The 133654-nt window shown below is 31.8% G+C and overlaps 1 protein-coding gene and 1 long non-coding RNA gene across 2 annotated transcripts; one reads left to right on the forward strand and one right to left on the reverse strand.

Annotated features, from left to right (window-relative positions):
* Nucleotides 1-750: 750 nt before the first annotated feature.
* On the forward strand, nt 751-97994 carry LOC126748221 (protein windpipe). Its single transcript, XM_050457305.1, has 2 exons — nt 751-1057; nt 96032-97994. Exon 2 carries the CDS (start codon nt 96040-96042, stop codon nt 97762-97764), a length of 1725 nt encoding a protein of 574 aa, XP_050313262.1. The 5' UTR covers nt 751-1057; nt 96032-96039; the 3' UTR covers nt 97765-97994.
* On the reverse strand, nt 87110-89475 carry LOC126748235 (uncharacterized). Its single transcript, XR_007664671.1, has 2 exons — nt 89156-89475; nt 87110-88840 (listed from the first exon to the last, which is right to left on the reverse strand). It is a non-coding gene; the product is annotated as an uncharacterized LOC126748235 (long non-coding RNA).
* Nucleotides 97995-133654: the final 35660 nt, after the last annotated feature.

Below are 133654 nucleotides of genomic sequence, written 5' to 3' on the forward strand. Positions count from 1 at the left end.
ATTATATCTGGTCTGTTTGAAGTCAGCGTCCTATCGGTCAAAACAGTTCTGTCCCAGTAGAGACGAAAGTCGTCATTTTCAAGTACAGTTTCTGGTTTGTCTGGTAATAGGAGCAAGTTTCGCCAATTAGATGATAAAGTTTTGTCAGCTCTTGATGAATAATTTTTGCCACACAGTTATGTCGGTGCAGATATTCGGCAGCTGATAGAGATGTGCATCCTGATGTTATATGTTGAATTGTCTCCGGTACGCGCAGGCATTTTCTACATCGATCGTCGATTACTTTCTCATCTTTAGTAATGTACTTAAGGTAATTTTCTGTAGCAATTACTTGGTCTTGTATAGCCATCATAAAGCCTTCAGTTTCAGGAAATAGATCTCTACGAGTCAACCAGTAGTTCGACGTTTCATAATCGACATGTTCGGCATTATTATTATTATTATTATTATTATTATTATTATTATTATTATTATTATTATTATTATTATCGACAGAGTTTATGGCGGCTGTTTGCTAATGTTAACCATATTTAATTTTTACTTTTGAGGCAACTATTCTAATATTTGAACTGAAAGTTATTAGTCATATATACTAATGACACTCATATATTATTGATATTTGTTCTACTGATTACGCAAAACATAAAACGTCCTCCCATCCCTACGAAGGCAAAATTAGCCGAAATATTATGTCATTGCGTAATACCATTTCGTGTCTACTTTCCGTCCGCCCAGCTTATCATTCGTACTGCACGATCGTATAGCATACTTTGACCAGACAATCATACCACCGACTACTCGCGGTTCTGTCGTACTGTTCTGATGCTAAAGTAGCGCGCTATTGGATCGCGCTCGTCGTGTACCCTAAAACATCGGCGGTTTCGGAAATAATTAGTGTTTAAAATCGCAAAAATGTGCTAACAAAATTAGAATAAAATTTAAAATTAAGCCTTATTATACTGTGGCGGTGTAACTGAGTGAAGTAGCCTGTTAAAAAAGGTGCTGTTTAAGGCGTGCTGGGGTTAAAAGTTACAATTTGCCGATTTTTGAATTCCTGGTAAGATTTAATAGCAAATAAGGTACTTTAAACGAGTTTAAAGGTAACATAATCGGCGCTAGCGTAGATTTTATTTTTTAAAAATTGGGTACCTGACTACTCACAAATTGTTTCAATTTTGGTGAAGTAAAAAATACATAATATTTTGGAATAAGAATTAAAGATTACTAGTTGAGTCACTATTTTATTTGAACTTTAGTCGCTACCGAGATTAAATATTTTATCATTTATCAATATATTTACACTTTGCACTGTTTTAATGCCGATCTGCTTGATGCATTTGGATAATAAATATTGAAGTACATTTTTGCAAATCATATTTAAATAGATATTTCAAAATGCTATAATTTCTTATGTAGTATGCCAATAAGAAGATTATAGAATTTTTAGAATATATGCTAAAATTCTTACGCTATTGAAGTATCTTGATTTCATGACGCGTGCGTACTCGGCGTTAGCGCTCAACATCTTCAGACAGTTGTGTCGTTAATGCTATTCCTAATGCCCAAATTACTTCTATTTGTAAAACGGAAAAGAAAAAATGCGTTGAAACCGCGTATGACCATCAAAAACCACTTCCAAGCTCTGAAGCTACATTGGAATCGACGGAGTCTATTAAAAAATATGTCTGAACCTAGCGTTTAATCGTAGCAAATGTCGGTTCCAAGCGACATTAATCCTAAATTTCTGCCGAATTCATTAAAACCCTACGGGAATTTTGACTCTCCTTTGCAATCCTCTCTTTGAACTCCTCGGCCATTTTAATTGTTTCGCAACCTACATATTATGCTTGGTTTTCAATTTTGATTGTTGGTAACCGATAGGATAATAGCTTCACACATTTTTCAACAGATTTCTTGTCTAAACGAATCGAGTTACACGCGTAGGAAATGGTTTTTAATTGTCACACGTTTAAGACTTTGTAGATTTGCTCAAGACCTTTCTTTTTATCTTTTTTTATTAAAAAACACATAGCAGCAATTTGCGTGTAAAAGATATCATTAGCAACACAGCTGATTTGGAATTTTGCGCGCCAACACCGTGAAGGCGTGCCGCTAGCGATGCTTCAAATGCATGTAATGACAAATATTATTGTATGGATGGGTAAAAAAAACAAACCACTAAACAATAAATTCCCAATTGGATTATAATATGTTCATTATCCAAAGAATAAGGGCTTTTCAAACAGCTAATCGTTCGACGTATAGAAAAACTCATAGTTGACTAAACAATAATAGCGTACAATATTAAAATATACTATTAAATCGAGTAACTAGTAAATAGCTATATTTATCTTCTTTAGTCATTTAAGAGCTTTTATGTCTCTTTTTATTAAGTATAAATTTAATCAACATGCTTATTATCTAAAGAATAGGTGGTTTCAAACAGTTATTTTTTCGTCAAATTTCGAAAAACTCATAGTTGATTAAATAATAATAGTGAATTATATTAAATTATCCTATTAAATTGAGTAACTAGTAAATACATATAGTTATTTTAAATAGCTTGTATGCCTTTTTTTTATTAGGTCTAAATTTAAGCATGCTGCTTGACAAAGGAACATTTAAAAGATTTATTACCTGAATTAAGTGTCTTTTTTTTATTTTAAAATTAAATACTTACGTTATTTTTAACTTCGTAATTGTGCCCAATTAGTATTTTATTTTAATTGTTCACCCAAATACTGAATACTGAATAAAAACCTATTAATATAATAGCATCATTTATCAAATTCGTGTAATTATATCCTTCAAATAGACCTTTGACCATAAGGTTAATAATATTGGTTAGATAGTCTTAATATTTATTAAAGTGCGTGTATTTTAACATCATTTTATTTATAACTTACTATGTATATTTTTCCTATTTTTTTTTAACAATGTTGTTAGATTCACAGTTCTGGGATTCATATATACGATAAGAATACGACAACGTATATAGACACATGACAAGAATAACGGAATATATCTTATTTTCCATTGTTCAATTAGAATTTTTTTAATGGTTTTTTTATTGCAGTCTTTTTGACATAATAAGGACATTTTTGTTAAATATTTTAAATAGTAGTTCAAATGAAAACCTCGTATAAATAAAAGTATTCTTTAAATAATAAAAAGTAATACAGTGCATCCCAAAAGTTATGTCTAAATTCATTTAAAATTCAGGGGTGTGTTCGAAACAAAAACGCTCGGACCCGTCGATTTTTATTTCAAGTTGCGCATTTTTGTACGTAAAGTTTGTATATATCAAGTGTGAAGTGTACGACAAAGTTACGGTTTTCACAATGGTAAAGTTAAGGGAACGAGAAAAAATAGAAATTCTGTGCATGGTTGGCTTTGGTAATAGAACACGTACTCAAAGAGAAGCTGCTCAATTATTCAATGAAATCCATCCTGATCGTCCTCCGATATGTCAAAAGGTGGTGAGTAGAATAGAGGCTAAATTTAGATAATTCGGTCATGTTAGAGATCTGCCGAAATCTGGTCGTCCTGCTAAAATGAACAACTTGACGTTTTGCTTTCTTTGGAAGAAAATCCATGCCCTCCTCTGTCGCAGATTGGGGAAAATTTATACATGGCGAAATCTATAGTTCACCGAATAGTTAAAAAAGCACAAATATCACCCCTAGAAAGTTATTCCTGCGCAAGAGTTATTTGATGACGATTTCGATAGGTGAAATGAGTTTTGTGAACGCTTACAAAGTATGTGCAATCTAAATAATAATTTAGTAACAAATATTATTTTTTCCGATGAAGCCATGTTCTGTTTCAATGGTAGTGTGAACAGACAAAATTGTTGATATTGGGCAACAGAAAATCCGCATTGAATGATGGAGGTAAACACCCAGTACCCTCAAAAACTAAATGTGTGGTGTAGAATAGTGCGCGGAAGAGTAATAGGTCCCTTTTTCTTTGAACAGACTTTAACGGGACAATTGTATCTCGATTTTCTCCAATTTGAATTAGTTCCAGCATTACTAGCTTTATTTCCAAATCCATTGGACCCAGACTATCCTGACAAAGAACTAATTTTCCAGCAGGATGGCGCTCCTCCGCACTATGCTGCCACTGTGCGTACATTTTTGGATGAAACCTTTCCCAATCGGTGGATAGGAAGGAGAGGACCCATCGAATGGCCTGCTAGGTCGCCTGACCTAACACCAATGGACTTTTTTTTGTGGGGATACCTCAAGTCGAAGGTATTTGTTAATAGGCCAAATAATCTAGACGACTTGAAAGAGAGAATTCGCAGAGAATTGCGCGCTATAACTCCGGAAATGATTGAAAATGTGCAACGAGACTTTATTGATCACCTTGGATATTGTCAAGCCGTGAATGACAACCATTTTAAACATTTAACTTAATTTTTGTTCTTTTTTTATTTGTTACATGAATCATCTTTTTTTCGATAACTGTTGACTTTAGGTATAGGACATGATGCATGAAACATACGTAGAATTCCACGCGAAATTCAAAGATGAAATAAAAAAAAGGTGCTTTCATTTGAAAAAATGAAGTTGAAAAAATGATGGTCGTAATTTATTTTTGAGCAACCATGTGTATACAAACTTCACGTACAAAAATGCGCAACTTGAAATAAAAATCGACGGGTCTGAGCGTTTTTTTTTTCAAACACATCCTTGAATTTTAAATGAATTTAGACATAACTTTTGGGATGCACTGTATATTGTAAAGTTCTTTCATTGATACATTCTATACTCTTTGATCAAAGCTACTGGCAGTCATTTAAATTATTAAAAAACAGGAAAGTGCACAACATAAAATTATGTGAGTTAATATCATCAGCCCAAGAATGATTGTATAAATTTCATTGTTCTCTCTCAATGCGTTGTCTCAAAGCCATTACCTTTTAGTCCGTAATTTTGATCACGAGGTATTTATGCATAAGTAAAAAGTTAAAATATCAACAAAATAGCCTCATTACACGCTCTGAGGATCTTTTTAAACCATATCTTATATTGTAATAATATAAGATATGATTATAACAGAAAACCCATAATTGAGAGCTCATCGAGGATTATAAGTCTATTTCGAGATGTATTATTGATAAAACGCATTGTGTCATTCCTTTTTTTAATCCGTATCATGGAATAATATCTATAATGTTACCCAGGTAGATCAAGGCATAAACGAAAAAATTCATTCTAATAAGACTTTTGTTGCTTGTTCTGCTTCTGTACCTTTTAAAAATTAATTTAAAAAATAATTTATATTTTATCTGTTTTAACTAATTAATTACCTATCTTAACTGATTAAATGTGGTAGGAAACATTTTCGTGAACGATGTCAAAACTTAGACAAGAGCGACTTATAAAAAATTAAATTTGGATCCTTCGTTTAAACAAAGGGGCTTTATGTTAAAACCGAACTCAAAACTACAAAATGTAACATTTTAATTAATAAATTTAATTAAATTTGCAGCAAAAACTATATATAAAATATAAATATAAATATAAAGCACTAATTATATTTTTGCTAAATTATATAGTTACCGAAACGTAAAACGTTTAATTTTACCATAGTAGTCTCAAGACAAATTATGCAACATAAAAAGTTTCAATTTATGAGTATGTATTGCAAAAAAATACATGTTTCTTTAATATTAGCATATATATCCCCATAAAAGATTCGACAATATACACCTGTTTAAAGAAATGCATCATAATCAAAAAACAGGTAAGCTGAGTCACGTTAAAAAACGGCCTAAAAAAGTACAATGGAAAGCAGTAACTCAAGTAACGGTATCAACGTTTCGTAATGACCAGAATTCATGAGCGCAAAATAAAGAAGTACCTACCTACCGACGAGAAGCCACCTTCACTTTTGAGTTTGCGGTAGGTTACCGGGATTTGAATTAAGACCTTGAATGGTCAATTTTCGTTCGTTAAGGTCACTGGAACCTTTTTTTAGTCATAGATTAAATAATTACAGAGAGATATACAAATATACCGAGTGGTCTAGTTACACTATTTATAAAGTGTAAACAAATGGATTTATAGCCGAGTGCCTTTAAAAACTTTTAGTTAAGTTATTGATTTTCATTTGTTATTGTATTCTTGTATTTTTTTATTTCCAAAGTGAAAGTTGTGATGTGGTTATGATAACATTTGATAACTCATCAAATATATAGGATTTGCACATAGAATCTAAAAATTCATTAATAAAAAAACCTTTCTTAGTTATATTTTTCCCATGGGATGGAATTTCAAGAACCATTCTGCATATTATTTTTTAGTGCATACTTTATTTACGAAAATTACGAATAAACGCGGTGAAATAAAAAAATTGTATACTAAGAACCTAACGTTTTTAAATGAGATAAAAATGTATTATTAAAACATTAAACTAAACTTCAGGGTAAAAAACATTTCTATATTTAATCTGCTCCCTTTTTTTTTCTCGTTTTCTACAAATTTCTATGTAACAAAGCAGTATATAAATTTAGTAATATTTTTTGTATACATGATTTTTTCTTTCAAGATGTTTCTTTTCTTTTTAAAGTCCATATGCCAGGCTTATTAAACGTAATATGGATCATAATTATATGTATAGGTTAAGAGAGAGTAGCTTTTCAATTAAACTTCGTCTGACTGGTGGTCTTTGTTTATCTAATCATTTTAAAAAAATATATATTATTATTTTATACAGTATTGTGCAAAAAGATAGCAACATTGAACTTTCCTGTTATATATCTTTTAGTATCTATTTTATAAGTAAGGTTTATATATTATTTACAAGAATAGTTAGAGCCTGTTTATATTTTCATATTATCATATTTTTTGTATCATAATAAATAAAACGCCAAATTGTTTTATGCAAATTTATTATTCGAAAATATAGCAACAAAAAATAGTTTTAATTCTAAAAAAATATAACCCAACTAAATTAAAATCAATTCAATATTTTGTGTAGTACCCCTTCTCCTTTATAACATCTGCATCTTGGCATGGACTCAATTAATTTCGTAATATAGTCATTGTTCACTTCTTTCCAAGCCTTTTCCACTATTTCACAGAGAATATTTGTATTAGAGCATGTTAGGTGCCTGATTTTGGTGTCAATGTATTGCCATAAATTCTCTATAGGATTTAGGTCTGGCGATTGAGATGGCCAGACCATTACATTTATTTTTTCATCGGATAGCCACCTCTTAACAAATTGAGAAGCATGTTTTGGATCGTTGTCTTGCTGAAATATGGCTGTTACTGGCATGACTTCATCCATATATGGCACTAAATGTGTTTGCAGAATGTCTGTGTACATGACACGATCCATTTTGCCCAATATTCTTACTATGGGTCCCATGCCACGAGCCGAGAAACATCCCCATACAAGAATATTTCCCCCTCCATGTTTAACTGTAGGGCAAATGTACTTTTTGTTTAATCTTTGTTCACTGGGGCGTCTGACGTACATCACTCCATCAGTCCTGAATAAATTATATTTTGATTCATCACTAAATACGACTTTCTTCCAATCAGCTACAGACCAGTGGACATGAGATTGGGCAAAATGAAAACGAGCCTTGACGTTCTTCTTTGACAGTAACGGTTTTTTGGCGGGGCGACGAGCAGGTAAGTTGGCATCAAGTAACCTTCTCCTTACGGTACTGGAACTGAGGTTTACTCCTCCACCCTCTTTTAATTTTGCCAAAATTTGGGAAGAAGACAAAAAAGGATTTTCTTTGGAAATTCGTAGCAGCTGCCTATCCATCCTCAAATTTGTTTTTCTGGGTCTACCAGGAATGGGCGCCGGTGCAGCTGTTTCAGTAAGGCGAAATTTTTTGCAAACTCTGGATACGATTGACCTGTGAAGCCGTAAGCTTCTTGCAATGTCACTCTGCCTAACACCATTTTCGTAATGCTCCACAATAATTTTTCTTAGATCACCAGAGACGGTTTTTGAGCGACCCATTTTAAGTTAATTCTGAGATTAAAAAATAACAACTTTACAGCAGGTAAATCGATATTTAACTGATAAAATTAAAGGGGAAAAAGAATGTTGGTATTATTATGCACATTGTCTAAATAAACAAACATGAAGTTCCTTACTCTGCATTGGCATTCTTATGATATCTCGGTATATTTATAAATAATACAGAGGCGTGTACTTAAAAGTAAAGAAATAATATGAAATAAATAAGGGAGCAAATAATATTTTTGAAAACATCGCTTAATGCTATATTTATGCACAATACTGTATATTGATCCCTTTTGGTTTTTCTTTTTAGGTTCTTCTTCTTAAACTAAAATTATGCTAATATTTCTAACTTTTTTTACAGATTTTGATTTAATAAAGGTGTTATTTAGTTTAATATTTATTTATTTTTTTTTTTTTGTACTTTGTACACTTGATTGCTGTCATTCATCATAAAACATTTCAGGAGTTTTAACTTTATCTTTTCATTAAACGTGTTCCGTGAAGTACAAGGTTAATTCCACGTCGATGTTATATTGAGTAGAATCATTTAAAAATCATTTATCAACATTTTCGCTACATTTAGCTTTCTAAAGATTAAATGTTTAATAATGTTAAAATGGATATTTAAAATAAAACTATAAATTTTTTAATTTAACTAAAATTATCTCAAGAATTTCACACTATTCTGTAAAATTATTATAATAACACGTTACTGCAAATATTATTTTGAAGCAAACCTGATCAAAATGTTACTTCTTAAGTATTATTGATTTTTACTAACTTGGCAAGAGTGTATTAAAATCAGACAAGAAAACAATTTCGAATACAATTTTTTTTATCCTCAATCAACAAAATACAGTAGACTCGCGATATAGTGAACTAATTAATGCACATCCAGTTCACTATATCGATTTGTTCACTCTATCAATTTGTCTTTAGAAAACTAACTTTATTAATGCGAAACAGAAAAAATATTACATATGTAATTAAAATAAAATAAAAAAACGGCAATCTAATCTATTTTTTCAAAAAATTAAGTAATTTTTGTTTGCTTTTTTGTTTTTAGTCCTGTTTGCACCATCGTATTCCTTAAGTTTTGTAAAACGAGTATACTAGAATATTCCACTTTATCTTCATTTTCTTCGGCCCATTGAAGGATGTTGTTAATCGACTTTATTGCCGAATTTGTTGTCACTCGTTCCTTATTTACTGCCATTTCTTCTTGTACTCCATCATCTTGATCGTTTCCATCACTTTCACTTTGGTCATTAGTTTCTTTTGTGTCAGGTAAGTTATCTTTATTCCAATCGTCTACATCAATAGGTTGAATATGAACTTCTGAGCTTCTGTGCAGTTTAAATTCTTAAAAGAAATAAAAAAAAGGGCGTAAATTTGTAAAAATCGTAGTCCAAAAGGACTGAAACCATTTTTTCTAATTCTCGAGATACAAAGATGGTAAAATTTAAAACGTCTTCCTATGACAAAACTTACCTCAGGAATAAACATTCGGTGAAACCATTCTTTGAAAATTGCTGGCGTCATCCAAGCAGTTTTGGAGTTTCTATAATGGACGGGACAGTTAAAATTTCGAAACGAACGTGGATTTTTTGCTTTCCCAATAATTATTGGTTTAACTTTGTGAGTACCTGCCGCGTTTGTGCATGCTAGAAAAGTCACTCTTTGTTCCTCGGTTTTCCTACCTGGGGCAGTTTTTTCTTCGCGAGCTACATATGTTTTTCCGGGCAGAAGTTTCCAATACACACCAGTTTCATCGGCATCGTAAATCTGTTCTTTTGTTAGCTGAAGCTCATTTATTTTTAGGCGTAAAGTTCTTTTAAAAGGATCAACAAGCTCGGGTTCTGACGATAATTTTTCTCCTGAAATCGTTAGGAAGCGTATTCCAAAACGTTTTTTATACTTTTGCATCCAACCACTGCTCGCATTAAAAGAAGGAGATTCCTTGTATTGACTGTGAAGTAACTTGGCCTTCTCTTGGATTATTAAACCAGTTACCGGAAAATTTCTCTCCCTTGTTTTTAAGAATCACTTATATAAAGCTTTTTCCATTCTAGGACACTCTGATTATCTCAAAGTTTTCGCTTTTCCAGGTCCTGTGAAAGTACTGTTGACTCGTTTCAAAATCTTTATCCTTCTGTCACGAATCGCGCATATAGTGGATTTAGCAACACCATATTGTCTAGACAAAACGGTCACTCCGACACCTTTCTTTAATTCTTCTAATATTTTGGCTTTATCGCTTAGGGTTAAATGCTTTCTAATTTTTGCCATAATTATTCTGGCGGCGTGACGCGACCTACTGCACCCAAATACTAAAGAAAACTAATTGCCCGAAAAGAAACAAACCGTTTAATATCTTTTTCTTGTCTTAACTTGTTTGTTTACCTAATAAAACTATTGGGTTTACTATTTCGAGAATCAATTTGTTCACTTGACAGAATACATTAAGGAAAAAATGTCTGTTCACTATTTAGAATAGTTCACTAAACAGTGTGTTCAGTATAACGCGAGTCTACTGTATCTCTATCTTGTCGTGTGCCGGGTTGGGTTGGATGGAATACAAAAATACGACAAACAAATATGTTGTCGTATTTTTGTCGAGCACTTATTTGACAATATTGTAGGGAAAATTTTGGTCAAATAGTGTCCCAAGAACACACAATAAAAAAAAAGGTTTCTAAAGTTGCTTGCCTATAATTATTTAAAGTTACCACTACCCAAGTCGAAATTTTTTCATGATCATTTCTAAAATTTTTTCCAATGTTCCTATTAAATTAAAAAACACTAAACAAAAAGTGCTCTTTTCCTTTATAAAAATAGAAACTAATTAGTTTTAAAATATAAGGATAGTTACAACTAACTATCTGATAACTGTAAATACGACTATTACTCTAAAGCGCGAAACTCAAACACATAGCTTATGACATATGTATATCAAAATAATAGTAACACCGTTTTAAAATTGATTTCAGAACTCATTAGAGCGTATCATAAAAACAGATGCAAATCAAATGTCAAAACTGACTTATTTTCATGGAAACGTAGCAATTGTTAAAAAAGATCCTTACCTTAGAGCGTGTAATGAGGCTATTTTGTAGATATTTTAACTTCTTAATTACGCATAGATACCTCGGGATCAAACTTACAGACTAAAAGATAAACTCTTTGAAACAACGAGCGAGAACAATGAAAATTATACATCATTATTGGGCTGATGATATTAAATCAAATAACTTTATGTTGTGCACATTCCTGTTTTTCAATAATTTAAATGACTGCCAGTAGCATTGGTCAGGGAGTATAGATAGTATCAGTGAAAGAACTTTACAATATATTACTTTTTATTTATAAAACATGTTAAAGTAAAAGACATCATCTATAATCAAAGTAACTATATTTGTAATTTCATTTGTTTACTTCACAGCTTAATTGAGATACGAACTTTCTAATTAACTATTACAATTATTTTTTTAATTTAAACATAAAGCCATTCCGCTAAGCCATTTTGTAAGCCATTAAATATGTCTCATTTTGAGATTAAGTTAATCCCGTGTGATTCACTTCTTTTGCATCAAGTTATTTATCGTATGGACTCAAATGATTAGATATGTTAGAATCAAATAGGTATATCAAAAAATTACTTTTGTACGCATTTGTTAAAATCCTGATTCTTTTTATCGATGAAGCAAGTTTATCAAAGAACTCATATTAATTACGTATGAGTTGAAGGCAAGAAAAACATACAGACAGTGCGGCTCTTAATTGTCCCCTCTCTTATTTTTTGAATGCGTTTATATGAAAATTTGAAATTTGGCATACATCATTAGCAACCTAATTACTACTTTTTAATCACTACCTTATTTTGCAAACTGCAAAATGGCGGTGGGACATCGTTTTAAAAAATAAAATTAAGTAGAAAGGGAGTCAATACATCGTTTGAAAGCTCCCACTGAATGCTTTATGGTCCTAGAATATTAGGTCATTACTTCTACTCATAGCAAAATAGCAGCCTTTCAAAATCTTATTTTTCGCAATTTTATTTATTTTTATTTTCTTTACTACACCTGTTCAGGTGTAATTTAATTATAGGTGTGTTGTTTTTAGAGTTTTTTGATTTTTTTGTTTTTGTTTTTTGACCTTAACATAAAATACAAACTCTACAAACAAATTACACCTGAACAGGTGTAGTAAAGAAAATAGTAGTAAAGAAAGTAGTATTTAGGTTGCTAATGATGTGTGCCAAATTTCAAAAGTTTATATAAACGCATTTAAAAGATAAAAGGGAGAGGGTGGGAGGGCAATTAGAGCCGTACGGTATTTGAGGATCGTTTTCCACATCAGTTCTCGCTGAATATGTGGGTTGGCATTTTGGGTGATGTTAGTCGTTAACTGCACCGGTATTTCTACTAACAAGATTTACCGGCGAGGTATACCGCATTTTTTTGGGACAATAGCTATTTCTCTGTCTTTATGGTTTATTCTGGATCGTGCATCAATCGAGCAAAAGTTAATAAAATTTTTCTCCGCTTTATTAAATAAGTAGAAGAAAAAAGATTTTTGCTTTAAGTCATGCACATCCAAACCTTTGTAGGGCTATTTTTTCTTATTTTGACTCAAGGAACATTTCTTAAATATTTGCCGATGTTTAATAAGCCCCATTTATGATCCGTAATATTTAATTGAATGAAAAATTGAAATATTATTAGTTATGTCTTTTACAATTCTATGCAACCTATAGTATCTACTTTCACGCCAGTGAGCTGATTAATAACAGTGCTATTCATATTCACTTGCGTATTTACATACGCCTTTCTTACATGTGTATCTTTTCTTACATTGGCCATCTGCAAGTATGCTGCCGTACAAGTCAAAAAAGTACATAAGTCTGTTCAGCTTGGAACGGAGAAATTCGACGATTTTCTTCCAAATACATATTAAAAGTTTATATTTTCATTTCAAAACATTTTTATTATAAATTGATGATGCTCTTTCCGATTCCGTTTAAACATTTTAATAATTTTGTTATTTGCACTAAGAGAAACGACTTAGGTCAGTGCAAAAATGAAAATATAAGGGAAAAAAGTTTTAAGATACATGAGAATGGGACCAAACATGGATTTTCAAAAACTTTAAAATTACATTATTACGACAATACGATAATTATTTTGTAAACAAGAACTGAGAACACCTAGTTCTCACTCAAATTATTAGAATTATCAGATATTAATATTAAAAGTATTTAAAAGTAACAAAAAAAAAACGGACTACGGAAGATATAAAGAATATTGATTATCTTAATACGAAGTATCAATTGACAAATATTGAATGTTAATTTGGCTCCCGAAATGACAACAGGAAAACAGCTGATGGCCCTTGGGTTTCCTCGCCTGTTTCTCGAGACCGAACCAAGACATAGGACATTCTTTTTTTGTAACGAAGTATGACGCTCGAGAATTTATCAAGGGAAGAAGGACCTAAGTCTATGCACGTTTGTACTTGTTGTCTTTGAGGCCGATCTTCGACGCTGTTACAAGTTAAAAAGGACCTAAGTCGACTTACGGCACTTCTGAGTTATAAATGATGACATATCACTCGTGATACGTCACCATTGACAACTTTTTCTATACTTAAGTCTTTTTTCCTTAGTTTCCTCCCTAGTTGCATAAAACATGCAATTAAAAAAAACGGTAAACTTTTTTACATTTTCGTTTTAGCAGATTGATGGCTATCGATTGATAGCAAAAGCTCTTGTTGGCCAAAAAAGTGACTTAAGTACTTTTTTAACTTGCACGGCAAAATGGTGCAAGCATTCTAAACAGAAATAAGGGTGAGTTGATAGCCGGAGTCCATGAATTTAAGATATAGAAGATTTTTTTTATCGCGTTTTCAAGACAATTATAAATTATACAAGAAAATTGCGAATAATAGTGAGTAATTATTATTTATAATAATTATGTATAATTTTTTTTAATTAAACATGAGAATAATCAATATGTAAAATTTGTAGAAAATGATTGTCTATCTTTTTGAACTTCATGAGAAGAGATTGCATTTTAGATTCGAAAAAGACCTGGACATATAACATTTTGATGTCGCCGTCGACTTTAATGGATATAAATAAAAGACATTTAATCGAAATATTTTAAAGACATCTGTGAAAACCTTGCCACCTAATAAATCCAATATTCTATTAAATTTCTTAAAAAAAAACAAGAAAAAGAGTTCGGCTCTTTTTTTCAGGCTGCGGTATTTATAAACAATTTTATACAAATATGCATTTTTCGACACGAGAAAAGTCAACAAGAAATCAACTATTGTAAATATTCCTTACTGCAGAATGCCATTAATTGCTAATATATACATATTATACTATATACCCGAGCAATAAACTTCTATCTAACAAAAATATCAGACACAAATAGTATTTTTCGTAAGGCAATTAAAAGGCTCCTGAAATTTTGAATGTTTGCGGGCCTTGAATAAAGGCGTTGATTCTTGACACAAAATAATATTTTGTGTCGTCTTTTTTGGTGGCAAATTCGTGTGACGTGACATTTGGAAATTGCTGGGTACAAAAACAGTTATTAAGTAAAGCAATGAAATAACAATAGATAAAGTAGAAAATAGGATCCCAGTTGGGTCAGTCCCAAAGATTCATGTTTCATGTCAATGTTTTCTGGTTTTGGAGGGCAAGAATTCGAATATTTTATAATTAACACATTAGTAGTTGTAGTAGTGCAGATTTGCTGTTTTTTTTTATTTAGATGAGCAACTGTATTTAAACGATCTTAAAAATCAATAAAAAATTGCTAACAAGTGCTTCAAATGCAATAACGAATGTGTCTTTAAGGAAGACAAACAAAAAAACATTTAGCTTCCCATATGATTGGTGTACACAGATAATCTGTCAAGAATATACTTCAGCACTTTTAATACTCAGCGTAGTACCTAATAAAGTTTTATTTTTTCCCCAAAAATCTAACAAATGACGTATCCAGTTGTCAATTAACTGATTGATATAAAGTCACTATAGGTTTTGGTCTGAAAGCTGCTTCTTCGACAACTTGCTGATTTTCTGAAAATGCTGAAGTGTAAACATTTTATAAATATAACGTTGCTCGTAGCATAATAATTTTTATTCAAAAGACCTATTTTATGCTTAGTCATCTGTACCATCTAACCTACTACCTAAATTTGTATTTGTGACGTTTAATAATAAAAGCAGCGTAGCTGTAGAAGCTTGCATTTGCAAAAAATCCAGACGCAATATTCATGAATTATTATTAATAATTTTACTAACGCAATCTCTGACATAATGCGTTGTATAGGGCTTGAATGGGCTGGATGTCATTTTTGTTACGTATTTTCTAATAATTAAGATTACCTTGTACCTTGGAGTAAATGTAATCTTAATAATTTTATGACATTTTAATAAATATATAAAAAATTACAGACCCATTGTTACGTTATCTGCTATCCCTAAGCTTTTTGAGCTTATCCTGAACAAATATCTTACTTGGCATTGTAGAGGTCTCTTGATCAACGAGCAACGTGGGTTTAGGCAGGGTAAATCTACTTCTACAAATCTTGTATTATATCATGACTTCATTGTCAGGGCTTTCGAGAAGGGTCATCAGGTCGACTCTATCTATACTGATTTCTCAAAGGCTTTTGACACAGTCATCCACTCATTGCTCATTTTTTAATTAAGATGCTATGGTTTCCCTAAGTGGTTTCTTTCTTGGCTAAATAGTTACCTACACAAAAGGATACAATTCGTTAATGTAAGGGGTTCACTTTCACTTCCTATTTTGGTTACTTTAGGGATGCCTCAGGGGTCACATTTGGGGCCTCTACTCTTTAATTTACTTATTAACGATATTTTTAGTATTATCAAATTTTGCAAATTCCTATTATTTGCAGACGACCTGAAGCTATTTTTACATATTTTAAACTTGTCTGATTGCCTGATGATACAATCAGACATAGATTCTCTATATAATTGGTCTGTCTCTAATGGCTTACATCTTAATAAGGATAAGTGTTTTATCATTTCTTTTACTAAATCTAGAAAAGTTGTCCCATTTGGCTACCACCGTAATATACTTTCAAGAGTATCGCTAATTAAAGATTTGGGGGTGTTGTTTGACAGTTCCCTGACTTTCATAACCCATATAGATAGTTTGTCTAGTAAAGCCCTTCGTACTCTTGGATTTATAACTAGAAATATTCAAGACTTTTCAGTAGCTGCCTTCAGAGTTTTATATCTTACACTTATTCGTAGTGTCATGTCTTATTCTTCCATAGTCTGGTCCCCTTATTATGCTAACCATATTTACAGTCTTGATAAAGTCCAAAATAAATTTCTCAGGACTTGTGCCTGATGATTGAATGTACGAGATGAGTCTTTATTGGAACTTAAGTCAAGGCTAAATATGACTTCTCTTGAGGACTATCGAACTAGGTGTGGTATGATATTTCTTCACAAGTTGATTAATAATGCTATTGATTGCCCTGAATTATTATCGCGGATAAATTTTAGATGCAATAGCAGATGCAATAGCAGTCCTTAGAGAGTCCTTAGATGCAATAGCAGTCCTTAGAGAGACGTCCCTTTTTCTGGTTGAATATCACCATACAAACTATGGTAAATTTTCTCCAATTAATCGACTCCACATGTTGGGAAATAGATTTAATCAGGCTTTTGACTTAGTGGATTTAAAGCCTTCAAAACTTAAAAGGTGCCTGAGTGAGTATACTCGTTGAGTACTATGTGTTAAGTATCAAATAAATTTGATTGCTCTTACTTTTCTTTATTTTAATGGTATGTTTTTAGTTGCTTTATATCTTTTTTTTGGAAGTTTTTGGAAGTTTTATCTTATTTGTATATCTTGGGCTGCTACATATTTATATACATTTAGATAGATATATTATTGATTTATAGAAAATTTGGATATTTAATAGATTAAGTTCATTATACAATATCTTATTAATATATTTGTTGATGGCAGAATAATTATATACATTTAGGGTTAGGATATAATTTATTTTGTAATTTTGTTAGAATGGGGACATTCCGTAAATACATGAATAAATAAATTTACCTCTTCAGGATAATTGCGCATGGTATAAAGATTTTAACGCTGCTCGAAAAATTGCAGCAACTGAGTTAAATCAATAGAATTGGTCGAAATAGAGAGAATGATAGTAACGAATATGTAAATGCAGAAACTAAAAACTTTCAATAATAGTTTTTTTGAGGGCACAGACTATGAAATAAGCAATTAAAAATCCAAAAGCCTCCAAGAGAACTCTAGTATAACTAAGAAGGACCGATATAAAAACCATATTTGAAATCTTGACAAGGCAGTGAAAAGAGATATTAAGATGCGGAAATCGTTCAAGATCAAGTTGAGGATGTGACTGAAGTAGAACAAATAGCTTCTACAAAGGAAACTGACCATATTGGTAGTATAGCTACTAATGCAGCTAGAGTCTATAAAAAAACAAGTCTTTTTTATGTGCCACATTTACAATAAAATACAGAAGACGCTTTTAACAAATTTTTAAAATTTTTATTTAAAAAAAAATCAATTCAATTTATTTAATAAGTTAAAATGCCGATATATTAGGTACGAAAAACTAAAAAAAAGCGCTGAAAACTGTTTCGATAAAACAAAGGGGGAACAAAAACAAGCATATTCACTTACCACTCACCCTTATCTGCCAACCCTTGCTTAGTAAAAATTAAAAAAAAAGTGTATTCATTTATTCTTTTTGTTGAAAAACAAAGAAGAGTTTTCTGAAATGTAGCTTTCTATAGTCTCATGGGAGAGCATTCTTCAAAGATACTTCAAGATGATGTATCACTCGATCCCTCTTTCTATTTAAAATTTTAGGAGTGTATCTCACCCTGTCTAAAAGTTAAAAAAAAAAAAAAAAAAAAAAAAAAAAAAAGAAAAAAAAATGGCCATTTCAAATTTTTAAATTGTCATCCTGTAAATTGTATAAAATAATTTATTTTATTTATAATATATTAATAAGCTTATTTATTTTTTTTTATTTTGATTTAATTTTAGGATTGGCGATATTTATGTCAAAATTTATTTCGCTATTGTTATTGCAGTACAGTACCTTAACTTGTTTAGATAATACTGTATGTTGATTTTAATCTGCAATTAAATTTAGTTTTATAAAAAATCCCAAAAAATTTTTTCATTCCTGGAAACCTTAAAAATGTCAACCATATAAACTTTCACTTTGCACAAAACGGAATCTCGTTTAACAATGATCTTGGACTTCTAAATTATTATCGATGTAATAAGTTAACAAACAATTTATTTAATTTTGTTTTGGTATCAACATTATGAATATTTTGAGTAAGCTCAAGTGTAATGCAACTGGTTGCGCTAATTTAAATGTGGAACTTATAATGTTTTGTTACCTATTTATTATACCGCATATTACCAATACAATTAATACTTGTATACAAACTAGGAAATGTCTCACCCTCTGGAAACAAGCTAACATTCTGCCACTAGCTAAAGTAAAAAATTCTAAATCTTCGCTTAATCATCAATTTTGCCAGTTTTGTCTAAGATTCTTGAAAAGTGTCTGGAATCATAGATCACTTTATTCTTGACAAATAATTCTGTAATCGCTGTAAAACAAACTGGTTTTCGTTCCAATGATAGCTGTGCGACTGCACTTTGTGACTTAACCGATGACATTTTCAGATCTTTCGACAAAAGCATGTCGACAGTGCTAATTATGTTGGATTACAGCAAAGCTTAATTGTGAGATCTTGTTGTCAATTCTTGGTTTCGTAGGATTTCCTACTTAGGCAGTGGTTCTCATAAAAAGCGTTGTCACTGATAGAAAAAAGAGCTTAATGTTGAACAAAATTATTCAGAGGATGGGAGCATATCTCATATCGCAGGGAAGTAGTTTGGGTTTGCTTCTTTATTCAATTTATACGTGTCAACTTGTTAGGTGTTTAAAAAATTCAAAATATCATATTTACGCTGACGACAGCCAGATAATTTTTTTCTTTGATCTCTCTAATCCTGAATATAACAACCATTGTTTAAATGAAAACCTAATATTGCTGTATGACCAATCCTTAAGGCATTGTTTGCAGCAAAATCCGAAGAAGTCTGTAGCTATGTTATTTATTAAATACGCTTTAAGACAAAACCTTCCTATTCGCACGCATTTGCATATAAATAATGAACCAAGTTCATTTCAAAACATGAGTAGGAATCTTGGTGTATACACGGATATTGACTTGAAATTTTTTCTCCATGTAACAAAAAGGTTATTCAATGATCAAATCTCTTTACTCCCAAAGATATGTGTTGAATATAGGAACATGAAAGATGCTCTGCGATTCTCTCATTCTTTCAGATCTGATTTTTTGTGATACTGTTTATGGTTCTTGTTTTAATCACAGGGACAAGATGCGTATGCAAAAACTTCAAAATGCATATGTGAGATACAGATTTGGAATACGACGACCACATAAGATATCACACAAATTAACGGAATTGCACTGGCTGAACATGTCTCAATGAAAAGAGTTAAATTACTTTGTATTTTGCTGTAGAATCTTAAAAAATTAATGTCCATCCTACCTAATAGATAGTGTCAATATAAGACATCGAAATCCTATGGACCTTCCACGGCATTGAAAAGACATTTCTAAACACAGCTTTTTCTATAAACTTTTTACTGAACCTCCCGCTATCTATAAACGCTTTTCGATATACTACAAGGAAAAGGCTTATAAATGCTTGGCCTTAATCGTGAAGTGTTAGGACCATACAACTTTATATTGTGGTATATCTATTGCTTATAGTGAATTAAATGCTAAGCATCAAGAGTGAGATTGTTAGTGTTATATTGCAAATGTTATTATCTATGTCTGAACTTGTTGCATGTCTGATTGTTGTCTGATGTTGCATCCTAGATTTATACATTTGTGTTACACCTCCACCTTAAGTTGTGATTTGTGTTTTTGTAGGTTAGTATTTTACTTACCAGGCTGCAATAGCTCTTAACTTTTTGTTTAGAATTTGAAATTTGCCTTTTAATCCATGTGCCTATTTTCGACAGTTAGACTGTTATTTTCTTTATCAGATCAGTAAATAACGATAGACAAATCTCATAAATTGGCCGAAACCTGGCTGATACTATCTGCACTTGATAAAAGAAAATAATTTCGCAATGAAACGAATGCCAAACTATGAACTACGCAGAAAATATTGGTGGATTACCTTATAGTATTTTTCATACTGAATAAGCTTTCTTCGCTCTATACTTTTCTGAAACGTTGTAATAGAATATTATGAATATGTTACTTTGTTCAAGAATAACAAATATTATATAGAGACAAGAGCGTATACATTTAGTTAATTGTCCAATTTAATTTATATTTAAAATATGTTTTAAAAACATAATGGAAATGGAGTGTATCATATTATATTGCACATTCTTTCCATTGCAACCATCTCGTATTTAAGAAAGATTTTTTTTTAATTAATAGCTTTGGGTTCATATTTTTGCGAACTATAATGGTTAGAAAAATTCAAAAACATATTTAAATTTAAAATAACCATTTGTTTAATTGTAGTGGTAAAACGAAATTTCAGTTAAAGTTAAACAAATTAAATTTAAGTGTATTACATTAAGTTAGGTGATTAAAATAATTATTTATTTATATACGTAAATTTATTTAACAGCATTTTCTACTTTTCTACTTACGTTTCCTTAAAAGTTACTGACATCTTTTAATAAATATAAATAGATATTGGAAAACTAAATTTATGAATGACATTATTATAAATTTGAAATATATATTTATAACATCACATGAATATGAAAAATAACTTAAAATGTTGTTTAAACTATTGTTTTGTTTGGTTGATATTTTAAGAGTTCAATGATTTCTTCAAATTTAAAAAAGGAGACACAAATGAAAAATGTAGTTATCGTCTAGTATCAGTGAAGCCATGCTGTTCACTTAACAGAAGTTCTTTGCATTAAAATTAATTTGGTCATAAATAAGACTGTCCAGAAGTTTTGGAATGGCAGACTGTAAGCACACACTCCTGTAATTGATCATTTCATTAGCAGCACCACATTTAAATATAGGCGTAATAAAACTGAGTTTCTACTGGGATGAAAAAACTGTCAAGTCTAATGACCTACTGAATAAAATAAGGAGGCGATAATAGAGGGCACATACACATTTTCTTAAAAAATAATTGGGTATACCATCAGGACCAGCACTAAGTTTAAGGGCTAATCGGAAGATCTTATCAAAAATTAATCCAACAGATAATTTAGGATTTGGAATAGTCATGTTTACACCAGCCTGCCGAGAAGGTAAGACATTATTATCTCCATTATAGACAGTAGAAAAAAACTTGGCAAATCCCTCTGCAATTTGTTCACAACCTGCAAACTCCCCATTATTATAAATAAGAAAAAAAAAGGATGTTATTATGTTAAATTAATTTTAATAAAAGTCATTAAATCCCAATAAACACAACAATGGCGGCAAAGCGATAGCCCAGTGATAAGAGTCCTGGACAAGTGACGGTAACTTTTGTGTTGATGTTTTTTAAGAAATTATCAAGTTTATTAATAATTCGATCTTGAAACAATGTCCATTGATGACCAATGAGCTTACCTCAAGGAGTTTAAAGGAAACAGGTAGTATTTTCTAATAGAAGATCGTCATAAAAACTTTTTGAGGTTATAAAATAACCAGTCTGGTTAGAATAGTACTCATCTAAGGTATATAAATTGTTGTAATTTTATTAAAAAAATTCTGTAATAAATAGGAACTATTTTATCATTATGTTAGTATAGTTACACTATAATTACCATAAAAGTATGAAGTAGTCAGTATAAATCTCTGAGGCAATATTTTAAGAAATTCATTGTTCATATTGGTAATTATGTAATAATACTTTAACAAAATTGCTACTTATTTCCAAAATAATACTCACATTAAGTTCGTCAATTCATTCCACGAGTTATACTAATGTTTTAATTGAGAGAAAGTTATATTTTTTTACTAAATGATATCTTTTTGAAATATTTCCTTCGGATTTTATTTTTTTGACTTACAGCTTTAACAATAAAATAAGGACTAAAGAAGTAAAGAAGTAAACAGATATCATACCTCTGCATAAAACAACACTATATGAAAGATCATTTAGTTACCAGGTGTATAGCTTTTGTAACAGGGTTCCAAATAACTTAAAAGGACTTACAAACTTAAAGTTTAAAAAAGAAATTTTTAAAATTCTCTAGAAATTCATATAGAGATTAGTTTAAAAATTTAATTTCTAGTTATTAAATAAATTGTCATTTTAGTTTAGATTAAGATAGGAAGCTAAGCTTTAACTTTGCTCTTTTCTAATAATTATTATTATTATATTATTGTCTTTTTGTTTTCTCTTCCCTTTTGCTCAACAGATCAAAGCCACCTCAAAGGGGGAAATGCTGGTCCAGTGCCTTTTGCCCAGTAAAATAACCGTCTTCGACCTGTCCTGGTCATTGTACATTTCCTAATGCTTTACCAGTGTCTTGGGCCACTACTTACTACTAAGCCGTTAAATTTTCTAATAGGGTATTAGTAGAGGGCAATTATATTCCCATCAAAAACTCTTTATTGGGATACTAAATTTGGTGAAAATATTTTCAAATATTATTAAGAAATAGTTTTAAAACAAGAACGTTTCCATGTATTTACCAGGACTTATGTAAATAAAACAGCGAAAATTTAATATTTAAATATACGAATATCATTTTTCATTATTATGTTTTTACTTGGGTGTCAAAAAATATTTTTTATATCGTTTACGTCAATCGAATACTAATGAATTATATTTAATATATCTGCTTAATATTTTTTATTGTTTTGTTTCCGTTGCAGCGCGTACATACTTAATTTAAATGTCGCTTCAAGGAAATTGAATATATTAATTTGTGACGTTGTATAATAACGTGTAGTTAGTTTTTTACATGTAGGTTGAATACTAAAAAACTACATTTTCCAACAAAATGGTTAATGACTATAAACAAGTGGTTATTATTATCATGACCTACTTAAACGATCATTATCCGATTAAAAAAAATTTTCAGAAATAAAGCCTCAAAAGTCAAATAAATCACCATCGTTCTTCTTTTATATTACTCTATTTAATAGTCATATATAAAAACCAATGTTTCCGAAAACAGTTATTTATCCAACAATTGTGTCAAGTGAACATTTTTGTCTATGCATATTCTTATAGTTCCTTATTTTTGATTGTATGCTTCAAGTGATGCACAAAATAATTTTTTTTATTCCCTTTGGTTTACAGTTTGGTTGGATATAGGATCACGATATATCTTAGCGCCTTTAGTCTATGTTCTCAACAATATTACACCATGCTTAAAATCTACAATATTGTTAAATAATATTAGACTGGTTAGGTCATTTATTTAAGATATGCAATAAATTCAACGTAAGTATTGGGTTCAAGATCTTTAATCCGTAGTTTTAACTATTGATAGCTTATTTTTAGAATATCGAAATCTAATTTTTTATTTTTTAGACGGTTTAAATCGTTAAACTCTCACTATAATAAAAAATTTCTTGTTCAAGTATTCATCCGATATTAGTTCACAGTAAGACGATTAATAAAAAATCAACCAATCAATTATGCGTCGTTATTGCTAAAATGGTATGACATATTTTGACCTTTATTAAATGTTTTAATATGCCGTGGAAAAGCATTCAGGCTTATACAGGCTATATTACCATTAACTAATAAATTCATATTATCTAATTCCAAAATAAACAAAATAAAATAATTTTAAAGTGAAGTGGTTACCAACTTATTTTAAATGGCGTCTATTTCTAATCAGATTCGTCCTTATTTGACATAAAGTTTGTATTTTGATCGTTGCCATTAAAACACATTTATATTTCTTGATAGAGAAATGCTGTCAATCCAAAACTTAATTACTTTACATAAGACTAACAGCCCACTCTGTAAAACTAGAATATAATAATAATAATAATAATAATAATAATAATAAGAATAATAATAATAATAATAAAAATAATAATAGTAAAAGGCCTTTATTTTTAACTCGGCGAATCTCAGCAGAGCTGTTTGGTTAACCGAGCATACATATTCTATTATGTAATCGAGAATTACATAATATTAATAAAAAACATAATTTAATAACAAAGCAAAAGAAGACAAAATAAATTCAAATATATAAATACACCAATACTTAAAAAAAAGAAAAACTAAAGTATTACAAAATGAAGGTCTAGACAATAATACAATTAAAATGTAAAAGAAAAAAATTATAATAAGTATCTCAAAACGCATAAAATTAACCTATTTTAAAAAGAAAAAGTAAAAAATAAATAAAACTATTTTATAAAAGCAGAATAAGAACATTAAAGAACGCCTGTGACACAATCTAGTAAGGTAGCTTATTTAATTACCATTTAACAAATATTCTTTAAAATTAGTCTTAAAGGTTAAAAAGCTAACACAAGTTTTTTAAAGACTGTTGTCAAGCAATTCCGAATTTGATTTAAATTATATTTATGTTTGTATAGATTTCTAAGTGAAATATATTTTTTTTTAACTATGTTTGCTACGTGGTTTCGAAAACGAATATTTGTGTCCATGAGTATACCCAAATTTTTATATTCAGTTACAACATTAAGTTTCTCCTTGTTCAGGGTTAGATTCATGTTTGCCTCAGCCCAGTTCATATTGTGTCCCATATTCATAACAGCAGACTTACTAGAATTTATCTGCAAACCATTATTTGTTGAATACCGATAAATGGATTCCAAGCATCTGTTAATTTTTTCTCGCGATGCATTTGCACTAGACTTCAAAAAACTGTTGTAAACCTGGGTATCATCGGCATATTGATGGATATTATTCTTGCTAACAGATTTATGTATGTCCATCGTAAATATAACAAAAAGTAGAGGTTTGGCCTTTGTGATGCGAATTGTTCTTAAAGGCGTATGGAAATTAAAAATATCTATAACTTTTTTTGAGAAAATTTCAAATTTTTCATTGGTATCGTTACAGGTAAATACCGCGTGCCAAGTTTGATTTAGAAAATCAGACTCGCCGACCCCGGTAGCACCGTGGGCAAAGCGTTCACGATGCAATCGTGTGGTCTCAGGTTCGAATCCCGGCAGGGGCATGGTTGTTTGTGTTTGTCTTATAAAAACAAAACATTGTGGTTCGGAACCCACGTTAAACTGTAGGTCCATAAACAACAATATTGGGCGGCCGTCGAAATACGACGCGAGTCCATTGTATTTGAGGAAGAAGAAGAAGAAGAAGATCAGACTCAAAATTCTGTTGATCAAAGTTCTTATAATTACGATACGTTGCCATTTTAGGTAAAGTTTCAGGCACTTAAATGTTAAGATTGCTGTATATAAGTTCATTATCTGATTCGTTATGCATTTGATAGTATATAACATCTCCGCCTACAAACTTTTTATTGGATGTTATAAAAACTTTAATTAGGCTTGCTTTTTTGTCAAAATAACGCATTGGATTTGATACAAGTTGATGTCGGCCACTGAGCCCTCTAATATATTAGGTGCTTGCAGTGCATTAAAACGCGGGGACGATAGAAAATTCCTACCCCCAAAGTGACATTATTAATTTTAGTTATTAGCCAAAGTTGTTCTAAAGTTTCTTTTTGTGAAACGTTATCCAAAACACTTACAATCAAATTGCTACTTACGAACACACCAAGACCACCTCCACGGTCCTGTCTATCCATTCTATGATATGTATATCCCTGAATAGAAATAGCAGTATCGGGTATGTCTGCAGTAAGGCAGCTTTCGGATATTTTCAACATGTCCAGTTGTAATTCTAAAGTAATATTACGAATTGCGTTAATACTTGGCAGAAGAGACCGAATATTAACATAACTGATTTTAAGACTTCGAATATTGACATTGTATGCCATTCAACTAACAAAACAAAAAAAAAACTGATACAAAAATTTACAGTTCTTCCAAATCCCCTTCGCTCATTCTCATATCCTTAATAATTTGTTTGGATTTTTTGAAAAGGTCATACATATTTTTAAAGAGATCTTCATCAATAAAAATTGGCTGTGGAGATTCTCCATTACCCAAATTTCTTTCTGGCTGCGTTTCTTTAATAATTGACGCTTTTGATCCAAGGATTTAAGTTTTACTATTGCTTTGGTACAGTCGTTTAATTTGAGATACCGTATATTCACAAAGTCGCTTTCATTGATATTTACGTTGAGATTTTGTACTAATTGTATTATTTTTCCTTTTGAGGAGGTGGGCCCGGCGTTGGTATTTAAAAGACCAATAATGAAAATGTTATGCTTCACTTTATTTGCCTCTTGCACGTCAATTCTAAGGCTTCAATTTTAAGGCTCTGATTGTCTTTCGAAATTATTTCAGAAACCGTTTCTGCCAATACTCTGTTTCTCCTACATTCCTCTTCATATTTTTCGTTGAAAAATCCATTGTTTTTCTCATTTCCCTCACTTCTTCCTGCAAATCTCGTATCATTATTTTAATTTTGGGATCAAAATTGGGATCGTTTCAAGGGGTCAAAGGGCGACCAATGAGTTCCGAACGTCTTCTATCATTTCCAATCGCTTGATTAAAAAGTGTTAATTGGCGTCTGACTTCGGGTAAGCATCCATTTTAAGTCCAAGGTGTTTTTTTCAACTTGCATTAGGCGAGCGTCGACTTCGGTAACATTTTCGCTTATAACTTACAAATAACATTATTAGGATCCTTAGAACATTTAATAGACTAGAATAAATATTGGCTGCTTGGGATTGAGTGCAACATCTATACAGGGGGCAGAGGGGATATTTTGTTGATAAACATGTTTAATATTCCATGTTGCCAGTGATTACTTAGCAGAAGAAAATACAGTGATATAATAAATTATTATAATTAGCAGAAACTGAATTACAGAAATTCTTTATTATAAAGAAAAAGAAGGAGTAAAATTCGTTTAATAACCAAAACTATTTTGTACTATATTTACACTAAAAATAATTAATATTTTTAATTTAGATTCTTTAAATCACCAAATTTCCACACACAGCGCTGTAGATTTCGCTCAGAAATATTCTCGCCATAAAGGTATTTGGTACTTTGGTAGCTGCGCTCGTTGTTTACTTTAGGAATGGTTGCAACTTTCGTACAGTATTAGTATTAAAAGGATGTTTTGAGTGGTTTCAGTACACTAAAAACTCTCTTTTTGCTGACAAATGATAAAGAAGGCTGAAGTGGGCCACATATATTGGGAAAAAGGAAATTCAAATCGTTCATTTCACAGGCGAGTATGGTGTCAATGGTGTGATCCTTCTGATAATATTATAAATGACCAAAATTAAGCTTTTTCCTTCCATTTCTTTTAGGAAAATAATAATAAAAACGTGTAATTAAGTATATTATTATAATCTAGCAAATTTATTGCTTATTAGAACCCGAAATGCTGCAAAAATAAGGTAGTTTCTGGTCGATATCCAGCGATCGAGAACGCAGCATATATCGTTCACTAGCAACCTATTTATAGTCTGCGCCCATTGTTCGTCAATCAATATAATGCCCGTATCTCCTGCAATTCCAAAGGAGTTTTAAAATTCTTTGTCTAGATATTAACAATGGATAACTAATTCGATTTATAGCGGATATAAACCCCGACAAACCCAGTTTTTTTTTGTACAAATTAATTCACAGGAGAAATTTTCTTTTAATTAACTTTTAAGGGGAAGGATTTGAATTAAACTTTTTTCTGTAATATTTAAATATCTAAACGGATTTGAAATCGTTGCAAACCTCTACAAACCAAAGTTTCTAACAAATTAAAAATTATTGAGTTAGATGTTATAAACATTGTTATTAAAACTGACAAAGGATATGAATAAAACTTTTCCTTATAGCCGTTAGAAGTTATAGCCCTTTATATTTTTTAACATCTAACAATTCAATAAATTTTTACCAAAAAACTTTTCTTTGTAGAGTTTTGCAACTATCCCAAATGTATTTAAATATTTATTATATATTAAAGAAAAAAGAATAATTCAAGTCCTTTAGGAGCCTTTTTCATTTCCTTAACATTCAACTTTATAAGTAATTTTGATAAAAAACTTTAGTTTGTAGAGGTTTATAACTACTATAAATCGATTTAGTTATTGATTATTAATATCTGGATAAAAACTATTAAAATTCTTTTGGAATTTCAGGAGATACGGGCATTATATCGATTAAATAACAGCGGACGCGGACTATAAATAGGTTCCTGGTAAACGACATATGCTGCGTTCTAGACTTTTCGTTGCTGGATATCGATCCGACTCTAGCTTCGCCATATGAAAAAATATCTAGAAAAAAACATAAAGTGGCAACATCGAATACTTGCATTGTAAGCATAGAGGTATTCTGCGTTGCCCAGTTGCTTTCTTTTTTATCAACTTTTTTGTTAGTAATCTTTTTTTATTCTGAAAAATTTGTTGATTACTCTCAAACTATATATATTTTGTTAACAAATAAACGAAACGGTTTTAAGACCTTAAACTCTTTAAAAACAGTTTTTCCGTCCAAAGCTGTATGAATTAATATGCAGCATAATTTCTTACTCTCGTAAAAAAATTTAATTTTGAAACACTTGATTACAATCTACATAATTTTAATTTAATATAATGAAATTAAAGATTTGGCCATTACTTCTGATCAGTTGAACTTTAATACATATTTAACTAATATGTTGACCGCTATCTAAAGATCCTTAACATTTATTACTCGCAATTGCAGAAATGTTCAGTCAGTCTCAGAGTCTTAACCCTTAACTGGTATGGTGGGTCAATTTTGACCCCATCCAAAATAAAAAATTTTATTAAAGAAAAACTATTGCAAGTGGCAACATTGCCTTCCATGTATTCCACGGCCGTACTGAGTAGAATATTTCTGCGTGGCAGTCACGTTTGAGTTTTCGTTTAGCTAAGGTCTGTGAATTAAATGGGTCAAAATTGACCCCGCCATTCGTTAAACGTAATTTTTTGGGTTTTCTAATTTTTTAATGTAATGGCTTCTTTAAAGGATAAAAAGGCACCACTAACAGAGCACGAGTTAGAACAGCTTGCTAACACTGTTTTTGATAATGACAGCGACATTTCTGATGCCGAGACTATCGTTAGTGAACATATTTCTGCAAGCGATAGTGATTCTGAACCGGGTGTTGGTAATTTGCCAGATGAAATAAATTTGGATATTGAACCAGATATTTTGGAAGATAGTAGTGATGATGAGAGTGAAATTGGCGTAAGAAGCTATTATTATGGAAAAAATAGAAAAAAATGGTCAACAAAAGCTCCTGCCACAAGCCGTGCTCGTGCAAGCAATATTGTTTCACATCTACCAGGACTTTAAGCTGTTAGTTGACGATACAATAATCGAGCAAATTATCGAGAAGACCAATAAAAAAATAACGAGCTTGCAAGCTAGTTATGGGCACAATGCCTTATCCTGCCAATTTTCAAATCATGTTGACGAAACCGAAATGTTGGCATTTTTTGGTCTCCTCTTCTTGGCAGGCGTATTCAAGTCGTACCACGAAGATATTAATTCCCTTTTCGCAACTGATGGCACGGGTCATGATATATTTTGTTCCGTAATGACTGCAAAAAGATTTAATTTTCTCCTCACAGCTTTGAGATTTGATGATCCAGACACCAGAAGTCAGCGCATTGAAGCCGGAGACAAGCTAGCCCATATTTCCGATATATTTCATTGCTTCGTGAATAATTATCATACAAACTATTCATGTGGGGAATATGTAACTGTGGATGAAATGTTGATTGGTTTTTGCGGTAATTGTAGATTTCGAATGTTTATCAAAAGTAAGCCGGAAAAATACGGAATCAAAATGATGTGTCTCTGTGATGCTCGGACGCATTATTTAGCAAACGCCTTTGTTTATACCGGAAAAGACACTCAAATGCAGAATCCTAAGAAGCTAGCCATACCCACCCTCAATGTTCTTTCTTTAGTTGATCCGATAAAAAAATTCTAACCAAAATGTTACTGGGGATAACTGGTTTTCTTCTTTAGAGCTTGTCGAAGAGCTACAACGCTGTAAACTTACTTATGTCGGTACTATCCGAAAAAACAAAAGGGACCTACCAAAGGAATTTTTGCCAAATAAGCAGCGACCGGTTTATTCTTCGATTTTCGGATTTACCAGAGACGTGACTTTGCTATCTTATGTTCCAGTAAAAAATCGAGCAGTTTGTCTTATATCAAGTTTTCATCATAATGATAGAATTTTGGACAGAGAAAATAAACTTCCCCACATGATAGATTTTTACAATATTACCAAAGTGGGGGTATATGTATTAGATCAGACGCAAATTATAAAGTTGGTAGACGCACTAGAAGATGGCCGCAAGCAATTTGGCTTCGAATGTTGGATATTAGCGTTGTAAATGGAAGTATTTTATATAATAATGCTCATCCAGAGGCTGAAATGACACACCAAAAGTTTCTAATTACCTTAGGAAGAGATCTAATACATAACCAATTAATTCGCCGATCTCAAATGGAAAATATTCCCAGGGAATTAAAAGCGCTTATTCATCGAATTGGTCAGATTCCAGAGATAGGTCCAGGCAGAAATGAACATGGGGAAAGACCATCTAAGCGTGCAAGGTGTTCTATTTGTCCACGCATTGATAATAAACAATTACTTATATGTGATAACTGCCATAAATACGTTTGTAAAAATTGCGTAAAAAGAATTATTTGCAATAATTGCCAATAATAGAAGGTTCAAACATGTTTGTTAGTTTTTTTATAAACCTTTTTAGGATTTTATTTTTAAGTGTTTTGAACGTTTTCACATTTATTTAAGAACATCTTCTTAATTTTTCACCTAAATTTTGTGTTTTTTAGTTTATTTTCGAGTCATTTTGACAAAAGCCTATCTTTTAAAAAAACCTTATATTTTTTAGTCTAGCTCTATTTTAAGTGCAATTTTTTTGGTTTATATGGCCTCAGAGTTGTTAATATATTATTATTTTCATATTTTTAAATTTGTTTTTGTTTTAGTTTAAAAAAAAATCGAAAGGTCTAATTTGACCCCACCATACTTGGAACGTGATTTTTTTCCGCCATACCAATTAAGGGTTTATACAACCAAACTCCAGCTTTGATCGTTCGAGATTGAAATACGGGTGTATGATGTTTCAATCTTTGCATCATAATAACTTTTGACATATATTTCGTATAGAGAGAATGGAGTTAATAAATAAAAGTTATTATTCTAGTGGAGGAATAAAATACCGAATATACGAAAATTTAATGGGCTCGGGTAATTAATAAAATCCTACACTTAATGCCTTAACTTTCTATTGTCATAACATTTAATAACTCTTCATGCCCTTAAAGAAACGTGCTTAACATATCTCTACTATATTATGCTTGTAATCTATTTAACAGACATTGCACTAACTGCGATAGTAGTAGCGATTCGTTAAAAATCAATTACTAATAGTAGAGTTGATGAATTATAGTTATATTAAATTTGGCATTTTGATTTATTACAACTAATTTGTGGTATTTATATTTGTTTATATTCTTAAAGGCTAACACAGGTCAGTTTAGATAGATATGTTACCTCCGTAATGCTTCTAAGCAGGTGGTTAAATATTCTCATATATGCATAACAAAATATTTTTTTATCAAAGTGCATGGAAATAGCTTCATCGCATATAATGTGTATATTAAAAAGATATCTGGTATAAATAATCGTATAAGGTTTAAAGGGGTCTTTGTATTAATAATTAATGCATTTCAAAAATTATAGTGGAATATGCATTGATTTATATTTACATAGAAGCCATTATTGTAATCCCATATACATATATTCTAATATAAGGCATTAGGTTAAAAGGAGGTTATCGTAAATTATTATTGATAATCGAGTTTTTTATAAAATTGGATTGTTTTAAGTAAGTCTATTTAAGTTAGATTATATTTTGTCTCGAAAAAATAGAAAAATCGAACTCTGTGTCAGAAGCAACCCTTATAAAGTTTAAACTTCATTTTTCCTAATTAGTACAATAGAAAGTTATTTAATTTATCAAAATACATATTCAATATATTCTGTAAGAGTTTCGAAACAATTTTATTTTTAAATTTATCTTGGCTATTAATATACGAAAATATCAAAGGTTATATGAATATAATTGATCGCAAGTAGTTGAATTGCAGTTACTGATAACATAATATTGTCACATAGGTTACGAGTAGGTTAGAGTAAATTAGAATATTGGTAAGCCAGTTTTATTTTGTTTTATTTTCACAGGATAATCTGCAAAAGTTCAACATTTTAACGTTTTGTATTTTTTTTAACTTTCAAAGATTACACGGAAATAAAAAAAGAAAAAAAATTTTATTTCTATTAAAAGCAACAAAATTAGTGCCCGGGAAGAACAAGCTAGAAAAATACAACACGATCGCGCCATCTTAATGGCTCCTGTCCTATTTTGATTAACTTGGCATGCCATTTAAACTGAATATTCTTGAGGAACATTTTTTTATCCGAGTATTTTTGAAAAACAAACAAAACCACAAAACCAAAGTCTCACTTTAATGCGTTTGGTTGTATGCATTAAAGTGATACTTTGACTTTGTGGTTTTGTTTGTTTGTGTTTGAATGTATTTTACTCACCTTAGAGCATAAGGACTTAACATTTGAAAATTGGTAGTTTATGAAGGTCTGATGATCATGCTGAAATCTGTATAATATTGGCATAAATTGAACACAACGACAGAGTTCTTTGACATTTTCCGGTAGATAGAAACACATTATTCTCTCTATTATGTGCAACCCTACACTAACACTGAATCTCTTCTAATGTCCCAAGGGTTACATATAAATAAAATTTGGAAGATCGAGTCGTCAGATACAAAAATGTGTATAAAAATTAATATGACTATGGCATTAATTTTTAAAATATGCGGCTCCTAAAAAATAATAATATTTTCAAAACTTTTGCAAAGATATAATGTAAGAAAATATTATTAAAGGGCAGCAAACTAAATTAGAAATATTTCACCAGCCCTATTTTACTATTGATTGAAATAATTACAAATTAGCTCCTGTAGATATTTCTGAATAGATATTCTCGAATGGGAAGAGTAGTGAAGTTAGGAATATTTGAAATTTGTTAAAACACTCTTTTAAATAGAAACGTATCATCCATTTTTCTCTAAGCGACCAAACGAAAACAAAACAAAGGTAAGAACACAAAGTCACGGTCTCATCAAATCCATATAATTTTTTTAAAAGCTACACGTGTTTCGCTCCTATCGGAGCATCATCAGGCCTAAAAAACACATTAAGATATTTTTCACAAAAAGAAGGCTTATAAATTATGATAAAATGCATTACCTAGACTTAGACAGATCACATTACAACTAACAACAAAAGAAAAGCTAGGTTAAGTTAACAATTCCCACCATAGAAAAAAATGTATTAAAAAAATTAAAAAGTAAAAATGTAAAATGTCACCAGTGGGGAACGATCCAGCAACCTTTTCACAGGCGCGCGTCTAACCCATAGGCCACCAAGTAACATAATCAAACATGGGGAACAATCCGAACTATACTAATAAGTGTGAATATAAGTAAACAATCTTCAATAATAAAAACTAAAAATATATAAAATTGAAAAGGAAAAGACTTTTTAAATTCATTTAGAGAGGGTATTATAAATGAGGTGAGGTTCAAACGTGAATATATCGTTCACACACATAAGGACAGGGCTCTTCTTAGCTTTAGTTATTTCCATTTTTTCCAACAAGTCCAGTTTTTTGCCTTTTGAGCACTCATGCAAAATATCCGCTCCCTGAGTTAGAGAAAAATTATGTGAGAAGGCCAATAAATGATTTGCAAACGCCGATTTAGTTTCAATCATGTCAGTATCCCTGTACCTGTCCACCGAACTTGTATGTTCCTTTATTCTGGTGGAAATTTTTCTCCCCGATTGCCCTATGTAAATGGCATTACAGTCATTACATCTTAATGAATATACCCCTGATTTTGAAAAGAAATCTGCCTTATCTATTGTACTAGCTAGCTGCCTTTTTAAACTGTTTATAGTTTTAAAAGCAATTGTGAGATTTGTAGACTTGAAAAACTTTGCAAGTTGAAAAGAAATATTACCAAAAAATGACATTGATCTAAAAAGGTGACTATTTTCATTATTAAGATGGATTAAGTAAGTAATTAGTTAAGTTTTAATAATAAACATCTTAAAAATTCAAACTTATCTTAAAAATAAAATAAAGAATCACGATTTAATCCTTTCGAAAGCTGACAAGGGTAATTGCCTAATTATACTTAAGAGGGATGATTACATAGAGAAGGTTTTGGATTTTTTGGGTTCCGGTGACTTTGTTAATGTAAACAAAGACCCTACAAGTTCTTTATTCTCCAAGGTTAAACAAACCCTTGATAGGTGTAATCTGACTTTAGAGTTTTTTCATACTGGGAAAGAAAAATTATACCCTATGAATCCCAGAACTCCTCTCCTCTACGCCTTCCTAAAATCCATAAACCCAATCTCCCTATTAAGCCAGTAATATCGTTTGTAAACTCACCTTGTTACAATTGTTAGCCTGGTTAAATACCACACTCAGAGAGGTAACTGGTTTCAGAAGTACTTATTCCACAAAAAATTTAGTACAGTTGACAATTTTTTAAAAAATATCTGCATACCAGAGGGTTCAAAACTAATTTCTCTGGACGTTAAGTCGTTAAGAACTTATTTCCAAGCATTCCACCTGATGATTGCCTTGATCTAGTCAGGTCCCTTTTGCTTAAGTTACCGCTTGACAGATTTATTGTTGATGATCATTTAACACTCCTCAAGCTAGTACTTGATCAGAATTTTTTCGTTTTCAACAACAGGTTTTTTAGACAAGTTACTGGACTTGCAATGGGGCCTCTCTCCTCTTCTGAGTGAGATTTTTATGCACCATTTGGAGAACAGGATTGTCAATGGGAAGTTTGGTGCTTTTCTCATTGTATATAGGAGATACGTGGATGATATTTTTGTGGTATGGGATGGAAATGATCTAGAATTGGCGGATTTCCTCATTTCTATAAACTCTCTTCACGCAAATATCTCGTTTACCATTGAAGAAGAAAGAGATGGAAGGTTACCTTTTCTTGATGTGCTTGTTTCAAAAAATACCAACAAACTTGAATTTGAGATTTACCGCAAACCCACTACTATGGACAATGTCATCCAATACTTCTCAAACTCCCCTTATTCCTACAAATTTGCCTCTATAAGTTCCCTTTTCTATCGCCTTTTCAACATCCCCCTTTCTAGAGAAGCTTTCCTTGATGTACTAAATATAATTAAACATATGGCTTTTAATAATGGTTTTCCACTTGATATAATTAATAGCCTTTATTCTAAATTCTATAATAAATACAAACTCACTTACAACTTAATCCATCTTAATAATGAAAATAGTCACATTTTTAGATCAATGTAATTTTTTGGTAATATTTCTTTTCAGTTTGCAAAGTTTTTTAAGTCTACAAATCTCACAATTGCTTTTAAAACTACAAACAGCTTAAAAAGGCAGCTAGTTAGTACAATAGATAAGGCAGATTTCTTTTCAAAATCTGGGGTATATTCATTAAGATGTAATGACTGTAATACCGTTTACATAGTGCAATCGGGGAGAAAAATACCACCAAAATAAAGGAACATACAAGTTTGGTGGACAGGTACAGGGATACTGACATGATTAAAACTAAAATCGGCGTTTGCAAATTATTTATTGGCCTCCTCACATGGTTTTTCTTTAACTCAAGGAGCGGATATTTTTACATGAGTGCTCAAAAGGAAAAAAACTGGACTTGTTGGAAAAAATGGAAATAACTAAAGCTAAGAAGAGCCCTGTCCTTGTGTGTGTGAACGATATTTTCACGTTTGAACCTCACCTCATTTATAATAACCTCTCTCAAAGAATTTAAAAAGTCTTTTCCTTTTCAATTTTATATATTTTTAGTTTTTATTGTTAAGATTGTTTACTTACATTCACACTTATTAGTATAGTTCGGATTGTTCCCCATGTTTGATTATGTTACTTGGTGGCCTATGGGTTAGACGCGCGCCTGTGAATCTAAAGGTTGTTGGATCGTTCCCCACTGGTGACATTTTACATTTTTACTTTTTTATTTTTTTAAGCATACATTTTTATCTATGGTGGGAATTCTTAACTTAACCTAGGTTTTCTTTTGATGTTAGTTGTAATGTGATCTGTGTAGGTCTAGGTAATGAGTTTTATCATAATTTATAAGCGTTCTTTTTGTCAAAAATATCTTAATGTATTTTTTAGGCCTGATAATGCTTCGATAGGAGCCAAACACGTGTAGCTTTTAAAAAAATTATATGGATTTGATGAGACCGTGACTTTGTGTTCTTACCTTTGTTTTGTAACTCTTTTAAACTTTTTAGCTGTTTAAGGTGGCAGGTTATCTATGAAAAGTGCAGGTTTTTAACATAAAAATCCATTTGTAGGTTAAGGACATTTGCTTTATTGATTTATGTGCCTTCCAAAAATAATCTATAGATTCACTTTTTTCTCCAAGCTTCTAATAATATGGTAAAGCTATCTCCAGTAAAGGACTGAATAGATCAGATTTAACGTAAACTTTCCCACTAAACCATCGGGCTCCGGTAGTAACAAGAAATCATGGGTTACTGACGAAGTTCGTAGATCTAGTAGGCTGTTAAAGGAGCTGCATCAGCGTCGACGTGCGGTTCCGGCGCTCAATGCAGGGTACAGAATTGAAAGCGCCAAACATAAAACTTTGATTAATAATTGTAAAAAAAAATTTTACCAGCAAAAAATTATTGATTCCGAAAATCCGAGTAGAACCATGTGGTCTGTTGTGTCAGAGTTGAATGGCAACAAAAAAAAGGTATCTAATATTAAAATTAATGATAATGGAGTTTTAATTAATAATCCCAAAGAAGTGGCTACTTACTTTATTGATTTTTTTATAAAAGAACCAAAAAGCATTTTAAGCAATATTGCTAACAATAAAAATATGGCTAAAGACATAAACAGGTCAGTTATTTTACGGCAAAGCATGAGCATTATTCCATTTAATGAAAATGAAATTTTACATATTATTAAAACCAAAATTAAAAACAAAAAGTCAAGTGGACCTGATGCCATTCCTTTATATATTTTTAAGAATACTGCTGGGGCTTGCCTTAAACCATTAACTGATCTTATAAATTTATCTTTTGAAAAGGGAATTTTTCCAAATTCGTTAAAAATATCTAAAGTTATACCGATTAAAAAAGGGGATCGAGTTATGCCTGACAATTACAGACCCATAGCCTTAGACTCTTCTCTAATTTTCTCTCTCTCTTTTTCTAAAATTTTTAAATATGCAATGCTCGATCGGCTTATGTCTTATTTGAAACAAAATCTAATTATTTCGACAGGCCAGCATGGCTTTGTATTTGGTAGGTCCACGACGTCTGCTGTTTTGGCATTTTTGTCGGGGGTAATTGAGGCGCTTGAGGCGGGTGAGCGCCCTGTTGGGTTATTTTGTGATCTCAACAGGGCGATTGACTGGAGATCACACTTTGCTCTTGGATAGAATGGAATCCTATGGTGTAAGGGGAGTAGTGTTGAGCTGGTTTGCATCATTTTTGGCGGATCGCTCACAATATGTAGCAGTGAAGGATAGCTCCGGATCTAGTATGCGGTCTGAAAACCTCAAAGTGGACATTGGGGTCCCACAAAGTTCCGTATTGGGCCCGGCGTTGTTTCTTTTATTTATTAATCCCTTGCCTCTGGCAATAACACATAGTGTCATCACCATGTATGCTGATGATGCATCTGCGCTGGTCCGAAGACAGAACATGGAAACAATTGATGTATCTGCTGGAAATGCCTTAGAGGAACTTAGCAACTGGTTTATTTTAAATCCCCTTTACTTGAACAATAAAAAGACTAATTACATGGTTTTTCATGCATGTCATGGTCAGATAAATGGTGATATTGATTTGTGTGTAACCAATGATAACGATTGTTTGAAACGTCAAAAATCAGTTAGGTTTCTTGGCTTAACATTGGATGATTCACTTTCTTGGAAATCTCATTGTGCTGAGTTGTCGATGAAGCTCGGTAGCTTATGTTATGCCATTAGGAACCTTAGGGTGGTAATGGAAATTAATCAACTAATTTGTCTATACCACGCTATTATGCACTCATGAATTTTGTACGGTATTCAGCTCTGGGGCTGTACGTCGCATGCACGTCGAGTGTTTATTAGCCAAAAACAGATTCTTAGGTGTATAGCCGGAGTATCACCTATGACTTCCTGTAGACCTCTTTTTAGGGAATATAGAATTTTGACGGTCCCGTGTGTGTATATATTTGAAGTTTGCTTATATGTTTTTAAGAATTTTAATTCCTTTACTGTTAATGGTAGTTTTCATAATTCCCCAACTCGTTCTAGAAATGACTTGTCCATGCCTCATAGCAGGCTACTAATTTCTAAAAAATGTGTATAGAGTATTATAACTTTTTTAACGATGTAAGGTCACTGTACTTTTGACTATTTTACCTTTTTTTGTAATATATAGTATAGGTGGATATTTTTGAATTTTAGTTATCTAGGTAGTTAGTAATTTTTTTTTGTGACGAAATCCATACACTTTGTGTCTATTTTTTTTGGACAATAAAAGTTTTGATTTGATTTGATTAACATATGATATTAAAATAAATGCTAGTAGATAGTGTCAAATAGAATCAAATTAATTATATTATAATAAAAATTTAGTAGTACAGAGCCTCCCCAAAACCAAGTTAATGAAAAATTTGAGTGTCTAATATTAGTAAATTTCTCTTAATTTTATATCATAAAATTATGCTATGCATATAATCCTACTCTAAATTTAGATGAAATATTGATAGAGTGTCCTATCTAGGGCTGTATACCCTGTGTTAAAGAGACCCCATAATCATCTTAATGTATTGATCGCACAAGTTTATAAAAAAGGCCTTAAACATAATTTTATTGTAATTTGAAACTTTAAACCACAAGGAAATCTGATTATACAGTTATTGAAATGTTTTGCACAATAATTTAATGGAGCTAAGCAATTGAGAGAGATGCACGGGGTTAAAAGAATGAACGAAAAAAAAGAAGAAATTAACGCTTCGGCAGGGAAAAATAAAAGGTCAGTAATTAATCGAGTAAGAATGTTATGAAATCATAGGGTGAAAAACCTGATATTTTAATTTTTTGTTTATGCTTGAAAATTTAATTTTTATTTATGCTTGGTGGCCCTATTTATATATTTCTATGCAGATAAAATTTTTTTGAAGGAAGGAATTTCAGCATTTTCATTTGAGGTCGATTTTTTTTTAATAGTTAATGTTTACGATATACGGCGCTTGTTAAATTTTTGGGAAACATCAAAGAACTATAAATAAATAGGCTTTTGATTTTATTAAAGTGAATCAATGGGGTATCGATAAGGGTCTTTATTAACCATCTTATAATATTTTGTTTTAAGAAATCTTAACGATTGAAATGGCATCGTTGTACAATACACTACCGCAACACGAGCTCGACCAAAGATAAGTAGACTGTTAATAGTAATTTTTTCTTTAATATATTTCTCAGCTGATAAAATTTACGATTTTTTTCGAGCCTATTTGACAGTTTTCTCTTTATCTTATGAATTGATCCAATATTATGCTTAAAATTTCATGGAGCTGATCTCTTGAATATATGATGAAGAGAGGCAGTTTGGGGTACGTTATTGAATAACATGAATATCATATGTCTTTACTTAGGTTTACTAATGGTTGATGAAAAAGAAGTGAATTTTGTTATATCAATATTAGGGCTTTATACATTCTCGTTTAACCATTTTTCAATGATACGAAGATCGGCTTCTGACTAAGTTTACAATGTCTATTAACTGTCTGCCCAAAATACGATTGTCATATCGTCAGTGTATATAACTTTATTGAAAGGTCACTTTAAATTAATATATAGCAAGAAAAGGACTTAACTGAATTATTTAAATCAGGTTTCTGAATTCTGTTATTTAGGTATGATTTGAAATAGTTTTAAAATCACTCCTCTTACACCTATATTATATAATTTTTCTAAAAGGCTTTTAATATAAAAATAGAAGACTTGATACAAAATCGTAGGGAACGTTTTTTCTAGGTCCATAAATATACAAAAACATTTGTGTTTTGGTTTATTTCATTTAAAATTGTACTAATTAGTTCAAATGTAGAATCGTTGATATCTTAATATTATTGAAAGCCGAATTTATACTTATAAAGAATATTATACTGTAGAAAAGCCACCGACTTCTTTATTTTTGCGATATTGGTAGTTAGATAGATAGTGAACGTTGTAGTTGTCAAACTTATAGCTGCAAATACTTCAGTAATTAATTGATTGAACCCACAAATAATTAGTCGCATCTCTCTCCATCCCTGAGATTTCGTAGATATCATTCATTTTCACCAAGTTTCAACCCAATAATATATTACCCTATTTTCTCTGTAATGTATTTTTTAGATCCTCAAATGGTAATCTGAATATTCTATTTCAGTTTCCAAAATTATTGTTCGTTTGTCTATAGTTTAGAATTTAAAAATCGTGTTTTTAAAACTCTTTTTATTTCAAACGTATTTAAATTTTCTTCATTTTCAACAAAAACATGATTTTCATAATAATGTCTTAATTACAGTAATACATGTCGATAACAAAATAAAACAAATTACAAAACAGAGTAATCGACCATCCTTCTAACAATGTCACTGTTATTATCGTGATTTCAATCAAAACTTTTTTTTAATAATACATATTTTATATCAGCATTAATTAAAGTTATCAACTCTAAAAGTTACCCTGATGTTGTAGCCCGATAATAGCAACCTAACTATCGAAACGTTGCCAAAATTATATTCTAGTTTGTAATAAAGACGGTCTGAAAAAAGCCCATGAGCTTCCTTTTACAGTGAATTACCACATTCATGCCTGGCAGTCAATTAATTGGTACAGAAGTGGTTAAAGATTTGATATTTTAGACAAATAATTGTAATAAAAATCTCCCTGTGATTAGGATCTTCAATAACATGGAATAAGCAAAAATGTATAAATATTTTTTCATGTAATATAATATAATACTAATACGATGAATATATTTATGATATAATTGATAACAAATTCTACACAATACGGTATATTACATCATTGTTCTAAACTATTAACATGGATAATAAAGACTAAATTACAGCGTTTATATTGCATAAAATAAACTTATATGCTATAGCGAACATTAATAAAAACACAATCACTTTCATTCTCTTGATACAAAAACATTTGCAGTAAAAATCTTTGTGACATTGTTCTACTTTCTACTGGCTAAGAAAGTTACCATGGGATTCATGTAGTCGTCTTAGCTCATAAAACCTTACTAGTTATTACAACAGATTATTTTTAAGAGGTCTACTGACCCTGAGGAACTAACAATGTTCACTTATCTTCTGTATTATCTTTTGTTTAAAATATACACTAGCATTAACATACATTTAATTTGTATTTGGCTGAAAACTTGAATAAAACGTTCGTTTATCCATTTTAAATATGTTGCATATCTGCAAAATTAATATAGGTAAGACTATTAAGAGTAGTAAGACTAGTAACTTATTAATCGTATTTTTTTCGTAAGAAACTTGCTTCCTTGAAAAACTTTTTTACCACTACAGTTAGCAGAAAGAATATAGAATTCTTGAAATATTTGAAATATACCTTTTTATAGTTATAATATAGGACAAAAATTTGTAGGTGTATGTATATACAGAGCTTTCATTTCAAAACAAACCACCCTTAATAACTTAAAAAAAAACAAAAACACGTCTATCTAGATATACAGAGCGAAGTTTTATTTTATATTTTACAAAGTTCTGTCACCTCCAGCTAACCTCACTTGGATATGTCAAATGGGAATCCCCATCATGTGACACACCATTGTAAGCAGCATTAAAATGTCTATTCAACAGTGCCAAAAAAATTAAATCGGTTGATGTACCAGTGAATAGTGAGCTAAAATGTTTGATAATAATGAATATTTTATCGACGTCATACTTTGAATGTGAAATGGCTATCCTATATTGTGATACATCATTTTAAAGGGCATACAATCTGCCACCCAACGGTGTATACAAAATGTAAGTTTACAGACTGATAAACTTATAAACTTTATAGACTTAGTAAGAAGGTAAAAAGGTTTTTAAAAAATAAACCAATTATTCAGTTCACAGAAGAGTTTTATTAAGTGCTCAAAATGTGTTTGAAAATTGTTTGCCATTTAAAATAATGTGTGATGCTATGAGGGAACCATTTGACCTACCAAAGTTTTAGTTATGTAAATAACTAAAATGTTAGTTATTATTATATTTTAATTAAAATTTATATTTTAATTATTATATTTAAATGTTAGTTATTATTATATATTAGTATTACATAATAAAATGTTTTTTTTACGACACATTTTTGCTTACTTTTTGCCTATACGTCAACTGTTTGGTTAGATAAGAGATTGTATGCCTTTTAAAAGGATGTATCACACTTAGGGGGACATTTGAAATACAAAAGTTTGAGGTCGATAAAATATCCATTATTTCCAGACATTTTTGGTCACTATTTGCTGGTACGTCAACCGACTTAATTTAATTTATTTTTTGGCATTGTTAAATAGAAATTTTTTTGCTGCTTACAATGTTGTGTCACATGATGGAGGTTCTCATTTGATATATTAAAGTGAGGTTAGCTGGAGGTGAGGAGGTGATTGACAAAACTTGGTCAAATATAAAATTAAACGTTCCCTTGTATATGTTGAAAAGGCGTGTTTTAAAACCAAAAATAGTATTCCAGACAAGGGAAGAGTTACTGCACTGGATGCAAGAGCAATGGCTATATTTTGAGAAAAGCGATATTTACAATTTAATTGTCTACTACTACATGTCAAGCAGATGTTGAGGTGTTATGACCAATGGAGTGGAAATACACTCTTTTAACAAGGAGTTTTTCTTTTCTTTTGTTATTTCGATTTGTCGATATTTTTTTTAGTTTTTAAAATGAGTAATGTATTTAATTGTCTTTCAATACTTTGCTCCCTAGGTCATTTTGATGTGTATAAAATGTCCCTTGGGTTACACCAAAAATTAACACAAGCCAACCGTTTTCAGTCCGGATCGAGAGGAAAAACAATATCACGTATCCAAAACGAAGCTCTTTTATACTAAAGGATTTACGACGATCGAGGATAGGCGCTTTAATAATATATGATTTAAAATTTATTTTTAATTACTTTGTTTTACTTGGCAAAGTCTAAACAACTTTAGATAGTCAAAGTCCCTATAAAAGCTGGTATCAGAAAGTATATTTTTATATATCCATATACTTCTTCGACTCTAACATGTTTATCGATTTTTAATTCCTTGGTATTATCAGATTATTAAAACTATACCATTTTACGTAAAATTACTGGCTTGATTGACTTTTTTAAATATTTGTTTTTTAAATATTTTTATAAGTTAGTATAATTAAAATTTTTCACAGATTATTAAGCTGCTTTAATTTACACATTTTTTCTATTATGAATATTCTTTGCGATTTTTAACAGTTTATTAGTTTATATATAATTTGTGTAATGTATAAATACTTATTTTTTATGCATATGCAACTTGTTAACAAGTTGCCTGCTGTATTATTTAGTATATTTTGATGGCTTTAGATAATACATATTGATTAAATTAATTAATTATATATTATAACAATATTCATTCATTCTTTTAAAACGTTATTCTTAGAATTATTAGGCTAAACGGAATGTACCGTATACGTACATTACACACGTTTGTCTTACCTAAAAGAGCAATTTGATGCACAAATAAACCCAAGTTAAGAGATTCGTGTCACCTACTTCTCATTTCCAGCATTATTTAAACATTACCATTTATTCAAACATACCATACTGTTTACGGTAAAAGAGTATTAGCCCGAAAGACAGTCAGAATATTGTTGCATTGTACCATAAATGATGATGTTTTATGATGGTCGATAAGCGGATTTTTAATTAAATTGAATCAAAAATGATTCTAGGAACGTTAAATTCGCGTCCAGTATTACCAGAATAGTAAACTAAAATTAACTTTTTGAAGAAATATTCACAAGGTAATAATGGTAGCAATAAGAGTCATTGGATGCGTAATAAACTAAGTAAATAATATACAGGGTGTTTCAGAACTATGGGATCAAATTCTGGGGGTTGTTCAGTGCAACAGAAGAATCCATTTGAGTATAGGAACCCATGTCCGGAAATGCGTCACTACGCCATTACGGCCCTAAGATGCGTTAAAATTTATAAAAAACATTAATTACCTAAATAGAATCTGCTGCATTTATTTTTACCTTTTGTACATGATACCATAACAACAATTGTTTAAAATCAACGCTTATCAATGTCAATTCTCAATGTCATGTTTCAAAATTTTATAGCTTACAATTTTTAAACATTTATTGCTAATGGAAAACTTTACCAATCAAGAGTTGGCGGATATGCATTTGGCATACGGAGCAACAAACTGCAATACAAGAGCAGCATCGCGGTTGTATCATGAACGTTATCACGAACGACAGCATACAAAAACGATACAAAAATACGATACAAAAAGTTTATTGCGGTTCATCGGCGGCTCGCGAAGATAGGCATGTTTAAGACCAAGATGCATGATACTGATGTTGCTCGAACCGTAAGAACGGTTGAATTTGAAGAAGAGGTCGTCTAAGAATATGACGTGGCTAAGAATATGAATACGAGTAACGCTTCTGTCTGGCGGGTACTACACGAGCAACAACTCCATCCTTACCACTTCCAGAAAGTTCAAGGTATGACTGCAGCCGATTATTATCCTAGAGTTCAATTTTGTCGATGGCTTCTGGATCACATCATTGCACAACCAAATTTTTTACGATATGTTTTTGTGGACCGATGAAGCCTCTTTTACAAGAGACGGTATTTTTAATAGTAGGAATAGCTATGTTTGGGACGAAGAAAATCCCTATGCAATTTTTCTAAGAAAACATCAGAATCGTTGGTCTGTCAACGTATGGGCAGGCATTGTTGATGATTATTTAATTGGGCCATACCTTCTACCGGAACGGTTAACAGGACCTATTTATCTGCGTTTCTTGGACGAAGTTCTCCCAGAACTCCTTGAAAATGTTCCACTAAACGTTAGACAGCAAATGTGGTTTCAGCATGATGGAGCGCCGGCTTACTTTGCTGTACAAGTACGCGAGTATTTGGCTCAGCGGTTTGGGCACCGTTGGATTGCCAGAGGTGAAGCAGTTTCTTGGCCTCCTAGGTCACCCGATTTAACGTCGCTCGTTTTTTTCTTGTGGGGACATGTAAAGTCTTTAGTCTACGAAACTCCAGTAGAATCAGAGCTAGACTTAATTGGACGAATAATAGCAGCATTTGAAATCATTCAAAACGAGGATTAAATTTTTAGTGTAGTCCGCCGAAATCATGTGCGGCATTTAAATCGGTGTATTGAGGTTGGAGGAAGACATTTTGAACAATTGGTGTGATGATATCATATACAAAAGGTAAAAATAAATGCATCAGATCCTATTTAGGTAATTAATATTTTTTCTAAATTTAAATGCATCTTAGGGCCGTAGTGGCGTAGTGACACATTTCCGGACATGGGTTCCTATACTCAAATGGATTCTACTGTTGTACTGAACAACCCCTAGAAGTTTGATTCCATAGTTTTAAAACACCCTGTATATCTTAGAGAACTACACGGAAGGACCCAAAATACCGAGACTAAGAATCAACATTATTGAACAAATTAATGTTATATATTAATAGTATCCACAAAGTGGTAAATAAGAACCCAAACATCACCACCAACCTACACATTATCAGCTATAGAGGTATATACAGGGTGTCCTATTTGCCATTTGTGACTATTGCTATTTCCGAAACTATAGGAGATATGAGGGTGGTTAAATTAGAAAAAAGTTGACAATTTTGATGCTTATTCTAATTCCTTTTACAGTTTTTCCATTTATTATTTCCAAAACTATTGATTTTAGAAACTTGCTTTTAATTAAAAAGTTTTTGTGCTCTACAAAACTTTACCTTAATTTTTTTTTATGACATTTGATATCTTGGCAACGGCTATCAACTTATTTTTTTTTTAATACGGACCTGCATTTTTTATAACTTATTTCAAAAGCATTTTTTATTCCCTTTATAATAATGTATCTCATTCATACATTTCCGAACGTTTCGACGTATTAATAACCATCATCGGGGATTTTTTCTTAATGCGGGCCTGTTTTTTTTTAATCGTAAATTAGTTAGTTATTAATACAGTAAAAAGTTTATCATTTTGTTTATTATTTCGAAATTTTTCAAAAACGCTAAAATTATATAAAAGTGATAATATTAATAATAATTAAATTTTAGACACAAAATGACTTGGTTCTTCAAATAAAGTTTAACAAGTGTACAATTTTTTATTCTATATTCATTTGCTGAATAACATTGCTACTAAAGTTAAACATCAATATTAAAAGGAGGTGTGTGTTCATTATTAGAACAAAAATCCAGAAAATCCAGAACTTATTTAAAATAAATAAGGGCCATTAAATAAAATGTAAATAATAATTATGAAATAAATTGTTATTAATCTAAATGTTCGAAATAACTACCATTATTTTGTAAGCATTTTCGCGCATTGGTTACAATTTTTCTTTGAATGTTTCTTAACATTTGCGGAGAAATTTTATTGCACGCTTCTCTTATTTTTAAACTAAGGTCCCTAAATTTCGAGGCGTAATTTGATAAACTTGGTCCTAAATAAAACCCCATATGGAAAAATCCGGGTATTATATCAGGTGATCCTGCGGGCCAATTTATAGAACCGTTATGACCAATCCAACGATGTGGTTTAAAATTATTCAGAAATCTTGTAAAACGCCAATCGCGATATGCAGGAGCACCGTTATGTCAAAAATATTCAAAATTTCTTATTGCATCACGAGGGATATCATCCAAAAGATCTTGCAGATAATTTGTTAAAAAATTATGATATACTTGTCCAGTTAAATGTTCATTGAAAAAAAAAAAGATTCAACTAGTCTCGTAAGCACGATAGTTCTCTAAGAGAACTATCGCTATTTTGTAATTAATGTATCCTAAAACAAATAATAAAAACAATTAAACAAATCTAAAATAATAAAAATAAAAACAATTTATTCATTTTACAATTTAATTTACAACTAAATAAGAAAAACAATTAAATAAACCAAAGGAAGTAAATCAAGAAAGTACCAAGCAAAAAAAAAACTATTTAGGTAATTTGAACAATATTAACATGAACAAAAACTGAGGCGAAAGCTCGATGCTTTATGTCAAAAATATTATTTTTGTTTGGTAACTATGACAACGCAGACTTTAACTACCGTCACAGCTTACTAAATTAAACGGATAATATCAATAAGTATCATATTTTAAAACTACATTTTTTTACATATTTAGATTAGGGTTCATCGGGTTCATCGGTAACACAAATAACCAATAGTTTAATAGGCTTAAGCTTTTAATTAATTAAAATGATTTTAAATCATGAGGAAAAGAATTAACTTTTAAAAGTATTTCAGTTTTTAGCAATTAAAAAAATCAGATCCGTACATACATTCCTGATGATGGTTATTAATACGTTGAAGCAATGTTGGGAACATATAAATGAGATACATCATTTCAAAAGGAATAAAAAATGCAGGTCCGTATTCAAAAAAAAGAAGTTGATAGCCGTTGCTAAGATACCAAACGTCATAAAAAAAAAATTTTGTAGAGCACAAAAATTATAAAACTTTGTAATTAAAAGTAAGTTTTTAAAGCCAATAGTTTTGAAAATAATAATTAAAATAAAATTTGAACACGAAGTAATAAACATTTTTCAACGCTATAAAGGGATTTAGAATAATCATCCAAATTGGCAACTTTCTTCTAATTGAACCGCCCTGGTATCTCCTATAGTTTTGGAAATAGCAATAGTCACACATAGCCAATAGGACACCCTGATAACACGTATGAAATGTAGCGTTTTATTTTTCTATTCCTTATGTTCACTAACGCTCCATCGATTTTATTAATTTCAATAATTACATTAATAATTTCAGTCAACTTCTTTTATTCATATTTATTTAAATTCACACTGTCAACGACACATTACTACTGTAACGCATCACTCTCCTGGTTTAATTATCCATGCTTTATGTTGACGGTCCGTCACTTCTCTGATTGGCTGATATACAGCTCAGGCGACAGCAGGTGGGGTCGTTATAGATTTAGTCGGTAACGACTAAATCTATAACGACGTATGCGTATGTTTTTCGACGACTTGTTCCCGTGTTGCAGGTAGGAGCGCACGTAAAAGGCCAGTTTTTTTTATTTCCGAAGTTTGCGAAGCAGGAAGTGGCCAATATGGTTTATAATTTATGGTCCTTAATCTTGTTCCTTTAGGGAACCGTTTATTTTCTAATTCTGGTGCAGGATGCCCAAGATTTCAATGGATAGATAATGAAACTTAGCAAGAGTTTTACTTTTCCGTTTTCCTCTTTATTTTTCTTCAATTGTTGATGGCTGCAGGCTTTTGATTTCCCCGGGAAATTGCTGAAAGCGGTGGAGCTGGAGCCAGAGGTAGAGCTAGTATTAGAGATTCCCAGTCCGGATAGCTGAGCTACAAATGGCATACATTCACAGCCTCGGATTTGAAGGCTAGGCGTTCATTTCTTGGAGGAATATACAGGCCAGTTTATTCCATTTATTTAAATATTACTAACCATAGATTTGTCTCACTCATTTAAATTTTTATTAATATATTTTTTATTTCAATTTAACGTTACAAATATTTAATCAATGTCATAATTTAATACGTCAATTTCTTATCTATAATATTAGTTATTTTTTGTTCAGTATTTTTCAGTGCCCTTTTTGGTAGTTAAGTAGTTATAACACGGTAATTATAAAAGGCTGATATGCCTTAGGTAAAAAGGTTCATGAACTTTGCCCTGCGTAATACAAATATATACTAAAAACTTTAATAATTGCGATTTATTTTTCAAGTGCTGAAATCAACCTAGTAGCGAAATCATAATTTAAATGTTACTTTTGTCAAACTTATTTTAATCATATCAACATTATTCATATTTTAATTCATAGCAAATTATTAACATTTATCAGATTAAAACATGAGGTGTGTACATATCTTTGATGTAAATATAATTTGGCTGTATTGTTAAGATTTTTTTTGCCTCTTTAAATCTACCTTATCCAGGGTCATTTAATTGTTAATTGAAACCTATATACAAAGTCTTTTTCTTAGTTTTTCTTCATTTATAAAAAAAAAACTAAGTAGCACCCTCTTATTTAATAGTTATAATCAAGTTTAGATTCTTTAATAGCCAGTCATAAGTGAACCTTTGAACAATCCCAAGCCTCCAATAATTCTGAGCTACCGTCTGCAAACTCTTGGCAAAATAGTAACACTGTAAAGTTAACGCCTCAGCTAAATAAATAAATACTCGATAAAACAAACTTGGTAAAATTAATAAACCAAAATGGCAAGTGAGACTAATGCGGAAATTGGAATATTGCGTCAAAAAGTAGGAAGAGTCAGTTATTATGAGCAGAAGATTAATCAAAATGCTAAAGGAAATACAGCACCTCATCAAAAACAAGAGTGAAAGGCCAAAAATAACTCTTAACATAATCAAACAAAAAATCGCAGTATATGCTAAAAAGACACAAAAAGTGTAATGAAAAAACCATACTGTAAATAACTGTGTTATAGAACAATAAAAGCAGATTCTATAGCCGCATAACAACTTCAGAAAAAAAAATCTCATTAGCAATGACACAAACATTCAAACACATGAAATTGCTACAAAAAGATGGATGTTTTAGAAAATCAATTAAGCTTGGTATGGTTTTGTCTATATGTCAATCCGCTATCAAAATCTCTAAACCAAACAAAATTTGGCTTTAACATTAAGAACAGACTAGGACATTACACAAAAGAATTCATACATGGATGACATTAAATTATATCGTGCAAACCCGACACTATTGAAATACTTATTTAGAACTATAGAATAATTTAGCTGTGACTTAAATAAAGGTAGAATTCGGATACAGATGAAAAATATAGAACATTCAAAATGCAGGAACGCAAATGGTCACAGATGGAGAAAATAGAGACAATAAATAATGACACACTATACGTACACACACTTAGGAATCCAACAAAATTCTTAAAATAAAACTCTGAGAATATAGTAAAAGCCCTTAATACATTCACAATACCACGTAAATTTGGCATTATTAAATAGACAAAAACATATACAGAGGAACTAAACCCGATAAACATGTCCCACAAAATATCAAAAGCACCATCCTAGATCTAGTACGAGTATAAAAAGGATTACTATACCGCGACATCTAGGTCAAAGACAAATCACTGACGCCACAAGACTACATACAAAAAAATGAATCATCTACAAAATTATTTCTTAGCTACACCGAGAGATAATAGACACATTATAAGCGGATGTAATATGGGGAAACATTTTTGTGCTAGTTTTGCCAAAATTTTAAATGGAACGGGGGGTCGAGTGATACCTTATTTTGAAGGTATTTTTATGTAGATTATACTCAATTGGAAATGGATTATACCCAACCCAACCCAACCCAACCCAACCCAACCCAACCCTAAAGTCGTTACTATTCCGTAATCGTTACTATTTGCCTAGTCGATACAGGGGCTAATAAAAGTTACAAAAAAATTTTAAAAAGTATAATTTTAAATAAAGGGCTTAAAGATAAAATCAATCAAGTAAATGTTCAAAATGTTGACCTTTGACTTCCATACAATAATACAGGTTTTGTTCAAACCTTTCCCGTACATTTTGCAAAATTTCTGGGGTGATTTGACGACATTCATCAATTATTCTTTGTCGCAAATGGTCTAGCGATGTTGGCTGACTAGCATAAATTTTAGTTTTTAAATGGCCCCATAAAAAAAATCTAACGGGCTTAAGATCGGAGAACGAGGAGGCCATTCAATAGCTCCTCTTCTTTCAATCCATTGTCCTGGAAACGTTTGGTCCAAATATTGACGAACCCTTGCAGCATAGTGGGGTGCGCCCCATCTTGCTGAAATACTAGACAATTTTCCAAGTACTCGTTGTTATTTTCTAGTATCTCCACTAATGCTGGATGAATTGTATTTTCTAATAACTCCAGGTACATCTCTCCTGTTAAATTTCCAGGTAAAAAAAAGGGGCCTACAATATGTTTACCAAAAATGCCAGCCCAAACATTTAATTTTTCAGGATGTTGTGTATGCACCTCACGAAATATTCTGGGATTTGAATCAGCCCAATAGGTACATCTCTCCTGTTAAATTGCCAGATAAAAAAAAGGGGCCTACAATATGTTTACCAAAAATGCCAGCCCAAACATTTAATTTTTCAGGATGTTGTGTATGCACCTCACGAAATATTCTGGGATTTGAATCAGCCCAATAGCGACAGTCGTGACGATTCACAGTACCGTTTAGGGAAAATGAGCATTCGTCAGAAAAACATACATTAAATAGAAAGTGTGGATCATTGCGGCTTGTTCAGATATAATTTCACAAAATTGTATTCGCCTATCAAAATCGTCTTCGTTTAGTTCTTGTACGAGATGCATTTTGTACGGATGAAACTTGTTTTTTTTTAATATCTTCTGAATGCTGCTTCTCTTAATACCAGACACGGTTCATATCTTCCTTGTGCTCAGTGTAGGATCTCTTACAATATGGCCTAAAATAGCTACTTCTGAAGCTTCATTTACCTCTGGATTATCCATTTCGCGCTTTTTATTAGCCACAGACCCAGTTTTCCTAAATTTTTGAACCAATTCCAAAATGTACTTGCGATGGACCTGTCGATTAGGGTGTTGTAGTGTGGTAAAGAGCTGGGCAGTTCTATTAGCATTTTCATTGTTCGCAAAGAAAGGGAAAATTATTTCAACTCTTTCAGCAAGTGAATAAACCATTTTCACACTTAATGTTGTAACTAACTAACTTTAAAGAGCTATTTGTTTGACACACTATGATCTAACAGCAGTAATTGACAACCACTATTAAACTTCAAAATGTTGCTATAATAACAGTCTCAATAATAACCAAGAGTTCCCTTGTAGAACTGGCATAGATACCTATGGGTATTAAAAAAAACAGAAAGAACGGTTCACAATGTAGGAGAATAAAATTTTTTGTATTTATTTAATTGCTAAATTTACAAGCATTTTTTTTCATAAAAAAAGTTGACATCTTTTTGTAACTTTTATTAGCCCCTGTAACGACTAGGCAAATAGTAACGATTTAAAACTTTAGGGTTATAACCCACATAAAAATACCTTCAAAATAAGGTATCATTCGACCCCCCGGTTCCATTTAAAATTTTGGCGGCCCTTGTCACCCTCGCTAGGGCATTGCCCTCAGGGGGGCGAAACTAGCAAAAAAATGGTTCCCCTTGAATCAAAAATTGACGGGTCCGAGGATTTTTTCGCAAATGTTCTGAGGGACCCAAAATAGGCTCTGTTTCGTTTTGAAATGGCCACCCTGTATATGTAAAAACACAATACAGCAGCTAACATCATCCCCAAGAGCTGACTTAAAATTGAAATACCAACTCACCAGTGAAAGACAACCCCATTATAAATACTATTTGGAGACTATACTAGAGAATGATGGAGTAAAATTATATTGGGATAACACAGTTTGTAAAGAAACAACAATCCTGCACAATAGACCAGATATAATATCCACTCTAAAAAAGAACACAAGTTTTTCTGATTTTATCGACATCACAATACCAGCAGATGCAAACGTACAAAAGAAAAAGGAAGAAAAAATTCAGGAATACACTGGTCTAGCGATTGAAATAAAGAAACTGTAGAACCAAACAATGTAAAAATAACACCTTTACGTACCTACTAAAGTCACCCTTAAATCCTTCACAAAGAAAGCAAAGAAAATTAATCTTGACGACCCACTCATCCATACACAGTTTCAAAAAGCAACAATACTGCACACAAGTAACCCGGACTTAACCCTTCTATATTAACACAATAGACCTGATAATAATAACAATTATTAATAATAACAACCTGATCGAAAATATAAAATGCTCAACCTTAAGGAAAGCATCTATAAGCTAATGCAGAAGTCGACGCAAATATCCACATCTCGAATCGTCAGAAAGTTCATTGAAAAGGCAGATACCGTTAACTAGTTTAAATAATATATCATGAAATTTTAAGTTTATTATTTTCTAATAAAGGTAAAAAACAGAGTCCGATAACATGGAAAGGACTCCATCAGAGCTTCATCCTTCAGGTATCTGAGATATCTATAAGTGAATGATCCCCCCTTTCCCAGGGGAAGTGCGATATTATTATTATTTTCTTATATATATTTTTCTTTTATACGTACATTAGGTTATTTAATATCAAGTTTAAACATAGTTTTTATTTTTATTTAAAATAGCATTTAACATAATAATTTTATGAATTATAAAAGGATGTTATAAGCTTTGAAATTTCTGTTATAGGATAAGATTACTTGGAAAGCTAAAATAAAAACTTTAACCCCATTATTTAAATTAACTGCTTGAACTTTAATAAATTAATTTATTTTTATTAGTACTTGGAAACTTGGTGAACATCAAAATATTTACGAGCAAAATATTTTTATATCTAGATTTATTTTCTTGCATCACAAGCGTTGTAGTATATTTATATTATAAATATTTAACTACTTGAAATCGATGATTAAGAGTATAGATTATAGTTACTTTAAGCAAAAGCTATATTATTGTGATGATTACAAATATTGTTGAGAATATGAATAATAAGAGAGAATATGAAATATGACAAAATTACATGGCTAAAAAGAAAAATAAAGAAAATGAAGAAATGAATAGAAGTCCATATTTTGTAGGAGAATGCGTATATAAAGATTACAAATAGGGGAAGTCTTTATCTCCAAGAAAAATGCATGTAGGACACTTAGGTAAATGTACACAGCCGAAATGCATAATACATTTACCTAAGTGTCCTACATGCATTTTTCTTGGAGATAAAGACTTTCCCTATTTGTAATCTTTAAAGAAAATGATTTGGCACAATAAAAAACATAAAATATTATAATTTTTGAACTTGTAACTTCTTATGTTAATGTAATTCAATGTAATAATTCAAAATTTCGTTATGGCTATGGCTTTACTCTTTTTACTAATTTTAAGTCCTGTTTTTATAAAAAAGTTAACATTATTTATACTTTTAATTAAAAAAAAAATAATGAGGTGGCGAGCTACTGATATATTTTCTCAATGTCACCATAATGAAATGAACTTTAGGGGCTGTTTAAATCACATAAACTCTAAAGAGCTGACCCTAAAATTTACTCTTGAAAACGAATAGGATAATTAATTTTTCTAGCTAAGCTAAGTGGTAAAAAATCAATCCCATTGGACAAACGTTATTTTTAACATTCAAATATAATTACTGAAAAAAAATATTATTACAAATATTATCTTAATACGAAACAATGATCAAAATAAATTTTTAGAATTTTTTTTAAATATTTGGGACTACACGAATTAAATAAAATCAATAAATTTAATAAAATAATAAAACTCAAGGTTGGAGTAAATTTGTGAAAAATCAATGAAGATAAACACAACGATTTCCCTAAAACGTTGATTGAAGAATAGGAGGATACGCAAATTCCGCGTATCCCTATTATAATAAAATATCGTGACTGCGTATGCTCGCTTTAGCCTGCCGGGACTGTACGCGACACCAAAATCATGCAGTAACTGGTTCGTATGCTCTTGACTTATGTAGGTAGGTGGTATCGACAGACGAGAAAGCATGCAGGAAATTTTTATTTTTATTGAAGCATTTATTAAAATACAGGGTTTTTTATTTCATAAAATGGATATTTTGTCTCTTGTGTAATAGGAACATACCATATTTTAAACCGTCTTGTATAAAATATAGAACAAATATGACCCTGCCGAAAGAACACAGAGGATCTTGACAAGTAATGTTTAAATTTAAATTACCGTCAGTCAACAAATAAGGTGGTTTCATATTTCGTACTTACATTACGTAAAATTAAACATTTGCTAGGTAAATATAGCAAATAACTTGCTAATAGAGAAATAGGTAATTTTAATAATTTGAAGTAATTTTAACATATAGGGTGTTGATTAAAAAATAAGGTTAATTTTTATATTAAATTAAGATTAATTTGATTGTATCAACCTTGGAAATTGTTTGCTGTATATGTTTAAAAAACTAGGGAGCTTTACAGAGATTATTCATAAAGTGTAATTATTTACTTTGTGAGTATGTTTGTGTATTTTATCATTCAAATTCACATTTTTTTTACCCATTAATAATTTAAATGAATTAAAATATTTAATAATATTTTTATATGTTGACAAACAGGACTACCTCTCGATTATATGAAAACCGTTAGTCTAGGTTAATCCATTTCCATACAAAAAAATCAGAAATTTATTATAAAAACACTTATTTTGTAATTTGAGATCCACATTACCGTGTAAATACCTCACATATAATTATTATTTAGTTGAACTGCTACAGGCTGTGGAATAGATACTTTCTTAGCACTTCTTCTTTTTTTTGTTTTCTGTCATACCTTTTAGCGTTTTTCATGGATTCTATAAAATGCGTACTAATCATGCAATGCGACCTAATTCAGCTAGACTCGTAGAACTGATGTTATGTCTTTCTTTGCAAGGAACTTGCTTAACACTAAAGAACAATTACCGGTTTAATTTTCTCTAACCGTACCCGTAGCAAAAAATCCGTGTCTCAAAAGAGTAAATAGTTTATGTACCGAAAAGAAAAATTGTCATAGAAATCATTATGATTTCAATTTTTTTTAATTAACAGCAATTTGAGCACTACGCGAAGACCAAAGTCACTTTTTTTGTATGGCTTCCTTGAGGCTTTAACTTATACAAGTAACCGTCACTCCGTCACCCCAATAAAGATACCCATAGTTTAAATCCAAATCGAACCGGTTTTCCCTTTATGTACAATTTACACGAGTGCCGATCAAAATATTATGGAACCATCTGCTCATCAATCAACCAGTTAACGGAAAAAATATCAAACTAAAGGAATTTTTCATTCATGACGGCTATTATTTCTCGCATATTTTTTAGAATATTGTATTTTCAAATCCAAAACTGCATCTCAAAACTACTCGAAAAATATATCCAAGGGAGACGTTTAAATTTATTACGAGAGCTTCAATCATCTCTTCTTCCTTTGAAATCGACAGATTCTGATATACGAATTGTCTAGTTCGTCCGACTGGATACAATGTTTGCTCCAGAATGTTCTGTCTTTTAAAAGCGCTGGCTTTCCTCGTTAGAATTGTCATAAAAGTCATCTTTATTATTCGTCTTAACTTAACAAAGCAAAATTATTGGTTTTCAATATTTATTTTATATTTCACGCTGAATTTATTTATATGTATGCTTGTTTCCCCTCCCTGCTGTCATGCTCTGTCCGCATTAATTATAATTGGAAAAAAATATTTGAATGTAAAATTGGGTATGTGTAGTTAAAATTATATACACGATGATATAGAAAAATAATATAAATAATATAGAATCATTTTATAGACCAAGTTTCGTTATTAGTTGCTTTTTACTAGCCCTAGACTTTAAAACATATAATAAATAATAAGTATTTAACAGTGTCCAATCTGCAACGACATGGCCTTTATTATTATTATTATTATTATGTTTTTCAGCCAAAATGGCTCGCACTCCCTCAGAGGGAAATATTCACTCAACCCAGATACTCAAGTATCAACGGAAATGAGCTCTATGGGAGCCCTTACCAGGTTGTCGGGCCCATGGTGACGATCAATACTGTTGGTTCTCATACATTTCCTTACAAGTCGGGTTGTATTTAATAGCACCGCTTTCTGCAGCTCTTTGTATATATATATTAATTAAGAGCTAGTGCTTCAGTGCTTCTTTCCAGGTTTTTTGGTATGACTCCAGTAGTCGACATTATAATTGGTATCGTCTAACAGTATTTATTTGCCATTACCTCTGTAACTTTACTTCTAAGTCGCGGTACTTTTAAATTTTTTCTGCGTGCTTCTGAACTAAATTGCTAGTATTGGGAATAGCCACTTCGATAAGAGATATTATTTTATGTTGCTAATCCACTAAAATTAGTCAGGTCTGTTATTACTTACAGTTTGATCATTTATCATAGTACGATCCCAATAAAGCCTAAAGTTTGCATTTTCCAGAATCCTCTTTAGAACATACTAATAATAAGGACGCTTTTCATTCTGTAGAAGTTTTAGTTTTAGAGCAACTTTGTGACATATAATTTTTGCTATCGCATTGTGTCTCTCTTTATATTCTGTAGGCGCAAGTATTTGGCAATCTCATGTTATCTACATATCTACATCGCTCATCTTCAATAGCTAGATCTTTTGCTAAGAATTTTAGATAATTACGCGTTGGAACAACTTGATGTCGGATGGCTAAGAGTAATCCTCTGTTTCGGGAAACATTTGTCCTGAGATCAGCCAATAGTTTCACACATTTGTCAACCTGTTCTTGCATGAGCTCGTTAATATGTCTTCCGTGTAAAGGTTTCTGTTTCCAGTTCTGTATTTTGTCATTTGTTGTTTGATGTTGATCATATTTTCTTCATTTTTCAGTTTAAGTGGTGTAAACTCGTATATTTGGCAAATAGCTGCATAGAGATGTATCCCCAGATTTTCTAAAGAAATAATTTTTTAAATTATTAATTTGTTGGTCCAATTGCTTTTCTAGATCAATAAATCCTCTTCTTCCCTCGTGTCGTGGTAGCGTGGTTCTCTCAACCGCACTTCTAGTATGATATTATTTATACTTAGTAAAGAGGGTACTCATTTTCCTTTATAAATTCGCAATCTATTCTACTTCAAATGAGTAGCCCAGCATGCCCAGCATTGAACAGACGTATGTGTTAGTTGCCTGAGAAAGATTTTTGCTATTAAGTCCAGTACTTAGCAACTGTCTCGTCGTTTTTTGAAATTCTGTTATAAATTCTTCTCTCATGGTCCGACGGTCGATTCCTTGTGCTTGTTTAACTCATAAGTATTTTTAGTGAAGTCTCCCCTACTTGCATTGACTAGATCCAGTTTTCATTCTCCATCTGAAAATCACCTTAATTTATAGTAAGAGTACCGACACTTATCCGTCCCAAAATTCATGCTAATGTCTGTCGGAAATTCTTCAACGATTTTAAGCATTTGGTCCAACTGATGTTTTGTGGCTGCGAGTAGTTTTAGGTCATCTATATAAAGCTGGTTTATTTTAATGCTATCGTCATTGTTGTTTTTGATAGAATTTCCATAGTTGGTCGAGTCTAATCTTCGTGATAGAGGGTTCATTACCAGAAAAAAACCAAAGAGGACTTAGCGCGTCTTCTTGAAATATACCTCTTTTTATTAGGATGGGTTGCGTTATGATATTGCAGGTTGCTTCATTTAGTTGCATAGTAGTACTCCACGTTGACATTGCGCGCTCTAAAAAATGAGTTATATTAACAGTTTGATGAACTGAACCTTACCGATCGATTTCGCTTATATCTGGTAAAGGGTTCAATCATGAATTTTCCTTGTTATTGGCTATTGTAATTTCTACTTGTATAAATTTTTTTCTATTGCATCGATACCATCATATTTAAATAATGAATAAATTAAGATCTGGTAATATATATGAAACAAGAAGGGGCAGCGATTTTATGGAAAATATATGCTGATAATCCCATATACTTAGGTTAATTCTAGTCGAGTCATGTAGTGTGAGTTTTATTAATTAATTAATTAAAGATACTGTATTTTTACTGGTGTATTAAAAACAGTGTATTTTATCTGACCTCTTGTCTTGTACTTTACTTAAGTGTTTAAGGCCACAGGTGCATTTAAAATCTTCAAGTAATATTTTGCGTATATCAAATATTTCTTGTGATATGTGATAGTGACATAATGCTCAATAAAAAATAAATAACAAAATGAATATTATTTTAATTTTTTACTAATTGCAAAATTGAAATGTTTATGTAATTTCCCCTTCCTTTCTTCTTCTTACTATAAGTTAATAAAAAGCCATTAATCTTTTAGAAAATTATTTTGTAGTTATGTTCTAAACAGTATTTAAAGCTGTCAGTCCTTAACACCTTGAGCTATTAGCGTAATAATTAATGACCCTGTATTATTCAATGTTAATTTATTCTACACTATTTTAACTGTAGAACCCGTATTGGTCAACGATTTAAAAAAAAAAAAACAGATAACGAATCCATTGTTATATATTAAGTTAAAAAGTTCTATGCTATTGAATGGGTTATTTTTTTGACTACTTGGTGTAACAATGTTGCGTAGGGTTGGTTTCTAAATCATTATACAGGGTGTTTCAAAATTCACTACATATATTTTAAGGGCGTATTCCTGAGGTCAAAATAAGACTTTTTTTTCCTATAAACATGGGTCCTAAAATGCACCCCCTTCAACCTACAGCCATTGCAAGAAGTGTAAAAAAAATCGATTTTTTAAAACTGTGTCTACAGTTTTCCATCAAATTTAACGAAATTTGGAATACCTCCATTATTTTAGGGGGTCTATTTACTCTTTATCTTAGAAAAGGCGTAAAACTAATTTTAAGGGGTAAACTGAGGGGGTGCACACTTTTGACGGCCAAAATTTTATGTGTACATTTTTTTTAAAATTAAGCTACACCAAAAAAATAGAACATACAAAAATGTAAATTTTTGGTCTCTTGCATTTTTTTCATACGACTATTAGTTTTTGAGAAAATCGCCGGTGAATAAAAAGATAGCAATATCGTAAATTAAAAATCAAAGAAAAAATTTAGGAAGTAGGCTGTGTTTCGCAATTGTTGACATTTTTATTTTTGAGGTTTTAGTAGTAGGCTGTGAGCATTTGTTTTAGACATTTTTTAACTTGCTTGACATTTGGTGTAAAATAAATTTACTGTCATTGTTGACTTTGTTTAATTCTAGTAGTTTACTTCCTGTTTTAGATTTAAAGTGTAGTTTTTATTCCCATGTTTTATTTCTAAACGCTAACATTGCTAAAATGGAAAATGAACGTTATTCATTCAAACATCTTGCAGACATCCATTTTGTTTATGGTCTTGCTGATGGTAACGCGTATGAAGCTCAAAGATTGTATCAGTTAAGGTTTCTTAATCGCCGACTCCCGAATGTACGAACATTTTCAGAGTCACATCGGCATCTTAGGGAATACGGTAGTTTTCAGACCCCCAGGAACAATGCAGGCAGACCGCAACAAGCACGAAACCCAGTGACAGAGGAGCAAATTTTGAATGCCATCGACGACGATCCTGTCCTAAGCACCCGATAAATAGCTCGGAATTTGGATGTTTCTCATGCAACTGTCTGGCGGGTTTTGCACGAAAATAGCTTGTATCCATACCATATTCAAAGAGTTCAAGCTTTGCTACCTCAAGATTTCCCAAGGCGCTTACAGTTTGCAATGTGGTTACTTCAGAGATGCGCGAGAGATAATAATTTTTTATCAAGTATTCTATTTACAGACGAAGCTCATTTTTCGCGGGAAAGGGTGGTGAATTTTCACAATGTGCATGTTTGGGTAGCAGAGAATCCGCACGAAATTAGGCAATCTCACCACTAGGAGCACTTTAGCCTTAATGTATGGGCAGGTTTAGTGGGAGATGAGTTAATTGGTCCTTTCTTTTTTCCTAGAATTTTAGTTGGCGATACTTATTTAGACTTTCTACAGCACCATTTAAATGGTTTACTAGACAATGTACCTTTAAATGTGCGAGCGAACATGTGGTTTATGCATGACGGTGCCCCCCCTCATTTCCGTATAACAGTGCGTGACTATTTGAACTTTGTGTTTCCTGAGAGATGGATTAGTAGAGCAGGCCTAATACCATGGCCTCCACGGTCCCCGGACTGCAATCCTCTGGATTTTTTTTTCTGGGGATACGTAAAAAGCCTCGTCTATAATCCTGGTCAAGCGCCTTCGCTCGAGGTCCTAAGGCAAAGAATTATTGATGCCTTTGAAACAATAAGAAATACTCCCGGAATTTTAGAGCGAGTAAGACAATCTATGAGAAAACGAATGGAGGCTTGTATTGCAGCGGGGGGTGCGCATTTCGAGCACTTTTTAAAAAAAAAATATTTGTTTCTCAGAAGTTTATTGTTTATTTAAAAAATAATTAATTATTATGTTAATAAATGTTAAATAATTTTTTAACCAATTTTTGTATTTTTATAAACCGTCATTCTTTAATGTAAATAATTGTTCATCAATTTATTGAAAAAACCTCAATAACAAAGTTTCAACAATAGCAAAACCAGTCTACCTATTTATTGTTAAATGTCGTGCCGCTTAAAAAATGTCCTAAAACAAATAGTCACAGCCTACTACTTAATATTATCTGTTTAAATTTTAATTATTACGTTATTGGTGGCCTTTTATTACTCGGTGATTTTCTCAAAAACTATTCGTATTATCAAAAATATGCAAGAGACATAAAATTTAGATTTTTGTATGGCCCATATTCTGGAGTAGCTTATTTTTAAAAAAAATGTATGCGTACATAAAATTTTGGCCGTCAAAAGTGTGCATCCCCTCAGTTTACCCCTTAAAATTAGTTTTACGCCTTTTCTAAGATAAAAAGTAAATAGACCGCCTAAAATAACGGAGGTATTCCAAATTTCGTTAAATTTGATGCAAAACTGTAGACACAGTTTTAAAAAATCTATTTTTTTTACACTTCTTGCGATGGTTGTAGCTTGAAGGGGGTGCATTTTAGGACCCATGTTTATAGGAAAAAAAAGTCTTATTTTGACGCCAGGAATACGCCCTTAAAATATATGTAGTAAATTTTGAAACACCCTGTATAGAAGGCGTCTCCTACTTAAATAAACAGTTTTTGATATATTGATAAGACCATTTAAAGCCTGTTAGATCAACTATACAGGCTCTCTCAGACCTATTTAAATACAAAATGGCCCTGTATATATTACAAAAAATGTCCTGTTACTGAATTACACTTAAGTTTTTCAAAAGTACACTTAGTATTAATTTAATTTTGGTAAAGAATAACCTATCTCTTTTTAAAAATTTTTCAACTATTTAAATCTAAAAGAGCGAAAATATATAATAAAACGTCATCGTATATGGAGCGACGGATTTCTTTTTCTAATTTCGCCAACACTCTACTGCGCAGTGGAATGAAGGCTCTTTTATTTCATCATCCGGCTTGTGAACCAGCTAAGGGTAGGGAATGGTCGGGAAAGGGGTCTCAAAGGGAGGGAGAGAATAAAGAACAATCACATAATATTGACTGGGTGCAGGATGATGCGGAAGTATTTTTTTTTAAGATGAGCTTGTATACCTTTTGATCAGTTGTTAAGATAGACAACAAATCGTCACGAAACTTTTAATCTTTTTATAGCTCTACGATATATTTAGAAGTGCTTAGAAAATTGTACTTTGTGCTGACAGATGCCAAGAAATGTGCGTGTGTTCTTCTTCGAAATATTAAGAAGACATTTACAATTAGTCAAATTTGCACCTTCAAAATTTGAAATGTTTTCACTGCTCATATTGACATTGATGAGAATTCCATTTTTTGCACAAAAAGGAACATAACCAGTCTGTCAAAAAGTAAATTTGACATAAAACTTAATTTCTGTAGTAGAACACTATATTTTAAAAATCCAATTTTTAATTCACATTAAATTCTACAAATAACTATGTACCTAAATCTCCTACCATATAAAGACTTTATTTGATACTTTTATTAGTAAAATACAAGTACATTTTTCATTAAAATTGTCGCTTTGACTTATTTCCTTAAATTTAAGGTTTAAATATTTTTAATTGAAACTTTAAAGAATAGACATTTTAATTTCTATTATACAAGGTGTAAACGACTAAGGAATTAGATGCAGGATTTTCAAAACATCTAAAAACTTACATTAACGATATTGGAGTATTTGTCATAATAATATATCAAAATTATCAAGATCGGTCGCAAAAGCAACCCAGTGTTTTTGTTGCCCCCACTGACTGTCAATCAAATAAGTAATTGGCAACATGAGGGAGTTGACACTGTTGACAGTGTTTAAGATAAGCGACAGATGCGAGAACGAACACCGTTCTTTCAGTCGGCTTGGCTTGGCAGTATTGACGTTATGGCGTGGGTTGTCCCTTTGTAATAAAAGTTTACACTCCTGTGAATTTAGGATTTTTCAAAATTCGGCTTATAATAACATTTTCTTATTACATTTGAATTTAGTTTTACTGTTCACTCAGTGATGGGAAGGATCAATTTATGGTAAGAGCATATTTATTCATTTTAGTAGTAATGAATTACTTATTTGATAATTTGCTTATTTTAAAATATAATTTTAAGGTGCAGCACTACAAGCAGGGATTGAAAGCACAAAGAAGCAAATGATGTCTTTTTGTATTTTGTTAAATGTTTATTTTTTGTTTTGTTTTTTAGGCATATACATGTTTTTCTATATTTTTATATATTTTTTTATAATCAATATATATACAATTTTAAGTCAATCAATATATATAAGCAATTTTTTTTCCAAATACATTTTACCACTCAAAAAAAAGAGTCGTGTAAATATCCTAGATACGTCCATAGTACGTATAATACGTCTTTCAGAGTACATACTGTGATGTACATTATGTCGTGGAGTACATACAAAATACGTCTTTAGTACGTATCTGTGCTGTTTGGGTTATCCCTTAACGTATTACTAAAATAAAAAATTGTGATATGTAATCCACATATAAATATTTTTAGTCGGATATGTTAAATGGGCGCCCCGCTTCTCCAAAATTTTATTCCAGATACGGCCATAAAGATCGGGTAAATCAGCCATAATCCCTTAAAATGTTAATTTCGATAAAATCATTTATCATTAGCCGAAATATTAAAATAATTGAATACATCTAGTATTAGGTCTATTTCTACGACTAGACTACGGTAAAGCTGACCTTGACACATGGTAACTTTGCCCAGAGTCTATTTTTAATTTGTCCCCATTAATAAAGTTTCCTCCACTAGTTACCCACTATAAATTAGTCTTTGGAGTATTATAAAATAATAATGTTACTTAAACCACGTCTACATGTATAACTCTTTTTTTAATTAAAATAACTTTTTACCCCTATGACTTAATGTTGAATCTGTTTATTAGAGATTGCACATTATAATGTCATGTAAAGGTCGATTTTCAAATTTAGAGAAAAAAAACATGTGACAAAAAGATGCACAAAACAACCATATTTATTGACATATATGCCGAGATATAACTACAGGGTGACGCAAAGTAAAATGAAAAAGAGGATTCTGAAGAAATGTTTTTTTTTTAATTGTTCCTCAATTTTTTTAAGAATATTACTTAATAATCATTATGTCAACTTCATACCGACAACTTCCTAATTGTGGATGGCACAACCCGTAAAACCTTAAATGGGAATTAATAGACAATATTTAGGAAAGATGCACGTTGGGGCTGCTTTCATTGGAAATACTAATATTGGGCTCAGATTTATCCAAAAAATGCATGCCCAGCTAGCAAGGGCTCGTCACATTGACTTCAAAAATCACAAAAAAATCACTAGATAATGACGGTAAATAAATGACGTCAAAGTAAGGTACTTACAGTTACATTATTTTGACACTTTTGACACTTTGCCTTTTAAGGTTTTTGTTCGTGGTGTTGGCAATGCTTATCGTATAACTTGTCATCGCTGACATGATTTCGATCATTTTATTTTTACCTTTATTTCGTCTTGTTGTTTTTTTAATTTTTGCCTGTTGGTTTCTGGTTAGTTTTAAGTTAGTTTCGCTTGTGATTTTCTGTATAAGGTTTTATTCCTGTAATAATCCTTCATATTTTGTTATTTTGCTTCAATCGCTAGGTAAGCAATTAACACTAAGGCACATTAAGGCACACCATTTTCAATCTCCAAGCCTTCCTTATTGACAAGAAAACCATATAACCATATAAGAAAATTACAATGCAAAAAGCGGTTGGGCTAAAATATTTTATTCTATTTGTAGTGAATACGGAGCCCTACAATTTTTAGAAAATAGCGAAATAGCCCACTTAAAATGGCTAACTCCTATGAAAGGGTATTTTAATAAATCCCTCTCTAATAACGAGGAGCCTGATAAAATGTCCTAGGAAAAGATTACTTTTTTACTATGGTATGTACTTTTCAACTTCCTAATTTTTTATTTATGTATGATATTAATTCAATAGCAATGACTATTTAAGAATATTTTTAAAAGTAATTTTCTGCTAGTTATACATTTTATTTTATTATTTTAAAATAAAAAAAATTACATACAAATGACGTCATCTTTCCTTGTATAAAAACACGTTAGTATTAACTATAAAGTATTATTTTGTCTGAAACATAGGAGGTTATTTTCACGTCATATTCTCTTTATGTTACTCACCATATCTCGTTACTTGGTGACCCAATTTTAACGATATATTTACGTATCATTGCTAGCTGGGACAAGCTTAGATAAAAACTCAACAAAACTAAATATACGTCGAAAATCGTCCAAAAAAATTGTTATTTTCGATTACCCTGCAGAGTGACCCGTTGATAGACGCGTTTCGGTCCTGTTAGACCTCGTCAGCCTAACCATGGAGATTTTACTCTGTGGAATTCCGTTATCCAACTTTAATGGATTCCACTCAAGGTAATCGAAAATAAGAAACCGCTTATCTGTTTATAACTACTAGTCCACATTAACAATTTTGTCCACGTGAAGGGACTACCTTCTTTTCATTTTAAGTTTAACTTGATCAAAAAGCATTGCAAACCAGTATGTAATAAACAATAAACCAATGGAGATTCAGTTGTTATTAAACTACTAAATCCCAAATAGCGGATGGCCGCCACCGTTCATTACAAAAAAATATATTCCCGTTTTTAGCGTCAGGTGCAACTGAGTAGGTAAAGCATTGATGTTCTAGCTCAAGGATTTCCCGATGATTTTCGGTTGCATGTATGGGTATTTTCGCACCCAAGGCCGGTATAAGAGGTAGCCAGACCAGTATATCAATGTAAAATTGCATAACAAGGTTGTCTCAAAATGGTATGCTAGCCCCGTTGCCCCGACCGAAGACCCGCTATTAACAATAATAATAGGATATCGGCCTGCGGTTGCGTCACCTGAAAGTAGCCAGTGTTGCCTTTATACACGACAAACATTTTATAATTATACACGACTAGCCAATTTCTTTCTTAGGTTCCAAAATCCATTCATTCACATGCAATAGAAATTCGTAGGCAAAGCCTTAGTTAAAGAGAGACCGACTATGCTTCATCAATTTCCCACTTGCACTGACAGAAGAAATGCAATATAAAATATTTTATAATATAAGTTATTATACAGGGTGCGTCAGGAAGGCGTACGGCTAAAATAGCGCCTTAACTATACCGAGTAGAAAAAAACTAGGAAACTAATTAGGTTAAAAGGTTGACAAAAAATTTACAAACTAAAAATAACTTTACAAAAATACGGTACAGAAAAATAGGTAGTTTTTTCAAATGGAACAGATGGAACAAATGTCTTTAATGGCATTATGCTTTTGGGGACAAGAGCTTTACACTAATACTTCATTTTTTAAATTTGATTACGGCTTTGCCACGTAATTCGTATTTTTAGGAAATTTATAGTGTTTTAAGGCGTTTATTAATATTTTTATAGCAACCGCTGTGCTCAATCTGGGTAAACGAAATTTTAAATGTAGTTAGTTTACGGTATCAGCTTTATCTTTCAGTAAAAGTCTGAAGTTTTATTCATACAGTGTCTAGTATATATTTACCAGTTAACTAAAATAAAATATGCAATAACTCGATTTTTTTTTAATGGAACACGCTGTATTTTTCTTTTTCATGAAGTTTTCTTATTGATTCTCTACATTTCTTACAAAGTATGTCCTACGCCTAACTCGATTTTTTTAAAGATATTTAACATTCATTAAAAAACGTATGTATTTAAAAAAAAATCTATCAAGATTGCTTAGAAAAATTTGTTTGTATTATTGACAAACCATCGGCAAAAATACTGATCTATGATCTAAATAGTTGCATTTGGTTTACTGTTTTTTTTGATATTGTTAAAATATTTCGCATTAGAGCTTAAATAAGTTTTAAAGATTAAAATTATTGTATTACTTGCAAATTATGAATTATCCACGGGAAGAACTTGTCGAAATGATATAGGCTTGACAGAACGAAATACACTTTTAGCATCCAGAATTTATGCGAGACGTTACCCCGAAAGAAGGCACCCTCAACCGCAAGTATTTGAGAAACTTAAAGAAAGATTCGAAAGCACAGGAAGTGTTACGTATGAAAAATATGAACGGGTAAAACGAGCTACAAATAAAGAAAATAAAATGATGGCAGCTTTAAGTGTAGTTGAGACGCCCCAAAGAAGTATTAGAGAATTACCAGTTGGTATTAGTGCAAGTTCCATTACACGAATGCTTCGAAGTGAACATTTTCATCCTTACTATATTGATCTGTTGCATTAATTACAGCTGCAAGATTATGAAAGACGATGTTTTTGTCAATGGGCACAAAATATGATGCAGCAACCTGTTTTTTTAATTCGTTACTTTTTTCGGATGAAGCAACTTTTCATAATAATGGCAGGGTAAACAGGCACAATTTTCATTATTATGATACCAGCAATCCTTTCTTTACACATGAAACTTACCACCAACACAGATGGTCTATTAATGTTTGGGCAGGGATTATTGGGAATTATGTCATTGAACCACATTTTTTTCATGAAGATGTCCAAAGGTGAAATGTATCTGCAATTTTTACAAAATGGACTAAATGAAATGTTGGAAACGTTGGCTGCACATTATGTTGAGGACAGGATTTGGTTTTGGCAATATGCAGCTCCAGCTCATTACAGTCAAGTCTATTTAGCGGACCGGTTTACCAATAGATGGATAGGTAGGAGTGGACTAGTACAATGGCCACCCAAGTCCCCGGATTTGACTAAGATGGATATCTTCTTTTGGGGATATGTAAGGGAGAGAAATGCAGTTACGAATGAGAGAGGTTATCCGAACAATAACACCTAATATGTTAAACAAAAAGAGTGATTCATGTTTAAAAGGTTGTGCTCATGTTTAAATTAATGCTTGTGCACGAAACTTAGGAGGCCATATTGAGAATAGTTTGTAGTGTAGTTAAAATTTAATTTTGGGACAAGTTTAAAATTTTTATTACTTAGTTTTAATACATATTTGTTATTATAAGTAGATACATAGTTAATACAGACGATTTTATTGGTATCGTTTTTTAAAGAATGTAAAATATCTCAAAAAAATCGAGTTATTGCATATTTTATTCGAGTAAATTGCTAAATTTATATTAGACACTCTCTATGAAAAAAACTTTAGACTTTTACTGAAAGATAAAGCTGATACCGTAGACTACAATAAAAATTTCGTTTACCTAGATTGAACACAACGGTTGCTATAAGAATTTTAATAAACCCCTTAAAACACTAAAAATATCCTAAAAATACGAATTACGTGGCGACTCCGTAATGAAATTTAAAAAATAAGGTATTTATATAGTAAAGATCTTGTGGCCATTTGAAAAAACTACATATTTTTCCGTAACTTATTTTTGACGCACCCTGTATATGTAAAATTATTTTTTGTTTGTAGATTTTTGTCAATCTTTTAACCATGTCACATAAGTTTTTCTACTTGGTATAGTTTAGGCGCTATTTTAGCCGTACGCCTTACTGATGCACCCTGTATAAATGTAATAATTAAATACTAACTTTATTTTACAATATAATAAATAACTTATATTATAAAATATTTTATTCTGAAAACTTAGCTCATGCTTAGGCTCAGCCTTCTCTACGTCCGATTTGGATGGAAGTAGTCAGGACAGCAGAAGAAGCACGCTATCGTTCTCTCTTTAACTTGTGGCTTTGTTATTGCAACTTCAGATTTTTTATTGCTCTTAATGTTATGTATTAATTTCCTCACCTAAGACTTGACTTTTCATGCATGTAGGTATACAAGTAAAAAGCTGGTGCATTTGTGTAAGTGTGTAGTTTTTAAGTTCTTAATCTTTTTTTAAATTAAATTTAGGTGTGGTTTATGGAGCTCTAAGCAAACGATCTATTGACATAAACATCACAATTGCTAGTTGCAAAATGAGTGATACCTATGTAATTTTAAAGATACTATTCGGCAACTTACATACTAGAATATTGTGTCACTACTCGGAGGCAAATAAAAATGGTGGCGTATTTTAAAACTCTCGCAATTTTTTAACCTAAAAATAAGTTTTAATTATTTAGGAGCAACGTTAAAAAATAGTTTGAAAAATAGTTAATCAATTATTAGGGTGGTACTAAACTTTTTATGAATCAATTTTATTTAACCAAGTCAAGGATAAACTTAATTGATTTATGAAATAACAAATTTTAACTTCCTTGTTTCGTCTTTCTTATCCTCTTTTATTTCATGGTATAATAAAAATTGTTTTATTTTACTAATTTAAGTGTATCCCCATTTTTTAATTAACTTATTACTTTTTTTGGCTAAGATACTGCCGTATTCTCGACATCAATTTTGAGTGACCTTGCGCTTTACTAGACGACGACTATCTATTATTAACAACAATAATGTTGATTCTTCTTATATACTATTTGAGCTGCCCTAATTTAATGTAATAAAAATTGCCTTGTTATAAATAAACAGTCATTACCATGCGTATAGGTTTATTTTAGGTTTTATTTTTTTATTGAAGGTCTTCATTATTTAAGAGATGTGGAATAATAAACATTCAAATAAGCTTATACATAAAATTAAATAATATGTATTTGTATAATATATATTTTGAGGAAAATGCAAATTTGAAAATTTAAAATATCTTGTGTATTAAAATTTAAATAAAAAAAAAATAAATTAGTTATGTGCTAGGTATATGGATTTTATAATTATTCTTCTACTACAGATATAATGTCTAATATACAGTATTGGCCATAAAAGTTGGAACTTTTAAAAATTTAAAATTTTTCCAATGTTTTAAATTTATATTTTATTTTTGTACATCCAATCAATAAACATATTTATAAGTAAACAAAGAAGCATACCAGAATTTCAACCTTATTTTGTTTTAGACAATAAGAAATACTTTAATTTTTGTGCTGGACAAAATGCTTGGAACTTTTTATAAAAGATGTATTTTACAGGCAGTCTTTGACACACCAGTGTGCAAGTGGGTTCTTTTTATTTATTTTATTTTGTGTTACCATGGGAAAAGGCAGGGCCTATTCCAGCGACATTCGCCAAAGAATTTTAGATTTTTACAATCAGGGTGTTAGGCAGCGTAATATTGCTCAAAGACTAAACGTTCCTAAGAACACCGTGTCACGGATAATTAAGAAATATCGTATTTGGAAATGTGGTACCAGGTAAAAGCACTGGAAGACCTAAAGCCACGACTGCCGGTGTAGATAGGCGAATTTTAAATATTTTCCAGAATGACCCATTTTTATCATCCTCCAAAATTTTACAAAAATTAAATGAATATCTTTGCAAGAACGGTAAGAAGGCGATTGTGTTCTGGTGGACCTAAAATTGTGGAGAAAATGGATCGATTTATGTATCGGGATATTTTGCGAAATATAATGCAGCCTTACACATTTGAGTCTATGCCAGTAAATTTTGTATTCCAGCATGATAACGATCCAAAACATTAGTCAAAATTGGTAAAAAAATGGTTGGACCAAGAAAAGATCACAGTTTTAAAGTGGCCGGCCCAGAGTCCAAACTTAAACCCGATTGAAAATTTATGGGACTTATTAATTACTAATTATTTAGGGGAACATCTGGATCGCAAAATTCGGGCATCTGGAACAGTCAAAAATGCTGATGAACTATTTCATAAGCTTGTTGAAGCCTGGACTCACATTGACAGACAAATAATTAAAAGTTTGATTGAATTAATTCCCAGAAGAATGCAGGCAGTAATTAATGCTAAGGGTTACCATACCAAATATTAATTATAATATTATAGTTTCAATAAGTTATGTTTTATGTCGTTTTTGAATAAAAATCATTTAGTTCCAAGTATTTTGTCCAGCTTTTTTTAAATTTTTATTCCGAACTGCTACTGGTGCTGAATTTTTGTCAACATTTAAATTAATTAACACTAGTTTTTCGTGTACAACAACTTTATAAAACAAAATAAAATGCTAATTAAAGGCACACAAAATATAATTTCAAAAGTTCCAACTATTATGGCCGATACTGTACAAGTAAATACATGAAGTGGAACAGGCGCTACGGCCTAATGCATCATTAAAACACTTTAATAAACCATAATTAGAGCGAAATGCCATAGTATTAGATACCAAAACGAGACGTACTGTAGTGAAACTTGAGACAAGGTTACTTCTATAAACAGTGGACTTACAGAATTCCTAACCTAATACTGCACATTAAGAATGTATCAACATATAGTACAGAAAGGTGTATATTTGGAACAACTGATATGTAGTTCATGAGGGATACGACGAATTAGTAGCATATAAAAATTTTCTGTATTTCCTGAAGAAAACCAATTAGTCCTGGAGGATAATACCTACCATTCATAGAAAAAAGACTTGTATAATAGCACACATTGCACTTACAATAACACAACTTACAAATATTAATTAAAATTAATTTAACTCAGGAGATATAGCTAGCTACAGTATTAGAGACTACTATAACTTTACCCTCATTGTAGACTTTAATTAATATATCGGATAAATCTTGCCCTATTACACAGAGTATAAGCTTTGATTTGTTTTAATGTTTGGTTAAAGTATTTTAGGTTTAAATACTATGATTTTAAGAATATTTTAAAATCTTGTGGTACTTGACTCATGCGATTTCAATGCAGAAATACATCTAAAAAATATCATTCGTTTTAATTCATTGCTCGTAGACAATAAATGTACGATATACATGGAACGGAAATATAGGGTTAATGAACTTAAAATCAGTTGTTTTGATTTTACAGTTAATTTTTTAAATATGTGTATTAAGCATTAAACAAATCACTTAAAAATTAACATTCAATCCTCTAAATTCAAGTTTTTCTCTTGTTTTGAGTATGCATTTCTATATTCATCAAAAAACATAGAGTAAATTTCTCTCATGATTGAACCTGTCACTTAAGTACTCATAGAATGATTTTCATCATAAAATGTAATTTCGTAGATATACATAAGTTTCAATCACGTATTTTTACTATATAAATGCTTCAATTTGCTCGCAAACATTTTAAATTAGACACACTACCTAATCATTGTTAGTTTTTTTTACTTGTACTTATTAATTTATAATTTGAAAGCCACCCCTACAGAAATATTTCTATTTTTATTACGTTAAAAAATGCAGGAAATGCAGATAGAAACAGATAACAGGACAAAATTTATCACGACATTTAGGAAAACAAAAAATTTACTCTATTGTATAAGATTTTTATATATAAAAGATATTCTTCAATGTCAAAATTAACTTGTCTACTGTTTTAGGTAAGGAACAGAGATATTCCTCGGAAATTCTTCGATTGATTTTGTTTTTTGCGCTTATAACTAATAGAAAAACACATGATTCCTTAAGTCTACAACCTACCTATAATATCGAATGTTTCATTTAAAAAGTAAATTGATCCCTTGTAATAAATAAATGATATTCATGCTAAAAGTTAAATATTATTCCTTTTAAAATATTTCGTAATAAGTTCTATTGTTCAATAAGGTAGGAACTAAGTAATATTTGACAAATAATCAAAATAGGAATCATGAGAAAACCTTATGTTTTAATTTTTATAAGTTTTTTAAAAACACTTCCGATACCTATGCAATGTTAACAAAAATAACCGTGTGAAATTCATATAAATAATTTTCCGTGGTACTAGTATCAAATTACTACACTGAAAACCTAGACGACTGCAACTACTGATGATGACTTGCCAACTATCATACCGAGAACGTGTAAATGCTAAAGCCTAATCAATTTAATGCTATGCATAAAATCAATGACCTGCATTCATTCAAGGAGAACATCACGAACAAATTCCATAGAAATAAACAAATTATGAATGAAACCTCAAAATGATCTTAAATTTCAGATATTGGTGGACACTTCGAGTATTTATTTTATGGAGTGTTAATATTTTGTTGATCGTTTTTCTAAAAATTTAAGAAACAAGAATGAGCTTAAAACGTTATTAATTCCAGTAAAGGAATATATAGGGCGTTTGCTAGATGGTGTGCTAAACTTTAATTAGTTAGCGTGTTTAAATTCCTTCTGTCTCATTAGCATTTTTTTAACATAACATTGGAAAGAGTACAAACCAGAGAAGTTTGAAGAGCATTGAAGGATTCGATTGCTTTTATTCGGTCACCCTTATAATTTTCAAAAGATAATAATAATAATAATAATAAAAACGTTTATTAATCCTCAAGAAAATATCTGTGAGCGAAAATAGGCACATGGATTAAAAGGTAAATTTCAGCTTCTAAACAAAAAGTTGAGAGCTGTTGCAGTCTGGTAAGTAAAATACTAACCTACAAAAAACACAAGGCACAACCTTAAAGTATAGGTGTAACACAAATTTGGAAATCTAGGATGCAATACAAGTTCAGACCTTAGAACATTGAATGCCTAGAATAAGCCCAGCTGCAAACCATAGACGAGGTTGTTTGAGTTTACCATCTCTCAGACAATGATGTCAAATCGACTTTCCAATTTTTCATTCAATATATGATTTTCTTAATCCACTACATATTTTTTTAATGTGTTGTATTTTGAAACAGGTAAAAAATATGCTGTTTGCTTATTTGCTGACTAATAATATATACTTTAAGAGTAATCAACAAAGTTTTCAGAATAAAAAAAGATGCCTGACAAAAAGTTAATGAAACAAAAGCAACTTGGCGTACTTATTTATTAAAGAAACCTAGACTTAGTGTCCTGAGGATAACTGGTTTCTGTTTTTTTTTTAATTTCTGACTCCATGCAACAACTGTCTATTTTTATTTTCTTAAAAATCTTGATCACGCTGTAAATATAAATAAAAAAATCAATAATTTACTAATCTATAACAGCTACAAATATTTCTTTATTGAGCGTCTTTTATATGCACATCGCATTTCTTTTTTTAGATCTAAATGCCTAACAAAACAAAGTCCTATAGTAGCAAATATATAGGTCAGAGATGTCAAATCTCGCTGTTTAACTACAGGCATTGAAAAATTCGTATTTTGAATTTTGGCGGCACGCAAGCTACGCCTCTGTAGTGTCGGAATGCTCTTATTGGCTGGGCATATTTATCTTTTAACGTATGCTCCTATTTATAGTCCGCGCCCGCTGTTATTTAATCGATATAATGCCCGTATCTCCTAAAATTCCCAAGGAATTTTAATATTTTTTTGTCCACATATTAACAATCAATAACTAAATCGATTTAAAGTGGTTATAAACCTCTATTTACTAAAATTTTTTTGTGAAAATTACTTAAAAAGTCGAATGTTAAAGAAATGAAAAAGGCTCCCAAAGGATATGAATTAATCTTTTTTCTATAATAAATATCTAAGCGCATTTGAGATGGTTGCAAACCTCTACAAACAAAAGTTTTTTGGTAAGAAATTATTGAATTGTTAGATGTTAAAAAATATAAAGGGCTATCTAACTCCCAACGGCTATAAGGAAAAGTTTTATCCATATGTTTCCGTCCACTTTGGCAGTTATAGCCGTTTATGACATCTAACTCACCCATTTAATACACATTTTTATTAATATTTTGGTATTTAATACTTAATAGATACTGCACAAATATTCCGTCTTTTATAATATTATAACCTAGAAAGATGGACACCATTGCCACCTGTGCGGCCTGTGAAAGGAACGATTTGAATTTCTTTTTTTCCACTATATGTGACCCACTTCAGACTTTTTTTATAATTTTTTCAGAAAAAAGGGAGTTTTTAGTCTTAATTTTAATTTAAAAAACGCACTGAAACCACTCAAAACATCCTTTTAATACTAATACCGTTGATTGAATATTTGGGAAGATACGCAATCCTGTGTTAAAAAGTGTACCCGGTCGACTATCGGATTGCCGTTCAGTTTCGTGCACCGTGTGGTGCTGCCGCAAAGCGTCAAATCTAGGAACGATTTATTTTAGCTGCGTGGACCTGGCTTTTGGCTTCTTTGAGTCAGGTTTTCAACGACGATGGAATCTCCGGTTACGCGGCCGTGTTGGATATTTTTTTAAGATATGGGATGATGCTGCCAACTATGTTTTTATTATTTTTTTTGAACATACAACACAGTGTCATTTATGTAGTGGTCAAGTGATAAGTGATATACTTAAGGGTGGAGGCATATTGAAATTTCTTAAAAGTTAAATTTTATAAACAAATAATTACTTACCAAAATATGTTTTTGAGACAAAAATTAATACAAAAATATATATAAAAAGCTATTTTTACAAAATTACCAAAAAAGTTTAATACAAGTTATAATTCCAACAAACATTATGTTTCCTTCATTTTGTGTTCAAGAGGGTCAAGTTTTTAAATAAAAAGCCCGTTGCACTTAATTAACTAAAAACTAATATACAAAAAATATGTGGAACAAATTTTAAGATATAAGTAGGTTTCACGTAAATATTATAAAGAATAATTTAAATAATTCATAAGACTAATACCGATGGTAATATAACTTCTTGATCAATAATTTTTTGTAAAAAGTAACCCATTTTGTCATGTGATTCAATATCTGAAAAATTGTGCAGCCTAGTGAGATCTGTAAAGTAAGGGGTTGTGAGTGAGGATGTTAATAGAAATAGAAAATAGGCCACATTTTAAGTTTTAAGCGACACAGGAAAATTCTCAATTACCAGTTGTTACAACTATACTTAAAACTATAAAAAGATACCTAGTAACAAAAAAAAACATTTTGTTTAAAGACCCCGCATCACGGTTATACAGGACGTCAATAGAGGTGGTCAATTAGAGGAAAGTTGAGCAATATAGTGTCCTTTTATAATAAAATCTAAATACTTCCTAAATTTTGCAAAAAACTGAAATTTGGCAAAATCATTTTATTTTTTTTCTGGCGTTATTTCAAAATATATGACAAAAGTATTTATTAAATGAATAAATTATTGTGACCACTTTTTCTCGCCTATACGATGACACCTTTAAATTTAAAATACGACGTTCTGTCTTTAAAGAGCCATCATCAACTTTGTTTTTCTTTGTCGGCGCTATATTGACCATTTGCAGTTTAACGACGCGGGAATCTTTGGGCGCCCGGCCGTTTTGTTATTTTTTTAAGACAAGGGCGATGATGATAACAGCGCTTTTATTTATTTTGTTATTGCCGATATTTAAATGCGCTGTGATCTCGCATAAATAACTAGATAAATGTGGTGGTCAAGTAATGTATTGGAAGGTGCTATCTCTTACAACTTAAATTTTATTAACAAATAATAAATTACTTACCAAAATCCTTTTTTGAGACAAAAATAAATAAATAAAAACAAAAGAAAAATTCAATAAGCTTTTATTTATTAATTAGAAAATTAACAAAAATATTAAATAAAGGTGATGATATAGGTAGGTTTCACGTAAATATAAAGAGTAAATTAAATAATTAAAGATTTAATATCTATATACGATACTATAGTTTTTTAGAGTGAATAATTTATTGCAAAAAGTAGCCCGTAATGTGATTTTTGACAATACGGGTTTGTGAAACCAGCCAATATCTCAAAAACTGTGTAGGGTAGTGAGATCTGTGAAGTACACTTTTTTCGGACAAAAATATTGAAAAATAGATACCTTTAACTGAAATTAATATAAAAATAAAATCGCAAAATTTAAAAGGTTTTGAATAAGGGTGTAACAACACTATAAAATATAGAAAATAGGCCACATTTTAATTTGCAATACAGGCAAACACTTAATTACTAATTCCTAAAACCAGAAAAAGTTAAGAAGAAAAAAAACAAATATTTTGTTTAACAGTATGAAGGGTCTCATCGCGATTATACAGGATGTCCAAAGTAAGGATGAGCAGTAAATGGTTTAATTAGGCGAAAGTTGCGCAATATAAATGCAATGATTGAATAAATGCAATCTAAAAATTGGAAAAATGCCAAATACTTCCTAATATTTAGGAAAAAGGTGAAATTTGGCAAAATGGTTTTTTATTTTTTTCTGGCGTTATTTGAAAATATAAAATAAAATCATTTATACATTGTTGTAAACACTTTCTCTCATTTACAAGTTAACATCTTTTCAAACTTTTTCATACAAGTTTCAACTTTTAAATACGACGCTCCTTCTTTAGAGAGTCATCATCAACTTTTTTTCTTCTTGTCGAGGCCATGTTGGCCACTTGCAGTTTTGAATAACCCTTTTAATTACTTTTTCAACGAGGTAATTTTTAGTGAGTAGTTGGAATCATCCCTATTAAATATTATATACCTCTCTCTTTTTTAAATACAATTTCGAATTTCAAAAAATTCAAAACATACTTTATTCATAAATACATGGTACCTACTTGTTGACATGGTACTTCTATGATATAAAATAGGCACATTAATCGACATATTACTAATACATAATTTAAAAACAATGCACAATAGTGGGTTCAACATACTAGTATAAACACAAAATGTATTTTCAATTTCAAAGCAAGACGACTTAAAAATTTTTTAGAGTAACATCACAAATTCTAACCTTTACATCTTTACTAAAAACTAATTATATACTATTGGCCTATTCCTAACTATCTTCAAAAAATTCTAATGCTATAAAAATACTTGCTTTTAAAAAGTTTCGTTAAGGACTTTTTAAAGCGAGGAGAACTTCTAGAGACTTTTATGACATTTGGAAAATGATTAAAAATTTTTATGCTCAAGTAAATAAGAGAATTCTTAGTTCACTTTTCGGGATGGGCATTGGAATATTGTATTCTTTTCTGATATTATAATGTTTTAAGGAGCCATTATTTTGAAGATACAATTTATATTTTTTATATATTAGGCAAGCAGACTCAACAATAAACAAGCAACACAAGGAAAGTATCTTTAAATAGGGGTCTGCATGTCCTGTGGAGATTTATGACACATATATTTAATGGCTCGTTTTTTAAAAACAAACATCGAGTCAAAAAGCCGTTTACTAATGCAACTCCAAAATGTTATTCCATACTGTAGGTATTTTTGTATGAAAGTAAGTTCCAACTTTCAACAAAAAAAAAAATAGACCGTTTTTGCAGATATCAATCTCAGTTTATTTAAAACCACTCTAACAGCATAACATCGTCTAGCCAGTTTTTGCCTCCTGACATATCTTTATAAAACTTAGGTTTATGATCGATAACAATTCCAAGAATCTGTTAAAATTATTCACTTCCAATTCTTTGTTGTGAATCATGAACTGCTCTGAACATAAAAACTTAACAATTTAGTCTTATCTATGGTTAAAGACAACAAATTAGCATCAAACCACTGTTTAATCATTAATAAATCTTTAGAAATTGTTCTTGTTAATGTGCTTTTATTATTGTCTGCCCATAAGATAGTGGTGTCATCTGCAAAAATAGTGAAGAATCCTTTTATCTGGAGAGACGCCAGGTCATTGATATATAATAGAAATAAAATAGGACCGAGAAACGAACCCTGCTTACTACACAAAGTTCAGACAAACTGCCATTTGGCCAAACAAACTTTTTTCTGTCTAACAAAACAAAATTTTAACCATTCTAGAGCAACTCCCCTAAACCCATATCTAGAAAGCTTACCGAGCAGTATTCCATGGTTGACACTGTCAAAGTCTTTAGAGAAGTCGCAGAATACCGCTGCAGCAAAGTGACCTTCTTCAAGCTCAAATATAATCTCTCCAGGAATGAAAACATTACTCGACATTCATTTAATATGTTATTTTTTTTAATTAGGAAAGCTACCATTCGTACTATAACCAGTTTCTCAATTCTCAATAACTTTAAAGGCTTTTTAGGCTTTATTTTTTTTTTCATGAATGAATTTCATCATGAAAACAATTATTGAAAATACTTAAAACACTAAAGACCATAAACATAATATATTGATTTAAAATTTTCTTAAAGTAAAAAAAAGAAAAAGATAAAATGGCTCTCATAGACATGAAGAGACAATATCTTTAAGAGTTCGGATTGATTTTTGTAGATAAAATAGATAATTTTCTGTGAGGTTTATAATTAGATTTTTTTAAAGATTTTCTAATAAGATTTTGAGATTCCCATTTTAGGTTGTTACAAATCAAAGTCTTAATTAATAAATGCAAAAATTTATCAATATGCTGTGGACATAGGTTTGGTTTATTTATATTTATTTTATCTAGTAATATTTTATTAATTGACTTGCATATATTATTATTTACTTTTAGAGTATAATAAAGTTCATTAAAGGATTTTATTCTGTATTGACATAAATTTGAAAAATTCTCTGATGCGTTTATTAGAGAAGATACATTATTTGATTTAGCAAAGCTTTTATTAATTAAAAATATTTCTATCTTAAAAAACTGAGAACATTGTTTTTACATTTTCTTACATTATTGCACCCACGATACGCACACTGATTAATTTTGCCTAAAGGAGCCATTGTCTCACAAACTAAACACATTTACATATATCTATCTATTTGTGATTATGATATCCAAGAAAATTTTTTAACAACTACCAAATTTCAATACGGCAAACACGAACCTGTGCAAAAACTCTCCCACACGACTCAGGGATGATCGGCCGATTACTAATGAGAAGCGACGGACGAAATTATTTTCGCGCATACTGGAGAGAATCGCCATCTATTTTTCACGCATATTTGCGGTCACGCTTTAGCCCATAAGGTTGCGTATCTTCCCAAATATTCAATCAACGCTAATACTGTACGAAAAGTGCGTGCATCCAAAAGTAAACCACGAGCGCACCAAATACCTTTATCGCGAGAATATTTCTGGGCAAAATTTACATGCGATTAAGAAGATTTTGTTTTAAAGTGTATTTAGTAAATAACATAGCGACAGACAATGTAAACAATGCCTTAAGCATTGGTCAAACAGAAATTTTAGGTCTTCATTTAAGCAATGGTTGGCATATTCAGTATTAGAAGAATTAAAGGAAAAAATTATCTGGGTGTTGTCAGCGTAAATATGATGTTTTGAATATTTTAAACACGTAACAAGTTGACACGTATAAATAGAAGATAGAAGAGAACCCCAAATATATCTCTGTGGTACGCCGGATGAAAGGCTCTTATCCTCTGAATATTTGCCATCCAAACAAACCCTCTGTTTCCTATCAGTGACAAAGCTTTTCATGAGATAAACTGCCTTAGTAGAAAATCCTACAAAACCAAGAATTGACAACAAGATTTCATGATTAAGCATGTCAAAATCCTTGCTATAATCCAATATAATCAACACCGTCGGGACGCTTTCGTCCAAGGATCTGAAAATGTCATTGGTTATATCACAAAGTGCAGTCGCACAGCTGTCATTGGAGCGAAAACCAGATTGTATTATAGGAATTACAAAAGTCAAGAATCAATTGATCTGCCACTCCAGACACTTTTCAAGAACCATAGACAAAACTGGCATATTACTAATTATATTGGTAATATGCGGTATAGTAAATGGGCAGCATAATATTATAAGTCCCACATTTAAATTATCGCGACCAGTTGCATTAGACCTGAGCTCACTCAAAATATTCATAATGTTGATCTGTAATACCGGAACAAAATTAAATGAATCCTCTTTTAATCTATTATATCGATAATAATTTAGAAGTTCAAGATCAGCGTTAGGAGATTCCGTTTTGTGTAAAGTGATAGTTTATACGGTTGACATTTCATTCCAGGAATAAAATAATTTACAAAATCCGATTTTTATCATAATATTTCATATATTTCCATCCATTGCGAAGTTTAACCAAAAGACGAATATTATCAAATATTCAAGGTGCGTAAGACTTTCTGTTACCTTTTACATTTCTTACTGGTGTGCGACGATCAAAAAGCTGAAGAATATTTGAGGTGAAGAAATTAACTTTATCGTTAACATTTTGCAAGTTAAATAAAATATTCCAGTTAATGTGCCTTAAGTCGTATTGAAAACTGTCACTATCAATATTTTTAATACCACGGTAGCTAAAATTGTTGGAGGGCAGTTTATCTAATTTATCAAAATGTAAAGTGCAATAAATTAGAAAGTGGTCAGATACTTTTGGGTCTTTAATTCCTACCGTAACGTTTTCATGATTATAAAAAATCAGGAAGAAAAAAAATACTAAAATCGAATAGAGTATAATTTAGTTTTGGCTCAAAATTTGTCGAAATTAAATAAATATCTTAAGATAAGGCCCTTGTACTTACTTTCAGTTAGTACTGATGATGGATTATAAGCCGAAAGCGCTTTGCTAAGGTTTAACTAATAATTTAATAGTCATGGTTTGGTTTCTCTTTATATTCCTTCGGGCATGTCCATAAGAGAGATTAACCTGACTAAGACGCTGCTACAATTTGGTTTAAAAACATACATATATAACGCCATTTTGATTAGCGTATATTTATCTATGGTAAACGTGCCTATACCTACACATACCTATATACATAGCCCTCTTATTACAATAATTATAATCAAGACAAGACCTAAATAAAAATAGAAAAGCATATATAGGTTGTATATTTGATGAATAATCTCGAAACCCGAGCAGCGAACTGTTTACTGTATCTCCTGCTGTTACTCTTCGTGGTTTCTACATGTTATGCTAGCTGTGCTTATCCCGTCCTGAGATCCGCTATCAAAAATAAAAATAGCATACCAGCCTGCGGCAGCATCACCTGAGGGGAGGCAATGTTGCCATTACTCTATGTAATGGGTAAATGGTCGCAGCACCACCTGTATAAAATAGTTTAATTAAAATTAGGAGATATGTTTGTCTTGATAAAATTGTTTGTTGATGATTTTAATTACTTTGATCTTAATAAGAATATAATAATAATAATAATAATAATAATAGACTGTTTATATTTCCTCATAAGATATTACATATGCTCACATAGATATAAATAAGTTTACAATATAAATACAAAGAAAAAGAAATCCATCAGTGTATATTAATTCAACATGTAACTGTAAAGAGGAAATAAAGGTCATGTTTCAGCTACCCTCAGAAGAAGGAGCTGTTAAGACCTTGAATATTACACTTATAATTTAAAAAAAAAAATATCGCGACACGATATTTGATATGACTTTTTAAAAATTTTCTATATGTACAGTGCACTGCACAATGAAAGGAGCCAATTTATTTCAAATTCAGGTGTATTTTTCTTTTATGTTTTGGATATGCCGATTAGCATAGTCACTTGCGCGTTTTTTTTTAAATTAATTTTTCTGTACAGGCTACCTCAAGTAGAAACTATGGCATCAACATTATTTTTTTTAAATAAAACACTGTATATCATGACATTTTAAAATGTTACGATATATTCTGAATACTTTTTGTAGAGCTTACCATATGCCTAAAGTCAGCAGTTTGTCAAATTTGACATAATAGACGAATGAAATATTCAATATAAAAAAATAAAAATGGATACAATATTTATTGCAACTGATGTTCAATTTGTTGTCCATTTACTTCAATGCATTCTTGAAGTCGGTAAAGAACTTCCAATTGCTTACATTTTCAATGGCTTGCGTATCCATTAATCTACTTTCATATCGAATTCTTTGCTTTAAATTATTAACATTATTGACATAAATTTTGGACTTCAAATTGCCCCATAAGAAAAAATCTAGTGCAGTTATCCTTGGTGGTCCCTCAATCCCCCTTTTCATCGGTCTTCGTCTAATCCATCTGTTAGGAAAAGTTGCATCAAGAAATTCTCCAACGGCGATGGAAAAGTGAGGATGTGCCCCGTCTTGTTAAAACCATATCTCGTTACTAGTTACTTCAGCCTCTTGAGTATCAAGGAATAATACAACTAAAGCAGTTAATGTTCGAAAAAAAGAGGCTTCAAGGATTTATTTTTAACAATACCTGCCCACACATTGGTAAAATCAAATAATTATTTCACCAATTTGTAATGATGCGTGAAATTGAACTAATATGACAATGAACTAATATGACAATTATACCCACAAATGCATGACAAACCATTATCAAGTAGGTTTCTAATTGGAAACTGTTCGAAAATAATAAAGTCTAGTTATTTTTTATCACAAAAAAAATTAATGTTGGCATCATAGTTTCTACTTGATATAGCCTATAACCAAAATTTTCATTGCAAAGGACGCATTGAATCAAATGAAAAACATTAGTTACAAAAATTTAGAATAAAGTCTTATATTTTAATTTAATATGTTTCATTAGTCTGTTACGTCATATTTGACAAACTATTGACTTTAGACATATACAGGGTGTTCTATTTCAAAAAGATAATGTTGACGCCATAGTTTCTACTTGAGGTACCATGTGTAGAAATTTTTTATTTAAAAAAACGCGCAAGTGACAATCCTAATCGATCGTATCCAAAAAATAAAAGAAGAAAAAAATACCTTAATTTTAAATGAATTTGCTCTTTTTAACGTGAATGCATCGTATATTAAACAGTAAATATTCTAACCTTTTCTAACTAACGAAATGTCTAAATAAATATGAATAATATTGCCAGTGCAGTGACAAAAATAGAAATAAAACAAATAACAGTTATCTTATAAACTGTTATCTGAGGGACTATAAATTACTTGATAATTTAGTTATCTAATTCATTATGTAGAAATCAATTTAGGCTTACAGATAAAGTAGATAATGTACCATCATCACGTTCAAATATTAAAAAAATTCTTATGCGCGGATTAAAATTTATACTTATTTTTCTGTGACATATTTTGGTTTAGTGTAACTTCAAAAACTTAAATAGAAAATTTTAATATGATTCTAATAACATTTTATAGGGCTATTTTTTATTTATATTTTACTTCAATAGTAAAAAAGACAACTTTAAAGCTAAGTTATATATAGAGTAGATGTTTTATTTGGCTAAGAAACTAGAATACAGAGTTTTCCATGAACTTTCGGGCGATGCGTGATGTGCATAACGGTGATTTTTTTGCATTAGTTTGTAGATGACTTCATTTAATTGAAGTGGCTTAATATTCTCAATAAAACATTGAACTTTTTATTGAGTTTTGCTCTTAAGTTTTTCTGATTCGGGACGACGCACTCCTGTCAAATCTCGTAGACGTACCTCCCATGCAGCGGTTTCCCAATCCAACTTTCTATGTTATCCTGCTCGGTATGTCCCGGGTTATATTTCAAGTAATATATTAATGCAGTACTACCTTAGATGTTGATGGCATTAAACAAGTTTCAGTTAATTCATTTCGTATAATCTGATTTATTCTTTGAACTTGTTTTATTTCTAAATATTTATAGGTGTCTTCAGCGTCCATTGTTTCGATGATCTGCCCGTTTTGCATCTAAAAATTTCCTGATTGCGGTACTTATCCAATCTAAAGGTCATAGTAAGGACGCTAGAAAATTTTTCCTCTATTTTAAGAATTTGGTCTTAATTTTAGGTACCCGCTAACAACTTATGATTATTTATATAAAGTAGAATATAATCCTGGCGAAATCTCTATTGTTATTTTTAATCGCAAATCCATACATGGTCGAATTTAGTCGACTTAAAAGTGAAAATCTGCCAGCTCAGTAGCGAGCTGACGGTCAATCAATGCCGCCAAGTTGACATAGTGTTATATGGTCCCCATATTACACTTCTGCTTTTGACTTCATGTGGTCCCCTTGTGATGTCAGAAACTTCTTCAACCTTAAACCGTTCGTGTTTTATAGCCATAATATTTTTATCTATCTGTAGAATTGAAATTTTTGACGTTTTTGGTAAAAGGACTTTTTGCCTGAGGTAACTAAATAATCTACATCTTTAACTATTTTTCCTGAATGATGCATTGATAAAAGTGGAGCAAAACAGGCTCATTGGATAATAAAAAAATTGAGCAATTTTATACTTTTTGACAGGTAGTTGTGGATGGTAGGAGGATGAATTAAAAATGTCGTATCTGACATATGCCAATTTACTTATAAAATGTACATGTCTCATTGTTTTTACTGGAACATTTATTCGTAATTATTTTTAGGGTAGACCGTTTTTCTTAGGACAAAAGATCAACGTATATGTTTATTGGTGTCTATGTAAAATTGTATTATCTACCTACGGCAAATAAATCATCCACAATTTTTATTACACGTTCATATCTTAGATATTTGACACTAGAGATAGGGAGTATTATATTATTATACAGGAGATAAATCAAAAATAAATTTAATAAGCTCTAGTGAGTATTATCGATATTAGGGCGTCATAACTCACATGTCTCTGATGTAATAATTCAAATGACCCATTACGTAATTTATACCCATTACCCAATACACATTTCTTCACAAATTTTGCATAAGTAACCTACGTTTAAAATAATAAAAGTTAAAGCAATTGTTACATCCAATATACAACATCCGCATGGAACTACATAATGTATTATGCGCATCTTAATGATCACTTGTCTCTATCTATACGAATTTGTTTAAAACGTTTTATTTATTTGCTTGCGTTATAAGACTTTAAATTGATTTGTTTATAATAGAGTGGGGTGTTCATTTACAATCTCTCTTCTTTAATAATTTAAGTTGATAATTTAAAATAGAAAAAAGCGAGAAAGAAAAAAAGTTTATTTAAACAAAAAGTTAAAGATTGCAATATTCGACATAATTTAAGTTATTAATAGACATAAGTGTTTTTTTTTAATGGTAGATTTATAGTTAGTTGGTATATTACAAATACCCACAATCCTCAAACAGATTGTTCTTGCAACAATATTATTTTAATATATTTCTGAAATACGAATGTTCGTTGACAGATTTATTTTAAATAGAGCAATGTGCCAGTCTTTACTGTACGATAAATAAAGCAAAATATGTGATACCTTCTCCTATTTGACAAAGACAAAATTGAGAATTCATTTAAGAGTAATTATATCTCTAATTAATCTAATAAAGTAATTATATAAAATGTTTAAACAATTTTCAGTGATTTATTTCTAAATATAATGAAAATAGACATAAATAACACTGACATTCTAAACATTTATCGGTGGAAGCAAAAAAACCCAGAGATGAGGGACCGCCTCCTGTCCTAGTGTAGTTTTGCGACGTAAACAAATGTAGAACAGTTTTTAAACAAGGAAAAATGTTTAAAAATTTCCGTATTGTGATTCGCGAAGATCTAATTCACTTAACCCCTCCAAACCTGATTTTTTTTTAATAGAGCAAAAAAAAATTTTGATAGAAATTAATGCTTAAAGGGAGCTCAAAAGTGATAATATACAATATATATATATTTTTTTAATCATTTAAACAAAAGCTAGCATAATTGTGCACAGGGGGCTTGTACCACAATGTAATAATACCTTTCCAAAGTAAATAAAAAGATATTCATATACTTGTATAACATATTTATTGATGAAATTATACATTTTTATTTAAAAAAAAAATGTGTAAAGAAAAATTTGACATTAGAATGGAATACATATGGTATAAGCATAGTATAACAAAACAAAATTACTTTCTATGATACAATAAAAAACAGTTTCTTTCTTTTTTTATACAAATGTGCACATTACATTTTTCACAAAAAAAATGAGTCTTATTGCAATTTGAGTACTTGCATCGTTTTCCTTCTTTGGCTCCATTAAGTTGAGGCATATGATCAACACTATTATACCGAATTGCAGTAATAGCTCTGGTTTCTTCATGTCCTAATCTTTGTTTTTTTCGCGGTATTGGTAGTGTCTCGCTGCCACTAGGTCTATCTCTTTTATTATCTTGAACTGTCTTATTTGCCTTGATTAAACTTTCACCAAGCCGCATTTTGAATTCCAAAAGTGATAATTGTTCTTTTATTGGAATATTGAGGATCTTACAATCTTGTCGATATTCAAACCAACTATTTACTGCAGGAAAATCCACTGCATGAAAAATCATTCTTAGGGTCCATTTTCTTGAACGAATATAAATTCTATACAAACTTATCATCTGATCCAGAACATCAACACCGCCCATAGAATGGGTATAAAGTTTTACGATTTCTGGTCTTGGTACATCTATATAGCATTTTTTATTCTTAACCCATCTAACAACAGTATCTTCATTCCCAACACCGACAAAATTTGAAGCCAAAACTACACTACGATTGTCAATCCGTAGTCCATCCATTGAAGGGCAGCATAGGAAGAAAAATAGTTGTCAAAGTATAGTTTGTGCCCTTCATTTGTTATTCTTTTGGAAAGTTGAAGTACTATTGTGGCACCAAATCCAAACCTTTTCATTAAATCGGCACTCAATCCTGTAGACCCGCCTTGGTATAAAATAAAGTCATAGGCTATTCCCGATTTTCCACATAGAACAAACGATTTTATTCCCCAGGGTGTAGGTTTGTTTTTTATGTATTGAACAACAGAAAAATGTCCTCTAAAGGGAATAATCTGCTCGTCGATGCAAAGATTCTCTTCCAATTTCAATTCCAGACATCGTTTTCGAATACTTTCATATAAAGGTCTTACCTTATAACATTTATCTGTTGTATCTTTGGGAATGTCTAAGTTGTTTACACAATGCAAGTTAGAACGAAGTTGAAAAAAACGATCTCTTGACATTTTTTCCCCAAAAATGTTGATACGCTTTTGGGGAAAAAATATAAAAGTTTTATTCTAATATACATAAAAGTTTTATTCTAATATAAAGGTACTTGCGGAAACTTCAAGCACCCTGCTATAATGTGTAGACCAAACAAGCTTTTTATTTTATCTGAAGTTGTAGTTTCTTCTTTCCATACAAAGTCGGGGGGTAAAAAATCATCTTTAGTCCATTTTATAGATTCTTTCGACGTGACAATTTTGCTGAATTCGTACTGTTGTGATGTAGGGGACCAGCAAAAATTGACAGGGGCAAGTCATCCTCGTCATCCCAGTGCAACTCCGGTATTTCCACTGTAGTGGGCCCTTCTTTGTCAGCACCCAGGCGAACGATATTTTGCGCACTGGGTTGAGATTCTTCAAATTTATATAAATTATTACACTCCTATTCCTCCTCACTAAGTTCAATGTCGGATATTGATTCCAAAAATTGCAATAAAACTGCAACATCTTTTTCATTTTCTGGGTCGTACATTTTCCCTAAAAAAATACACCCTGTATCTATTAACGTCAAAATAAAATAAACACTAATAAGATATAAAAAAAAAATATTTTATTATTCTTATGCCAAACGTGTATATAAATCGAATAAGTATAAAAAATATAACGTCGAAATCGGGTGTGCATAATTATGCACAAACAAAAACACATTATGTTTTTATGCTTATAAAGACATATTTTTATCAAAATACTCTAGAAACTAAATTTGTCTATCCCTGTGCTAAATATTTGTGTAAAAAAAATGCAAAAAACATTTTAGATTTCATTGATTAATATTGATTTATTTTTACTTACCACAGCTGATTTGGTGCATGGCGGCTATTGCCAATAAATAAATGAAAATTCTGATACGCCTTCCATCTATCGTATCCCAAATCGATAAAACTTTAGAGAAAACTGTACAACTTATTTATCCAGAGTAATATTACAGACTAGTTTAAACTTATACCACTAGAGGGTGACACTTGAAATAACTGTGCATAATTATGCCCAGAGGGTCTTAAAGGGTTAAGATTGTCTTTAATTATGACGACTGTCGGGAAATTAATCAAATGTGGGAGTGTGGTGCATCGAATTGACAATGCAATGGATATAGCTGCATTAAAATAGGACAAGATAAACTAAGTACATACGTATACTCATGATTTACAAGCAAAAAAATTAAACAATGATACATATGACACACAGTTTTATAATATCATAAGATACATAGTCACGTAGCTGGTGCAATTTCTACGTAAGATAATTTCCACAACACTATTTTTCTCCTGTTTTCGTTTCTTTCTCTTTATTTTAAATTGATTTTTGCAAAACATTTAAAACACATTACTTCTTGTATAGGGTCTAAATTGATAATAATCTAAACCCTAGGCATAAATTATTGTTTGAAAGAAATTCTTTGCTTGATTAATGCAAATTTAGTTTTTTGTTTGGGTGCGACACACTTTCTATTTTCTGTCTGTTTGAACATACAGATCGTGTTTTCGTTCGTTACTTATAGGAAACCGCATAGAGGCGAAATTTTGCAACGTCGCGCGTGTACGGGTGCCTGCGACAGAGCACCGCCCCGGCCGGCTCGAGGACGGGATTAGCAGAGACAACCAAAGAGACGTGCAACTAGATCGACAATTTTATCCTATTGTTGTTGCTCTCTTTAATCTGTATATACTGTATTTCATTGTCTCTCTCTTCCCTTAAAAAAAGGTGAGCTAAGGTGGCGTCACAATACTAATCCTTCGCAATGCTAAATGTATTTAATTATCAGAGCACTCAAGATAAAACATTCTTCCATCTCCGTCTAAATGAATGCAAAAATACGGGATAGCTTGTGTCCAATTCTCTAGTATTTCTTAAATTATATTTAAGTAAGGCAACAGTGCAATCCTTGCTCAACATGAACACGTGAATTTCAATATGGCTGAATAGTTGTTGTTGCTGATTAATTTTGTTTTGTTTTACATCCTTAGTTGAGATTTTGGACGAGTCCTTAAATTTTACGTATTTTATTACCCACCGGATTTAGATGAACTTGATAACAATAGTTAGTAGTTGTAGTTTATTGTAGGATACAAATTTTAGTGTTTTGACTTGTGTTAGGAACAGAAATATGTTCATTAAGGTAATTGTTAAGGCCGTAGTTAAAATAGGTATTCCATGCTGATTCAAAAGGAAAAATTTTGCAAAAAAAAACATTTAAAAAAAAAGTAAGAAACTAATATAAATAGTCAAATGAATTTAATTTTAATAATATAACTTAATATAATTACAAGAATAACATTTGTTCGGACTACCTGTGCTGACCATTTGCTGCTATTTTTAATTTAGCTGTAATATTTCTGTTTTATTCTTTTAATTAATTTTTATTGATTAAAAAAATACTGCATCATAAATACTAGAATATGTGTATACCATGTATGTATTTCATACACATACATATTTAACATTTTATTCATTATTATAGAATAGAACAGACTTATCTATTCTTTACTAATTAGTAGAAAAACAGTTTTATCACTTTACCAAATCAATTTCATTTATTATGGATACCTGTTTCGCTAACGATATTAGCATCTTCAGCAAAACTTTTTTTATTTGTTTTAATTAAAATCATCAGTTGCTTAATAGCCGAGGTTTGAATTATGGCGGCAAACGCTGTCTGCGCCATCTACGTTCACCTTTCACAAAGAGAGACAAAGATGGAAAATAATCGGATATTTTATTAGCGCACAGTTGCGCGTCTCTTTGGTTGTCTCTGGGATAACACATGGATGAAACTTGTATGGTGAAAATCGGAATCGTATATCGGCCATCTTGCTTGGCAAATTGACAGGGAGCTGACAGACAGTTGTTGACATTGACTGATAGAACATCATTTGTCATTGTCATACCATTTGAGATTTGAGTTTGTTTTTCATTTCAATGAATGCCAGCGTGGGTTGAGTTTGCTATTTGTTTTAAGGATATTATTTTAAATTCATGACTGTTTTTCTGAAAAGTTCTCTTTCAATATTGGGAGTAAAGTTTTAATTAATTTGCAGCAAGTAATTCCAGGTTTCTGGTAAGAAAATCTGATTTTATTTATTACTATTATGTTTTTGTATTGTCAATCTTTAGTCTTTAATAAAATCAAATTCAGTTGATTTCAATGAAGAAGTTTCACTTTTTAAGTATTTAATTTTTAACTTGATTATTATAAATACATATTACAAAATGTCTGGCCTCTCATTTTCTATTCAACAATTAAAAATTGATTGAAATTTTCCTGACCTTGATGTAAGAGTATGTATATTTTAAATGTTTCTGAGAAACAGTAATAAAAGATTTTTTTAATTTCCTTCAGTTCATATTACAAGAAAAACATGGAGAGGGATATGCAATGTAAATATTATTAAGACTTTGAGCTATAGAATTTCTTCTGATCAGTTCTCCACAAATTTTAATAATGCTGATACTGCTGGCTTTACACTACAACACATATTTATTTAAACAGTTATTTTGTTTTTTTTTACATGAATCTTTAAGTAAATTGATTTATAAGGTTTGCACTGTCTATTTTTTTATTTTATTTCCTGCTTGTATCATACCACTTCCTGTGTTCACTGAGACAAGACATAAGGTATAGTGGCTAAGAGACCTGAGCACCCGGAATGGATCAGAATTAATGTTTTTCTTACAACTTGGTTTTTTAAGAGTTTCTTTTTATTTTATGTAAACATCTATCCTTGAATTAAGTTTTTAGTAATATTATAGTTCCAAGATATGTTTTTAGTATTATAAGAGACCAACAAATATATTCTATGTAAGTGATATATGTTTATGCTAAAGAGTTGTTTTCATTTTGAAAGAGTTTATTTTGTTTTGTTGAGGGATATATTGTTTCTTTTAATAATACTTTGTTATAGAATTTTTAATTAATTTTAAAAATTAATATTTAGATTATAATTTGAATAATTTTAAAATCTGTTTAATTTTTCTTTAGGAAACAGATACAAGTACATATTAAATAAGAATAATTCATCCTCTATTGACTCTATGTTTTAATAAAATGAGGATATTATTAACCTAATGGGAATGCCTTTAGATGTATTATGAGAAAATAGCACAAAAATGTTGACAACCTTTTCTAATCGGTATAAAATTAGGGTAGTTCAGTGCTAACAAAATAATTTTAAACATTTTTAGATTAATTTTAATTTATATAATGTCTGTTATGATGAATTATTGAATATTATGTATATCATTTTCAGTAATTTTTTTTTCCAGGAAAATTAAATAATAAATGTACTAAAGCAAAAAAAACATTGTTTTATTTCCATTTGTCCAATTGGTGATATGTCGTACACTATTGTTAGTACAATTTCGTAGATTATTGCAGTAAATTAACTTATTTAGATATGTAAAATAAAGCTGAAAAGTTTTATTTTTGTTCAGATCAATATCTGATGCTAACACCTAATGAAAAAGGCTTTTTTCTCTATGAGTAACCTTTTTGATTAGGCGTTTGCTTTAGATATTACGATTAAATGATAAGATTGTCAGATTAAATAAAATGTGATTTCCCGCCTTAATTTGGCCACGCCTTTCTACCATTTCGATTGGTCCAATTAGACACGTCAAACTGTCAAGTCAGTTACAACAGTTTCCGCTGCCAAGCGAGAGGCCGCTAGCTGATTTGTCAGAAGAATTTCTTTCAGTTTGTATGCAACCACCACTTCTCTATATATTTGTGTTCTGTGTGGGATAAGTAAACATCTGACTTTCGTGGGAGGTGCGTCGTTTGGCGACAAAATGTCCCAAAATATTACGCGAAAATCCAGGCATTTTTTAAATATTTATTCTAATGCGGGTTTTACAGACATGACAATGTGTAAAACCCGCATAGAATTGTAATCTTAAAATGTTTAATATGCTGTGTTTTGCATAATGAAAATTAAGGCGTTATTCTAATAAAAAATGAAATATCAACTCTGATAAAAATATGATAAAAAATCAGAAATAAAACTCTAATAAACAAACTTAACAACATATCATTTTTTAAATAAATGGCTCAAATAAACCAAACTACCTAACCAAACCGAAAAAAACAAAATCGGTTGACCTGTAAGCGAATAGTAAGCAAAAATGGAAGACATTTTATCAACTTTGGTAGGTCAAATGGTTGCCTCATAGTTTCACACATTATATTAAATAGCAAACAATTTTCCATCTTACTTCGCCAAAAAAATTGATGCAAGTTGATGCAATTTATCAGTAAGAATATATGGTAATGAACAGTTAGTTGAGTCCAAATATTTATTATTTTTTTAATATGTAACTAATATTTTCGAGAAAATAAGTAATGCAATTTTCAAATTCTTCCCCAAATTTTTTACAGTACCTAATAGGTGCAAAAAAAATACTGCAGTATTTAGCATTTAATACGTTTAAAAACCAGTTGATTATTATTGTTAGAATTGTCATTAGGATGCTCAGTTAAAAACTCAGAAGTCGAATAATTTAAAATGATACATTCCACACTACACTACGCTTTGACAGTTCGAGAGTAGCGAATAGTGAATAGTTTCCAACTATGCAGGCGTGCTGCAATTGAATGACCTGCAAGGTCCCTAGACTTAGCACGATTAGATTTTTTTCATTTGAGGATATTTAAAAAGCAAAGTTTATAAAACTCCACCTGAAAATATTAATAGTTTAAAGTATCGAATTACGCGCGAATGTCAAAAGGAATTTCAAAACAGATTTTATTATTGTCTCGCGAATAGCGGAGCACATTTTGAGCACTTACGTTAAAATAAATTCTGTAAACTGATTAAATTGTTTATGTTTTAAACACCCTTTTATATCCTTAGTATCTATAAGTCTATAAACTTACCTTTTTGATACACCGTTGGGATGAGGTCGATAAAATATTTATTATTACCAGACATTATAGCTCACTAGTCACTGGTAAGTCAACCGATTTCATTTTTTGGCACTGTTGAATATAATTTTAATCGTGCTCACAATGATGTGTCGCACAATGGGGGTTCCCATTAGACATATCAAAGTGAGGTTAGCTGGAGGTGTTAACAGAACATTGTCAAATATAAAAGTAAACGTACCCCTGTATATCTAGATTGACGTATTTTTTTTTGTAAGAATTTATTAGGGATGGTTGGTTTTGAAATGAAAGCACTGTATAATACACGTATATGGCTATACGTCGCGTAGTCCCAGCAATAAAAAATTAGTATTAATACACAATTAAGTTTGATTTTCCCCGATAAAAAGAAAATTAATGATTATTAAATATGAATTAGGATATAAACAGAGAATGAAAGAAAAAAAAAGAAAAGGTAAATAAGATAATAGATTAAGACATATTTTTATTTTATTTAAATTCCTGAAAATAGCAAATCAGCAAACAGGAAAGCTTGAATCTGTCACATAAGCAATAAATAATTTTGAGGAAAATCGAATTTTATTTGGAAATTGAAAATTGTATTTAATAGTATACATTTTAAATCCTCGAATTCTTCTGAAGCGGATCAGAACAGATTATATGACCCCCCGAAAAATGGATTTGGCTAATACCGGGCCTCGTATCCCCTAACATCAGCAGTCCAAACGTTTTTTTGTTGTTTATTTAAATTTCACTCTTCGAAAAAATTAATACTTTGTAACAAATAAACATTCGGTTAATACTTTACTTAAGTCATTGTCTAAACCGGATCGTATTAAGGAACTTCTCAAAAATTTACCTGTTTTGAGAATTTTTGTTGCTATAAAAATTTTACTTTCCTTAACAACCTTTTTTAATGAAGTAGTTGGCTGTGCCACCAAATTGCCTCCCAGGGACTCATGCTTGTATGTCTTTGTCTAAAACTCGCGACCGTTTTCCACAGGGATTCGTAGTTTTCATTGTAAATGAATATATTTCAACTAATTCCTTCAATAAACATATTATTAAATTTTGGTTTACCGACTAAAAATTATTCTCAATGACCTAAATCGATACAAGACTGCATATATTTTATTGTTTTGCTACCTAATAGCTAGTAATTGGGTTATTTAATTTCGTTTTTTTTTTAACTAAACATCTTCAATTAAAAATCACTTGTCTACATTTTAAAAACAGGACTCCTAAATGTAAGAGCTCTTGAAAACTAAATTTAATTGCATCATAAAAACTAAAACAATAACGCCGACAACTTACAAAAACAGTGTCTTAAATTTATCTTATTATTGAAAATGTAAGTTCCTATTGTGTTAATAGCGTTTTATTTGCTTAGTTTATTGATTTTGTGTTTTTATTTTTAAAGTTTACTGCTCTTAATTCCAGTATGAAATTATATGTCCTTCATCTACATCATATTAAGAAACAAAACTGAACTAAAGTTGATATCTTTTTTTTTCCTTGGGCTCTACAGGAAACCTGGTGTCTGTTAATTCTAAGATCTTCGAAAAAAAAACCCAACAAAATTATTTGCCATAACTACTCTTTTAAACTGTTATTATGACTGAATTGGCGTCTTTTGATCGAGTTTTTCGATTGTTCCTTTAGTTTAGTTTTTAGCCACTTAAGATGTTCACTTCAATATATTCCTAATTTTTTCCTGTAAATGTCAGTTACCACTTAGTAAAAAAACAATATGTTAAATTTCATTATTAAATATACATTTTTTTTTTCAGATTCCAGAATGTGGATAATCGCAACAGCTTTACTCTTTCTATCCATTGCGACTCCAGGATCTACAATATTCCGCTGTCCAAAAGGAGCCGACTGTCCAGAAGAAGGTGCTATAATCTGTAGCTCATTTCAATTCCTAGATGAATTGGGACCAAAGCAGTATAAGACTATCACAAAACTTATAGTAACAAATGCTTTAATAGATAAAGTTCCTGCAAAAGTAAAATATCTTAAAAACTTAAAATATTTCGATATCTCGGGAAACAGCATCCAAGTGGATTCAATCCCCTCTCTGCCTCAGTTAAAGATTTTAAAGCTGAATCAAAATAATATAAAAGATATTCGTATATCATTGCTACCAAAAAATATTGAAGAATTGCATTTGTCAAATAATTTTTTAACTCACATTCCAAAAGACTGGAGTACACTAAAGTCACTAAAAGCTATTAATATTGGAAAGAATTTAATAGATTGTAGTTGCCAAAGTAACAATATTCATGTATATCAAGCATTACTTAAACATGATATTAAAATTCTAGCGCCAGTAATCTGCCACAGTCCAAAGCAATTTGCTGGTAAAAATATAGAATTTGTACACTGCACGTATGATGACGATATGATTAACGATCAACCTCTAGAGGGCTCTGGAGATGGTGAAGACATTTTTAATGATACCAAAAGTACAGCGCCAATTTTTTCCGAAGAATATTTTCACGAAGAAAACGAAATTATCGATGATAAAGATGACTTACCACAAGAACAAGCATTTGTACCCGTTAATCAAGAAACTATAGGAGAAGACGAGGGTAGCGGACAATTTGAAGGCAGTGGGGCATTTGATGTTGGCAATGTTCTTACTTGCATAGTTAATTGCGTTTCACCAGAACCATTGGGATCTAATGATTCTGTAAATGATTCCGTTAAAGCGCCTGAACCTCAAGATCAGCTTCGAATTATAGCTGAAGATATTATTAATCCGATAATGGGAATAAAAACAACAGTAACGACCACAAGCACAACAGTAAAAACACTTACTGAAGTTTATTCAAATTTACCACATACTCATGAGACAACTGAGAAACCTACAGAAATCAAATTAACTGCTAATGTAAGTCAAGCAGGGTCTCCAGGGCCCATTCCTGAAGACCCTGGCTTAATCCTAAAAACACGAACTGAAGAAGTTAAGAAAACGGCTTCAATAGCTCAAAATAACTATGCAGTTTATATTGTTGTAATTTGTGGTTTATTACTCACAGTTGTATTTCTCATATGTCTAGTTAAAAAACAAAAAGCAAAGAGACTAAAGAAAAATCGACGAGATATAGATAAGACTGACTACGGTGAAGAAATGAAGACTTTAGAAAAACCCACTATAACACCTATAAATGAAAAAAATGGGAAGCCTACTAGAGTTCCAGAGCAAGTTCCTTTAATTAATGAACAAAATGGTAAAACTCATGAGGATGCAATATTAAACAGCTTTAGGTCTACCGAAGATCGAAAAATAAATGGAAATACTATTGAAACTTCTACCAACGGTGATACTTCTAAATATAATGACGGTGAGGAAGAACCTATTCTGCGTGAGAAATTCCCCAACACTTTAACTCCACTTACTGAAAGAGTTACTATAAGGGCTTCTGAAATTCCTGACTCAATGCCCAAAACGCCAGTTCTTGTACACCGACAAAAAAACAGTGAAGGCGAAGTAGTAAGCACAGTCTTAGGTTTATAAGTAAAATCTATCTCAGTATTGACTATTTGGAAGTGAATTGTGATAAAAAAACGTGTTTGTGGTTCCTACGGTTGTAAATACAAGAATTATCCCTGTTATCTTCTTTTAGGAATATATTTTAAAAATGTGTTTTTAGGTTTATAATTAACTTAAAATCAAATATTTATAATATGGCTATTTGTTCTATAACGAAAACTGAACAATATTAAATAGACATGTTTTCATTTATACATAGTTCTTTAATTAATTTCATTCTATCTGAACAAAATCTTGCGAAATTTAAGTGTAATAAAAAAAAAGAAATGTATTCTCTCTAAATACATTTATTCTATTTATAAATTAGATATATTTATTTTAGAAAATATGTTTTTAGTAAATAGACAATAAAAATTATTTAGGTGTCCTACAAAATAGTTTATGTTAAGACTCAAATTTGCTACATAATCTTCTTAACCCTTAATTATCCGCGACAAGGGAGTTTAATATTTGGTTATTAACAGGGCCGCAGAGATAAAGACCGCGCCGGGTCTAAAAATTTACGGGACCCTATACAAACATCATAAAAGTTTTTCAAAAAGTAGCATATCACCACAAAATTTGGTAGCAGGGGGTTTTTGGGGCGAGAAATTCGAATTCAATTCGACATACATCCTAGAAGGCGCTGTCAGCGATATTCCGAGGTGACAAATACGTGTACAACTTTTTGTGCCTCAGTATATATGAGTTTTTTAATAAAAATCTAACCTTTTCATTTAATATAACTCTAAAAAATTATACCTTTTTAGAGCCGCTCACAGCGACGGATTTCCAGGTAATTAATTCTTTAATTTTGAATGCGGCCAAAATAAAAAAAATTATGTTATGTACCATTATAATTTTTTTCTAGCGAAAGCTTCAGTTTTTCAATTTTCGAGGGGTAAGTTAATCAAAAATACATACAGAGCTAAGCAGTACTAATCAAAACTAACCAATATAAAAAAATAAGAAAGCGCGACATCCTGCATTATCGAAACCGTGACTTTTGAATACACGTAAATTTTTCAATATACAGGGTGTCCGAAAAGTCAACGATAATACTGAAGGGGCTGATGGAGCAACTCATAAGCACCCAGAAAAACATAAAATGACCTTAGTAAAAAATCGATGGTTTTCGAGATCTTGGCACTTTAGTGGAAGTCACCAAAATCCTACTCTTGGATCAGATTTTCGATTGTCACGCCTTAAAAATAGATATTTTTTAGAATCTCTTTTTAGCTATGCAACACTGAATAGCAATTTTACTGATCAAAGACAAATATTAAACTAAACGGCCAAAAAATTTAATAAGAAATCTATTCTAAAATAAAGTATTACTTATTTTTATTTTTTTAACTTTGAATTTGACCGCTTATACTGGACCAAAAAAATTGTACGGCAACCTGGCTAATACCTTAAAAACTCTGCTCATTTAATCTACTTTTTAAAATTACCTAATTTTTTTTAACAGTTTACTACTATTGTGTTATAGTAAATGTTTTTTTAACAGTTTACTATTATTGTGTTATAGTAAAAAATTACCCTTATTCACCTTATGATATCATTGTAAAAAATTAAACAAATTTTTAAGTTATATTTAAAATGTTTAACTAACTAACGTTTCTGTTACCTTTGGATTTGTTTTTGAGTTCATTTTCCTGTGGACTTTGAGCTGTTTGTTTTATTGGTTAATCATTTATTATGCCCTTGCCGTATACCGCCCAAGAATATGCAAACATGCATCTCATTTATGGTGAATGCAGACGAAATGCTCTAGCAGCATCTAATTTTTATCAAGAAAGATATCCGAATTTGGCCCGATATCCTGACTATCGTATATTTATTAATGTTCACCGCTCATATTCCAAAGGCAGAATGCCTTATGCTCCTGTTCGAGAGGGAAGAACTCGTATTGATTATGTTGATCAAGTTTTAGAAGAAAGTGATAATGATCCGACTACTTCGGCACGAGCAATCGAAAGAAGAACAGGGATACTGAAATCGGTAGTAAACGACATCACTAGGCGATTTCAATATCACCCTTATCATGTTCAAGGAGTGCAAAGCCTACTGCCTCGAGACTATACGAACCACGCCTACAATTTTGCCGCAGAATGTTGCAAAAAAATCAAGAGGATCCGAATTTTTTAAATAATATACTGTGGTCGGATGAGAGTACATTCAAAAAGGATGGCTTTATGAACATGCACAATTTGCACACTTATGCGTTGGAAAATCCCCACTCTATTCGAGAAGAAAGGTCACAGTATCGATTTAAAGTAAACTTGTAGACCGGTATCTTGAACCGACGTGTAATTGGCCCATTCGAATTACCAAAAAATTTGAACTGGCAGGCTTATTTAGATTTTTGTCGAAACAACCTACCAATTATTTTAGAAGATGTTCCTTTGGCCAGTCGCCGAATATTGTGGTTCCAAAATGATGGTTGCCCGGCATATAATGCCCATGAAGTTCGTCGGTATTTAAACCAAACATACCCCAACAAATGGATCGGCCGACTTGGTCCAATTTTATGGCCTCCCAGGTCTCCAGACCTAAACCCTTTCGATTTTTTTTACTGGTTGCATAAAAGAAAAGGTTTATGCAAGACCAATAAATAATATTGCTGAATTACGGCAGCGAATAAATGATGCAGCCCAAGATCTTAACGCTGCCAGGAATGCAAGATTAATCAATAGGTCATTTATTAAAAGATGCCACGCCTGCATTCGCGTTGGTGGTAGACAGTTCGAACATATTATTTGATTTTTTAATTTTTTTTTAAGTTAAATAAAAATATTTTTTGAACATAACATAATTATAAATTTGTTTTATTTTTTCCATAAGGTAGATTAGGTTTATCTTTCACTCTATCACAATAACAGTAAAGCTTTTTTTAAAACATATTGAGTAATTTTAAAATTAAATTAAATGAGCAAACTTTTTAAGGTATTAGCCGGGTTGCCGTACAATTTTTCGGTCCAGTATGAGCGGTCAAATTCAAAGTTTAAAAAATAAAAATAAGTAATACTTTATTTTAGAATAGATTTCTTATTAAATTTTTTGGCCGTTTAGTTTAATGTTTGTCTTTGATCAGTAAAATGGCTATTCAGTGTTGCATAACTAAAAAGAGATTCTAAAAAATATCTATTTTTAAGGCGTGACAATCGAAAATCTGATCCAAGAGTAGGATTTTGGTGACTTCCACTAAAGTGCCAATATCTCGAAAACCATCGATTTTTTACTAAGGTCAATTTATGTTTTTCTGGGTACTTATGAGTTGCTCCATCAGTCCCTTCAGTATTATCGTTGACATTCCGAACACCCTGTATTTATAGCACGCTTTGATAGAAATAAAATAGTGTAGGGGCCTATGGTGATATCAAATATTATTTCTAGCAAAATTTTGGTGACTGATTAGAACCATTAGAGCCCTTAAAAAATTTTCTAAGCTAAAATTTTTGAGTCGATAATGCCATGATACGACGTTTTTTCTACCTTAGAAATGCGGGACATGCTATGCGTATATGCCCAAGAAAATTTAAAATTATACGTATATGCCCAAGAAAATTTTGCACGAAGAGCGCGCCGGCGATATGTGGATGTGTTTCCAAATACATAAAAGGCATCCTAATTTCAAAACTTAAAAACCTGTACGACAGACTTGAAGGAAGCGGTTCTTTTCGTCCTTCGGCAATTTCTCGAATATTCCTTAAAGAAAAACTGCATTCTTACCATTTCACTACTGTTTAAAATTTGCTACCCCTGACTGAGCTTTTGGAACATCACCCATTGCAATTACTAACCGCTGGATCGGTCGAGCCAAATGGCATATAATATAGCCGCCTCGGAGCCCTGATTTTAACCCCCTCGACTTAGTCATACGGGGATACATGAAATCAGTTATTTATCACGCCACAATTAATACTTGGGAAGAGATATGGAAAAACACCAGAATGCAGCAGAATTATTTCGAGACAACAACGTATTGTTTAATATCAGTTTTATGAGAAACGGGTAGCTAAGTGTATAGAAGTTAATCGAGATCACCTTCAGCATTTGTTTTAAAATAAAAAAAACATATATTTTCATTGCTGTTGATATTACCGTTTGGGTCTTGTCTATATTCTTCTATGCAATACATATTTAACAATTAAATAAAGTATCATGTCTTTACAAAACATATGACTATGACTATGACACCTTATTTCCATACCATTTATTAATCGAACAAAATCAAAAATTAAAGAATTCAATTTAGTTGAATAACTATAAAAAATTATTCAAAAACGGTTCGACAAAGGTATACCTTTCTTAAATAATATTGATTAAAATTTTAAGATTTCTATAAAAAATCCATATACAATAAGCTAGAAAAATTTTGTATATGTTGTTATCTAATCGGACTGTCGCGTTGCCGAGGGCCCCCTCTAACATTTACACATAAATTGCAACACATAATTTACAATAACATTGAATTCGAATTCATTGACACCAAAAAACCTCTATACCAAATATATACCTCTATAATACCTCTCCTATTACCAAATTTCGTGTTGATGTTTCTTTTTGTATGAATTATTAAAAAATAATGAAAATAAAATTAAAACTTTAACGTCCTTTATCTCGGTTGTTATGAATTTTTGGGCTAGACAAATTTGGTCAAATCGTACCAAAGAATATGCTTTTACTCTATGTCCGCTAAGTTATGGAACATCCTGTATTTAATGAGGTTAAATATTGAATATTATATTTCAATAATTCTTACAAATATGAATCAAATCAGACAAGTTTTTAAATGAAACAACCAGAAAATCATGGGAATGCGAGCTGAAAAATAAGAGAATGTGTACACACAATAAGTAAATTAACAGTTTCGAGTGTACTTAGACTTACAAACAAAATTCTAAACATGTCATTTAAAAAAAAGAAAAATCACCACTTCAGTATTCCGGGCTCCTCCAAAAATCTCGGATCCGGGAAAATTCCCTCCATTCTCCCCCTTTCTCAGTGGACCTGGTTATTAAGTTAATATTCTAAAATAAATCCGCACCAACGCGAGTCCACAAAATTTATTAAATATTTATTTATAATTTATGGTGTAGTATAAAATTATGCTATTTTTTGTCCATTCAAATTGGGTAAACATTTTTGTTGTATTTTTCTAAAGAAAACTGCCTTTTTTCGTGATGTTAGAACAGTTACTTTAACAGTTACAGTAGGTTAACACTAGCCCCAAGTTTTTAACAGGGTGGGCCCATGAAAAACTTGCCACCCCAGTTCTTTTACGTATTTTATGAAATAAAAAAACGCTCTTACACGCCAATTTTTGATTCGAGGAGGACCAATAAATTTATAATTTTCAACGCTCCAACTTATCCCTTACGCGGGTATCAACCCCAACATCTTAAGTAGGAATAGGAGTCTATCTTCTTATTTTAATGCTCTTTCGATTTTAATTCTATTCCTTTGGTTTAAAAGATCTGCTGTTATTTGTCGCCATGTGACAGCTTGTCAAAATTAATTTTAAAGTAGGAATAATGAACAGACTAAAAACTAACAATTAATAGTATACAATAATCATTTAAAATTAAACCATCATTGCTACAAAATAAAAACAAAACTTCTGTTCTATTTAATAACAATAAACTTATTAAATAATAGAATCAAATTGAGCCCCTTAACATTCATACAGAAATAAAATCAATTTTCCATTTCTTGTCTTACATTCTGCAACATATTCTCACCTATCCTTTCAGACTCTGTGAGAATCCGCTATTGTAAATCTTGAAGAGAAGTCGGCTCCGTTTTATGTTTATAATTGATTTTGAATGACAACAAAGGAAAAAATTATTAGGGGAAAGATCCGGGGATCTGGCAAGCCATTCGATAGATACATTCAATTCAGCTGTCCCTGAACATCTCATTTAAAAATCGTTGAACAGGTGCTGCGTAATGGCGTGGCGTACTGTCTTTTTGAAAAAAAAAAACCATTTTGTTCGGTCAAATTCTCATCTTTTGCAATTTACTCCCTCATTCTAGGAACCATATTTTGTTGGAGGAGAGCTAAATACAGTTCCAAACAGATTACCTGGTAAAAAAAGGCCCGATTAGTTTTCTGCCCAAGATACCAGCCCAGACATTTTTTTTTCTGGATATTGAGTGTGGGCTTCTCTATACATAGGCGGATTTGAATCGCTTTAATATCTGAAATTGTGTCGATTATTCAATCCATGTAAAAAATAAGCATTCGTCCGGAAAACAAATTTTGTACAGAAAAAGTGGATTTCCAATACATTTTTGACTCATATCTTTGACGTATTCAAGTCGTCAGTCATAATCATCCTCATTTAGTTCATGGAGTAATTTTATATTGTAAGGAAAATATTTGTAAGATTTTAAAATCCTTCTTACACTTGTTCGCGAGATGCCGGAAACTTCAGGTAATTGCCTGGTACTTAAGGTTTTACCCATATTAATGTGTCCCAATTCAGCAATTTGAATTGTGCTTGCACTTGATTGGGATTACACTTTAATTCGGATTGTGCTTCTGGTTTTGCAGTTTTGCACTGTCCCAGTTTTCAAAAACTTATTCACTAACTGTCTGAAATACCTCCTAAGTTTTTTTGGACTGCGACATTCTTCATAAAGGCAAGATTTATAAACAATTTAGTAACAACTAAAGCAAAGCATACATGATATCATTGCGATGTCTTACCGAGACTTGTACCAAACTCAAATTTTGTTGAAAAAATGTAAAGAATTTCAATTTCCAATGTTTTTTTAATACAATATAATCCATTTTTTATAGAAAGCTCTTTTTCTATCCTCTTTATTTTAATTTCGACAAGCTGTCACACTACGAGAATTTAGAACGGCCGTTTTAAACTCCGGGAATATAATCTGAATAAAAAGATCTTTAAAATAACGTGCAACTTGACCCTCCTTTATCCGTTTAAGATTTTAGGGTTGACAATAATCCCCGCATAGGGGATGCACTTGTGGTATTCAAAACGTTAAAATAATTTGTTCCTTTGGTAGTAAAAATTAACGTACGCAAGCCGTTATTTATCATCATCCAAAAATCCTGAAAGTCACATCCCGAAAAAAATAGCAGAAATATTAAACAGGAGATTCAAAATAGAAAGACGTTTAAGATAAGGTGGTACTCGACCCCTATTCCGATTTAAGATTAAAGTTGAAACCCCGGCGCAGGGGATAAAGTTGGAGCGTTGAAAATTATAAATTTATTGATTCCCGCGAATCAAAAATTGAGGTGTAAGAGCGTTTTTTTATTTTATGAAATACTTATAAAAACTGGGGTGGAAAGTTTTTCATTGTCCCACCCTGTATATACATCTATTAGCTATACATATAAGAAGATAGCGGTATTAAAAACTTGGGGCTAGAGTTAACCTACTGTTACTATTAACCTTGTATTATAGCTGAAACTAATAACACAAAAAAAGACAGTATTCTTTAGAAAAATATAACAAAAATATTTACTTCAATATTAAAAACCTTTTAAATAATAATTTTTATTGAATCACCCTTTATAACATCCTTTTTCGTTAAAGAGATCATGGATACGAGTATAGTGTCCATAATAATAAATTAAACTAATATAGTAATAAATTAAAATTCAACTCATAGGTCTTACATATATTGTAATATAGGGTCAAAGGATTACACGTGTTTTGCCTGTACTAGCCATTATCATATCTACTGTAATAAAAAAATTAAATAATAAGCTTTACGAACACTTATTAGTGTAACCTAATTTATACTAAAATTATAAGCTGATAGCTTCCTACCTTGTATATTCACTAATAAAAGGAAAAGAGAAAAAGCAATACTACATGATATAAGTCAAGAGTAGAAATTAAAAGTCAAAATTGATAAGGACGGAAAAAATTAAAAATACAGGGTGTTTGGCGGGCAAACTTGGTGGACATATAGATAGGCTCAGATAGAAGATATTTTCTTAATACACTTGTGTTTTAAAAGTCTCGGGTTTTTTTATATCATTGATTTTGTGTTATTTTCAGGAATTTCAAAAAATTATGCCTTTTGACATTTTTAAATTTTTTCAGCATATTTTTCACTTTTTTTTTACATTTGTATTTAGTCTGTAATGTATCCTGAATCTAAAAAAATCAATATCAAGTACAAATATTACCGAAATAATTCGTTTTGAGCTCAAAATACAAAGTAATACAAGTAGCAAAAAAAGTTATGAAAGTTAACTTTAACTTGACGCAAAAAAAAACTAAAATCTATCAAGATGTTCAGGTAGTTTTAAAAACATCTCTAGTTAATACTCTTTTCAATGATATACGATGTGTAACACAAAGCCGACTAACTTGCCGCAATTCATGACTTTAAAGGAAAATAAAGTAAAAAAAAATATTTTTTAAATTTTATGTATTTATTTCAAAATTACAAATTTTGTTGAAACTGCGCTCCCCTGGCTCTTATACATGCCCTACATCGCTGTCGCATTTCTACTGTCGTAAGGCGAAGTCGCATCTCTTCTCTGATGGTTAGAAAAGCGGCATTGATTCTTTGAATTAAGTGGTCTAGATTGTCAATTTCCACCTCGTACACGAGTTCTTTCGCACGTCCCCATACGGAAAAATCGAGAGGGGTTAAATCAGGGGACCGTGGAGGCCATGCGATGGGACCTGCTCTTTCGATCCACGAATTGGGAAAAGTATTGTCCAGAAATTCTCTAACCGCGACCCGATAGTGTGCAGGACACCCGTCATTCTGGAAGACGATTGGCCCGGCCCGTCTTCATTAAATATGGGTATATCAGCCAATAATTGTGGGAGATCATTTTGTAAAAAATGTAAGTAATTGTCCCCGTTGAGGTTTCTCGGCAAGTAGTGTGGACCGATGAGGTGTCTCCCAATCACACCTGCCCAAACATTAACACTGAATCTTGTTTGGAAAGATTTAGCTTTGGTCAAATGCGGATTTACGTTTTTGTTTTCCCAATAATGTAAATTATGTTGGTTAAATATCCCCGCACGTGTAAATGTTGATTCATCTGTCCATAAGATGCTTTTTAAAAAGTGTCCATTTTCAACGTCTGCGTGAAGCAAAAAGTGGCAAAATTGTACCCATCTTGTAGAAGACCTAGAATAGAGTATCACGATGCCAGTAAAAATTGCGGAATTAAGTTGTTGATGTAGTATGAAATTACCTTGCACTGGGGTGTAATGAAATGGATGCCTTTCCTTCTGCCTTGACAACTGACCATGCTTTCCATGTAGAAATGTTCAGACCTGTAGCTACTTTCCTTGTACTAGTGGAATGAGCGAATTACGTTTTCATCTATAGCAACATCATACTGCCTCCGATTGATCCTTGGTTCTTGAAAATTTAGATTGTCTGTTTCCCTTAATCGACGAAAAGTGTTAGCAAAAGTGTTGTGGTGGGGCACACGCCTATTGGGGTATTGCTCCTCATAAATTCGTTGTGCTTCTCGCGTATTACCATTGGCTCTTCCATAAGCAAAGACAATATCGGCGTATTCTTCGGTAGTGTATGCAGCCATTGTGGCGATAATGATACGAAAATAAGGAAAGTCACAAAAACAACATAAAAACTCACTTAACAGCAACAATAACAACAGTATTAACAATAACAATAACAACTACAGAAACGATACAATACTAAATTAACGACTTGGGTACGTAAGAAAGCTAAAAAGTTACACCACGACAAATGTCAAATGACATGTAGCACATATTGTTGTTATCACAACAACAATCCCATAGCATGTTCTCACGATCTCCTCATTTGACCATTTAAAGAATCGATGCCGCTTTTCAAACTATCAGAAAAGAGATGCGGCTTCGTCTTACGACAGTGGAAATGCGACGGCGACGTAGGGCATGTATTAAAGCCAGGGGAGCGCAGTTTTAATAAAATTTGTAATTTTGAAATAAATACATAAAATTTAAAAAATATTTTTTTTTACTTTATTGTCCTTTAAAGTCATGAATTGTGGCAAATTAGTCGGCTTGGTATTACACATCGTATATCATTGAAAAGAGTATTAACTGGAGATGTTTTTAAAACTACCTGAACATCTTGATAGATTTTAGTTTTTTTTTGCGTCAAGTTAAAGTTACCTTTCATAACTTTTTTTGCTACTTGTATTACTTTGTATTTTGAGCTCAAACGAATTATTTCGGTATTATTTGTACTTACTTACATTACAGACTAAATACAAATGTAAAAAAAACGTGAAAAATATGATGAAAAAATTTAAAACCCGAGACTTTTAGAACACAAGTTTATTAAGAAAATATCTTCTATCTGAGCCTATCTATATGCCCACCAAGTTTGGCTAACCCTCCGCCAAACACCCTGTATATGAAAAATGCAAAAGTTTTGTCGAATGTATTTGTCTCTGTGTTATAAGTAGTTAGCGTTAAACCTTGCATTAAATCGATTTGATATAGTGCGCTTATTTTATTTAAATTTATTTTATTTTTTTAAGTTATTTGGGTTTAAGCTTAAAAATGTCATTTATACAATTAGGCACTGCACTTTACTTGGCTTTTGTTATATTCAATTTTTTGAAAATGTCCAACTATCTACCTTTAATACACTGATGTAATACTTTAACCTTCTCCTGTATAGTGGTGAAATGTCCCATAGATAGTAGATGGTTAGCAGAGAAAAAAGGTTAGATTGTAATTTGTTCGAAACCGTAATGATTGCCATGCAATTATCACATCCCAGCGAATAAACCCCCGATTTAGTAAAGTTATCTTTTTTGTCCTTCTATGAGCGAAAATGAGCGAAACACGTATAATTCTTTGATCTTATATTATAATATATTTGAGACCTGTCACTTTGAGTTTCCCTCTGCCACCGCTAGCTTGAAGTATGTGATAGGTAATAATTGAAAGACATTTTGTGAGAATGACAGAGGATGACAATTTGAAAATGAATAGAATTTAATAATACCTCTACCAATGATAGCATGAAAATTGGGCGAAACACGTCAATTGACATATCAAGAGGGACAATTTTTGAGGCATTTGTTATCGCGTTACTTTCAACCCCTTGACCTCCAGTGCACCTAACCCTAAACTTTTAAATGGCAATCTTTCAATTCTTTTACCATTTTTGTGTTCCTTATAAAATTCTACATAAAATGTATTTATTTTTTTTCAAAATCGTGACGTAACCTTACAAATGAGTGAAATGTAATGTAATATCTAAGTTTAAAACGGATTGCATTCATCACCTCATAGCACTTCGTTTAAAAATGGTTGTACCTACCAACACTATACATTTCAAATTCTTTTATTTATTTACATTTTGTCTTCGATATGCCGTTTTCGACAAAACAAGATTTTTTTTGCTTATGCCAGCTATCAAATGATAAGTAGGTAATTGTTCTTTATTTTTCGACTCCTAGTGTTTATTATTTATTTCATGTTCTTCTAGAATCAGTGAAAAGTTTTTTCAATTATAAAGTTTCAATTATTAGTATCGTTTCTTAAAATAGTTTACACTATTGCTGAACACGTAGAAATGATTTTCATTTATGGAGCTCACAATCGTTGCTTTGCAAGAACGGCGGCCATATTTAACGAAAGACATCGTGAAAGAAATGTTGGACACAAGTATATCGGTGAGTTAGCTAAATTTCAACAAATAGGACCTGTTGGCAATAAGAAATAGAATGAGCCAAGACTGCTCAATGAGGCCGCTTAGAGTGATGTTCTTGGTGAAGTTGCCATGACTCCCACTACGTCCCTTCGTAAAGTTGCAGATCAAACTGGACCGTCGCGTGAGTCAGTCAGGAAAGTATTGAAGTTTCACAAATTTCATCCATACAAACTCTTAATTACTCAAGAATTAGGGGGTGATGACGCAGACGTATTGAGTTTTGAGAAATTATGACGGACAAGATTATTACTGAGCCCACCTTAATAAAGAATATCTGTTTTAGTGACGAATGGACTTTTTACTTAAATGGCGAAGTCAACAAACCAACCTTTCTAATTAAATTCCAATTAAATGTTTGGGCGGGTTTATCAGGCAATAGCATCATTGGACCTCTGTTTATAAATGAAGTGATTAGTAAGGTTTTACCAGTATTTCGTTATCATTATCCTATTTTTTTAAGGATTTGCATCATTTAAATGTGTATAAAATATATTTCACTCATTTGTGAAGTTAAATCAGGATTTAAAAAAATATATAAATGCAGTTTCTGTAGAATTTTATGAGGAACACAAAAATGGAAAAAATAGGGGTTGCCATTTAAAATTTTAGGGGTAGGTGCACTAAGGGTCAGGGGGTTGAAAGTAACACGTCAACAAATGCCTCAAAAATTATCCCCCTTCATATGTAAATTGACGTGTTTCGCGTGATTTTCATCGTTTCAGTATCGCGTAATCATTAGCAGAGGCAATATTAAATGCTGTTCGTTTTCAAATTGTCACCCGGTATGTAATTTGTAATAATCTAGCGGTAGATTATGTAGACTTCTCCGTCAAAGATGCTAAGGATGTCGTTACTAGTGATTCAGGATAACTATACCTGAGTCCTCTACGCAAACTTATATGAGTGTCAATTGTTTCAAGACACATTATATAACACAAACGGCGATTGCAAACAGGAACGGTGTAAGTAACGGTGACTTCGGTGACAATATCTACAAATGTATGACTGTTTATCATTTTAAACATGTTTAATCTTATCTTTACAAAAAATATAATGAATTTTCAAATGCAGATTACTTATGCTCCTAATTTATACGACTTTACATATAAGAGATGTCTCAGAATATGTGGTCAATTTTCCAGGCCAGAAAAAAAAAAGTTTTTATAAAAACTGTTCCTACAGCCTCTTCCCAGATATTAATTGCTTAAAATACTTTGTTTCATTTCATGAAATTTGGGTACGATGATCAAAGGAAAAGCCCTGTTAAACTGAACCTATTAAAGACGTATTTGGATAATTTTGCTTTCCAGGTACAGTCTACCTCTAATAGATTCTTACTATTTTTTTATACCCCGTACAATAAAATTTAAAAAAGATACTCTAGGCAATATCGACGGAATAAATGGCTTTCGGAAAAAATCAATTTTTATTTCATTAAGTAAATTAAAGAAAAAATATTTAAAAAATTGACTGAAATATGTCTCTAGGCAAAGGCATGACAAAAGTTTTATTTTAATATTTAGGAAAGTCTCCTTTATTGACTACACATACTTGATTAATTTCTTTTTTGGGTGTTGAAATACCCATGCATTAATATGCGACAGAAAAGACGAAGTCGTAGGCAAAGCCTTCAGTTAAAGAGGCAACGACAATGTTGCATTAATTATTTTTGCTATAATAAAATATATAATGAAAACTATAATGAAAATGTAAAATTTTTGTTCAAAAAGTAACATAAAATCATTTATTCAAATATTAATGAAATAAATAAGATTTATTGCTTTTATTTTATATTATCTCTATCTTTATCATAGAGTTCGGTAATAATGCTGAGACCTAAATTTCCAAGTAAAAAACGTGTAAAATAGCTTCGCCGATTGATACTTGTACCTACGATCTCAGCTCTTAAATCCCATTTAATAAAATAATTTTTGTATTCACCATAGAACATTTTTAATTTTTAGGATTCCTGTTTTATATATTCTCCTATTGGCGGCAAATACGTTTAACTTGGGTCGTAAGTAGAGGAGGAAGTAAGTGGCACACACTTGATTTTTGCAGCCAAGACCTGAGTTGGCATGACCAGTATGTAAATTATAGGGAATTATAAGAAGACCTCAAAAATTAAGAAAAGTTATATAAATTATATATCGTAGAGGCTTCGGGCTCAATTGTCAATAAAATGGCAAAAATCTCTTTATTATTAATAGATTGAAAGAAATTGATGCGGCTAGCACTTATCACATAAGGCCTGAAGGTAAAAACTTAATTGTATGATAAAAGCGCTAGACTAATAAATCTAAAACGGGTGTATTGACATTTCATAGAGCGTTCAAGTAACTTTGTTGAAGTAGTTTCTAGAAATTAACCTACTATATTGTATGTTTCTGGTTTTGCGACTTTCGAAACTTACAACAAACTGGTTTTTTAAAATGTTTTCTATAAGCAGCTTCGATTAAACTTTAAAAAAGATCGCAAAAACTCGCATAATACATCAAGGATTCAGGGGCCTTTGGGGCGACTCAGAAGTGCAAGCTCTTTTTCAAATGATGAATAAACTTTACACAACATGTGCTTCACGGTTTATGATATGGACAATATAACTCAATATTACAACTCAAACGTTTTTTCTATGCTTTTCCCTCGCAAAACTTGCCTTCAAATAGATTATATTTCTATGTTTTAATTCGAGGAGACGAGAACATAATTCTTTTTCCAAGGTACACAAAAAATATTTTTTCAGGTACAATGATAAAATATCGCAATACTACAACAGATCTTATGAAACAAAAGTAAGACAGACGTATTTTCTGTTTTATTGGGTGACGTAGAATCCTGGACACTCACAGAAGCCACTACTAAAACTCTGAAAACATTTTTCGGATGTGACTGTAGAGCTCAGAATACCATGCAATAGCCCACATTACAAACATAGCAGTGCTAAGAAGAATGAAAAAAAAACGAGAAGTCATGTACACAATTTAAAAAAATAAAACTAAAATACCTGGGGCGCGTAATATGAAGATCGATACTACCGATCGATATACTGGAAACTGTAATACAAGGACAGGTATATATAGGTATAGGCACCGTCTATAGATTACAACAAGTCAGACCACTCGAGCGGCCCTAAAATCGATTGCCCCACCCCCCGTTCCTCACCTCGCCATGCATCGGCTGGGTAGAACCCAGGTTTAGTTTTCGCAAGTACGTTAACTTGTGTGCGTCCGTTTCGCGAGAGAGTTTTTGCTTGTAGCGTTTTAGACAATAATTTGGTTACATACTACTTGTATAAATATAATTACCCAATAATAAAGTAGTATGTATTTCATCCCTATATGTTAAATATTTTGTTCTGTATTTTGTGTTTTACATAAAAGCATTACAATCTTAAAAAATAGTTTATTTTCTCCCTCTAATGTCACTGGAATAGTTTTAGCCGATTATACAACCTATTATCCCAAAAAAATACACCCCACTTCTTTTTGTCGGCCACCAATGTCGGCGTTTAAGACCCGGTAAATTTTGATATTTTAACATATTTTATATATATTTACTATATCCACAAATGAATACAAAGTATATAATGTACAAAACTACTTATTTAGCGCTTATTATGATAATTGTTTGCTATTCTTTTGCGCTTTTGTATTTTTAAAACGACCTATTTCAAAAATTAAAATAACCCATACCGTATTAAATTTATTTTATATTTTTTAGTGCGTTTAAATGTGTTTTTTAATTGTTTATTTATTTTAACTTTAGATTTATTTTTTGAATATTCATCTCTAAAATTTCAACAAATATTAAGTAAAAACTTGTATTTTTTAATAAGACTCCTAAAAATGTAGCAAATTTAAACAATTCAACAAGTAAGGTTTTTTTCAAATTCACTTTTTATATATTATATTTGACTTAAAAGGCAGCCATTTTGAATCCGATATATTAAACGCTTCCAATTTATTTAAAAGTTCAAATTCATTGAACTGATCAAAACTTATAGATACACCAATTTTAGAAAAGGGAAACTCAAAAACATTTTAAAAACTGTCCTTGTTATCGAAAGTCAAGCACCTACAAAATTTGAAAACAATCTGACAAGTAGATAGTAATAGCTTAAATAGAATTCTTAGATTTGTTATATACATACATACAAACATTGCTACATAAAGGCAAAGAAGTGAAGCTAATATAAAAAATGTGTAAAAACGTTAATAATTAAGAAACACTGTCATATAAACACATTCTATTCCAGTCCTATAAAAAAAGTTCTTATTTTATGACTTAAAATACTTCTTATGAATACTCCTCGTATAAAAATAATCAGCGCGCCTCAGAATTTGCTTTCATCGATATTTACGATAAACCCTGGCAAACGCTCGTACGCAGCAAACAGCGGGATTCAAGGTCAATTTTGCTTTAACACGGGCGGTATAGGAAGTGGTCTGACTTGTTGTAAGTTAATAAACTGGCTTGCCACAAAAATCTAACGTGAAGAAAAACACTGGTATTATCAGTTTTGATGGATTCTGGTAAATGGCACTTTTTACCCCATGCATGGGGTAGAAAGTGACGCCCATGGGGTAAGTTGTGCCGTGATAGAATAGAATAGAAACTACGTAAGTAAGGCTGCTTTTAATACGTTTAAGTAAAAGTAAGAAGTGAACTACATTTTTAAAAGGTAAACAACTGAAGAGAGGACTGTTAAAGAACGAAAAACTTAGTTAGTCCATATCACTGTCACAGTTAAGGCAGATAAACCATTTTGAATCACCCGTAATACATTTGTCGTGAGCCCACTCTTTGCAGGTTCTACATTGCACCCATTCCTCTGAAGGTAAGCTCTGTGAATATGAATCGCAACATATTAGGCAAACGTAGTCATCCTCCGAATCGCTTGAGAAATTCGAGTCTTGATTCTTCTTGCTTGAGTAAACCCTTCTTTTAACTTGCTTTGCCTTTTGTTTAACTTGTTTTATCTTTTTCTGACTTATTGTTGCCTGTTCCTGCTCTAGGGCGTCCTTCTCAGAAGTGCCTGTGAGCACAGCGGTATATCTACGTTTTCTGCCCTTTGTCGTTCCTATTCGAGGTCCTGCTTTGGGAAGAGGTTTTACTATGGTGGAGAAAATGTTTTCTTTCCTGGCAGATTATCAATGTTAGATGGTATAGCAATTGGATTTTCGGTATTGTTTATATATTTTTTTACATTCTTTATTTTGCGGTTGATCATTTTCATTAAGGGCAGGATATTGACTATTCTCATTGGGTTGTTGAGCAGATTCATCAAAAATGATTTCTTGAAGATTTTCATTGAGGACTTGATTGTCATTTCCGTTAGGGGGAACTGGTCGATCTGTGACGTATGCTGCAGCAAAATCAATGTCTGAGAATACGTCCCGATTATAAGAAAAAATGCCCCTCTTTTTAAAAGAATTTATAATATTGTTAGGACACATCGCTAGGGGGTAAGCTGAATTAACAATCGATGGAATATCATAAATTGTAATATTCTTTCCGGCATTATTTCTCATCCAGGCATGTTGGGCAGAAGATAGGTATTTCTTGAACGGGCCGTATACACCCACATCTAATGGCTGCAGCCGATGCGAGCAGTGGGGCGGAAACGATAATAAAACAATGCCATTATATTTCGCCAAACTTAACACTGATATAGCTAAATGCAAAATATAAATAATAGAAAATATCTTCTGTCATCCACCCGGATGAATTTGCTGTACCAATACAGTCGGGTGGTCCACCCCGAATAAAATAATCTTTATAATTCTTTCGGGGAAATAAAAACATAGGTGGTATACAAAGCCCACTTGCAGAAACTGACGTTGTAAGTGTTACATTTGTACCCCTTTCGCCTGAAGTAAGAACACCGACTTGCCTTGACCCCTTCACTCCTACAATCTTTGAAGGTTTTAAGACTGTTGAAACTCCAGTTTCATCTGTATTCCATATGGAGGAAGCAGTGAATGAGAAGCGCTCCAAAACATTATTTAATTTGTCGAAAAAATCGGTTACATTTTTCTTGATAAAAAATATTGCCCTTCCCAAACTAGTGGCCTCAGGTGTTCGAATAGAAAATCGTGGGTTTCGTTTTAGAAACGTTGCAAACCAGTCAGCTCCCGCTTGTTTGTTTTGTCGCTATGAGTCTGGCATATCTTTATTAAATTGGACTGCACTCGTATGCTAGTCGACGCACTTCTTTTGGAGTTAAACCGAAGTATATTTGTGCAGACTGTGTTAAATATTTACTAAGTGCTGTCTCTTCCTCATCATTAAAAACCCTACGTGCTGATCTATATCCAAAGGTTGTGTCTGGATCGGTGTTGCTGCGCGATGCATTTCCCCCCGGAAAAGGGGTTTGCCCCCTCCCAGTTTTCCTGGCATAAGTTCGCATTCTGAAAAAAAAATATTTAATTAATCATTCTGCATAGTGGGGTAAAAAAAGCCACATAGAACGTGTGTAGCACTTTAAACCCCAACTTGTTTTTTTCCAAAACTATTGATTATAACAAAAAAAACTATCTGAAATTTGAAGATTTGACAGCACTGTATGAAAATAGGTAAGGTATCAGAGCAAACTTACCTGGTTTAAATTCGATGAAAAATAGCTTCTTCCGAACAAAAAATATACTATGGCAAATTTTTACGTAGTAGGGCACAAAACACAAAATGATGCGTCCTTTCACTTACACGGCTACTAGAACACTGGAACATGGGCTCGTCTGGCGGCGGTATAGGACTGATCTTAGAATGTTAGTGTCGAGCGCATTTCGGTTAATTTAAAGAAATGGCGGCAAGTGGCACTTTCTCCCCGTGGCACTTTTATCCCCGGTCCACCCTACCTGAAGAAGAACGAAAAAAAATACGGGTTTTCTCCTTTGGATAAAATGTAAAAAAAAAGAAGTTTTAATACATTTTTTTTCTACAGCCCTTTCCTAGCTATAAGCAATTAAATTACGCCTCTGAAAATCACATTTTTAAAATAATTTAAAAAAAAAGTAAATGCATAATATCCTGAAATTCTATTATGACAATCAGTAAAAAACTTACTTAAAATGAACCTAGTAGAGGTATATTTGGATAATTTATAATTTTATCAAAATCGAAGACTAATTGGATCTAATTAATATAATTCTAATTCTTCTTTTATTTATTTTCCATTTCTATAATCTGTATTTCATTTATTTGTCGTAGTGGAATTTTTTCAATATGTTGACATACATATATTAAAATAATTTGTCCATTTTGCTCAAAGAGACCTTAATCTAATTTGAGCCAAAACGAAAATCTCGGTGTCAAAACTTATAATAATAATATAATAAAATTCAAAATTAATTAAAATGAAGTGACAAAAGGTGACATATTCCGCTGAGTGAATTAAGCATCATCAGACTTAAAATATCAAATACTTTACAGTTTAAATATAAATTAATAATCAAAAAAATTAGGAATCGATTATGTGGTTTAAATGAATTGCTTTCCACATCTGCTTATTAAAGGCAAAAGCGTTACGCCATTACGCTAGCGAGACCAGATATTTAATTCAGGAGCAAAAGAAAGTACGCGTGAGACTAAGCAAGATTTTTAAATGAGTTCTAGCTCGAAGGTGAAAACATCATTTACGCATGTTTGAATGGGTATGCATTTTTTGCTTTAGTGATTTCCATCTTTTCAAGAAGATGGGTAGCAAAAGTAGCGGTTTGTATAACAGTAGTGTATTTAATTTTATTAACAATGCTGGTGTTCTTGTGACAACTAAAATTTTGATAAGTATCATTTTTTGGAGTATGAGAGTTTGTACTAGTTCTAAAATTTAAAGTAAAGTTTGTATAAATCACCTAAACGAAATCCATTATTTAAAGCTATGGTTTTAATTACATTTGATTCTTTTAAAAAGGCTAGTTTTGATAAAGGTAATTTAAAAAGGAAACTAAATAAAGAATTGAAAGCAACAAATTTGTGTGGAAGAGAGAATTTAAATTTAATGACGTTTTCGGTAGATGATGATTTTCTGAACTTCAAAAGAGGTAATGTTGAAGTTCCAAGTGGCTCCATCATGCATAAACCACATAATAACACGTATTGCCAATGGCAGATCATCTAAAAGTGCTGACATTTTGTTCTGAAGAAATTCCAAATAAAGTTCTTGTGGATTTTATCTGCACATAAATCTAAACTGTGAGTTAATAATGTTGTTTTTGTCAAATCCAGCTTTGTCAGCCACAAAAATTCATCGAATGTAGTTTGCACCATTTTCATGTCCAAAACCCAACTTAAAAACTCCATTAGCCGTGGAGAATTTTCAGGAAGAGTTCATGAACTTTTCGTAAACGATGCAACTATAGTTCTTTAAGAATTCGATGAACCAAAGATTTTGGGCAATAAAACTCGACTACTAATTTTCGCATACTTGTTGAAGCATTTGCCTGTAAAACATTTAAAGATTTTGTTGTGCACGCTTACCACGATTGATATAAATTATAATTCTCAGCAGTTTCCCTCAAACAACGATGAACTTTTTGCAAGGTTTTCCTAGGAATCCTGCGATTCGCAAATCATTCCTCGCGAGGGCTTGTGGCTTCTACATTATGCAACTTTACGAATAAGATGCATATCAGCATCTTGAGAAAACGCTATTTCCATTATGGCAGATAAATTAAATAAAGATTATAATAATGAAAAAGAAAAATTACAGAAAACAGGTTTTTAAGTAAGCAGTCCATGGCTAAAATGTATTAACTACAAATATTTGCGAGAAGTTATAAATATTTCCAAATCTTTCTTAAAAAAACCATAGCAGCAAATGCCAATCCAACGCAATGACAACAAAAATCAATTTTTATTAAATTACACTGAAGACCAAACTCATTTATTACACTGGTTTCTTCCGGACTAGCTGTTATTGCTCTTGCCAGTCATCTCACTTGCAACTGTGTGCTATGGTACTTTTGGCTCCTATACTACTTTTCTCTCTAGCATCTGGATGCTGAGGTTGGATTAAAGGACTTTTAACTTCTTTCAAGATAGGAAAGAGTAATTAGGCTTCGGGGAAGGTTGCCAGTTATCTTTGGACGGAGCCAGAGCCCGAGCCTCACTCCTCACAGAGAAAACAAAGCCTGTGTGAGTCGGGCGGGACTGAACGATCCCAGTTCTTTGGTTTCAACTTATATACTATAAGAACTGTTTTAGTCATATTTGAATTCAGCGGCTAATATCACATTACGCCTTTCCATGGCCGGTTTTCTCTTGGTCTCAGGAGAAATTCTCCTATTAGGGAGTTGTCTACACCTGCCTTTTTCCTTGAACTTTGATTGTTTTAAATTATGTATTCTTGAATTGTATCAAGTTTGCAGTCAGAGTGCAGATCAACATTCCTTACGAAGAAGGGTGCATTAGTGAACATCCTCAAACACTTATTCTGAAACACCTGAAGCTTTTTGATGTTCGTCTTTATGGTATTCCAGAAAATGTTTGAGGCGTAAAGCAGTTTAGGACATAGAACCTGTTTATAGACCATTAGTTTATTAGTCAAAAAGAACTTACTGCTCCTGCAGAGAAAGGAGTAAAGCGCATGAATGGTTCCGTTGCATGAATTCATTTGCTTTATAATGTGCATTTTAAAGTTATTTTTTTGTAAAAATATACTCCTAGGTACTTTATCTCATCTTTCCAGGGGACCAGCGTGCCCGAAATTGCCAAATTTGGGATGTTGCAGTCATGCTTTTTTGTTATTAGAATGACCTCTGTTTTCTTACTATTTATTTTGATTTTTCAGTTGTTTTGTTCCACCTATAATTTTGTCTAGATGACTCTGCATGTACGCTGGTCTCTGGACTAAATTTTTACAGCTCGCAAAGACACAAGTGTCGTCCGCGAATAATGCGACTTGCGAATAGTGTGTGCTTTTTGGAATGTCCGCTTGGTATATGTTGAATAAAATTGGTGCGAGCGGGGAGCCTTGGGGAACTTAACTTGAGGTGATTAGGTGTTAGTGTAGTGATTAGTGTTATAGGAGTTCCATTTATTTTAACGGTAAATTCCCTGTCTTTCAAAATTTTTAATAAATTTAGTTAACCTTGCGGACACCCCAAATTTCTGCAACTATAGATCAAACCGTCATGCCACACTCTATCGAAGACCTTTTCGATGTCGAGCGTGATCATAGCGGTAGATTCCTTCGCATTAAATGAATCCACCAGACTCTGTTGTATCCGTGCAAGCTGCAACTCAGTTGATAATCCTCTTGTAAATCCGTACTGCTCTTCTCGGATTATTTTAAGTTCATCTAGCTTCTCCCATAATCTGCTTAGTACCGTCTTTTCAAAGATTTTTCCTAGTGATGGCAGTAGACTAATGGGTCTGTAACTTTCTGTTTTTTTTACGTTTTTACCCTGTTTAGGTTTTACTACCACAATTGCTTTTTTCCATTCGACTATTGTCAGGTAGTGTTTTCAGCATTTTGTTGTTTATTTCATCATGGTCTGGTGCTTTCTTATTCACTTGGTCTTTAATTACGTCTTATTTCTTGTAGGCTTATACTTTTGTAGTTTGGTAATGCATTTAGTGGTAGGTTTTCGATTTGTACGTTTGAAAGCTCTATTTCTTCACGTAATTCGGGATTATCTGGTATATCGTTTAGGTCAAATTGTTCTGTTATGATCTGTTGAAAGTTTCCGCCTTATCCCAGTCCGAGTATACCAGAAGACCGTCTTGGTTTTCTATGGGCGGGAACTCTGTTTTTGTTCTTCCTCTCAGTATTTTTGAAACCTTCCAGAATTTTGATTTGTCTTCATCGCCATCGTTAAGTTCTTCTAAAAAATTGCCCCATCTTTCATTTATGAAGTCAAAGACTTCGTTTTTTATTCTTTTCGTAAGATTATTCGCAATTCTTTTTGCCTCTGGGTCTTTTTGCAGACTAGCCTGTTTATTTAGTCTGTTTCTTGTTCTTATTAACCTTTTAATTCTCATTGGGAAGACTATGGAGTGGGTGTTTGGGATTGGGATTTTAGTGGTTGCTAAATTAAACGATTCTTTAATTGCATCTGTTAATTGTTTTATTGAGGAATCTATTTCCTCAATAGAGCTTGGAGTTGGGATTCGATGATTTTCTGCAAGTATATTTTTAAACATTTCCCAGTTGGTGATAAGTTTTTCAGGATAGGGATCTTGCATAGAGGTTTGAGCTACAGTGATTAGGATTGGGGTATGATCAGAGGAACTACGGGAGTCCATATTTTCAACCACAATGTTATGGCTTAAGTTTTTTGTGACAGCTATATCTAGAATATCAGGAGTGGTATGGTGATAGTGTGTAGGGTCTTTTGGTGCTACTACCTGTATGGTATTTTCACTTATGTATCTTTCCAGTTTGCGCCCGGCTGCTGTCTCTGCTCTGCATTCCCAGCTTCTATTTTTTGCATTCCAATCCCCCGCCGCTATGGTGGGGGTGTCTTCTCTAAAAAAAGTGTCTAATGTTTCTGTTGTTAAGTATTGAGATGGTGGCTTATATACTGAGATAATGAGAACCTCTTTGTTTCTTAAGAATACTTTAATTGCTGTGTTTTCTATTACCGGGTCTGTATTACGTTGCGGTACTTAAGACCAAACTCATTTCAAATTTCAAACCCATTGCGGATCCAATTAATTTTTGGTTTTGGTGAAATTTAAAATTATCCAGAGATGTCTCATGTAGATTAAAATTATACAAAATATTTAAAAAATTATTTAAACAAACATAATATATGATTTTCAGAGGCGTCCTTTAGGGTGTAATGTCCTGGATATTGGATATTTTAAGTACCAATTCAACGCATTAAAGGAGAGGATTAATAAACGTAAAAAACTTTTGGTTCGTTTATTCAAAACGCTATACAACCATAGTCGACTTACAACTCGATACTTCTCCTTAGTTCATCTCAATATGTAGTAACCTAATCCTATGTATACGATGTATACATCTATAGACCAAAACACTACAACAAAACACCAAACACTATAGCAAACTAACTTAAATCTCATTCTACTCATATTATTTAATGACAATTAATGGGTATGAAATCTGAAGGCTACCTAAAAACAAAAAATGCCATTGATATTTAGCAATAAACTGTATATTATTGATACTAATCTATAAAAGATCCATTACAAGTGGATTATGTCTTTGTAAACGGAGCTTTAAGAAGAAAAATTATAACTGTCCTGACTATTACCAAAAAGAATTGATGGACATCAATCTTCCATAAAACATACAATTATTTTAAAAATTCACAAAAACAGTCAACTGATTTATTTACACAAATACTTGATCACTTACTACTACTAGAAATATTTATTTACTATTATTTATGTTTAATTTAAATCTCGCGCCAATATTCTGAACCGTACTTCGACGGAGCTGTCAACTGCCTCCCAGCGGCGCGGCGACGCGCCTTGTTAAATACTCGGCCGACTATGATTCCGGAAGATCCGCTGACCTTCCACGCATCTCCAAAGTCATGGTTTGTGCCAACTTATGTCATTCCAGAATGACGGAGAACAGTTGGTGTTCGCGGCGTTTCCAATTTGGTTACAGTATTTAAAAATTTTTGCATTTAAAAATATGTAAATAAGTATATTTTCGTCTTTTCAATAATTAAACATATGACATACTTTCTTCTAAATTAATATTTATTGAAATAGTGACGTACTACCCAACAAAATGTGACCTATTAAAGATACCTTTGTTCATACATTTAAATTCCATGTGAAAAATGATCACTTTGGTCTGTAAATACAAGTCAGTTAGAGATTAATTTAATCTAATTAATTTATTTAATGTCCTTTATCGGGAAGTCTCTCAAGTCCGTGTTTATTCTTTTCAATAGATAAAATCACATTTATAATAAACTACATTTTCAATTTCTTAATTTCTCAGTAATATTTACTTGTTATGTTATTCTTAAATTTTAGCGATTGTTAAATGTTTCTCTGCATATCTGCTGTATCTCGTTTCTTACATATATGTTTAAATTTCTCTGATTTAATTTATCTTTAATATTTTTGGAAACCACGTTATGTATTTCGAAATGTAATATTTACAGTATCGCTTGCCAATAGTTTTTGTACTTTGCTGGACTAATGCATATTAAATTTGACTTACATTTTCAACGAAGATTGCGACTTTGTGCAGTTCTATAAGCAATTTTTGAGCATATAATTGAAAAGCCGAAAAAGATCGAAAATTATTGTTAACGACAATTTCTAGTCTACTTAATAGAACGCATGTGCCAATTCGGTGGAATATCCGTTAAGTTCATAAGTTAAGTGCGGTTGTACTAAAGCAAAATATAGTGCGTGCAGTCTTAATTCACGCTACAGGCTAAGATTTTGCTTATTTACTTCAGCCTTTTGTTGGTATAGGAGCAAATATTAACCAGGAATTATAAGAATTAAAAATGTTTCCCTGTGAATACAAAACTTATTTTACTAAATAATTTTTAAAAGGCACATAGTAGTAAAAGTGATTAGGCTATTTGATTTTGAGTAGCCGGGTCAACAAGTGCCATCTAGCAATTTTCACTTGCAAATTTAGCTCCCAACTTTATCACCGGACCTTAAAAATGTTTGTGATTTTATTTTGCTGTTAGTTTTATCTCTTCATTTTTTATCTCTACCTTAGGCATAAGGCTAATAAAATACATTTGGATTACAGTTATGATTTGTAATAAGCGATTAATATAACGAATCAAAGACGGAAACATCTTGAAACCATCGCTGGGCAGCAATGCTAATAAAGTAAAACAATAAGTCTATAGAAATTTAGTTGTTATTGGAACTACTAAATTTAAGAGAAAATGTAAAAGGAGATACCTTTTTACCTTTTCATGGACACCACCGTTCACTATGCAGAAATAATTGAGAAATCAGTAAAGCATTATTCGTGTCTCTTAAGGCTTTTTCTATGATTTCCCGTATCTCGTCGCAAGCATTTGCATGTTGCATGCCGCATGGGGATTTCGGCAAGGACATAAATAAAATATGTGTATGTCACTATATTTCATGGCTTTGACAAAACCCAATTGACCAGCTTCAAAATAAAAACTATTTACCTAAATATTAAAAATATGGTTTTGTCATGCGTTAATTAAATAAATATTCAAATAAATTTAAGTCAGTTTAGATCTAACGGCATAGATTTTCAACATCTTTCTTAAAAGCATTCTTGACTCTCAAAAGCGTTATAATGCTGTTAATTTGATTTCCCATTTGTGTAATCGGGTACAGCCTGTTATCTATGTTTACATACCGTAAGATACAAGAAGAAATACAAACATTTGGAGTCTAAACTATATATAAGTCTACAGCATTGGCAAATTAATATTACAGATACAATGCATTAGAAAGGAAGTATATAACAGTGTATTCCTAACTACTAAAGTATGACAAAGAAAAGACAGTATTCCAACCAGATATCGCATATCGTTTCGACGCTCATACTATCTCACAATTTTAGCCTTACACACATTTTATTTTAAAAAGGAGAAGTCTCTTTAAGAAGAAAATATAAAGCTAGGTAAAGATTTAGCCATTTATTGGGTACTTTTATTCCTTTCAAAAGTTATTATTAAGCAGATCAATTTATCTTAGACAAACTATACCTTTTACGGGACCAACTAGGATAGTCTAGGAAAAGTTTTATTAAAAATTAAACTTAAAACTAGTACGTAACGTTATGGCTGTATAATAATAGGTGAAAAAATATAAAATAAAATATGCTGATACTGCTTCCGCTGCAAATAGATGCTTATATGTTCTATAATAGGGACGGGTTTATGCACATAACTCTTCCTCCCGAAAGATTCTTCAACGTTTCATTCTTTCTTATACGAAAATTCAGTATAAATGTTCTGGATTTCTAAAGAAACTTTGTAAAGTATTTGCAAAAGAACGCAATACGTCCATATTGTTAACAGTAATATACCTACTTAATGGAAAATGTTCAATATCTTCTTGTTCTTCCGCGATAAAAGATAAATTACTATAATTTTCTCTAGTTCCGCTAGAGCTAGAAGAGTCAATATTTAACGCAGAAAATAAGTCGCTTAATTCTAAATCGCTTTTACCTTTAGATGATACTAATTTCTCTAAAAGGGAAGTGGTTTTAGATTTCTTTGCTTTAAAGCCTAGTCTCTTTTTATTGAAATTATTGAAATTAAGACACTTATAAAGAACTTTTCAGGATTAACAGACATATAAATAAAATGGCAATTTTAGTAATTACTTACATGAAAAGCGACATGAAGAACCATTCCAACATCTTTTCGAAGATTTTTCACGAAACACTTTTGAAGACTTTTCTGGATTGGTCTACTGGTTGTAGGAAAGATACTTGAAATCTAAGGGTTCAAGGGCTTCTTTCAAAGTGGAAGGGCTGCCTGAGTTTTATTGAAAATTTATCAATTCGTATGTTTCATTTGTATTCCTTCCAATAATTTTGTCTGTTTATACTTTAAAAATATTCTAATAATACTTTAAAAACAGTCTAATAAATATTATATTTATTTCTTTGTTTCGTAACGTTTAAGGCGTCTTTAAATCAAGGTGCCTTCGACCTATTAGTCCTATTAGTCCGATTATTTGTGGGAAGTGAAGCATCAGTATTAAAAAATGTTAAAGATTATTAGATGTCAATAATTGAACTTTTTCATCAACACCGGAGCATTCCAAATTGCCACCATTTAGTATTCAATAAACCTGACTTAAATAATCATCAGTAACAAGTGGTAGTAAAGTTCGACGTAAATCTGAGAGCTTAACATCTCTTTTTAACAATTTATCACGCGATAATATTATGACATCAAAAAGTGATGCCTTTTTACGCTCATAACGTGTAGGTTTTTCAACACTTTTCACAACAAATTTAAAACTTTCTAGATTTGACTAAGCAATTTTTTAAATTGTTAAGAAACGATAAAGCTGATCAGTACATTCAAATTTACGTCCCCTAAAACAACCACTTAACCACAATAAGACACAACACTGTTAAAAGTATTCTATCGATCCTTTAGTTTATTTTTTTTTTATCCTTGGGTGGTCTGTGAAAACCCCAATTGGATTTGTATGAAGTGTTATTTTAATTTAACAAGTCAATCAATTAATTGTTGGTTAATTTATTTTAACAAGTTGCTCAAAGCAATCTTGTATTTATCCCAGTATCAATCTTTAAAGAATATTCAACATAGATAATATTAATATGACCTAATTTTAAACAATTACGTAATATTAAAGTAGCCATGTAGTAGTAGTAGTAGTAGTAATGTTGGGGGAATAGTGTCCGGCGGGTAGGCTTTTAAGTCCATTTTCCCTAAAACCCCATCATCACCGTTGACCACCCTCTCCAGTCTCCCTAAGCAGGCGACCCGTTCTCCTAATGAAAGAGAGCAGGCCTTCCCACTTAAGGTCTTCTAGTTGCTCTCCTGGCTGGAACGGAGCACCCATAGTTTCTCTCCTAATCCTTCGCATTCTCCTATAAAATGACATGCTGGTTCTGGGGCTTCTTTTTTCTTTATCTGCCTTTATATTCATATCGGACGAGGTTTGTACTATGGATCTTATTATTTAATTGAAACCTGTATATCAGGAGTAACAATCTTTTTCTTAGTAATGGCAGCTGATTTCCTGGTCTTTTCCCATACCCAGTTGTCTAGGATATGGGAAATGTGTCTCTTACTTAGTCCAAGGTAGGGTTTGGGGCTAATCGGTGGGAGAGCTGATCTGAGTCTCGCGAAGTCGTCCGCTCGTTCATTGCACTTCACTCCGCTGTGTCCGGGAACCCAACACACTCGAACCGTATTCCTCCTACCCAATGTGTCTAGCGCATCCCTGCACTCTTGGACCAGTTTGAAGCTGGTGCTTGGATGGCTTTTAACGCAGCCTGGCTATCGAAGGTCCTTTCGAGATCGAACCTCTATGTTAGGTCATTCTTCCCTGCTCGCTAGGTCAACCTCAAACGAACCTCCTAACTACACAGTGTCCTCTCGCTTTGCATTAATGGGCAGCAGAATTGGCATTTCCTTTTCTACCAGTTTGGTGATAGATGCATGCCATGCTATCCCCGGCTGCCATGTGGCGCGACCCTTCATCCTTACATAGGTTGCAAGCGCCTCCTTCTGAATCCAAAACGGAAGTTCCGGCAAGCCCAGGAGGATGTTGAGAGCTGCACCTGGTGTTGTTCTTATTGCACCTGTAATGCCAAGACTGGCCAGTCTTTGCAGTCTAGCTAGTTTTTGAGCATTTGAAGACCTATTTGTTGCCGTCCACCAGACCATCGAGCCGTACACCACTCTAGGTCTGATCACAGTAGTGCACAACCAGTGCAGGGTATTGGGCTTTATACCCCTTTATACACTTCGTGCCAGGTACCCTTCGAAGTTGCCACAAGATGGCGGTTTCTTTGTTGGCTCGGTGACATGTTTACTTCATGTTAGCTTGCTGTCCAGGTACACACGGCGGCATTAGCCTGTAAGATTTTTTCTTTTCGTGAAAAGTATCTGTTTTGTCAGGATTGACAGAAAGTCCCATTATCACGCACCAACTTTGGATGATCTTGCATGCGCTTTGCATGCGATCACACAATATCTCAATGAATTTGCCTATGACTATAACCAGTCCGTCATCAGCATAGCCCTGCGCATAGCACCGTTCCTGCTCAAGCTACCTTAGGAGACTGTCCATGACCAGACACCAGAGGTTTGGCAATAGGCAAGATAGGCAACTCCCTTGCGGGTACCCACCAGCCACCACGGTATCTGCCCGGTGACCTCCCAGAGCTGAGCTGACCGTCCTCTCTCGCAGCGCTGATCTGACCCAACAGACTAATGAAGCCGATGTGCTCCTGATTGGCCTCGCAGATCTGACTGGTCTTAGCCTTATCGAAGGCTTTTCCAACGTCAAAAAAGAGTGCTAGTGCAACTTCGTTATTGTTGATGGCTCTCTTTGCTTTTTCAACTACGGCATGTAGCGCAGTTTTAAAATGCAACAATATACAGGGGGTTGCATTTAAAAAGCAACGGAGATGCTATTTTTCTGCATAAGCGGCAACGCATCAGTGCTAAAAATATTTTAAGCCAATCTCTGTTAACATACAACCATCGTTTGGTAACATATATCAAACCAATTTTCAGAAAAATGCTTGTTTCGTTCCTCATACATACGTCTAATCTACCATCGGTCGTCAATTAGCCTGTATGCTCCTCATCTAATTCTAATTTTATTCTAGGATATGAAAAATGACACCAGTACCAGTAGTGAAAGTGAATTCAATTTTGAAGACGTTTCCGATACGGAAGATCCATCGTCTGACCAACAAAGAGAAAAGAAGCTTCAGAAAAAAAAACATTCCTGACTCTTCTATGTAAGGTCAAAGATCATTTCGCTGTTGATGTAGCTATTCCCAATAATAACAACCTAAGAGCAAAACATGATGAAAAGATTGTTAAGTACAGGGATCTTCACCAGATATGAGAGAAGTGCAAAGAGTTCCAATTATTGTCTCAACAACAGGAATAATACCAAAGAACCTGATCGAAAACATGAAACTGCTCAAACTTAAGAAAAGCATCTATAAGCTTATGCAGAAGTCAACGCTATTATTCACATCTCGAGTCGTCAGAAAGTTCATTGGAAACGCAGATAACATCAAGTAATTTAAAAAATATATCATGTACTTTTAGTCTAAGTTTATTATTTGTAAATAAAGTTAAAAACAGAGACCGATAACATGGAAAGGACTCCACCAGAGCTTCATCGTTCTGATATCTGAGATAACTGGGATAAGTGAACGATCTCCCCTTCCCCAGGGGGGAGTGCGATAACCGTTTGGCATGAAATCTGATAAATAATAATAATAATAATCATAATCATAACAATAATAATAATAATAACTCATTTTTTAGAGCATGCAATGTCAACGTGGAGTACTATTATCCAACTAAATAAAGCAACCTGCTGTATCAAGACGCCACCCATCCGAATAAAAAGAGGTATACTTCAAGTAGTCGCGCTAAGTCCTCCTTGATTTTGTCTGGCGAAAATCAAACTCGACCAACTACGGATAAAATAAACATAAAAATAACAATGCCGATATCATTAAAATAAACCATCTGCTTTATATGGATGACCTAAAACTACTGGCAGCCACAAACATTAACTGGACCAAATGCTTTAAATCGTTGATGAATTTTCGACAGACATTATCATGAATTTTGAGATGGATAAGTGTCGGACCCTTAATATCCAAAAAGGTAAGGTTAATCAAAGTAATTCTCAGATGAAGAATGGAAACTGGATTCATTTAATGTAGGTAGACTTATAAGTACTTGGGGTTAAACAAGCACAAAGAATCGACCATCGGACCATAAAAGAAGAACTTATAACAGAATTTCAAAAAAAAAAAGAATGAAACGGGTGCTAAGTACTGGACTTAATACCAAAAATCAATTAATTAAAAAGACAATTAATACATACGCCTGTTCAGTACTGGGCTACTCATTTGGTGTAATTACATGGAGTAGAACGGGTATTGCGAACTTACAAAGGAAAATGAGAACCCTCCTTACTAAGTACAAATGCCATCATCCCAGAAGTGCAATTGAGAGAACCACGCTACCACGATGCCAGGGAGGACAGGATTTATCGATCAAAAGCAATTGGCCCAACAAATTAATAATTCAAGAAATTATTTTTTCAGAAAGTCTTTGGATTCATCTTTTCATGCAGCTATTTGCAAAATAGACAACTTTACCCCACTTAAACTGAAAAATGAAAAAAATGTAATAAACCATCAAACAACAAATAACAAAAATACAGAACTAAAAACAGAAACCTCAGCACGGAAGACATATTAACGAGCTCATGCAAGAAGATGCTGACAAATGTGCGTCAAACTATTGGCTGATCCCAGGACAAATGTTTCCCGAAACAGAGGGTTAACTCTTAGCTATCCTCTTAGATCAAGTTGTTCCAACGCGTTATTATCTAAAGTTCATAGCAAAAGATCTAGCTATTGAAGATGACCGATATAGATATGGATGCCAATCACTTGAGACAATCCAGCACGTAACAGGAGGTTACAAAATATTAGCGCGCACGGAATACAAAGAGAGACACGATGCGGTAGCAAAAATTAGACATCAAGAACTCGCTCTCATAAGATAACATCTCTTATCGAAGTGGCTGTACGGCTACAGAGGCAATGGCAAATAAATATTGTTAGAACGATATCAGTTATAATGTCGACTACGGGAGTCATTGCATTAAAGAACAACGTCTTAATCAACATATGTACAGAAAACTACAAAAAGTGGTGCTATTAAATATAGCCCGAATTGTAGGGAAATTTCTGGATCAACACCATTGATCATCAATGGTGTTGGTTCATCGGTTTGGCCCGATGACCTGGTAAGGGCTTCCACAGCGCTCATTCCCTTTGATACTTGAGTATCTGGGATAAGTGAATGTTCCCCTATGAGAGAGTGCGAGCCATTTTAAGAGAGTGCAGCCGACTAAAGGGGCAACCTGAGCCATCAGGGTTAAAGGGTGGCACATACCCATGAAAATGAAGAATAACCGTGCTGACCGTAAATGGCTCACAGCCATTCCCTGGCGATCCCTAGGCAGCGACCCTCCAGCCTTGGCAGAGCCAGCTAAAGGGGCTGGCTCTTTCCATACAAGAAACTACAGCTCCACCACAACCCCCAGTTGCACAGGGTCATTAAACACCAACCAGAACCCAACCTGCTGAAGGTGTTGCGCAGGAAACTCAGCCATTGCTTACTTAAGCAGGGTTACCGAGACATCTGCCATGAATGAATCTATAATGCGCATTTTCTTGAGACTAAGCAGAGAGTAACTGACCAATACCGCGTCATTCTTAAATACAACTTGATCCCAGAAACGCAAATTAACTCTATTAAAAGATAAATAGCAGAAAAAAAAAAGATCAACAACAAATTAAGTGAAAAAAGGATAATTTTTAGGACAATGCCGACTAACAGAGAACAGAAGCGAAAGAAAACATACACCCGCCAGACCAAGCACCATTACCAGAAGTGATAATAAATAAAAAATCCCAAAATGAACACCAGAATAATGAACATAATGACGAAGTGCATTCTAAACTTAGAACAGAGTTTAGAAGGGCAATGGCAGAGTATGAAGGCACAAACCCCTCAACAAGACCAGCTCTTCCTAAAGTTAAATATTCTCGTAAATTAGCCATTCTTCTTAATGCTGCCAACATAATTATACCTAATTATACTCTTACAGTTACGACACTTGAACAGTTTCATCTAATAATCTACTGTACAGCCAAGGTACCAAGCAACACAAATTGTATTGGGATCGCACTGTACTTACAGATCAACGAGTAAGTAACAATAGGCCTGACCTAATCCTAATCGTTAAAATTTATAGGAAGACAACCCTTATTGATGTAGCTATTCCCAATAATAACAACCTAACAGCAAAACATAATGAAAAGATTGAAAGTACAGGGATCCAGAATACCGGATACGAAGACAATGGGAAATGAGAGAAGTGCGGACAGTTCCAATTATTGTGCCAATAACAGGAGTAATACCAAAGAGCCTGATCGAAAACATAAAACTGCTCACCCTTAAGAAAAGCATCTATAAGCTAATGCAGAAGTCGACGCTATTCGTCGGAAAGTTTATTGGAAACGCAGATAACATCAACTAGTTTAAAAAACATATCATGTACTTTTAGTCTAAGTTTATTATTTGTTAATAAAGGTGAAAAACGATAACATGGAAAGAACTTCATCAAAGCTTCTTCCTTTTGATATCTAAGTTATTTGGGATAAGTGAACGATCCCCTTTTTTCCCAAGGGGGAGTGCGATTTCCGTTTGGCATGAAATCTGATAATAATAATAATAATAATAATAATAATAAAGGTTTATTTGTTCTCAAATATACATGCTTATAAATGAAATAATACATATTTAAACTATAAACTAATCGGAATATAAAGTTTATTGACGGAATTCCCATTTACAATATTTAAATATAACATAATATAATAAATAATGATCTTAGTATTTTACAAATACATTAGAAAAGTTATAAATAACCTTTACTATAGTACAATAGAATTATAAATTAAAATTAAAACAGAAGCTATTTTTTGACAACAACAATCTGTAAATGTACTACAAACTGTCTCCATAAAAAATATATTTGAATTTACATTATCAATCTTTTTATTTGTGACCTAAATTGCTAAAGGCATACAAAAGATATCAATTTCCATCATTGGCCAGTCTACACATTCGATGAAGAGGCCTATTAAAACCATAATTAGTTCAAAAACAAAATTGTGTTCCAAACGTTACCTTATATCTACATCTCCTAACAGGTACATGCAAATTAACTAGTTCAAGGAGATTAGGAGAATTGATCATACCATTCAGTAATTTAAATAAAGTACATAAATCTATATAAGTTCGTCTATAAATTTAGGCAGTTTTAGTAATACATACAGGTCATCAAAATTAATATTATCTACCGGAATATTCAACTTGTAGGCGATGAATCTTAGGAATCGTCTTTGAGTCCTTTCCAGAAGATCGATGTGGCACTGATAGAATGGTGACCACACAGTTCTAGCATACTCCAATACAGACCTTACAAGAGCGCAATAGACATCCCTAATGACATACACACTATTAAAGCATTTGAGAGATCTCAATACAAAAGCAAGCAATTTCATAGATCTGTTGGATATCTGAGCAACATGAGAAGCAAGTGCAAGTTTTTGATCTAAGGTGACGCCAAGATCCTTTATCTCTTGTGGTCTTTCGAGACTAATGCTACCAATCTCCTATGGGAATAAAATTGGATTCCTTATGCGGTGAAAAGTTATTGATTTACACTTATTTATATTAAGCTTTAGTTTATACAATTTGCACCACTGCATGATTGATGTAAGATCCTGCTGAAGCTTACAGCAGTCATTAATAGATTTTTCCTCTGTAAAAATTTTCAAATCATCGGCATACAGTAAACACATACACCATACCACAATATAGATCATTTATGAAATAATTAAATAGAAATGGAGATAAGTGTCCATATTGGGGAACACCATAATGAACAGTTATCTCTCTAGATAAGGTATTCTTCAGTTTTACTATTTGAGTTCGTCCTGAAACATAACTGCCCAACCAATTAAGTAGAGCACCACCATCTACTATTACTTCAAGTTAGTAAATAAAAATACAATGTTTTACCTGGTCGGAAGCCTTCGAGAAGTCAGTGTATATTGTATCCATTTGATAATGACTCCAGGGCTTCCAGTACAGTATATTAAAATTCCAATAGGTTAGATGTAGTTGATTTAAACCTAATAAATCCGTGTTGTTGCTGAGTCAACATATGATTAAATTGGGATGTTAGAGCTTTAGTAACAAGAGATTCCAAAATTTTCGGTATAAGACACATTTTGGTTCATTGAAGATAATTAACGGCATCAGAACGATGACCTTTTTTAATTATAGGTATAATGTAGCTCTGTTTCCAAAGCACAGGGCCAATAGCCAAACTCTACAAAAAGATCTACAAAAAATTATAAGCCTCCAAAGAGAGGCAGCTGCTAAAGCAAAGGAAAAATTAAGGTAAGGTAGGGTAAGTGCAAAAAGCGGGAAAATGCAACCACGCAAGCCATACACAAAGCTAGTATATTTCAACCAGTAAAACCAGCGCCATCTGGTTCCTAATGTGAACCTAAAAGCAATAAAGACCGAATCCTTACAGTAATGCATCTATTGTTTATACGTCTTAGTTTCAAGCTAAGCGCGAGAGACTGCATTAACGCGAAGCACGTGTATTTTTAATTTGCTGACTTTTGCCGGTAAGTCTGAAGGTAAATATTTTATTTTAGGTGAAATAATTGGGTTATGAATTGTATTGTTTTAAATAAGTATCGCCAATTATTTTTTGTTTGTTTACATGATTTACATGATTGCACTTGCCTCGTCGAAAATCGACCGTGGGGCAAGTGCAACCACATATTGTAGGGAAAGTGCAATCATTAGGTTGCACTTTCCCGATATACAAATATCATTTGACCGCACTTTCTCGATGGCTGTTTTCTGGTTTTAGATGGTTA

The sequence above is a fragment of the Anthonomus grandis genome, chromosome 22 (assembly GCF_022605725.1).
Source record: "Anthonomus grandis grandis chromosome 22, icAntGran1.3, whole genome shotgun sequence".
Taxonomy (NCBI): Eukaryota; Metazoa; Arthropoda; class Insecta; order Coleoptera; family Curculionidae; genus Anthonomus; species Anthonomus grandis.

Excerpts from the sequence above, each read along its gene's own strand:
- LOC126748221 (XM_050457305.1), top strand. The coding sequence starts at position 96,040 with ATGTGGATAATCGCAACAGCTTTACTCTTTCTATCCATTGCGACTCCA.